This window comes from Mobula hypostoma, chromosome 7 (assembly GCF_963921235.1).
Source record: "Mobula hypostoma chromosome 7, sMobHyp1.1, whole genome shotgun sequence".
Taxonomy (NCBI): domain Eukaryota; kingdom Metazoa; phylum Chordata; class Chondrichthyes; order Myliobatiformes; family Myliobatidae; genus Mobula; species Mobula hypostoma.
The window spans coordinates 131,180,672-131,324,850 of NC_086103.1; the positions used below are offsets into that span (position 1 = coordinate 131,180,672).

Here is a 144,179-nt window from a genome sequence, read left to right on the forward strand (position 1 = left end):
TCGAAAAGCCTCTGCCGACAGAAAATACCAGACGTAGAAAATTAATGCTATGAAAGCTGACACTCTGAGTACACAAACCACCCAACTATTGATAGATCAGCTATTTGATAGTACCAGTGGTCTGGAGGCTACCTTGAACTAAATAACTTAGCCAATGTTGTTTAGCTTGATGCAGACCCAATTAACATAACCCTATTGTTTCATACTGCATCAGTGCTGTGGGCCAGCTGATGTACTCTGTAAGCAGTGTTGTCTGATTGCAAAGTTGTCCTTTAAAGTTCAGACTGATTATTGCTTGCAAGTTGCGTTAAGAACTGAAGATTGGTTTTACATATGAAAGGGAGCTGAGCAAGGAATATTGGTTGGGAGCTTAACTTACTCAAAAACAACTCTGATCCCTGGAAGTAGTCAACAGCATTATTAGAAAGCCGAGCTTGGAGAAAACCCTCCCCTCCCCACCCCAGCCCCGGACAGTGAATATCCATCACACTAGGAGTCTGAGGTTAACTTTATTAAGGTTTATTATCTTATGAGGGGCCAGTGACTGAAATCTTTTCCTCAGGGTAGTGGAGTCCAAAACTAGAGGATGTAGGTTTAAAATGAGAAGGGAAAGATTTGAAATGGACCTGAGGGGTAAGTTTATTATACAGAGTGGAGGATATGTGAAATAAGCTTCCAAGTTATCTGGTAGAGACCAGCATAATTATGACATTTAAAGGCCATTTGGACTGGTGCATGGATATGGGCCAAACACAGGCAATGGTGTCTAAGTCTGTTAGGCAACTTGTCAGTACAGACAAGTTGGGCTGAAGGGCCAGTTTCCCTACCATATATGTCTCTGGCTTTCTGACCTCAAATCTGGCTATTGCTTCTGCTTTCCTCCAAGGCAACCCCACTCACCTACCTGACTCTCCAGTAATATCCACAAAGATAGGCCTGTTCGAGAGGATATTGTCCACTAGGAACTATTGTTCTAACTGACTTTCTTTCTTGGTGGTCACCCATCAGTCATCACTCATCATGACTCAATTCATGACATTTTCCACATTCTGTATGCTTCCTTGGGAGTCCAGTTAGAACACCAACTATTCTTTGCAGCCTGCCAGGAGCTGCAGCTGGACCCAATTTCCCCACAAATTGGAAAAGTCTTCCCTGCAGAAATGCTGCCCTGGTCTTCATATTTTATTCCCTCAGTCCCCTTCACCAAGAAAGAGAAAAGAAAGTATCCTATCTGATCACTACTCACCCCCTCAACAATAACCAAACCTCCCCAAAGCCTGGACTTTTGACCTTATAAGAAAGTCTCTATAACAACAATTGAGAACATCTATGTTTAAGAAATCCTTAGTGATTTTCTCTATACAATTCATACTTGTTGAGGCAATTACTAATTATGGCACTCATGACTATTTTCAGAAGTCTCTCCATTGCTGAGATTAAACTGGTAAGTCTTGAGTTATTAGATTTATCACCATAGACTTTTTCTTCGAACATAGATAAATATTTGCAATGTTCCAGTCTACAGCCATTTCAAAGGTTAAGGTTGGGACCTCTGCAGTTTCCTTTCTTTCTTCAGTAATCTAGAATGCATACAACCTGTGGAAAGCGGCCAGTGAGTGAGTGGGCCAGTGGAGGAGTGGAGCTTTGAGGCTTTGACTTGAGAGATTCTGGCAGTTTTGGCAGTTGGTCTGTGCAGTCAAGTCAATCAAGATTTGAATAGCTCAGACTCAGAAGAAAGCAGCTGATTGGGCAATCGAGGTCAGGTGACCAAGCATTTTGAAATGCTCAAACAGATAAATAGCGGGGTAGCTCAAGTGGAGCAGCCTGTGGAAAGCGGCCGGTGAGTGAGTGGAGCTTTGAGGCTTTGACTAGAGAGGCTTCGACAAGAAGAGACGGTTGAAAAGTTTGCTCGCAGTTAGACTTTACAATGCCTCCTGAGACGGTGATGTGCCTCTCATGTGAGATGCAGCAGTCTTGGAAGAACGCCCCTCTCCCACAGAGTCACATCTGCCAGAAGTGTATGCGGCTGGGTGATCTGGAAGACCATGAAAGGAATCTGGAGCAGCAGCTGGATGACCTTCGACTCATAAGGGAGAATGAAGCAGTCATAGATGAGAGCTACAGGGAGGTAGTCACACCTAGACTGCTGGAAGCAGGGTCGTTGGGTGACAGTCAGAGGGAGGAAGCGAAGGTGAGTAGACAGGTAGTGCAGAGCACCCCTGTAGCCATTCCCCTGAATAATAAGTTTACCGTCCTGGATACTGTTGGCGGGGACGACCGACCAGGGGTGAGCCATGGCGGCAGGGTCTCCAGTACTGAGTCTGACCCAGTGGTACAGAAGGGTGGGACGGAGAAGAGGAGAGTTGTCGTCATTGGAGACTCTATAGTCAGGGGAGCAGACATGAGATTTTGAGGATGTGAGAAGGACACCCGCATGGTTTGTTGCCTCCTGGGTGCCAGGGTCTGGGATATCTCTGACTGGGTGCACAACATCCTGATACGAGAGGGAAAGCAACCAGAAGTCGTGATACATGTTGGTACCAACGACATAGGCAGGAAGAGGGATGAGGTCCTGAAGTGTGAGTTTCGGGAACTGAACAGAAGGCTGAAGAACAGGACCTCAAGGGTGGCATTCTCAGGATTGCCGCCAGTGCTACGTGACAGTGATGGTAAGAATTGGAGGAGATGGCAGTTGAATGTGTGGCTGAGAAGTTGGTGCAGGGAGCAGGGTTTTAGATTTTTGGATCATTGGGATCTCTTCTGGGGAAGGTAGGACCTGTACAGATTGGATGGGTTGCACCTGAACTCAAGGGGAAGCAATATCCTTACAGGTAGGTTCTCTAGCATGGTTCGGGAGGGTTTAAACTAATTTGCAGGGGGGATGGGACCCAGAGCGATAGAGCAGTGAAAGAAGTGCATGGAATAAAGCCAGATCTAACATATAGAGAGGCTTTGAGGAAAGAGAAGCAGAATAAAGGGTGTAAAGGTAGTAAGGTAGAAGGGCTAAAGTGTGTGTACTTCAATGCAAGAAGCATCAGGAGCAAAGGTGATGATCTGAGAACTCGGATACATACGTGGAATTATGATGAAATGGCCATTACAGAGACTTGGCTGGCACCAGGGAAGGAATGGATTCTCAATATTCCTGGATTTCAATGCTTTAAAAGGGATAGAGGTGGGGGGGAAAGGGGAGGAGGGGTGGCATTACTGGTCAGGGATACTATTATAGCCGCAGAAAGAGTGGGTAATGTAGCAGGATCCTCTTTTGAGTCAGTATGGGTGAAAGTCAGGAACAGGGAGGGAGCAGTTACTCAACTGGGGGTATTCTATAGGCCCCCTGGTAGCAGCAGAGATACCGAGGAGCAGATTGGGAGGTAGAGTTTGGAAAGGTGCAAAAATAACAGGGTTGTTATCATGGGTGACTTTAACTTTCCCAATATTGATTGGCACCTAATTAGTTCCAAGGGTTTAGATGCGGCAGAGTTTGTTAAGTGTGTCCAGGACGGATTCCTGTCACAGTGTGTTGACAGGCCGACTAGGGGGAATGCCATACTAGATCTAGTACTAGGTAATGAAGCGGGTCAGGTCACAGATCTCTCAGTGGGTGAGCATCTGGGGGACAGTGACCACCACTCCCTGGCCTTTAACATTATCATGGAAAAGAATAGAATCAGAGAGGACAGGAAAATTTTTAATTGGGGAAGGGCAAAGTATGAGACTATAAGGCTAGAACTTGCGGGTGTGAATTGGGATGATGTTTTTGCAGGGAAATGTACTATGGACATGTGGTTGATGTTTAGAGATCTCTTGCAGAATGTTAGGGATAAATTTGTCCCGGTGAGGAAGATAAAGAATGGTAGGGTGAAGGAACCATGGGTGACAAGTGAGGTGGAAAATCTAGTCAGGTGAAAGAAGGCAGCATACATGAGGTTTAGGAAGCAAGGATCAGATGGGTCTATTGAGGAATATAGGGAAGCAAGAAAGGAGCTTAAGAAAGGGCTAAGAAGAGCAAGAAGGGGGCATGAGAAGGCCTTGGTGAGCAGGGTAAAGGAAAGCCCCAAGGCATTCTTCAATTATATGAAGAACAAAAGGATGACAGGAGTGAAGGTAGGACCAATTAGAGATAAAGGTGGGAAGATGTGCCTGGAGGCTGTGGAAGTGAGCGAGGTCCTCAATGAATACTTCTCTTCAGTATTCACCAATGAGAAGGAACTTAATGATGGTGAGGACAATATGAGTGAGGATGATGTTCTGGAGCTTGTTGATATTAAGGGAGAGGAGGTGTTGGAGTTGTTAAAATACACGGCTAAGACCACTGGGTCTGACGAAATATTCCCCAGGCTGCTCTATGAGGCGAGGGAAGAGATTGCTGAGCCTCTGGCTAGGATCTTTATGTCCTCGTTGTCCATGGGAATGGTACCAGAGGATTAGAGGGAGGCGAATGTTGTCCCCTAGTTCAAGAAAGGTAGTAGGGATAGTCCGGGTAATTATAGACCAGTGAGCCTTACATCTGTGGTGGGAAATCTGTTGGAAAAGATTCTTAGAGATAGGATCTCTGGGCATTTAGAGAATCATGGTCTGATCAGGGACAGCCAGCATGGCTTTGTGAAGGGCAGATCGTGTCTAACAAGCCTGATATAATTCTTTGAGGAGGTGACCAGGCATATAGATGAAGGGAGTGCAGTGGATGTGATCTACATAGATTTTAGTAAGGCATTTGACAAGGTTCCACATGGTAGGCTTATTCAGAAAGTCAGAAGGCATGGGACCAGGGAAGTTTGGCCAGGTGGATTCAGAATTGGCTTGCCTGCAGAAGGCAGAGGGTCATGGTGGAGGGAGTACATTCAGATTGGATGGTTGTGACTAGTGGTGTCCCACAAGGATCTGTTCTTGGCCCTCTACTTTTCGTGATTTTTATTACTGACCCGGATCTGGGGGTAGAAGGGTGAGTTTGCAAGTTTGCAGATGACACAAAGGTTGGTGGTGTTGTAGATAGTGTAGAGGATTGTCAAAGATTGCAGAGAGACATTGATAGGATGCAGAAGTGGGCTGAGAAGTGGCAGGTGGAGTTCAACCTGGAGAAGTGTGAGGTGGTACACTTTGGAAGGACAAACTCCAAGGCAGAGTACAAAGTAAATGGCAGGATACTTGGTAGTGTGGAGGAGCAGAGGGATCTGGGGGTACATGTCCACAGATCCCTGAAAGTTGCCTCACAGGTAGATAGTGTAGTTAAGAAAGCTTATGGGGTGTTAGCTTTCATAAGTCGAGGGATAGAGTTTAAGAGTCGCGATGTAATGATGCAGCTCTATAAAACTCTGGTTAGGCCACACTTGGAGTACTGTGTCCAGTTCTGGTCGCCTCACTATAGGAAGGATGTGGAAGCATTGGAAAGGGTGCAGAGGAGATTTACCAGGATGCTGCCTGGTTTAGAGAGTATGGATTATGATCAGAGCTAGGGCTTTACTCTTTGGAGAGAAGGAGGATGACAGGAGACATGATAGAGTTGTACAAGATATTAAGAGGAATAGATAGAGTGGCTAGCCAGCATCTCTTCCCCAGGGCACCACTGCTCAATACAAGAGGACATGGCTTTAAGGTAAGGGGTGGGAAGTTCAAGGGGGATATTAGAGGAAGGCTTTTTACTCAGAGAGTGGTTAGTGCGTGGAATGCACTGCCTGAGTCAGTGGTGGAGGCAGATACACTAGGGAAGTTTAAGAGACCACGAGACAGGTATATGGAGGAATTTAAGTTGGTGAGTTATATGGGAGGCAGTGTCTGATGGTCAGCACAACATTGTGGGTTGAAGGGCCTGTAATATGCTGTACTGTTCTAGTTCATGCCTCTATATTAGAATGTTTATCCACTTTAAGTGTTAATATTCTTTCTAGTGATTTGTCTTCAACTCACTCCAGATTTGAAGTGAAGATGAATGAAATTGCTTAGTATTTCCACATCAAAGCTAAGCCTTTTAGCAAGTTTTTTTTTAAATTTGGTGAATAGAAGCATAAAATTATCTTTTGAAAACAACTTTCAAATAACAAAATATAGGAAGTTCTTTTCACAAACTAAAACTTTCATCAGTCTGCAAGTTTCCCTTCCTTCAATGATTCTTCAAGTTTTATTTTTCTCAGCATAGAAAGATTATCATCTACTACAGTCCCAGTTTCAACTGTAAAGTTATTTTCATCATCTGTTGGTCTGTGACTTAATCTAGACAGAGCAAAATAAGCACTTAACTTGGCAGACGACCTCTCATTTTACTTGCCTCTTATTTCCTGAGTATAGTCGGTGTAATTGTGCTGGGTGATTGCTTCTTCAAGGAAATGATTTACTTCAGGAAATCATGGCCTTTTGCACACAAATTTCCAAATAAGGAAGTCCAACAAGTCCTAAGCTCAGACGGAGTTCATCTGATTACTTACTCCATCTGTGGACTCAAGGGTGTGCCTAAAGGGAAAACAATGCTTTTATTAGTGAAAACAGTAATGGTTCTGAGATTTTGCAGAACCATTTCTAAATGTTGAAATGAACTAGGTGGCCATTGTATTTCCTGAACTGAGTATTTGACTGGGTACGGGTTTAATAGTACTTTACACCACTGTCTATAAGTTCGGAGTTCAGTTCCTACCATTGTCTGTAGGGAGTTTCTATGTTGTCCCTGTGACTGCATGGGTTTCCTCCAGTGCTCCTGCTTCCACTCACATTCCAAAGACATACATGTTAGGGTTAGTGAGTTGTGGGCATACTATGTTGCCACTGGAAGCACGGTGGTAGTTACAGGCGGCCCAGTACAGTACTCGCTGATTTGATGCAAACAATGCACTTCACTGTATGCTTCAATGTACATTTGACATGTGGAGCAAATCATAATCTTAATAAAATTAATCAAACCAAATAAGTATGAAATTTCACCTCTTAACCTACTTTAAGATCAATCCAGCCCTTCTTGCGTACAAAGCCCTATATTTTTCTATCATCCATGTCTAAGTATTTGTGAAAACCACACACAGTTATATTATTGCGCTGACTGAGTTAAATAATTATTATTCTAAATGCTTAACCTGGCACGCAACCTCTCATTTGCGTTATCTCTTATTCCTTGAGTATAGTCGGTGAAATTGTGCTGGATAATTGGTTCTATAAGGCACTGATTTGCTTCAGGAATCTTGGACACCTGATTGTTGAATCACTTTTAAGAATCATTAGGTTCTGGAATGGTTCTGGAGGCCTGGAAAATTGCAAATGTCACTTCACTCCTTAAGAATCAAGGGACAGAAAATTATAGGCCAGTTAGCCTGACTTTAGTGGTTGGCAAGATGTTAGAGTCCATTAATAAGGATGAGGTTTCAAGATACTTGGAGGCACACAATAAAACAGGCCGCAGACAGCAAGGTTTCTTTAAGGAGGAGTAGCGCCTGACAAGTCTGTTGGAATTCTTTGAGGAAATCACTGGCAGGTTAGACAAAGGAGAGTTGGTAGATGTTGTTTACTTGGATTTTCAGAAGGCTTTTTACAAGGTGCCACACATGAGGCTGCTCAACAAGGTAAGAGCCTACAGATTACAGGAAGGATACTAGCATGGACAGAAGATTGACTAACTGGAAGGAGACAAAGAGTGAGAATAAAGCAGGGCTTTATTAGTTGGCTTCTGGTGACAAGTGGTGTTCTGCAAGGCGTTGGTTTTGTGACTGCTTATTTTCATATTGTATGTCAATGACCTGGATAACAGAATTTGTAGCCTTGTGGCTAAGTATGCAGGTGACACAAAGATAGGTGGAGGAGCAGAAAGTGTTGAGAAAGTTGAGTGTCTGCAGAAGGACTTGAACAGATAGGGAGAATAGGCAAAGAAGTGGCAATGAAATACAGTATAGGGAAGTGTATGGTCATGCACTTTGGTAGAAGGAATAAAGGTGTAGACTATTTTCAAAATGGGCAGCAAATTCAGATATCACAAATCTAAAGGCGATTCTTTTCAATACATATCTTTGGAAATCAATTATTCTTCAGTACTTCCATACTTTGCTAAAAGCAGGACACAGTTCACCCTTGTGATTCTCTCATGATTCTTCCTACACTTCTATCTTTCTGGCATTTTTAACACTATTATGAAACTTCTTTATTCCATCCTTATTGATTTCCTTGGGTTTACACAATGGACTCACATCCTTTTCAGGTGATTCATGGGCATGTTTCGGCTGACCATCCATTCTCCCTGCTACTAGGCAAATCCCAGCTGTTTTCTTTATGGTCAAGCCAGTTTCTCAGTGTAAACTTCTTTGCACCTAGAAGCAGGAGTTCATCTCTGAGTGATACCTCTGGTGTAATAGCATTAAACTCACACCCTCCAGCAGGTTTTCACAATATAGTTTGAGTACAGAGAGGAAATTAAGAACCTGGTGGCATGGTGCGAAGACAATAACCTTTCCCTCAACGTCAGCAAGACGAAGGAATTGGTTGTTGACTTCAGAAGGAGTAGCGGACCGCACGACCCAATTTACATCGGTGGTGCGCAAGTGGAACAGGTCAAAAGCTTTAAGTTTCTTGGGGACAATATCACAAATGACCTGACTTGGTCCAACCAAGCAGAGTCCACTGCCAAGAAGGCCCACCAGCGCCTTTACTTCCTAAGGAAACTGAAAAAATTTGGCCTGTCCCCTAAAACCCTCGCTAATTTTTATAGATGCACTGTAGAAAGCATTCTTCTAGGGTGCATCACAACCTGGTATGGAAGTCGTCCTGTCCAAGGCCGGAAGAAGCTGCAGAAGATCGTGAACATGGCGCAGCACGTCACACAAACCAATCTTCCGTCTGTGGACTCACTTTACACCGCACGCCGTTGGAGCAGTGCTGCCAGGATAATCAAGGACACGACCCACCCAGCCAACACACTTTTCATCCCTCTTCCCTCCGGGAGAAGGCTCAGGAGCTTGAAGACTCGTACGGCCAGATTTGGGAACAGCTTCTTTCCAACTGTGATAAGACGGCTGAACGGATCCTGAACCGGATCTGGGCCGTACTCTCCAAATATCCGGACCTGCCTCTCGGTTTTTTTGCACTACCTTACTTTCCATTTTTCTATTTTCTAATTATGATTTATAATTTAATTTTTTAAAATATTTACAAATTTTTACTATTTTTAATATTTTAATATTTAATACTTGTAATCCAGGGAGTGGGAAGCACAGAATTAAATATCGCTGTGATGATTGTACATTCTAGTATCAATTGTTTGGCGACAATAAAGTATAAAGTATAGTTCTATGCTAGTCTAATATCATGTCTGCTTTCTGCCCCTGTCAATCAAATTAATACTTCTGAAGAAATATTTAACCAGAACATCCTCCACATTGCTGCAATATTCTACATCTATTTTGAGAGCTCATTGGAGTGCTAAAGGACTTCCTAATGCAATCAATTATAGAACACAGTTTTATTTGAACTCCAAAGTTTGAATTAACCAGTTTTGTCACGTGTCCTGTGACGGGTTAAAGAACCAGCAGAAATGGAAAACACCTTGGAGTCTGGTATTGCTGTTAACTGACGCTCATTTATTAGTAACTACGCAATACAGTAATATAAAATCAGATAAATCGAACAGGTTAGCAATGATTATCTATGTAAGTGTGGAAATATAAACACCAGGCTTCTTCAAGCCTAGGGGTTAAATGGATACAGTCTTACGATGATGGGTAAAGTTGAGTTCAGTTCGTGGTACTGAGTTGAGCAGTGATGGAGAGAGAGAGGTGTTGTGGTTGTCCGAGTAAGCCGATGCCATCGATTCTTCCTGTTGTCCTCTGAAACTTCCAAGTTAGCCAAACTTGACCAACTTAACAGCACCGTCTTCAAGTGATAGTCTACCAACCTAGGCAAAGGTTAGACACACAGGTAGACTCCACAGGGTCGCTCTTTCACACACTAATAATCACAAATCGATCCCTCACAATCAATCCTCAGTCCCACACTCATGGGCACCTGAACAGGATAGTGGTAACTTCACCACACCTTAATGCGTCTGCGTGTCCCTGAATTGAATTAACCAGCCCTCTCCAAGATCAGAATCAGAATGAAGTTTATTACCACTGACATTTGGTATGAAAATTGTTGCTTTGCAGTAGCAATACAGTGCAAGAAAAATGTAATAACTATTAGTTACAATAAGAAATATAAAAACAAATAAAAAATACTGCATAAAGAGAGCTAAATAGTGAAGCTGTGTTCATGGGTTCATGGACTGTTCAGAAATTTGATGATGGAGGGGAAGAAGCTATTCCTAATATGTTGAGTTTGTATCTTCAGGCACTTGCACCTCCTCCCTGATCAGGCATGTCTTGGACGGTAAGGCCCCTTATTGATAGATGCTGTCTTCTTGAGACAATTCCTTTCAAAGATGACTTTTATGAAGGGCAGGCTAGTGGCCACAATGGTGTAGGCTGAGTCTGTGCTGGAGTGTTTTTTTCAGTCCTGTGTACTGGCACCTCCATACCAGACATTGATTCAACCAGTCAGAATACTCTCCATGATACATCGTAGAAATTTGTTAGAGTCTCTGGTGACATACCAAATCTCCTCAAACTCCCAAATGAAGTATAACCACTGGCACATCTTCTTCGTGATTGCAACACTACGTTGTGCCCAGGATAAATTATCTGAGATGTTGCTGCCCAGGAACTAGAATCTGCTCACCCTTTCCACTGCTGATGCATCAATGGATACTGGTGTGTGTTCTCCCAACTTCCCCTTCCTGAAGTTCACAATCTACTCCTTGGTTTTACTGACATTGAGTGCAAGGTGGTTGTTGTGATTGCACTCAACTAACTGATCTATCTCATTCCTGTAAGCCTCTTCTTCATCAATGGGATTCTTCCAGCAACAGTTGTGTCATTCGCAATTTTATATATTCTCTATTCACTAAAATAAAGTGAGGCTTGCTTTAAACAATCTCATCTGCCTGCTGAGGATAGTATTCAACATCACTTTAGTCAACAACCATTTTGCTAGGAAGGAAGCTAATCTTTAAAGTGAATTAAAATAAAACAAAATAACATTTGGGAGAAGTGTATACCCAAATGGCTGACACATGCAAGTGGATTGAAGATATCTCTGGAACAATACAAAAATATATCAGACCTAGTCATACGATCCCTATAACTGGAGTAACAGTGTTTACTTAATAATGTCACATACCTTCTAGATCAGGGTGGAAAGAAAGGAAATGTGTGCCAATGAGTTTCAGCAATCAGACTGGCACCAGTGTATTGGCCCTAATTCTCCAATCAATTATCTTATTATTTACTTGCTTAGAGATTCAGCATGGTAACAGGCCTTTCTGGCCCAACAAGCCTATGCCGCTCAGTTATACCCATGTGACCAATTACCTTGCTAACCCAAACGACTTTGGAACGTGGGAGGAAACCAATGCGGTCATGGGCAGAACGTACAAACTCATCACAGCCAGCGGCGGGATTTGAACCCAGGTTGCTGGCACTGTAAAGAGTTACACTAACTGCTATGCTACCATGTCATTCCAATGTGTGGGATTATTGGCCTTCGTGAAATGGCAGAGACTACAGAATAATTCTGGTAGCATTTTTTTTCTGAAAATAGTGGCAATATGGTTACAGATATGGGGTCAGATGGATTAGGGAATAGATCAACATTGGACTTATTACAGTCTCTCTGCTAACTGGGAAAACTCAGGTCAATGTCACCTCTGCTTTTTCTGTTGTCATCTACATTCAAAAAAACCACTAATGCACTCTTTCATTCAAACTTCTCTTTTCTTTTTAATTAGGTTTCATCAGTGCAATATTGTAGTGGAAATTTATGTTCATGAATTTCCTGAAACTTGTTGCATATTCCAGCATTGTTTTCTATTTCTCAGCATCTGTAGCCAGAACTTGTAACTTACTCCATTTCGATAGTTTTGACGACCGATTATTGTAGTTAGTTTCAAGCTGTGATCATAACATTATTCACAACTTGCTCACGGAATTCTGATTTCTTCAGAACAGTTATCAGTGAACAAATTTCTGTTCTTAATTTAACACAGAACATAGAACATAGAATAGTACAGCACAGTACAGGCCCTTCGGCCCACAATGTTGTGCCGATCCTCAAACCCTGCCTCCCATATAATCCCTACCTTAAATTCCTCCATATACCTGTCTAGTAGTCTCTTAAATTTCACTAGTGTACCTGCCTCCACCACTGACTCAGGCAGTGCATTCCAGGTACCAACCACTCTCTGAGTAAAAAACCTTCCTCTAATATCCTTCTTGAACTTCCCACCCCTTACCTTAAAGCCATGTGCTCTTGTATTGAGCAGAGGTGCCCTGGGGAAGAGGCGCTGGCTGTCCACTCTATATATTCCTCTTAATATCTTGTATACCTCTATCATGTCTCCTCTCATCCTCCTTCTCTCCAAAGAGTAAAGCCCTAGCTCCCTTAATCTCTGATCATAATGCAGAACTACCCTATCTACCTGTGAGGCAATTTTCAGTGATCTGTGGACATGTACCCCCAGATCCCTCTGCTCCTCCACACTACCAAGTATTCTGCCATTTACTTTGTACTCTGCCTTGGAGTTTGTCCTTCCAAAGTGTACCAGCTCACACTTCTCCAGGTTGAACTCCATCTGCCACTTCTCAGCCCACTTCTGCATCCTATCAATGTCTCTCTGCAATCTTCGACAATCCTCTACACTATCTACAACACCACCAACCTTTATGTTATCTGCAAACTTGCCAACCCACCCTTCTACCCCCACATCCAGGTCGTTAATAAAAATCACGAAAAGTAGAGGTCCCAGAACCGATCCTTGTGGGACACCACTAGTCACAACCCTCCAATCCATATGTACTCCCTCCACCACGACCCTCTGCCTTCTGCAGGCAAGCCAATTCTGAATCCACCTGGCCAAACTTCCCTGGATCCCATGCCTTCTGACTTTCTGAATAAGCCTACCATGTGGAACCTTGTCAAGTGCCTTACCAAAATCCATGTAGATCACATCCACTGCACTACCCTCATCTATATGCCTGGTCACCTCCTCAAAGAACTCTATCAGGCTTGATAGACATGATCTGCCCTTCACAAAGCTATGTTGACTGTCCCTGATCAGACCATGATTCTCTAAATGCCTATAGATCCTATCTCTAAGAATCTTTTCCAACAGCTTTCCCACTATAGACGTAAGGCTCACTGGTCTATAATTACCCGGACTATCCCTACTACCTTTTTTGAACAAGGGGACCACATTTGCCTCCCTCCAATCCTCTGGTACCATTCCCATGGAGAATGAGGACATAAATATCCTAGCCAGAGTCTCAGCAATCTCTTCCTTCGCCTCGAGGAACAGCCTGGGGAATATTCCATCAGGCCCCGGGGACTTATCCGTCCTAATGTATTTTAACAACTCCAACACCTCCTCTCCCTTGTGTCCTTGTTGTGGTTTGCAGCAAATGTTATGCATCTTCTACCTTTTTAACATAATTTTTCTCACCAATTTCCTTCCAAGTAGCACAATATTTTGACTTTTCCATTGGGATTCAATGGTGATGAGGTCTCTTTTTTAGTTTGACTCTTCATAGGCAATGTTGAAGGAGTTATGCTGATTTCAGGATTTGAGACCTACTATTCAGCCGAACAATAAACAATTCCATCAATAACGAGCCTGCAAAAGCATGGTAAGTTTTAACCAAGTACCTATGCTGCTTTCGCTTTAATACGCTGCATATATATTTCTAAAAGGTCACTCGGCTGAAGTTCAACAGCCACGAGAGATATTGGACCTCTCCTGTCATCATGATTGGGCAGTAGCTCAACATCTTTCCTTTGCAATCTCCCTCTCCCTCCTCCTCTACCTCCCTCTCCTTCCTCTCCCTCTCCTCTCTCCCTCCCACTCTCTATTTTCCCTTCTCTCCCACCCCTCTCTCCCTCCCCTGCCCCTCTCTCGTCCCCCTCTCTCGTCCCCCTCTCTCGTCCCCCTCTCTCGTCCCCCTCCCATCCTGCTCCCCCCTCCCACTCCCCCTCTCCCCTTCTCTCCCTCCCCTTCCCCCACTCTCCCTCCCCTCTCCCACTCTCTCTCCCCTTCCCGCTCTCTCTCCCCCTCCCCCGTCTCTCCCTCTCCCTCTCTCTCCCCCTTTCTTTTCTCTGACCTCTTAATTGGTTTTTAAAGTAATTGCTTCCATGAACATATTTTATCGTTTGGCCATGTGAGAGAGAAATATGTGAAGTTATGTCTGCTTAGTGAGAGTCTCAAAAGGTGAACTGATGTTGTTCTCTACTTCATAAGAATGTAATAAAATAAGAATACATGTATGAATATAAAATTAATTCTTTTAGTATGACTGATAAACACAAAGTTGGTCAAATTACCCGCAATTTAACTTTTCACCCACTCGCTTTCATAAATTTGGATACAATTTATCAGCAAGGCAATGCATTTGTCTCAGGTCCTGTTACTTTCTTCATTGCCATATATGATAAATTTGTCGTGGATGCTTTTGTTTTACATTTATGGTCGACAGAGGTTCAGAACTATTCATTCAGGGGAAATAAACACTGTTATGGACTCGGTGTGGATGTTATCAAATCATTCAATGATTGATTCCATGGTTTATCGAAGAAGGTAGCATTGGAACTGAGTGCCAATGTCTTCATCCAAGGAACCTAAACCATAAACTCAGAAATAGTGACATCAATAGAGCTGGCACAGGGGAAATGGAAAGTAATGCTGTTGTTATCTGATATCATTGTAAATCATGGCCTTTCAGTTTCTTTACATGAAATAGTGAAGTGAAAATTTTGACCAACTTGACCAACTTTACCAGCATTTCTAGCATCAGCTTACTTGGGATATTATGAAATGATTATAGAATTAGAGACATTTCAATAGAAGCATTTTCCTTTAAAGCAGAAGTGTTTAATGTAGTGTGTTAAGTTTTAGCTGGTGGTAGGAGAGAGGAGGGAACAGATGGGATGCCTGCAAAAGCTAGAGACCAAGTTGTCAAGGAAACAACCAGTTAAAGAAATAGAAGTTGGAAACAGAAATAAAAGTGAAACAAATTGAAACAGTGGCCAGTTATTTTAATTATCCTTCTATTTACATTCTGAGCTCACTATATTTGACATCCTACACTGTTCTAATGGTACCCAGCATAAACTCTGAAAAAGCAGCTCTGCATACATTATATTGAATGACATGAGTTAACACATTTGGACATGGCATTGAAATTAACAATCTCAGTGTCCATTTGTTCCTCTCCACATGTGGTTGTACCTTGTTATGTTGTAACCTTAACGATTTTGTTACCTTGACAACTGTAGTCTGCATTCTATCATATACATTTTCTCTTTACTCAACAAGCCACCCACAAATTATCTGTAGCTTTACAATTTTAAGTTCTATGTCCTTTGTAATAACTATGGAGGAGGAAAGTTATATTCATCTTATAGTAGGTTAAAAGGTCAGCACAACATTGTGGGCTGAAGGGCCTATATTGTGCTGCAGTATTCTCTGTTCTTAATGCATTTATTTTAGAGTCATAGAGCACTACAACACAGATGCAGGCCTTTTGGCCCATCTAGTCCATGCCAAACTTTCATGCTGCCCAGCCCCATCAACCTGCATCCAGGCCATAGCCCTCCAAACCCCTTCCCATCCAAGCACATATCCAAATTTTTCTTAAAGTTGAAATCAACCCCACATCCACCATTTCAGCTGGCAGCTCATTCCATACTCTCACCACCTTCTGAGTGAAGATTTCTCCTTATCTTCCCCTTAAACATCTCACCCTTAACGCATGACCTCTAGTTTTAGTCTCACTCAAGCTCAGTGGAAAAAGCCTGCTTGCATTTACCCTACCTACACCCCTCATAATTTTGTATACCTCTGTCAAATCTCTCTTAGTTCTCCTACCCTCCAGGGAATAAAGTCCAAACCTATTTGACCTTTCTCTATCGCTCAGGTAACAGGGAAATTTTATACCACATGGAAAAAATATCCTTCAGACTAATTTGTCCAGGCCAGTCCAGGTACCTTGCTGAGTAAGTTCCATTTGCTTGCGTTTTGGCCCATTTCCCTCTGTACCTATTCAAATGTAACTGCATTGATACTTGCCTCCACTAGTTCCTCTGGTAGCTTGATCCATATACCTATAATCCTGTGTGTGAAATAATTGCCTCTCAGGTCCCGCTTAAATCTTTTCCCACTCACCTCAAAACTATGCCCTCTGGTTTTAGTCTCCTCTACCCAGTATAAAATAGACTGCAACAATCTACCTTAGCTATGTTTCCGACATGATTTTATAAACCTGTAGAGGATCACCACTTAGCCTCCTTCACTCCACGGTAAATATTGCCAGCCTATCCAGTCTTTCCTCATAACTCAAGACTGCCATTCCTGGCAATGTCCCTGTGAACCTTCCCTGTACCCTCCCTGGTTTAGTAATATCTTGGTTATAGTGAGGTGACTATTGCTGCACACAATACTTTAGGTGTAGTCTGACCAACAGCTGTTGCAGAACATCTCAACTCTTGTACCCAGTTAACTAGTTAATGAATGATTACATTCTTTGTAATCTGATGGTGATTGTGGAAGAGATGTTGCCAATCTAAACCAACTGGAGTCTGCAAGTGAGGACATTGAGGATCCAATTGCACAATGAGGTATTGGGGCTCAAGTCTTGGATCTGGTTGATTGGTTTTGAAGGGATGATAGTGTGAAATGCTGAGATATAGTCAATGAAGAGCCTCAGTGTTTATGCATATTTAGACCATAAGACCATACGACATAGAAGCAGAATTAGGCTATTCAGCCCATTGAGTCTGCTCTGCCATTCCATCATGGCTGATCCCAGATCCCACTCAACCCCATACACCGGCCCTCTCACCATATCTTTTAATGCCCTGATGGATCATGAAATGATCAACTTCCACCTTAAATATACCCTCTACTTGCCCTCCACTGCAGTCTGTGGCAGATCATTCCATGGATTCACCATTCTCTGGTTAAAAAAATTCCTCCTTACCTCTGTACTAAAAGGTCGCCCCTCAATTTTAACGCTGTGCCTTCTATTTCTGGATACCCCCACCATGGGAAACATCCTCTCCACATTCAACCTACCTAATCCTTTCAACATTCGGTAGGTTTCAATGAGATCCACACATATTCTTCTAAATTCCTGTGAGTACAGGCCCAAAGCTGCCAAATGCTCCTCATATGTTAAGCCCTCCATTGTTGAAACCATCCTCGTGAACCTCCTCTGGACTCTCTCCAATGACAACATATTTTTTCTGAGATATAGGCCCAATACTGTTGATAATACTCCAAGTGCAGCCTAACTAGTATCTTATAAAGGTTCAGCATTATCTCCTTGCTTTTATATTCTATTCTCCTTGAAATAAATGCCAATATTCACCCAGTAGCACTCGTATCTACAGTGAGGAAATGCTTTGAAAGATTGGTCATGACTAGACTGAACCCCTACCTCGGCAAGGACCTAGACCCATTGCAATTTGCCTATCGCCTCAATAGGTCAACTGCAGATGCAATCTTAATGGCTCTTCACACGGCCTTAGACCACCTGGACAATACAAACACCTGTGTCAGGATGCTGCTCATTGACTTTAGCTCAGCATTTAATACCATCATTCCCGCAATCCTGATTGGGAAGATGCAGAACCTGGGCCTCTGTACCTTCCTCTGCAATTGGGTCTTCGACTTCCTAACCGGAAGACCACAATCTGTGCAGATTGGTGATAACACCTCCTTCTTGCTGACAATCAACACTGGTGCACGTCAGGGGTGTGTGCTTAGCCCACTGCTCTCCTCTCTCTCTACTCATGACAGTATGGCTAGGCACAGCTCAAATACCACCTATAAGTTTGCTGATGATACAACCATTGATGGTAGAATCTTAAATGGTGATGAGAGGGCGTACAGGAGTGAGATATGCCAACTAATGGAGTGGTGTCACAGCAACAACATTGCACTCAACGTCAGTAAGATGAAAGAGCTGATTGTGGACTTCAGGAAGGGTAAGACGAAAGAACACATACCAATCCTCATAGAGGGATCAGAAATGGAGAGAGTGAGCAGCTTCATGTTCCTGGGTGTCAAGATCTCTGAGGATCTAACCTGGTCCCAACATATCGATGCAGCTATAAAGAAGGCAAGACAGCGACTATACTTTATTAGGAGCCTGAAGAGATTAGTTATGTCAACAGAAATACTCAAAAACTTCCATAGATGTACAGTGGAGAGCATTCTGACAGGCTGCATCACTGTCTGGTATGGAGGGGCTACTGTACAGGACCGAAAGAAGCTGCAGAAGATTGTAAGCTTAGTCAGTTCCATCTTGGGTACTAGCCTACAAAGTACCCAGGACATCTTCAAGGAGTGGTGTTACAGAAAGGCAGTGTCCATTATTAAAGACCTCCAGAACTCAGGGCATGCCCCTTTCTCACTGTTACTATCAGGTAGGAGGTACAGAAGCCTGAAGGCACACACTCAGCGATTCAGGAACAGCTTCTTCCCCTCTGCCATCCAATTCCTAAATGGACATTGAACTCTTGAACGCTACCTCACTCTTTTAATATATATTATTCCTGCTTTTGCACGATTTTTAATCTACTCAATATACATATATGGTAATTGATTTATTTATTTATTTATTATTATAATTTTATTTTTTTTCTTCTTCTATATTACATATTGCATTGAACTGCTGCTGCTAAGTTAACAAATTTCACGACACTTGCCAGTGATAATAAACCTGATTCTGATGAACTTTGTCATTAGCGCCTGTATGGACCATGACCTCCAGCTGTTCACCCTCCCACTTAAGAAAGCTAAGGACTCTATCCGAGATGTCCCTGACCCTGGCACCTGGAAGGCAACATGCCATCTGGGAATCTCGTTCTCATCCGCAGAACCTCCTTTTTCTCCCCCTAATCTAACAAATCTCCCATCACCACAGCTCACCTCTTCTCTCCCCGAGCCAGACAGACTCAATAGCTGAGAACTGACCGCCGTGACTTTCTTCTGCTAGATCATCCACCCTGACAGTATCCTGTTGTTGAGGGGGGTGGCCACAGGGGAACTCTGCAAATACCTTTCACCCTCCTGACTGTCATCCATTTAAAGTTTCATCACATTTTTTATGTTAACTTTCTCTGTCATTGTCTAAAAATTGTAATTTACTGTCAGTATTCCTTATTTAAAATTAAAGAAAAACACGGGCTGGATATATGATCCTTAAAGGAGTACACACAATACTTCTGTTTGATATCCTGTGAATTGCATTCAAATGACCATTAGCTGACTAACAAATCGGAATTACGGTCTTAAATTCACTGTTAAATTTGTTATTCAAAATATATTCTCTGACTTCATTACAAGATTAATGCTAATTTCGAGCAGTTGTGCTGTGTGCCGTACGTAGAGCTGCGATTATATTAAGGATAGTAATCATGGTAATATGAGCCCTGCATGTAGAGTTTGTCAAATGTTTGACAGCGGAAGCAATTGCAGCACTTTATTCTTCTTGTTTATTTCTCATATTGGATTGATGGTAAGTGATATGATATATTGTTTAATGGTGAATATATTGTTATACATGGAAATGTTGTTGGGAGTGGTAACTGTGATGTAGTCCATCTGGCCCAGGTAACTTATCCACCTTAAGACCTTTGAGTTTGCCTAGCAACTTTTCTTTGTAATAGCAATGGTACTCACCCCTGCTCCCTGACACTCACCGACCTCTGGCACACTGCTAATGTCTTCCACAGCGAAGACTGATGCAAAGTATCCATTAAGTTCATCTGCCGTTGCTTTGTCTCCCATTGCAACCTCACCAGTATCATTTTCCAGTGGTCCAATATCAACTCTCCCCCATCCCCTGTTTACAACTGAAAACAACTTTTGGTATCCTGCTTTATATTTTTGGCTAGTTTGCCCTCATATTTCATTTTTTCACTTCTTATAGCTTTATTAATTGCCTTTTGTTGGATTTTAAAAGCTTTCCAATCATTCAACCTTCCACTCACTTTTGCTACCTTATATGCCCTTTCCTGGGCTTTTATGTAGTCCTTAAGCTTGCTTATCAGCCACGGCTGCCTATCCCTGCCATTGGAGAATGACTTCTTCTGTGGGACAAATCTATCCTGCATCTTGTGAACTATTTTCAGAAACTTCAGCCACCTCTGCTGTACCGTCATCCCCACTAGTATCCTCCTCCAATCCACCTGGGCAAGCTTTTCTCTCATGCCTCTGTAATTCCCTTTATTCCATTGCGATACTGATACATGTAACTTAAACTTCTCCCTCTCAAATTGCAGTATGAATTTAATCATATTAAGATCATTGTCTCCTAAGGGTTTCTTTACATTAAACTCCCTGATAAGATCTGGGTTATTACACAGCATCCGGTCTAAGATAGCCTTTCCCTGAGTAGGTCCAGCACAAGCTGCTCTAAAAAGCCATCTCATAGGCATTGAACAAATTCTCTCTCTTGTGATCCAACACCAACCTGATTTTCCCAATCCCCTTGCATATGGAAGCCCCCAATACAATTGTGTCATTACACTTATTACATGCCTTTTCCAGCTCCCTTTGCAATCTCAACCGCAGATCTTGGCTACTACTTGGAGATTCCCATAATGTTTTTTTTTAATTTACTGTCCACATTTTTCCAGGGTTGAGCGAAGTGCCAATAAAATAGCATTTGCTGTGACCTGTTGTAATAGTAGGTATATTGGAGTGAATATGTCGTGGTTTCTTGTGTCTCACAAATGACCAGGAGGCGCAGAAGATTCTTCTAGAAGTTTTAAACTTTAATTTGCAAATCAAATCTGAGACAGTCAGTGAGCTAGTTGCTGAGTGCCCACTGATCTTTGTACATAGCATTTTTTATAGCACTCTTCTGGCTTAGCCGCATTCGCATATCCCATCAGTCTACAGTTGTATATCATCAATATACCAGCTCCTGACTTGCCACTATTGTTTTTACCCCTTAATTTAATCATGTCCTGGTTTACATTCTGGGCCACGTGTTTTCTCATCCCTGGCCACAGTTATTTCTTAGTTAGCCTGTCATTAACATACTGCCGCATGTTTCATCATCCTATCTGCCACCGTTATCTTTTTACTTGGTTACATTCTAATGAGCCAATAGTACACAGGTTACATTCTAGCTAATAAGTCAGTGGTTACATAGTAAATACCATAGAAAATACAATGTGTACCCAGTAAATCAATACACTTAATAAACACTTAATACGTAGTAAACACTTAGTGCCTAGTAAACACTTCACAAGATCACAAGACAAAGGAGCAGAAGTAGGCCATTCAGCCCATCGAGACTGCTCCACAGCTCCCCCATGAACTAAACTATTCACCCATCTAGTTCCAATTTCCGGCTTTTTCCCCATATCCCTTGATACCCTGACTAATTAGATACCTGTCAATCTCCTCCTTAAACACCCTCAATGATCGGGCCTCCACAGCTGTATGTGGCAACCAATTCCACAAGTCCACGACCCTCTGGCTAAAAAAATTTCTCCTCATCTCTGTTTTAACTGGGTACCCTCTAATTCTAAGACTATGGCCTTTTGTCCTGGACTCACCCACCAAGGGAAACAACCTTTCCACATCTACTCTGTCCAACCCTTTCAACATTCGAAATGTTTCTATGAGATCCCCTCTCATTCTTCTATACTCTAATGAATACAATCCAAGAGCTGACAAATGCTCCTCATATGCTAGCCCCTGCATTCCAGGAATCATCCTTGTAAATCTTCTCTGAACTCTCTCCAACATCAGTGCATCCTTTCTAAGGTAGGGGGCCCAAAACTGCACACAGTATTCCAAATGAGGTCTCACTAATGCCCCATAGAGCCTCATCAACACCTCCTTACTCTTATACACTATTCCTCTTGAAATGAATGCCAACATAGCATTCGCTTTCCTTACCGCCAATCCAACTTGGTGGTTAACCTTTAGGGTACCCTGCACGAGGACCCCCAAGTCCCTTTGCACTTCGGATTTTTGAATTTTCTCCCCATCTAAATAATAATCTGCCCGATTATTTCTTCTTCCGAAATGTACAACCGTACATTTGTCAACGTTGTATCTCATCTGCCATTTCTTTGCCCACTCTCCTAAACTGACTAAGTCTCTCTGCAACCTTTCCGTTTCTTCAACATTTCCTGCTCCTCCACCTATCTTGGTGTCATCCGCAAACTTAGCCACAAAACCATTTAATCCATAATCCAAATCATCGGTATACATCATAAAAAGAAGCGGCCCCAACACCGACCCCTGGGGAACACCACTAGTAACCAGCAACCAATCAGAATAGGATCCCTTTACTCCCACACTTTGCTTTCTGCCTATCAGCCAATGCTCCACCCATTTCAATATCTTTCTTATAATTCCTTGGGCTCTCATCTTATTAAGCAGCCTCATATGCAGCACCTTATCGAAGGCCTTTTGAAAATCCAAATACACAACATCCACAGCCTCTCCCTTGTCAATCTTATTCGAGATTACCTCAAAAAATTGCAATAGGTTGGTAAGGCAGGATCTTCCCTTCATCAAACCATGCTGGCTTGGGCCTATCTTGTCATGCACCTCGAGGTATTTCATAACCTCGTCCTTGAGGATTGACTCCAATATCTTTCCAACTACCGATGTCAGACTAATAGGTCTGTAATTTTCTTTTTGCTGCCTCCTTCCTTTCTTAAATAGCGGAACTACATTTGCTTACTTAGTAAGCAGTGTTTCATAACAAATAATACATATTGTTTTCCAATAGATACAAGTTGCTCCTCAGGCAGGAGTTGATATGTTTCATCACCCACATCACAAAGCAATTTATCACTGTGGATGGAAGTGCTACTGGATCATGGTATTGGGAAAAGTTACCATTTCCTTCTTAGTTTACCAATATAACTAAAGCCTGCTCGAAGTGTGGGCACCTCAAACAGGTGAAGTGTGAGGTCAAAGATATCAGTAAACCATCTGGCCAGTTGATCAGCACAGGTTTTCAGTACTTGGCCAAACACTCCAGATGCCTTCTGGTAGTGTAATCGTGGTCAAGTGTGTTGGGACCCTTAGTGTTGCAGATGAGGTGTTAATGATGATAATAAAAATTCTACAAGCAAGTTTGGCAATGACTTGAAATGAGCTGTTATTGTTTGAAAATATTGGCACTTGTTTGCTAAAGCTCCCCATTCTGCTGGAATTTTCCAGAGTATTTTTTTTTGTTTCAAATCCCAAGCATCTGCAATTTTGTGCTCTGATTTATTAAAAAAAAACACAGCCACAGGTAATCAACATGGGCAGCTGGTCAAAGGGTCTGCGATCTTCGGCAGCTTGCAGCCATAACCTGTGAATTTCTGTGGTGGAGTATGTACGGACGGGTCGGCTGGAGCGAAAGGAGCACTTTTCTCAGTGTATGAGAGCAGAAACAAGTAACATAAAAGTGATTGCAAAAGTAATCCCAATTGCAACATACTGTATCGCCTCCCAAGATTCCCACAATGGGAATGTTTGTGTTATGTTGTTAGTGAATGATTCTCCCTCCTGTTCTTGCGATACAGAAATGCCTTTCAAAAACGTCTACTGTTTATTCCTGTACACAGATGCTGCTTGACCTAGCATTCTGCGTGCGGAGCTTTGGATTTCCAGCATCTGCAGAATTTCTCGTGCTTACAACCTTTAAGATCGGCTAACGTAAGCTCAGCACTTTGCATCTCTAATTATTAATAGGCTGAAGACCGACACGACGTCACCCCCACCCCTCACCAGCGCCCCATGTAGTTCATCAATCTTCAGATTTAATGTTAATCGAAAACTCGCAGTGCTGGGCAAAGACTCATCCAGACTCTTCACTGAGAGCAAGACGGAGCGGAGGCTGCTGCTCGCTTTCTTCGGGAAGTCATGAAAAATTCCGGTTCAAAAGTGATAGCCGTCGCTAGGTCGCTCAGTACCCTGGGGATAGTTTTTTCCCTGTTGACTTTCTGCACCAACTGCTGGCTGCTCGCGACCGAAACCTGTGCCCTGCCAAAAAATGGCACAAAACCGGAGTTCAGGCAGGTTTGTGAGTTACAGCTCAATTTGTAATCAAAGCACACAGATTGTGAGGAAGCGAGGTTAAGTGTAAAGTGTGGATTGATCATTATTAATTGTAAGAGATTTGGAATTTAATGAAATGGAAACGGTCACTTGTTTACTGTTACTGAGTGCAGAGCACGTGAAATTGTTGTAAGAAGTTTCTGTAAATCGGAGTTGATCGCTGCTGGGCGCGAGTTTCCAGTTGCATCACTTACTCTCTGCTGAAAGCAACTCTTAAGCATCAGGTTATCAAAGATGGTCTGCCAGTATTTCATTCTCAAGTAACCGAGACGCCAGACACAGATTTTCATCGATAATCTGTTAGTCTCCGTCTATTGCTCCTCAAAGGACCGGGTGGGGTGCGGTGGTGAGAGGGGAGGGGGGCGATGGTGACAGGGGAGGGGGGCGATGGTGGGAGGGGAGGGGGAGAGGTGCACTCAATGACTGGGTAGGAAATAATGCAGCTGAAATTCAGAATATTTTAGAAATGTGAGAATGTTGAAGTGTTGATGAGTTAAGTGACTTGCAAATGGAAGGATGAGTCTGCTGTTGGCCAAGAAGGGTGGAGGGTTTAGATGCTTTTTTTGCTGGGGGGGGGTGTGGTAAACCATGTATATATGTTGTAACTCGGTTACCTGCCTGGACACACCGCTCTGCTGACTGCCCCTGTGGCTCCTCCCACAGAGTCCTGTATAAAGGTGTTTGCCTTGCCCCTCCCCCTCAGTCCGGGGCAGACACTCACAGTGGAGGTCGTATTGTACAGCGAATAAAAGCCTTTCAGTATTTTACCAAACCTCAGTCTTTTGGAGTAATTGAAGGTGCTTCAGGGGGGTAGTTGCTTTGCTGCTGCTTATGCATGGAAGGAGTTGGGGGGGCTTTGGGGTTCTAACATTTAATTCATTCATTCTTTGGGGCACTCTGTTTTCATGGATGTTTGCAAAGAAAAAATAATTTCAGGATGTATATTGTATACATTTCTCTGACATTAAATTTACCTATTGAAGGTAGGAGAAGAAATTAAACAGGTTTATATACAGAACTCTATGATCCTCTATCCGCAGAGAGCCCATCTCTTACTACCGAAAGGAATGAGGAAAAAATTGCTAATGAGCTTTAAAAGGAGAATTCTTTATCACAGATATGTCTGTATAATGTTTAGGAACGAGAAAAAAACCTTCAAATGCCAGTCATAAAGGTGCATTCAGGTTTACTGTTGGAGATTAGTTAATGAATAACAGTTAGACAACAGATTTATCAGATAAACAGGGACATGACTGCTTCATACCAGAATAAATTGAGACTTAGACTGAGCTAAAAAATACCCTGTTTCAAATAGATTAACTTCTTTTGACATCGTCCTGTTAATGCCTGCCAAATCAAGATCTGGAAATTCTGATATCTTCCATTTAAATGCAGTAAGACATAATGGCATTGCAAACAAAGTGCAAAGATATTTGGAAGCCAAATGTAGATACAAAATTATTTTGAGCAACCCATGTCCACTTCAGTGTTAAGTTACACTTGTGACCAAGATAAAGATAACTTGAGTCCATAGTTTAAAACTTGATACTTGTGTCAGTTTTAAGAGCTCTGCCTACAAAAGAAGTAACTTTCCAATGTTGTAACCATACACCCTTGTTTATGAATGGATATACGTAATGCTGGTATTTCAGAGTGTAGCTATGCTGGCCCACATGGATTGTGTGTGTGTGTGTGTGTGTGTATAAGCGTGCATACACACATAATTATGCATCTATGTATATGTGTCCACGTGACTGTATGCTACATCTGTGTAGAATGCCTGGTAATACACACAAAATGCTGGGAGAGCTCAGCAGGCCTGGCAGTATCTATGGAAAAGAGCCACAGTTGATGTTTTGGGCCAAGACCATTCAGCAGAACTGTTCTCTTTTCCATAGATGCTGCCTGGCCTGCTGACTTCCTCCAGCATTTTGTGTGTGTTGCTTGGATTTCCAGCATCTGCAGATTTTCTCTCGTTTGTGAGAAGAGGCTGATCTGGTCTTTGGCCCTCTTGGTCCTGCTTGTCAGAGCCATTTAAACTCCATTAAATACATCTGGAAGCTGGTGTACTAAGACCCACTCCACGATAAAAGAATTGATGCACAGAAGTGGATTGGGAGAAAGTTGTCCTGGAAGCTGAGGAACTGCTGAAGAGGGTGAAGACAATGAAGATGAAGAAGAAGAAGGCAAATGATAATAACAGAAACAAGAGTGTCAAGTTAATAAAGCCAACTTTAGGGGAGTGATTAGCTATGTTAGATACTCTAGACAAGCTTCTGTATTGAGAATATATATTCATAAATTTGAGCTTTCTTTATTCAGAGTTTTCTCAAAACATTAGAACTCATAAAATTATGTGTTAGACAATCTTTCATCTATTTAGAATAAATTGCATTTTAAGAAAAGAAAGTGCTGTTTTAGTTGTTGCATATGTGAATTTAAATACAATAATCTGGAAGATACTGACTAAGTTGTCCTGCTTTTCCAGAAACAAGCAAATGACAGTATGATATTGAATCAGCTGATACTGAAGAAGATAGCACAGCGTGAAGCAATGATGAAAACTCGTCATTGAAAGTTAGGAGTTGCACTCTGCAGTCTAATTAAAATGATATTCACTTGATATACACTCAGTGCCACTTTATTAGATACACCAGTACACCTGCTCGATAATGCAAATATTTAATCAACCAATATATAAAACAATGCAGATATGGTCAAGAAGTTCAGTTGTTCAGCTCAAATATCAGAATGAGGGAAGAAATGTGATTTAAATGACTTTGACCATTAAATAGTGGTTGGTGCCAGAGAGGGTGGTTTGAGTATCTCAGAAACTCTTGATCCGCTGGGATTTTCATGTGCAACAGTTTCCAGATCTTTACAGAGAGTGGTATGAAAAACAAAAAAAAATCCAGTGAGCATCTGTTCTGTGGGCAAAATACCTTGCTAGTGAGAGAGGTCAGAGGAAAATGGCCAGATTGCTTCAAGCTGACAGAAAAGTGACACTAACTCAAATGACCACATGTTACAACAGTGGTGTGCAGAAGAACATCTCTGAATGCACATCACATCAAACCTTGAAGTGGATGAAAATACTGCAGCAAAAGATCAAAATATACATAACGTGGCCACTGAGTGTATCTTAATCATTGATAATTGACTTTAATAAATTTGTTATCTACTTTTAACAGATACAATTATTACTGTAGCTTTAAAAGTATTAGAACATTGAACACAGAACATTTTAACATGGTACAAAGCTTTCAGCCCACCTTTTAACCTACTCTAAGATTAACCTAGCCCTTCTCTCATACATAGCCCGATATTTTTCTATCATCTATGTTTAATGTATCTGCCTTTAACCACACCTCTGGCAGGGCATCTCATGCACTCACTATTCTGTGTAAAAAAAAACTTCCATCTCACATTCTATCTATACTTTCTTTCAATTTGCATATACTTATGCCCCCTGGTATTAACCATTTTCACCCTAAGAACAAGTCTCTGGTTGTCCACTTGATCTATGCCTCTTATCATGTTGTTACAAGAAACTGTATCTGATGTACAGTATCTTTTTCTGATTCTCTGTATCTTTCCCTCTAGAGTCTCTTGTTCTTTCCTCTTCTCTTTCCTTCTTTCCCTGGATGAAAGGATGCTGAATGATTTCTATGACAGTTTTTGGTGGTGTTCGTTGTTTTATTGTTACTTAATTTGTGATAATTGTCTTATTGTTAATTTAGCAATGCGGGAGTGTGTGCATAACAACAAACATGGCTTAGCATTACTTGCAATTGTAACTGATACTACAACAAGCCAGTTATAATGATCAAAAGCTTAATGGGATGTGTATTTTCTTTTTCCAACTTAGCAAATTTTCAATTGGAGACTGAAATTGGTGAAGAAGAAACAAAGCAACACTTAAAGCAAACAGCCTGATTCTAGCCCTGGATTGAGTTTCATATTTTTGTACCTCTGAAGATAGGAATCTCATTTGTCTACATATTTCAAAAGAACCTGTTCATTGGCAGAAGAGAGAGAAAGGGATAGTATGTTAACCTATAAAGTGCCAGATGAATTAGGTAGGTTTAAGAAACTAGGTAGCATGAACTGGATAATATACGTACCTGCAGAACACAGTTGATATTTTATCAATAAATTGCCAGCAGTACCTTGCCTTGAGCATGGAATGTTGAGTAAATCCAACTGTAATCCATTTCTTCTGTCTCCTGCCCTTTTCTCTCTCAAGCAAGACGTGGTTCTTTTTCCCCAACCTCAGCCAAGATGGGGCTCTTTATCTCTCCTCTCAGCCCAGACAAAGCTCTGATCCTTCCCTCTTAGCTTTACCATTGCTCTCCTTCTCTTTCTTGGTACACCCATGACTCTGCCCCTTTGCCCTCAGCACAAATATCACTCTGATTCTTCTCTTAGTATAGCTGTAGCTATCTTTTTTTTGCTTGGCTCAATCACAGCTCTGCCCTCATTGTCTGGCCCATTCATGCCTCTGACCCCCTTCCCCCCCAGTGTTACCATGGTTCTGCTCCTGTTTCTCAACCAGCTGTGGTCCTACCTAAAGTATATTTAATATTTCAGTAACATTGGAGTAATATTGTAAAATATATTGTTTGATTAGGTATTCTTTGTTTAAATAATGCATTGTGGTTTATATGTACAGGTATATCACCGGCATTAAGTCTCCACTTAATAAGTGCACATCTCATATAAAGTGAAAAAACAAAGTGTACACATTCTCCTGGTCTCCCTGTGATTTTCTTTCAAGGAAGTCTGAAATGAACCTGAGACAACTGCCTGCCTGTTGAAGCTATTTACATTTTTTAAAAAGTGCAGTGGGACATTGGATTTAAAATAAAGGTGCAGCACGTTCTACTTCAGGAAGGGACTGAGTCAGTCAAGTTAAAAAAAGACAGAATACGGACATGTTCATGGGTTCATAAACAGTGAGTACCAGGTGATAATAATAATAATAAAGAAAGCAAAAACAAGCAGAAATGGCTGGCCACATTGGAAAGATAGACACATTGGATTGACAAGAGTTAACCGGATATTGAATATTGAGCATATTAAGCAGTATTTCTCTGGCCCTACATTCCTCCTTAGGAACACCTGGAGAATAAAGACGCATATGTACGGCTCCTTTTCATTGACTCCAGCTCTGCCTTTAATGCCATCATTCCAAATAAACTGATTTTGAAGCTCCGGAACCTGGGCCTTAGCACCAGATCTGCAGCTGGGTCTTCAACTTCCTCACAGACAGGACCCAGGCTGTAAAAATAGGGAACAAGCTCTCCTCTACAATCACTCTGAGCACCGGTGCCCCACAAGGCTGTGTACTCAGCCCCCTGCTGTACTCAGTGTACACCCATGATTGTGTAGCCAAGTTTCCATCAAACTCAATATGTAAGTTTGCTGATGACACAACAATTGAAGGCCATATCTCGAGAAATGATGAGTTTGAGTACAGAGAGGAAATTAAGAACCTGGTGGCATGGTGCAAAGGCAATAACCTATCCCTCAACATCAGCAAGACGAAGGAATTGGTTGTTGACTTCAGAAGGAGTAGCGGACTGCATGACCCAATTTACATCAGTGGTGCGCAAGTGCAACAGGTCAAAAGCTTTAAGTTCCTCGGGGTCAATATCACAAATGACCTGACTTGGTCCAACCAAGCGGAGTCCACTGCCAAGAAGGCCCACCAGCACCTTTACTTCCTGAGAAAGCGAAAGAAATTTGGCCTGTTCCCTAAAACCTTCACTAATTTTTATAGATGCACCGTAGAAAGCATTCTTCTAGGGCGCATCACAACCTGGTATGAAAGTTGTCTTGTCCAAGACCAGAAGAAGCTGCAGAAGATTGTGAACACAGCGCAGCACATCACACAAACCAATCTTCCATCCTTGGACTCACTTTACACAGCACGCTGTCAGAGCAGTGCTGCCAGGATAATCAAGGACACGACCCACCCAGCCAATACACTTTTTATCCCTCTTCTCTCGGGGAGATGGCTCAGGAGCTTGAAGACTCGTATGGCCAGATTTGGGAACAGCTTCTTTCCAATTGTGATAAGACTGCTGAATGGATCCTGACCCGGATCTGGGCCGTACCCTCCAAATACCGGACCTGCCTCTCGGTTTTTTTTTGTACTACATTACTTTCCCTTTTCTATTTTCTATTTATGGTTTATAATTAAAATTTTTAATATTTACTATCGCTTTGTAATCCAGGGAGCACAAAGTGCAGAATCAATTATTGCTGTGATAATTGCACGCTCCAGTATCAATTGTTTGGCGACAGTAAAGTAAAGTATTTTGAAGCAAATGAAAGAGCCAATGCAAAGTGACTGTTAGTTTTGCTGAGTGTAGTAGTTGGAAAAGCATAGAGTTTGCTTAGAAGTTTAACTGCTCCAACGAAACTAGATGAAATGAGTTTTGCTGATATCGTGAAAGTAATGCTTGAGCATTTAGAACCAAAATCATTGCTGATTACAGAATGCTTTAAGATTCATAAGTGAAATCAAAAGGAAAGGGGGACTATTTCAGCATATGTGGCTGAATTGAAGAGATTGTTTGAGCATTCTCAGTTCAGTGATGGACTTAATGATGCATTGAGAGAATCAGTTACTTTATGGAATCTCCATTTTTTTGCACTACCTTACTTTCCCTTTTCTGTTTTCTATTTGTGATTTATAATTTAAATTTTTAATATTTACTATTGATTTGTACTCCAGGGAGCGTGAAGCGCAGAATCAAATATCGCTATGATGATTGTACATTCTAGTATCAATTGTCTGGCGACAATGAAGTATAAAGTATAATCTTACAAGAAAGCATTCAAAAATGGCTTCTAACTGAAGCACAACTTTAAAAAGAACTTCAAACAGCAGTATCAATGGAAACAACTGACAGCGATGCAATTGAGTTGCAGTTAAGAATGAAAGTGAGTGTGAACAAAATTGCGGCATCTACACATAAACCTGCCTGGTTGAACAAATTGTGTTAATGTTGTGGCTCATATACACCAGACCAATGCACGTTTAAAGATGAAACTTGCAGAAAATGCAACAAAGTAGGACATATATGGAATGTGTGAAATGTGAGGAGGATGTTATGAGAATACAGGGTGACTTGGACAGGTTGGGTGAGTGGGCAGATGCATGGCAGATGCAGTTTAATGTGAATAAATGTGAGGTTATCCACTTTGGTGGCAAGAACAGGAAGGCAGATTACTATCTGAATGGTATCAAGTTAGGAAAAGGGGAAGTACAATGAGATCCGGGTGTCCTTGTTCATCAGTCACTGAAAGTAAGCATACAGGTACAGCAGACAGTGAAGAAAGCTAATGGCATGTTGGCCTTCATAACAAGGGGAGTTGAGTATAGGAGCAAAGAGGTCCTTCTGCAGTTGTACAATGCCCTGGTGAGACCCCACCTGGAGTATTGTGTGCAGTTTTGGCCTCCAAATTTGAGGAAGGATATTCTTGCTATGGAGGGAGTGCAGCGTAGGTTCACTGGGTTAATTGGTTAATTCCAGGGATGGCGGGAATGTCATATGTTGAAAGATTGGATTCCAGAACCAGAGGCCACAGTTTAAGAATAAGGGGTAGACAATTTAGAACGGAATTGAGGAAAAACTTTTTCACACAGAGGGTTGTGGATCTGTGGAATGCTCTGCCTAAGAAGGCAGTGGAGGCCTTTTTTAAAATTCTTTCAAGAAAGAGTTAGATAGAGCTCTTAAAGATAGCGGAGTCAAGGGATATGGGAAGAAGGCAGGAACAGGGTACTGATTGTGGATGATCAACCATGATCACAGTGACTGGCGGTGCTGGCTCGAAGGGACGAATGGCCTACTTCTGCACCTATTGTCTATTGTCTATATAAGGACCATGTCAAGCAGACAAAAATAAATGGACTGCACAGGGAAGTGATTGAGATAAAAGATCTGTTGCAGTTTCATAAAGGAAATTGATCTGCATGCTATTGATGAAAAATATGATAAAGATGAGGGTGACACAGGACTGCGTAGCCTTGAAATTTACAATGTGAAACCTAACAAGAGACTTGTAATATGGCTTACACCAGAAATGAATGGCAGATTAATTGAAATGGAATTAGACACTGGCTTGGCTTTTCAGTCATTCCACAAAATGACTTTGAACAGCATTTCAAAGATACTGAACTGAAGCCTGCAGATGTCCAACTAAGAACTTATATTTGAGAAATGATAACTTCTGTGGGAACAACATTCATAACAGTGAAATACAGCAAACAAAAAGGCACATTGGGCTTGATGTGGTACGAACAAGAGGGCCCATGTTGTGGGGAGTGATTGGCTGAGACAACTAGATTAGAGATCCATCCACCATTTGCAGCCATATCCCTGCAATAGAATCAACTGAAAGCAAGTTAAGAAAGGTATTGGATAATGTCACAGCAGTGTTCAAGGATTGCATTGGAAAACTCAAACATATCAAAGATAAAATTGTGATAAATGGAAGTGTCACATCTAAATTTTATAAAGCCTGTCTGGTTCCTTATAACATCCATGCTAAGGTAACCAGTGAACTAGATCGCATGGAGGCTGAAAGAATTCTTTCCAAGGTTGAGTGGAGCTTTTGGGCATTGCCAATGGTCCCAATAACCAGGAAGAATGGGTCTCTTAGAATTTCTGGTGATTTTAATGTCACCATCGGCCCAGCACTGAAAGTAGATCAATACCCTTTGCCTAGGATAGAGGATATTTTTGCAAAACTTTCTGGAGGAAAGCACTTCAGCAAAGTGCACTTAGCTGAGACCTACATGTAGATGGAGATGGAAGAAGAGACCTGAGTGTTTCTCACCATAAACACCCACAAAGGACTTTATCGCAGTAGAAGCTATTTTTGGAGTAGCATCTGCACTGGCAGGAAGCTCTGGATCAGGTGTTGCAAGGCTGCTCAAGCACTCAGTGTTACCTGGATGACATCATTGTTACCGGTAAGCATGACAAAAAACACCTCTCAAATCTCAAGACAGTGTTAAAAAGCTTATGGTCTCAGAGCATGATGCCACAAATGTGAATTCTTTAAATCAAGTGTCACTTACTGTAGTCACACCATTAACACACAAGGATTACACAAGTATACTGAGGAAATTCAAGCAGTGATGGATGCCCCAAGTCCAAAGGATGTGTCACAGTACCAGTCCTTCTAAAAGTTCAAACTTTACGTCTATTATCAAAGTATGTACACTATATACAACCTTGAGCTTTGTCCCCTAACAGGCAGCCACAAAACAAAGAAACTCAATAGAACACATTATAAAGACGACCGTTAAATACCCAATGTGCAGTAAAGAAGACAAATCATGCAGACAATATAAGTAAGCAAAGAACATAAAGAACTGATTTTCATGAAAGTGAGTCCACAAAACCAGTCATCACTGCAGCCAGTCCTGGAGCCTATTAGTTGCAGGCCACAGCCTCTATTCAGTGCAGAAATTAATAAACCTCACGGAGCAGCAGGCTGAACATCTCTCTCTTTCGGCCCTAACACTCTAACCTTTTCAATCATGACAGAATTCCTCGTGTTCACAGTTAAATCAGCCAGATCTCGGAGAGTTCCTTACTTTTGGACCTGGGGCATGCTGCTTTGGTTTTCTCTCGGGCCTGGGCACCGCTGCCTCAGTTCGGCCAACCTTTCCAATCTGGCCTGTGCTCAAATCAGCCAAATAGCAGGTTGTTCCTCACTCTCGGGTCTGGGTCCTGGTGCATTGACTCTGCCTCGCCTCAGTTCTGCTGCTCTGAATCGCCTCCAAGTCCGCTCCAACAATGGCCAAACGTAGGCTAATTTCTTGGTCTTGGGCCCTGGCCTCACTGTTTCGATTTGGCCTGATTCCACCATGCCACAATCACCCTGCACCTTTGAGACTTCAGTTCACACCGCAAAAACACTGGGTCGTACAGGCAGGTTCAAAAGCTCACTTCAAAAGGGAATCTACAGGGTATTGATTGCAGTCATCGTTTGCAAGAAAAAGTATGATTAATAAAGTAGTTAATAGTTTTGTTTCAGCAAGTCATCTCTGTGCTTCACCAGATTGGAATACTATTTGTCAAATACTATAACAGGTTCCTGCCAAACCTGTCTACTGTGCTCCACCCTTTGAACTCATTACTACAGATTATGAAAAAATGGCAATGAAGAAAGTAGAGTGAGGTGGCTTTCCAAAATGTAAAGGAAATGGTGACGTCAGACACTGTACTCAGACATTATGATCCACATTGTCCAGTGAAGCTTGCCTGTGATGCCTTGCCTTATGGTACAGTGGTAGTGATGTTCACATGTTACTTGTGAAGGAAGTGAACCACCATTGTCTTTGCATCATATTCCCTTACCGCTAGAGAGAAACATTACACACAGATTAACAGAGAGGCTTTGAGTCTGTTTTGGTGTATAAAACATTTCAAACAGTCCTTGTATGGGAGAGAGTTTACCCTCATTATTGATCATCAACCACTAGTGTCCACTTTCAGCCCTCAGAAGGGTTTTCCACTAACAGCAGCTGCATAGATACAAAGATGGGCTCTGTTTCTTGGTTACATGATTGAATTCAAGAGGATGACCAATCTTAGAAATGCTGATGAATTTCCCATTTCAGGAAATACCTGAAGAGTCTACAAAAGAGAGAGCTCCTTTTGATGTATTCTCCTTAACTCAGATTGAGTTTTCCTATCGCAACAGAACTGATCCAGAGGGAAACAAGAAAATACCACACAGTGTCTCAGGTCTACAGTGCCCTGGCAGTGGATTCATGTGGATTTTGCTGGACCATTCATGGACACGAATTTCTGGGTAGTAGTGGATGCAGTTACAAAATGGCCAGAAGTGTTCTCAGTAGTTTCCACTACAGCCTCACGCACTGTTGATGTGTTGAGAAGCCTCTTCCCAAGGACTGGTGTTCCAGAACACTTAGTCAAAGGCAGTGGACCACAGCTTATTGCAGAACAGTGTCAGTCATTCCTGGGAATGAATGGAATAAGACATATTATATCTGCACCGTACCACCCAGCTACAAATGGCTTGTTGGAAAGTTTTGTCCAGAGTCTAAGGAACAGACTGTGAGCAATGTCAGCAAAACACACTTCACTGACACTGAGTCAAACCTTACCAACTTCCTCTTTTCATATCACAGTGCAGCACACTCAACAACCAACAACTCACCAGCTATGCTGTTTCTGGCTCATCCCTTGTGCTCACGTTTGGATCTCCTCTAACCCAACCTCAGAAGGAGTATGCAGGACAATCAGTTGAATCAAATTGAGGGTTTCAATGAAACAAGGATGGTCGATGTTTCACTCCTGGGCAGGCAGTCCTGGTGAGGGACTACAGAGATGATCACAAGTGGGCACTTGGATAAATTAAGGACAGAACTGGACCATTCTGCTACGCAGTGGAGATTGTGTCTGATGCCATCTGGAGATGGCACATCAATCAGTGGGGGAGAACAGAGTAAATTGTTCGAGAAGAAAGGGATTCTTTCTGTCAGAACCACTTCCTGCAGTCCCAGAGCCAACTCCTACAACCACCATGGAGGAGGTCCCAGAACCTCAGATTGTTTCACAGCTGCAAGTCTCTCCTGCCAAGCAGAGTAACAGCATTGCCAGGAAAGACATTATTCTACAAGAGTAAGAAGTCCTCCACAGCAATTAAGTTTTTAGGGCTAAATAAGATAATTAAAAATTTACTATGCTGTGGATATTGATATTGTAGCTGTATTATATAGTATATTCATATTTATATAAGTTGAGATGCATTCTATATAGTTGTTTTTAGCTAAGCAGGGAGAAGTGTAGTGTATTTAATATTTAAGTAATATTTGAGTATTATTATGAATTTCTTGTTTAATTAGGCATTCTTTGTTGTTTAAATAATTATGTTTTTTATGTAAAAGTATGTGAATGCATACTTCATTACATCACTACATCATTACTGTGCACCTTGTTTTAAGTAAAAAATGAAGAATACATATTCTGCTGGTCTCCCCATATTTTTCCATTGATTAGCTTAATCTTAATCTTTTAGAGTTAAAAAATATAATAGTATCCTTCTCTGCGTCTCCCATTTTTCCAGTGCTTAATTCCCTCTGAATGTGGATTCTGCTGATCCCACATGACGCATTTTCTGTGGTTTGGCTTTCAGAGAAATGCGGTTGTGCTTCAGAATTCCTTCAGTTAATTCTCTACTCCTGTGAAACCCTTCTGATAAAATCAAGCCACTAAACAGGACTTAGCTTGATTATTTCTGCAGATTTCCTCGTGTTTGCGTTATTTCTATTCTTCCTTACTTTTGGCATGACACCCCCTTTCAATGTTAATCTGTGGACTTCCTCAGTTATATTTACTCAGTAATAAAAGTTGTTGTAACTCTTGGTTAGTCTCACTCATCAGCACTGTGTGAAACAGTAACCAACAATAGACCAGGAAACATGTCAGCATACTTTTTATCACCAATTGGATCTCAGGCATTTTCCTGAAATATGTCTTGGAGCTCATTAAGAAGAAAAAGCACAAGATTCTGAGAAAGCAATTTCATGGTATTAATACGTGCTGATTCTTAAGCATCCGGTTTTGGGGAAAGTTGTGTTTTCTAGTCATTTATTTCCACAGCTCTTGGCCAGCAGCAAGTCACAATGCTATTTGAAAGCTTTTATATTTAACTAGAATCATAATTATACATCTCAGAGAAACAGGCCCTTTTGGCTCACTGATTGCTGATTGCAATGCCTATCTGTGCTAATACAATTTGCCTGGATTAGGCCTGTATCCTTCTACACCTTTCCTATCTAATTACCTGTCTGAATGTTCTTTAAATGGTGTAATTGTATTTTCCTCTGGCACCTCGTTCCAGAGATTCACAACCCACTGATTAAAACAACTTTTCCCTCAGATCTCCTTAAAATTTCTCTCTTCAGACCTACTGGTAGGCTAACCACTTGCTGTATATTACTCCTATTGTAAATATAAAACAGGAGAATTGCAGAGGGAGATGATGTGCAGGTCAGAAAGAATAAGTTGCAAGGAAGTAATAGGAAGAATAAAATTAATGGGTTTGTTTTGCTGGGAGCTGGCATCAACTCAGAGAGTAAGTGTCTTATGCCACATCGTATGCCCTGTGAAATGGTGTGAGACCCAATGGTAGCCCAGTGACCTAGTTGTGAGCAGAAAGAATCTCCTGTTGCAGCAGCTTGAACTTTGGGTTTTGGAGCAAGACTGGCATCTGGAGTTACTGTGGTGCATCTGCAAGGTTTAAGAACTCAGGGATAGATTGTCTGGGGAATTGGTGACCCACAGCTTAAAACCCAATGGGGAGAAAAGGAGTAACACGATACAAACTAGGAATGGGCAGGTGGGTTCCATCATGTTCACCTTCAAATTTTCCTGTTTGGACTGATGGCTTCTTACAAGAGTGCAGTGAGGGTCCTGAGACACAGGACTTGCTCAGCTGAATTAAAGTGAGCAAGTGACTGTTAAAAGGGGTGATGTAGAGGTACATCTAGCAGGATTGCTGCCTCGCAGTTCCAATGGCCCAGAATCCTTTCTGACCCTTGTTGCTGTTTGTGCGGAGTCTGCAGGTTCCACCTGTGGTTGTATGGTTTCCCTGTGTTTGCTCCAGTTTCTTTCTACGTCCCAAAGGCTTGCAGGTTGCTAGGTTACATTCATGCAGGTTGGTAGGTTACATTCCCACTGTAAATTTTCCCCAGTGTAGATAGATAGTAGGAAAATCGGGGGAGGGCTGAAGATGTTCATGTGAAAAAGAATAAATTAGAATGAAATGTAAGAGGGAATAAGACTGTTGGCTTTGTTTTGCTAGGAGCTGGCATAGTTTAGGTGAATGATATAATCTGGGTGAATTTACTAGTTGTTTTTTTTCGAATGAGTTGCCAGTCAGCAACTGGAAGAGTAGAGAATAAAGGAAGAAGGAATTCAAGTAGTCAAGTAGTATTAGTACAGGTAGGCATGATGGTAATCATAAACATGATGGGTCGAATAGCCTGTTTCTATGCTGTTCAAGTCTATCATTAAATGGCTCAAAAAATGAGTGGCAAATTGGGTTAAAATATGGGTAAATATTAAGAGCAAAATTTAAGATAATATTTAAAAGCACACAGTATTTTCAACATCAAAGTTGCCGGTGAACGCAGCAGGCCAGGCAGCATATCTGGGAAGAGGTACAGTTAACGTTTCGGGCCGAGACTTTTCGTCATGTGTGTTGCTTCAATTTCCAGCACCTGCAGAATTCCTTGTGTTTGAGTATTTACAACAATTTGGATGAATCAATAGCTAAAATAGAACTAAGAAGCTATGATCTAGTCATTATTATGAAAGGTGGTGACATAGTGACCAAAACTGGGAGCTGAATGCACAAGAGTTTTTGACACTTTGGATGGTTGGGAAAAATGATAAAGAGGTAGGGACTTGCTATTAATTGTTGGAACCAGCAGAGTAGTGAGACAGGGCTGATCATCGTGACAGAATTACATCAGCTTATGTGAATGAATCTAATAACAGCAAAGGGAAGAAGACACTGGAGTGAGTTATTTATGGGCATCAAACAATAGTTGCAATATTGAAGCTCGCAAAATCAGGAAATTAGAAGTTATGAAATAATAATGATGCAGTGTTTCTTTTCATTTTCGTGCTGCGGGGAGAGTTGATGTCCTTTCTATCATCAACATCCATGGTCTTTCTGTATTTAATGGCTATCTGGAGAAGATAAATATCAGAGTTGTATATGTATACTTTGACAATAAAATGAGCCTTTGAACCTTTGAATTTATTCAACATATAGACAGGACAGGTTAAATTTTGGTAACATAGTGGGATGTTTGGGAATGGTTTTCCAGATTGATATGTTGAGAAACAACTAGGAAAATGCATAACGAGAATGGATTGATTAATGATGTTAACCTTAAGGGGGTTTTAGGGAAGAATGACCATATTGTCAAATTTTGAAGTTAGTTGATGATAATAACATTGTAGTCAGGGAGGACAATTTCAAAAGGATTCAAGGGGCAATTGGCAAGCTGAGTGGGAGGACAATAATGTGGCAGGTAAAATATAATGTGGAACGGAAAAGCAGATTCTGATGTCAAAAGGTCACTAAAAGCTAAGATGCTAGTGCAGCATGCATTTAGGAAGACAAATGTTAACTCATTTTTTTTACAGGTTTGAGTACAAGTATAAAGATGACTTATTGTGGATATATAGAGTCTTGATCAGCATGTTCCAAAATATTTTGACTCCTCACTTAAAAATTGACATACCTGTCATGGAGGGAGTGCAATAAAGATTCAGTGGACTGGTTCCAGATTTGGTGGGTTCGCTGTATATGATAAAAAAAAACCTGACAATTCTAGGTCTTATTTTCCTGAGTTTAGGGAAATGAGGGTGATCTCACTGATACCAGGGTTTGAATCAGTGTGGGTGGGGGATGCAGAGAGAATTTTTTTCTCTGCTATGGAACCTATAACCAGGGGTCACAATCTCAGTTAAATTATATGCTACTTAGGGTTGAGAAGAGGCCACGCAGGTGGTGAATTTTGGAGTTGTCTACCAGTGACTGTGGCTGCTCATTCACAGAATCATTTATAGCTGAGAGCAATCGATTTCAGGATATTAAAGAGATTGGGATGGGAAGTATTGGGGGGAAATGGTACTGAGGTAGGATAGTCTTCATAAAAGGCCAGGTGGTCTATTCTGCACTTGATTTTTATGTTCTTCTGACAACCAAAATATATCGGCTCTGGCATCTTACTATCCTGGAGCACTATCACCCCTCCCCGCCTGACAACTGTGTGTACACTTGGCTTAGCTGTTGTAGAAGCTAAGAAATTAATAGGATAATGAAACCACTATTACCACAATAGTTCAATCTCTACAAGTGGAATTGTTTTTTCATTCTTAGTCACAACAATCCTGTTAGTTCGGAGAAATCAAGTTTCCTGCTTCAGTAGAGTGCCTGGTCTGTTAAAATTCAAAACACAAGCCTTGTTAAATGCAGCTTTGTTATGAAAAAGGAGTAAGCCTTGCTGTTGCTTAGCACCAAGACAGACTGGATCAATAAGTTAACAAAAGTAATGGGATGTTTATTTAGCTGGAGAATGGCAAGTGAAGCAGAATACAGAGTATTAGATGATACATTTTGGAAGTGCTTTTTTTTCCCAAGGCCATGTCTATTTTGAAAGGGGTATATTTTATAAAGGGTCCTGGGCTTGGCGTTTAAATTATATGAAGTAATCATAATTACTTTGTTTGTAAATAATGCCATGGATCTTACCATTGTCTACAGCTTTTTTCGTGTTATGTACAGCTCAGTGTGAATTTGTTTAAGAACCAATTGTTAATCCGCAAGTGTTTAACTGGAGTAGATATCATTTTTATCACTCAATTTACATCATAATACAAATTCTTTAAACATCATTATGCTCCTTTTAGCTAAATTACACAGATACATAAGAACAAATTCACAGGTAATAATCATCACATAATATTCTGGTTCAATGTTATTATTGGTCAGCTTTCTTCTGTAGTTTACCTGTACTACTTTTGTGTCTGAAATTTTAATTGAAGTTGCATCTAACAGTTAATTAAAAGCAAAGAATAAAATGCACATTTCATCTAAAATAAATAGAATATTCTCAGTGAATTAAATACTTCGGAGTGCCAGGCCTTTCAGAAACCCATATCACTCTATAGCTTGGTTGTCTGATAATACCCCAGTTTGGAATCCAGTCCAGAAATGGATATTACTTCTAATTGTAATGTATGCATTCAGGAGCAAATTTTCTTCTTTACCTCTCGTTTTTGTTGTTTTTACTTTTATTTCCTGAAGATTTGTATTAACTTCCTAAAATAAAAAGAGTTCTGCTTTATATATACTGTCAGTGCCTCCTAGTTGGTTAGTCCTCAACCAGTCATGTTTCTGCTGTTCCACTTTGTTTACAATCAAATTCCAGTTTTTACTTAGATCAAGACCTTCGTCTTTGTTAAAATTCTTATTCTCCAGTCTTATTTCATTGGCTTCCTTCACCAGGCAGTCCCAAAAGCTATTGGCACGGTACTATCAAAGTCAATCCTATAGCCATTGCAAATGCAGGAGAGGTGAACGATGTGGGTATGTATATATACAACCTGACTAGACGTGCCTAGACATCATCCCTGATGAAGATGGCATAGTTCGTCATTAAAACATTGGTTAAAATCGATACCTGTACCTGGCTGGAAGTCCGAGAAGAGTTTATTTGTTATAAATGTCAGGAAAGAACTAGATCCTTTTTTGTAAGTTATTTCAGTGAAGTTCAATTTAAGCAAAAGAAATTGCATTTCATCCTTTAACCTGGCACCGTACAATAATTGGAAATATTGAAAAATTTTAAGAATTTTCATAATGATATCAGTATTCCAATTTCCTATCTCCTTTGTTTTCTCTGTGTATCATTTCATCAATGCCTTTTACTTCATATTAGCATCCTTTGTGCCATTTACTTTGTCTTATCTTCCATTCGAGCTCTGAATTTTCTGTTCGGTCTTTCATGGTGTATACTGAACACGAACATTTAGCAATACAGCAAGGAGTAGCCCTTTCTAGCCTTTCTACCAATGACACCCCGTTTTTGAGTGGGGTAAATGCAGGAGTTGGAAGGGTGAATAATACCTTTAGCCTGGTGTTATTTTTAGGCTGCAAACGAATCAGATCACTTGCATGTATCTCCATCCTCAGAAATTACCACAGTTATCATAATTCTCAGACCCTATCAACTCTTACGTACAGTAGGTTTTCCTTTCATTCTTCCATCCAGATCGTAGGTCACAGAGCTCATTGACAGAAAAAGGGCAGAAACGGGCCCTCTGGCCCACCATTTACACAAATCCGACATCAATCCCATGATTAGTTTTGATTAATTTTCCCCACATTCACATACCGCTCCCCCTCAGAATCTATGGCTCACCTCCATATCTGGGACAATCTGCAGTGCCTAATTAATCTTCTTACCATTTTAGGAATGTGGGTGAAACTGGATCACTTGGATGAAGCCCACAGAGTGAGAGGGAGAATGTGCAAACTCCATGGAGACAGCGCCAGAGGTCAGGAATGAAGCTGGATCTCTGGTGCAGTGGCTCCACTGTGCCACCCCAAACATGTCTCACACTTCCCAGCACTTTTGGTGTAGCCAGTTGTGACCTAGTCCTCTGCCACAGCAGCATCTGAGTGCTTGAATACAATATTCATTTCTACTCTTTAAGCAAGTTCAGTTCAATTTCTTCCTGTGGCCAATAATTGATTATAGTGGCCTTATTTGCTGGGTCAACAGTGTTAACCTTCCTATACATAGGAACATAAGAAATTGGAACAGGAGTAGGCATTCCGGCCATTCAAGCCTGCCCTGCAATTCAATAAGATCATAATTGATCTGTCCATAAACTCAGCACCATCTACCTGCCTTTTCCCCATAACCTTTAATTCCCCTATTATGTAAAAATCTATCTAACTGTATCTTAAATATATTTAGTGAAGAAGCCTCAACTGCTTCCCTGGGCAGAGAATTCCACAGATTCACCACTCCTTGGGAAAACAATTTCTCCTCATCTCCGTCCTAAATCTTCTCCCCTGAACCTTGAGGCAATGTCCCCTAGTTCTAGTCTCACCTACCAATGGAAACAACTTTCCTACCTCTGTCTTATCTATCCCTTTCAAAATTTTGTATGTTTTTATAAGATCCTCTCTCATTCTTCTGAATTCCAGAGAGTATAGTCCCAGGCGACTCAATCTCTCCTCATAGGTTAACCCCTTCATTTCTGGAATCAATTTGGTGAACCTTCTCTGCACTGCCTCCAAAGCCAGTATATCCTTCCTCAAGTATGGAGACCAGAACTACACACAGTACTCCCAGGTGCGGCTGCACCAGTACCCTGTATAGTTGCAGCATGACCTCCTTGCTCTTGAATTCAATCCCTAACGATGGCCAACATTCCGTTTGCCTTCTTAATAACCTGTTGTACCTGCAAGCCAACTTTTTGCGATTCATGCACAAGCACTCACAAGTCCCTCTGCACAGCTGCATGCTGCAATCTTTCACTACTTAAATAATAACCTGCTCTTATATTATTCCATCCAAAGTGGATGATCTCGCATTTACCAAAGTTGTATTCCATCTGCCAGACCTTGGCCCACTCACTTAACCTATCTATATCCCTCTGCAGACTCTCCACATCCTCTGTACAATTTGCTTTTCCACTCAGTTTAGTGCCATCAGCAAATTTTGCTATGCTACACTGAGTCCTCTCTTCCAAATCATCAATGTAAATGGTAAACAGCTGCAGGCCCAGCACCAACCCCTGCGGCACCCCACTCACCATTGACTGCCAACCAGAGAAACATCCATTTATACCAACACTCTGCCTTCTATTGGTTAACCAATCCACTATCCATGCCAATACACTTCCTCCGACTCCATGCATCCGGATCTTATTTATAAGTCTCTTGTGTGGCACCTGATCGAATGCCTTCTGGAAATCCAAGTATACAACATCTACCTGTTCCCCTCTATCCGCTGCACTCATTATGTCCTCAAAGAACTCCAGTAAGTTTGTCCAACAGGACCTGCCCTTTCTGAATCCATGCTGCTTCTGTCTAATGGAACCACTCCTTTCTAAATATTTCACTATTTCTTCCTGAATGACAGCTTCAAGCATTTTCCCAGCTATGGATGTTAAGCTAATTGGCCTATAGTTGCCCGTCTTTTGCCTACATCCTTTTTTAAAAAGTGACGTGACATTTACTGTCTTCCAATCTGCTGGGACCTGCCCAGAGTCTAGAGAATTTTGGTAAATGATAACCAATGCGTCTACTATAACCTCCGCCAATTCCCTCAGCACCCTGGGATGCAACCCATCGGGATCAGGGGACTTATCTACCTTCAGGCCCTCCAGTTTGCTCATCACTATCTCTTTAGTGAGAGTGGTTTTATCGAGGTCCTCACCTCCCATTTCGTCCATAACATCATTCTTTGGCATATTAGACGTGTCCTCCACCATGAAGTCCGACACAAAATAGTCGTTCAATGCCTCAGCCATTTCCTTATCACCCAATATCAATTTCTCTTTCTCGTCTTCCAAGGGACCAACGTTAACTTTATCCACCCTCTTCCGCTTTATATATTTATAAAAACTTTTGCTATCTGCTTTTATATTTTATGCCAATTTATTTTCATACTCTATCTTCCCTTTCCTTATTTCTTGTTTAGTTCTTCTTTGTTGCTTTTTAAAGTTTTTTCAATCCTCCAGTCTCCCACTTCTCTTTGCGACTTTGTACACATGAGCTTTTAATTTGACACTATCTTTTATTTCCTTAGTTATCCAAGGCTGGCTCTCCCCACACTTACTGTCCTTACTTTTGACTGGAATATACTTCTGTTGAACACTGCCAAAATTCTCACTGGAAGTATTCCACTGTTCCTCAACTGTCCTACCAAATAGCCTATGCTCCCAATCCACATTAGCCAACTCCTCCCTCATCCTGTTGTAGTCTCCCTTGTTCAAGCATAATACACTAGTTTTAGATCTAACTATTTCATCCTCCATCTGTATGCGAAATTCAATCATACTATGATCACTCTTTCCAAAAGGATCCCTGACTACAAGATCGTTAATCTTACCTGTCTCATTGCACAGGACTAGATCTAAGATAGCATTTTCCCTTGTAGGTTCACTAACATGCTGCTCAAGAAAGCCATCATGGATGCATTCTATGAAGTCCTCCTCAAGACTTCCTTGACCAACCTGATTTACCCAATATATGTAGAAGTTAAAATCTCCCATGACAACTGCCGTTCCGTTCTTACAAGCCTTTGTTATTTCTTGGTTAATCGCCTCTGCCACTGCAATATTTTTATTAGGTGGCCTATAGATAACACCCACCAGTGATTTTTTTCCCTTCACTATTCTTAATCTCTACCCAGATGGACTCAACATTCTGCTCCGTAGATCTTGTATCGTCTCTCACAATCACCCTGATCTCATCCCTAATCAAGAGCGCCACACCACCTCCTCTGCCTTCCCGCCTATCTTCCTGTATTACCTGATACCCTTGGGTATTTAATTTCCAGTCATCTCCACCTTGCAACCAGGTTTCTGTAATGGCCACTAAATCATATGCCTTGGTACTGATCTGTGCCACAAGTGAGCTAACCTTGTTTCTAATACTGCGGGCATTTAGATAAAGTGCCATTATACTCATTGTCCTTTTAGTATCTAGTGGCCTATGCGATTTTTGCTTTTTACTTTTATGCACTCTACTCTTATTTTTTTCTTCACTAATTCTAGCTTTAGTCTCTGTATCACTTCCCTCTTCTTTTCTGTGTTGGTTCCCATCCCCTTACCATATGAGTTTAAAACCTTCCCAACAGCACTAGCAGACAGTACATTGACACACAAGGATGCTTCCACAATTGTTTTTGAGTGTTTTGTGATTTTAGACATCTCGCATCAATTATTTTATTGATATCAGTCTGGTGGGTAGTAGCTGATGCCTCCCATTGGAACTGTCAGCCTCCAGACACTGACTATCAGTTGGTCTTGGACCTGTGAATATACACTGACACCTGCAGAAGCCCAAAGCTTACTCAATGAGAGGAGGCATTGCAGGGTCTTATACACAGTGACTGCCTGTTCAGTGATTTCCCGGATCAGCCAGCTCATGATTAGAGACTCCGCTGACTTCATTGGGATTCTAAGCCTAAGGATAAGGGGGGAAAATTTACTTCTTTATAACTACATTTTTACATTTTTTTTTTATGTTTTTAATCATAATTTTATGTTCTTGCTTCATAATTTCAGTGTTAGTTACTGCAAATGTCTCTGAATATTTGCTCTCTACATCTGAATTGGGAGAGTTTATGCATGGGCTTTGACTGTGAATGGCAACCACTGCAACTCCGTATCCAGATGTAACCATTAGATTACATTCCCAAAAGCTGAAGCATATAGTCAGAACTTAGACGGTTTCCTGCTCAGTTTGTTTTATTGCTGCTAATTTCCCGGAGAATTATTAGCTGATTTAAATTGACTAAATTTCAAACATAATATTAATTTCCCTTTGCTAAACTTTCCAAAGTTCCTATCTTGTCGAAACAGACTTAATGTTGTATTCAGCACATTTGTCCTGAGTAAGGCCCTTCCCTTATCTTGTTGCATTAGAATAAGCACTGGGAAAGAATTGCTTCAAATTTCTCGTTACAATTCCTTTCCTTTCTCATTGCTTCACAGTATCAGATTCTATTTCAAGGTTATCTTCCTTTTTATTAATTTTGAAGTATTTCATTTTTACTGACTTACAGCCCTTAACCCCATAAGCACGTCATAATCTGTTTGTATCCAAACGTTGTTTTTCCAAATTTACATTTCTGATGGATCATGCACTCCTTTTAATATTCCACATTTAATTTATCATTGCAGACTCTGGAAAGCATTGATTTGCCATTATTTGCCTCAGAGATTGAAGTGTGATAGATTGCTCCCCGTCGATGAAAAGGATGCTGCCAGATGAAATAGCATTGGAGATAGTTAGCCACAGCCCTATGTTTCCATTAAAACTGTACCCACAAACCTGCTTTGGCAAGTTCATTGCTCTTGGAGGTTGCCTTCTATTCAAAAGAGCATTTGTACAAAGAGAAGAAATTAAGCTATAGGCTTTGCCTTTACAGTTAGTGCTGAAACAAGATAAAGGATAGGCGCTGCAGAAGATTTCTGGCAAACCATGTTTTTGAAGGTAGTTATGCAAATCTTATGCAAATTTAATACACATGAAAGCTAAATCATTCAATCCATCAAGAGCCTTTACTGTATTTGTACCAAATAGCCAAACCATGGAGGCTGTGGCTACTTTATTCGGTATCCCCTGAACCCAATGAAGTGGTCACTGAGTGTATGTTCAAGGTCTTCTGCTGCTGTAGCCCATCCACTTCAAGGTTCAATGTGTTGTGCATTCAGAGATGCTCTTCTGCACATCACTATTGTGACGTGTATATTTGTGTTACTGTCACCTTCCTGTCAGCTTGAACAAGTCTGGTCATTCTCCTTGGACCTCTTTCATTAACAAGGTGTTTTTGCCCACAGAACTGATGCTCAGCGGAGCATTTATACTTTTTGCACCATTCTCTGTAGAATCTAGAGACTATTATGCATGAAAATCCCTGGAGATCAAAAGCTTCTGTGATCTCAAACCACCACATCCAGAACTAACAATCATTCCGCGGTCAAAGTCACTCATATCATATTTTTCCCCATTCTGATGTTTAGTCTGAGGAACAACTGAACCTCATGATCACGTCTGCATGTTTTTACGCATGACTTGATGACACATAATTGGCTAATTAGATATTTGCATTAACGCATACAGATGTACTTAATAAAGTGGCCACTGAATGTATGTTCCTAAACGCGAAGTTGCAACATATTCATAAAACGCGATCATTTTGGATTTCAATCCTTGTTTGCCAAACTTTATATTATATTATTGAAGTGCCCTTTTACTGGGCATCTCTGGAAATGTGGCTCATTAGCCCCTCGCCAGCAACCATAGAAACATAGAAACATAGAAAACCTATAGCACAATACAGGCCCTATGGCTCACAAAGTTGTGCTGAACATGTCCCTACCTCAGAAATTACTAGGGTTACCCATAGCCCTCTATTTTTCTAAGCTCCACGTACCTATCCAAAAGTTTCTTAAGAGACCCTATCATATCTGCCCCCACCAACGTTGCCGGCAGCCTATTCCACGCACTCACTACTCTTTGCGTAAAAAACATACCCCTGATATCTCCTCTGTACCTACTCCCCAGCACCTTAAACTTGTGCCCTCTTGTGGCAGCCATTTCAGCCCTGGGAAAAAGGCTCTGACTATCAACACGATCAATACCTCTCATCATCTTATACGCCTCTATCAGGTCACCTCTTTCTATGGCTTCCATATCCTTCCTGTAGTGAGGAGACCAGAACTGAGCACAGTACTCCAAGTGGGGTCTGACCAGGGTCCTATATAGCTGCAACATTACCTTTCGGCTCCTAAATTCAATTCCATGATTGATGAAGGCCAATATACCATATGCCTTCTTAACCACAGAGTCAACCTGGGCAGCTGCTTTGAGCCTCCTATGGATTCGGACCCCAAGATCCCTCTGATCCTGAACACTGCCAAGAGCCTTACCTATATTCTGCCATCGTATTTGACCTACTAAAATGAACCACCTCACACTTATCTGGGCTGAACTCCATCTTCCACTTCTCAGCCCAGTTTTGCATCCTATCAATGTCCCACTGTAACCTCTGACAGCCCTCCACACTATCCACAACACCTCCAATCCCGCTGGATCCAAGGCCGGCAACTCACCTACCTCAGGCTTCGTACGTCTAGAGTGTATACAGTTTTTGTCCCGCCAAATCCCTGAGGTTGGGATGTCTTGCCCACCCAAACCCCGGTTTGCGTGAATGCTGTGTGATTTACTGCCCTCGGCAACCTCTTGTTGGCAAGAAACAACAGATCGTACACTGTAAACAATTATAAAGAAGTATATTTAAGAATGTTAACTTAAGCAACCAGTTATTAAAGAAAAGAAAAAAAAACAAAATGGTCCATTACTCTTAAAGAGTCAAATGTGTACTTAAGTTGGAGCTCATCTTGAACTTGTCTGTCACTCACACGCTGGACCCTCGATCTATGTGAAAGCACACACCACCTTCCGTACGTTGCTCGAAATCCATCTCGAACAAATGGGTCTCCCACAGGAGTATTTGTCCTTCCTCCTTGAAGCCATTCATCTGCACAAAGCACCTCAGCTGTCTTCCCTCCTGTCTTCTCTCAGCTCTGGCCAACAAAGACCTCCCCATACCCATGTTCTCCAGACCCTGTCCCAATTCCGCCGTCCTGATTGGCTGACACCACATTCCTAAGTTGAACACCAAAGCCTCTTATCTCAGGTCAAACCAAGCTGAAAGCAGAACAGACTGCTCTTATAGAATTGCTGAGATGGAATACCTATAGCATAGCAGTAACAATCATAACCAGTGCATTACACTCTCTTCCCACCAGAAATAGTCATGTTCTCATGGCTTTGAAACTTATCAAACAGTTTTCAAAGGAATTTTGTGTTATCAGGACCTCCAATCCATTTGTGAATGGTAGTGACATATTTCACTAGGGCGATAGACACAATACTATGTTCCCCCCAGTGTGTCATAGGCTAGCCTACCAGGGGGTTTCATGACTCTTTGAGACCTCCTTATCTTATCTTCAGCTCCTCCAGCTTCAATCATCCCATATGACCCTTCCTGTCTTCTAGAGGGTGCCTCCCCCTGTCTATCACTCGTGGCTTTCGGTGGACTCAGGTCCCCCTGCTCCATGACCAAACTTAACTTCCTTAAGTTTAAGCAAGTGCTGCCAGACTAACTCCGTTGGTTTTAACCAGTGAGACCTCTCTCGGAAAGGGGTGTCCTTGGTCGCTCTAATAGTGAGGCAAGTACTCCTGAAGTAACCAACATCAACTTCGTCAGTAGAAAACACGTTTTCATGTCCCAACACTTTCGGTTAGTCATCTTTTTCATTCCTCAGACATTCCTGCATATTCTGGTGTTTGTGTCACTCTAGCTGCTCCTCCAGGATGTAACATGACAGGTTTAGTCTGGGCACGCCACACAGTTCCTCATTTCTGCTTAGGAGAAGCTTGCACCTTCTCAAAATCGGCTCTGAACACATGTTGAATGGACAAGGTTTTCAAAAGGTTCTTTCCATTTCTCTCCTTGCATGCTCCCAGGAACCTTCTCACAACAGGAGTATTTGTTCCCACAGAATATATGCTCCACCCTTGGTAACTGGATCCAGGCAGACCAACACCGGTGTGTCAATAGTCCCAGTTACTCTAAACACTTGCTTCCAAAAACTCCAGCTTCAAAGCCAAGTAACCGTCGCATGGGTACTCATCAATACTAAGCCCCCAAATCTCAAGAGCACTGAGTGTCATCAATGGTAAATACATCAAATACCGGTTGTAACGGGATCTATAAAGCTAAGTAACTTGAGAACCTGTGTCACGAATGGCTTTAGCATAAACACCTTCAATCTGTATGGATAACACCAGAGCTTGGTCCCACTAAACCTTCAGGAACAGAGTTTAGTACTTTAGTATTTCCCTTGGCACACTAATAGGAATGTATTCTTTCTGAAATACCAGCCAGTTTCTTTGCTGGGTCTCTCTGTAGTTTTACCTCTTTTCTTCTCAGTTTGGTTAACCACCGATTTACTTCCCTGAAGTGTCTTCCTCCACAGTGGTAACAGAAGATACTGGTCACTTTTCTGGTCAAGGGACCCCACTCAGTAGCAGCCTTCACCTTCGTACGTCCCGCCAGTGAGTTTGGCTTCCTGTTGGCCTTGTCAGAGTTGGTGGCAGCACCAACCGATATCCGCTCGGCCCTCAGATCTTTCCTGATGTCCTGCAAAACCCCTGCTTGTGTGGCAACAGAGGCTACTAGCAAGGACTGAGCATTGCTGATGGAAGTCTCCTACTCCTCCATTGTGCTTTCCTCCTCTCTAACGTCTCTGAGTAACTCAGAAAAAGATGGAGGAGGGCGCATCTTGTGGGTCATTTGATTACGTAGAGCAATCACATCATGTGACAGCATGTCCTTCACATCTTGCTCCATCTCCAAGCAATTTCTCTCAGACAGTTGAATGCCTTCTTTGTGGCGCAAACAGTGCGGCAGCTTCTCCAACCTGAAAATGTAGGCAGTCAACATCTCTCCTTCCTCCTGGAATGTGTGCCTAAACATAATTAGCTGACGTAGCCAATAGGTTTTCTGCCTTGAGGAACCTTGCTAACAGCCACTGGACTCCACGGCGAGAAACCTGCCTTTGGCTCAACGGGGCTTCAGCGATAAAGGGTCGAGGCCCGGTAGGTTATCTGTTTAAAATAAAGACAGACAGTATGTGTGTGAGGCCAGTTTTCTGTGCTCAATGTCAGATGTGGGAGGTCCTAGAGTCTCCCGACCTCCCGGATGACCACATCTGCGTCAAGTGTGTCGGGCTGCAGCTCCTTAGAGATGGCGTTAGGGAACTGGAGCTGCAGCTCGATGACCTTCGTCTGGTCAGGGAGAGTGAGGAGGTGATAGAGGGGAGCGATAGACAGGTTTTCACCCCAGGACCCCAGGAGACAGAGATGTGGGTAACAGTCAGGAGAGGGAAGGGCAAGAAGCAGGTACTAGAGAGTACCCCAGTGGCTGTCTCCCTTAACGATAAGTAAGTGTTCCTGCTTGAGCACTGTTGGGGCCGGGGGGGGGGGAATGGCCTACCTGGGGGAAGCAACATTGGTCGTACCTCTGGCACAGAGTCTGGCCCTGTGGTTCAGAAGGGTAGGGAAAGGAAGAGGATGGCAGCAATAATAGGCGACTCTATAGTTAAGGGGTCAGACAGACAATTTTGTGGACGCAGGAAAGAAACACGGATAGCAGGGTCCGAGATGTTTTTGATTGCGTCCAAAATATCTTGAAGTGGGAAGGAGAACAGCCAGAGGTCGTGGTACATATTGGTACCAACGATATAGGTAGGAAAAGGGAGGAGGTCCTGAAAAAAGTCTACAGGGAGTTAGGAAAGAAGTTGAGAAGCAGGACCTCAAAGGTAGTAATCTCGGGATTACTGTCTGTGCCACGTGACAGTGAGAATAGGAATAGAGTGAGGTGGAGGATAAATGCGTGGCTGAGGGATTGCAGCAGGGGGCAGGGATTCAGATTTCTGGATCATTGGGACCTCTTCTGGGGCAGATATGACCTGTACAAAAAGGACAGGTTGCACTTGAATCTGAGGGGGATCAATATCCTGGTGGGGAGGTTTGCTAAGGCTATTGGGGAGAGTTTAAACTAGAATTGCTGGGGGGTGGGAACTGAACTGAAGTGACGGAGGAAAGGGAGGTTGGCTCACAAATAGAGGAAGTTTGGAGACAGTGCGAAAGGGAGGATAGACAGGTGATAGAGAAGGGATGCGCTCAGACTGATGGTTTGAGATGTATCTATTTTAATGCAAGGAGTATCATGAATAAAGCAGATGAGCTTAGAGTGTGGATCGGCACTTGGAGGTATGATGTTGTGGCCATTACAGAGACTTGGATGGTTCAGGGGCAGGAATGGCTACTTCAGGTGCCAGGCTTTAGATGCTTCAGAAAGGATAGGGAGGGAGGCAAAAGAGGTGGGGGCGTGGCACTGTTGATCAGAGGTAGTGTCACGGCTGCAGAAAAGGTGGATGTCATGGAGGGGTTGTCTACGGAGTCTCTGTGTGTGGAAGTTAGGAATAGGAAGGGGTTAAATATGCTACTGGGTGTTTTTTATAGACCACCCAATAGTAACAGGGACATTGAGGAGCAGATAGGGGGACAGATTATGGAAAGGTGTAATAATAACAGGATTGTTATTGTGGGAGATTTTCATTTCCCCCATATTGATTGGCATCTCCCTAGAGTAATGGGATTAGATGGGGTGGAGTCTATTAGGTGTGTTCAGGAAGGTTTCTTAACACAGTATGTAGATAAGCCTACAAGAGGAGAGGCTGTACTTGATCTGGTACTGGAAGATGAACCTGGTCAGGAGTCAGGTCTCTCAGTAGGAGAGCATTTTGGAGATAGCATTGTACAGACAAGTTAGGGAAATGTTTAATTGGAGTTAGGGTGAACTATGAAACTATCAAGCAGGAACTTGGAAGCATAAATTTGAAACAGATGTTCTCAGGGAAACGTACCGAAGAAATGTGGCAAATGTTCAGGGGATATTTGTGTGGGGTGCTGAGTAGGTACGTCCCAATGAGACGTGAAAAGGGTGGTAGGGTACAAGATCCGTGGTGCACAATGGCTGTTGTAAATCTAGTCCAGAATAAAAGAAGAGCTTACGAAAGGTTCAAAAAACTAGGTAATGATATGAATCTAGAAGATTATAAGGCTAGCAAGAAGGAGCTTAAGAATGAAATTAAGAGAGCCAGAAGGGGCCATGAGAAGGCCTTGGTGGACAGGATTAAGGAAAACCCCAAGGCATTCTACAAGTATGTGAAGAGCAAGAGGATAAGATGTGAGAGAATGGGACCTATCAAGTGTGACAATGGAAAAGTGTGTATGGAACCGGAGGAAATAGCCGAGGTACTTAATGAATACTTTGCTTCAGTATTCACTATGGAAAAGAATCTTGGCAATTGATGGGATGACTTGCAGTGGACTGAAAAGCTTGAGAATGTAGATATTAAGAAAGAGGATGTGCTGGAGCTTTTGGAAAGCATCAAGTTGGATAAGTCACCGGGACTGGACGGGATGTACCCCAGGCTACTGTGGGAAGCGAGGGAGGAGATTGCTGAGCCTCTGGCAATGATCTTTGCATCATCAATGAGGATGGGAGAGGCTCCAGAGGATTGGAGGGTTGCGGATGTTGTTCCTTTATTCAAGAAAGGAAGTAGGGATAGCCCAGGATATTATAGACCAGTGAGTCTTACTTCAGTGGTTGGTAAGTTGATGGAGAAGATCCTGAGAGGCAAGATTTATGATCATTTGGAGAAGCATAATATGATTAGAAATAGTCAGCATGGCTTTGTCAAAGGCAGGTCGTGCCTTACGAGCCTGATTGAACTTTTTGAAGATGTAACTCAGCACATTGATGAAGGTAGAGCTGTAGATGTAGTGTATATGGATTTTAGTAAGGCATTTGATAAGGTTTCCCATGCAAGGCTTATTGAGAAAGTAAGGATCCAAGGAGACATTGCTTTGTGGATCCAGAACTGGCTTGCCCACAGAAGGCTGAGAGTGGTTGTAAACGGGTTATATTCTGAATGGAGGTCGGCGACCAGTGGTGTGCCTCAGGGATCTGTTCTGGGACCCCTACTGTTTGTGATTTTTATAAATGACCTGGATGAGTAAGTGGAGGGATGGGTTAGTAAATTTACTGATGACACAAAGATTGGAGGTGTGGATAGTGTGGAGGGCTGTCAGAGGTTAGAATGGGACATTGATAGGTTGCAAAACTGGGTTGAGAAGTGGCAGATGGAGTTCAACCCAGATAAGTATGAGGTGGTTCATTTTGGTAGGTCAAATATGATGGCAGAATATAGCATTAATAGTAAGACTCTTGTGGAGGATCAGACGGAGCTTGGGGTCCAAAACCATAGGACACTCAAAGCTGCTACGTAAGTTTACTCTGTGGTTAAGAAGGCATACAGTGTACTGGCCTTCATCAATCATGGGATTGAGTTTACGAGCTAAGAGGTAATGTTACAGCTATATAGGACCCTGATCAGACCACACTTGGAGTACAGTACTCAATTCTGATTGCCTCGCTTTGGGAAATACTTGGAAACCATAGAAAGGGTGCAGAGGTGACTTACAAGGATGTTGCCTGGATTAGGGAGCATGCCTTATGAGAATAGGTTGATCGAACTCAGCCTTTTCTCCTTGGAGCGACGGAGGATGAGAGGTGACTTGATAGCGGTGTACATTACTTTTTCTGGGTAGTTGAAATAAATGTTACTTAAGCTGATTTTCTTAAATTTAACCCATTTTCTTTCCTCTGTATACAGTGTAAATTACATAACCTTCTGACCACAACTCTGCTTTCAGTGGTGTGAGGAGGTGAGGAGATGACTATTGTATATCAGCAGGAAGGATGTCCGCCTTTTTGTTGCATGTCATGTGAATGATCAGCAAACCTTTTTGCTACGTCATTGTAAGCTGTGCAAGAGATGCCGCTAGTGAGATCGTGGGCATGGGTTCATTCTCCATTCAGAAATTGGATGGCTGATGGGGAGAAGTTGTTCCTGAATCTTTGAGTGTGTGCCTTCACTCTTCTGTACCTCCTTCCTGATGGTAGTAATGAGAAGCGGGCATGACCTGTGCGAAGCGAGACCTTAATTATAGATGCCATCTTTTTGAGGCATTTCTCCTTAACGAAGTCCTGGATACAACAGAGACTAGTGCTCATGATGGAGCTGACTAAGTTTACAACTCTCTGCTGCCAAATAGAATACTCTCCACAGTACATCTATAAAAATTTCAATGTGCTTTTGGTGACATACTAAATGTTCTCAAACTCCTTATGAAATATAGCCACTGTCATGCCTTCTTTGTTGCTGCATCAAAATGTTGGCTCCAGCTTAGATTCTCAGAGAAATTGACTAGTAAATGACTGATTCTAATTTTATCCTGGAAGAGCTATTCAAATAACTTCTGCGAGGGACTTCCTACATCAGAAAGTATTGGATTTTGTTTGTTATCAAGTTCCTCCAGTAGTTAAATTCCAGCACAAATTAAGTCTTTTTCTCATGTAGATAAATTAGGGAAATGCCTGAGTTGCATTACAGGGAGGGGTTAGATAGGCTAGGAGCTTATTCCTGTGATCAGGAAGTCCTCAGTCCTTGTACAAGCCTAAAGGACAGCAACAGCCGGACCACTATTATAGTAAAGAAGCCATTGAGGTCTTGACGGCCTGTTTTGAGGTTACTGACCGGAATGTGCATTGTGAACCATATGGTAAGGACTTCAACTGACTTGCTGATTGCATCACTGGCTACATCAACTTCTGTGTGGACACTGTATTACCGTCAAAGGCTGTATGTTTCTTCCCTAACAACAAACCATGGGTCACCAGTGATCTAAAGGCTCTTCTCAACCACAAAATGAGGAGACAGGGAGGAACTGAAACTCATATAGAGGGAGCTAAAGAGGAAGATCAAGGTGAGTAAAGAGGAATCCGGGAGAGAGCTGGAGAACAAGCTTGGGCAGAGTAACACACGGGAAGTGTGGAGAAGCATGAAGAACATCACTGGCTTCAATCATCTTAGCTGTAGAGCCTCTGAACACAGCCGTGAATGGGCAAATGAGTTAAACCAATTCCTCAATAGGTTTGAGAACTCCAGGTTGAGTCAGTGGTGAAGAAGGCAAATGCAATGTTGGCATTCATTTCTAGAGGTATAGAATACAAGAGCAGGGATATGATGTTGAGGGTCTATAAGGCACTCATGAGACCACACTTTGGAGTATTTTGGGCTGACATTGGAGAATGTTCAGAGAAGATTCACGAGAATGATTGCAGGAATGAAAGGGTTACCATGTGAGGGATGTGTGACAGCAATCGTGCTGTATTCCCCGAAGTTCAGGACAATGAGGGTATTATTCTCTCTTTCAAGATCTTTAGCTCACTGAGGAGTGAAGCATTTATGATGTTGTGTTTCACCTTGTAGGAAGTTACGGTCTTGAATCCCTGTCAGAGCTTACATGCATTCAATTCCAACTCTAGTTTCACTTGCTTTATCACTCTTAATGCAGCTTTCTGTAGGTTTTACCTGAACTTCTTGTAGAGTTCTGTATCATTGGCCTTGAACACCATATATCTAGCCCACAGCAGACTGTGAATCTTACGGTTTATCTACAGCTTCTGGTTTGGGCATGGCTGGTATGTCCTTGAAGACACACACTCATTCACTCAGGTCTCGATGAAGTTGGTGACAGCTGTGGCATTTTCATTCAGATGTGAAGATGAGCCCCTCAATATAGTTCAGTACCAGTTCAAAGCTGTCCTGTAAGTCCTCCTCTGCCTCCCTTGAGAATACCTTTGTGCTCCTCACTACTGGTGCGACGGTTCTCAGCTTCTGCTTGTATACCGGGAGTACAGGTACAGCCAGATTATCAAACTCGCTGCTTACTATAGATATTACGTCATGTACATCAATTTTGAGACTCAGGCAGTGATATGAATAATAATATAATGGTCACAATCAGTTAATGGTGAACTATGGTTATACAACTAGATGCTTTTAAAACTTCCGTTAATCAATTTGCCAAGCTGTTCTCTTAATTATTTGTAATTGAAACTACTGAGTACTCTGACCACAACTTTTTTTTATTAAAAAGAATTAAATAGGTTGAACAGTGCCTTTGGATAGAGAAGCAGTTACTATTTCAGATCTTGTAAAATGGAATAAGTTAGTGATTATAAAAAGCATTAAGCTGCAGAGAAAGGGGTACTGGGCAGGGAGATCAAAAGATGATATTGGAGAATGTGAGAGATAACACAGCACAAATTGTGGAGGTACTGAAAGAAACTGGCTGTTAAAGTTTGTGGAGAACAGAAGGTACGTCTGAGAGAGGAGCAGTTGGAGGAGACAAGAGCTAAATTAACCAGAAGAGCGACAGGTCTGTGAGGTGCAAGATTGGAATGGAACGGTTGATTTTCTGAAATTGTTGATTTCAGGGTTCCGCTCAAAAGGCTACAATGTGGCAGCTGGAAGATGAGGTGCTGTTCTCTAAGGTTGTGTTTAAATTAATTGAATCACTTTCTGAATCTACATTGAAAATGTGCTAGTGAATCACTGCTTCACCTGAAAGCAATGTTTGGGACTGGATAGTGGAAAGGGAAAAGATTACAGGGCATCTGCAGGAAGGTGCAAAGAGAAGAGAAATTGTTACTAATAGGAAATGGAAAATTAAACCAGTTTAATTGGACTCTCCCTTCAGAACGAGGAGAAAGAAATATACAGTTTTTGTGGTGGTGGTGTCATATTGGAGGTATCAAAATGACTGAACATGGTATTGTGAATGTGGAAGGTGAGGACAAGGAGAACCCTTTCTTTTTTTCTGGGTTGGTAGAGCAGACATATAGGACATGGGACAGACCTGGTTGAAAATATGTCAACCGTGGTGGTAGGGAAACCATAAAGGAGGAAATAAAGATTTTCGGAAGCACCAATGTGCAAAGTGACACACTAGAGATGAAAAAATGGGGAGAATAGGACAGAGCACTTATAGAAATCAGAACTAGATTTATTATCACATTAAGTGACATGAAATATGTTGTTTTGCATCAGCATTACAGAGCAGACATAAAATTGTTGTAAATTGCAAAATAGTGGTATATAAAGGAATAATAGGACAATTTTTATGGACCTTTCAGAAATCTGATGGTGGAAGGTAAGAAGCTGTTCTTGAACCTCTAAGTGTGGATCTTCAGGCTCCTGTACCACCTTCTTGATGGTAGTAAGGAGAAGCGGGCATGTCACAGAGGGTCCTTCGTGATGGATGCTGCCTTCCTGAGGCACTACCTCTTGAATGCGTCTTTAGTGGTGGGGAGGGTTGTGTTTTGATGGAAATGGTTGAGTTAGCAACCTTTTGCACCATCTTGTGATCCTGTGCATTGGAGCCTCTGTAACTCTAACAGGCTGTGATGCAACCAGTCAGAAAGCTTTCCCTGGTACACCTGTAGAAACTCCTAAGGGTATTTGGTGAAATGCCTGATCTCCTTAAACTCCGAGTGAAGTATAGCTGCTGAGCTGCTGATGTGCCCTCTTGATGATTGTGTTATTTTGTTGGGCACATGATAGATCCCCTGAGATACTGACACCCAAGAACTAGAAGCTGCTCACACTTTCCACTGCTGACCTATCAATGAAGACTGTTGCATGTCACCTTGACTTTCCCTTCCTGAATTTTGCAATCAGTTGTTTGGTTTCACTGATGCTGAGTGCGAGGTATTGTTGTGACACCACCTTACCAGCTGATTGACCTCACTCCTGTACACCTCCTCATTCTGTCTAAGATTCTACCAACCACAGTGGTGCCATTGGTGAACTTGTAGATGGAATTTCAGCTTTACCTAGCACCTATCCCTGAGGTGTGCTCACAGTGATTATCATTGAAGAGATGCTATCACTGTCCTGCATTGATTGCCATCTCCTGATACAGAGGCCGATGATCCAGCTGCAGAGGGATGTACAGAGGTCCAGGTTTTGAAACCTGTTGGTTAGTAGTATTGGTTTGATGGTGTAAAAGGCCAAGCTGTAACTGAATAACAGCCTGACACATGATTTGTTGTGTTTAGGTTCTCCAAAGCAGAGTGGAGAGCCAGGGGGATTGTATCTGTTGTACATCTATTGTGCCATAAGGCAAATTTCAACAGATCCAGACCTTTGCTCAGGCAGGAATTAATTCACAGAGTGGGAAATAATTTGGGTCCCAAAATTCTGGAGGAATAGTTGGTCAGGGAGCATCTATGGATAAGAATAAACAGTTGACATTTTGGGCTGGAAACATCGACTGTTTATTCCTCTCCACAGAAGCTGCCTGGCCTGCTGAGTTTCTCCAACATGTTGTGTGTATTACTCTGTATTTCCAGCATCTGCAGAATCTCCTGAATTAAGGAAATAACTTGGTGTGTCTTTGTGGCCTTATAATGGACAGTGGCCACTGATTGTTCTGAGAAGGAAGTAGATGGGTAGCAAGAGGAAAGAAAAGGCACAATGGATGGTGTTAATTTGAGAAAAAGATGGAATCTAGTACCAGGGGTGATAAAACTTTCAAATACTATATAAGAGCACCAAGCAGTACTAAACCTATCATTAGTGTACCAAGAAAAGTGATGAGGGAAGAGAGTCGGTCGGATTAAAGCACAGAGTATTTTGTATAGCCCATGTTACGTACCCCGTAACTGGGTTGCCAAAGCAGCAGAAATGGACCACTTAGTTGGAGTCTGGATTACTGGAACTAAGAAAGTTTTATTAAAGAAATAAGCAACACAATACTCTAATAGTAAGGATATAAATGCAACAGGTTAGCAATGAATAAACACACATGTACACGGAACTATGATAACAGGATCAATCAAGCTCTATCGCAGTCTAGGGGTAAATGATCAGTTTCAAGTGATGCAAAGTTCAGTTCAATTTAGTTCAGTTCAGTTTGCAGTAATCACTGTTGTGCCATTGGGGCGGGGAGAAGAGAGAGAGCGAAAGCGAATGAATATTCAAAACGGATTCCTAACAGACCTTCGATATTCCTCGCAGTTAGCTTTCGGGCGAGCCCTTTGTAATGTCTTCTGAGGTCACCGACTGTGACCCCTCCGTTCCAGATACGATCATTCTTCTGCAGTGAACCCGGCACCCAGGCAAGGGCGGACACACACACCAGGTTCCCGCTCGACCGTATCTTTCCACCCTGTGCATCTATGGCTGGTCCCGCGACCAGACCTCAAAAACTCCACCAACTTGTGGGGGCACACCGCTTCCAGGGTCTCGTTACCTCGTGGAGTCGTGTGTCTGTTGCCTTAGCGAACCTGTCCCTTTTTATCCCCCTGCTGGGGTATCGCCTGTCCATCAAACTTCAAACAGTTCAGGGTTCAAAGCCACCAGTCTCTGACAATACTCGGAACTGTGTCTCCTTTTCGCTAATCCCTCTCGTCTCTCATTAACGTTTCTGAATGTTCCCCCATTGTCCTCTTATCGGCATCAATCTTCTGATAACTGGTTCTTTTGTCACACCCACAAGGCAAAATGTAACTTATATATGTTCCTGTAGTTACATCTTTTGTTTCAAGAATGTGATTGAGGTTAAAGAAAAACTGTATAACAGGAGAACATGTTCAGATACAGTCGCATGCAAAAGGTTGGGCACCCCTGATCAGGATTTCTGTTACTGTGAATAGTTAAGTGAGTAGAAGATGAACTGATCTCCAAAAGTCATAAAGTTAAAGATGAAACATTCTTTTCAACATTTTAAGCAAGATTAGAGTATTATTTTTGTTTTGTACAATTTTAGAGTGAAAAAAGGGAAAGGAGCACCATGCAAAAGTTTGGGCACCCCAAGAGATTTGAGCTCTCAGATGACTTTTATCAAGGTCTCGGACCATAATTAGCTTGTTAGGGCTATGGCTTGTTCACAGTCATCGTTAGGAAAGGCCAGGTGATGCAAATTTCAAAGCTTTATCAATACCCTGACTCCTCAAACCTTGACCCAACAATCAGCAGCCATGGGCTCCTCCAAACAGCTGCCTAGCACTTTGAAAATTAAGTGATGCCCAGAAAGCAGGAGAAGGCTATAAGAAGATAGCAAAGCATTTTCAGGTAGCCGTTTCCTCAGTTCGTAATGTAATTAAGAAATGACATTTAACAGGAACGGTGGGGGTCAAGTTGAGGTCTGGAAGACCAAGAAAACTTTCCAAGAGAACTGCTCGTAGGATTGCTAGAAAGGGAAATCAAAACAACCGTTTGACTGCAAAAACCTTCAGGAAAATTTAGCAGACTCTGGAGTGGTGGTGTACTGTTCTACTGTGCAGCGACACCTGCACAAATACGACCTTCATGGAAGAATCATCAGAAGAAAACCATTCCTGCATCCTTACCACAAAATTCAGCATCAGAAGATTGCAAAAGAACATCTAAACAAGCCTGATGCATTTTGGAAGCAAGTCCTGTGGACTGATGACGTTCAAATAGAACTTTTTGGCCGCAATGAGCAAAGATTATGTTTGGAGAAAAGAGGGTGCAGAATTCCATGAAAAGAACCCCTCTTCAACTGTTAAGTACAGGGGTGGATCGATCATGCTTTGGGCTTGTGTAGCAGCCAGTGGCATGGGGAACATTTCACTGGTAGAGAGAAGAATGCATTCAATTAAATACCAGTAAATTCTGGAAGCAAACATCACACCGTCTGTAAAAAAGCTGTAGATGAAAAGAGGATGGCTTCTACAACAGGATAATGACCTTAAACACACCTCAAAATCCACATTCGACTACCTCAAGAGGCGAAAGCTGAAGGTTTTGCCATGGCCCACACAGTCCCCTGACCTAAACATCATCGAGGATCTGTGGATAGACCTCAAAAGAGCAGTGCATGCAAGACGGCCCAAGGATCTGACAGAACTAGAAGCCCTTTGCAAGGAAGAATAGGCAAAAATCCCCTAAACAAGAATTGAAAGACTCTTAGCTGGCTACAGAAAGCATTTACAACCTGTGATACTTGCCAAAAGGGGTGTTACTAAGTACTGACCATGCGGGGTGCCCAAACTTTTGCTTCAGGTCCTTTTTCCTTTTTTGTTATTTTGAAACGTACAAGATGGGGAAAAAATAATCTTGCTTAAAATATTAAAGAACTGTGTCATCTTTAACCTTACGTCTTTTCACAGTAACAGAAATTTTGACCAGGGGTGCCCAAACTTTTGCATGCCACTGTAGGTGAAGAAGCGGTAGTGGAGGGGGACTGATTGGTCTCACTTTAGTCATTTCAGAAGGCCTTCACGCTGTCCAGTTGTTTGTTGGGATTGCATGCAGATGTGATATTTCATCCTAATGTAATAAGTAGCAGTAGACACTTGTCATAACATGAGTTGCTATTTGGCTGCTTGATGATTTGATTATACATATCGCAAATGAAGGAGGAATTAGAGCACTTTCTACCCAGGCAGATGCAATTAACTTCTAGTTCTAAGTGGGTAATAAACCATGAAATGTTCTGTACTGTAGAAATCTGACTTACAAACTAAAAACTATAGTGCTGTCAAGAATTGGAATGGCTGGTGAGAATGAAGCTGCATTTTGTAGATTTATAGTATGCTGTGTTTAGTTCCAGCTCCAAATGATCGTTAGCAGCATATATATTATTAGTAAGATTCAGGAGTGTCACTAACTTTACCTTTGCATATAAAATATTTTTCTTTAAATTTGCTTATTTTTAGGATGGTGAGTACAATGAATACTTTTGTTAAGCAGCCTAATCTTGCAAAATTCCCTCTTGAGAGGATGATAATATGACCAGTAAATAATCAGCAAGGTCTGACCTCTGGGCAATAAGTATTCCTTCTGCTGCTGCAGGATAGTTCAATGTCATTAAAACTTTCTAACAATACACAGCTATATGGCTTTATAACAGTTTAAACACAAGGAAACAAATGCAGACTCAGTGCAGTTTTTTTTACCAATTTTTCATAAATTGCCTAAATTATTGAGAAGGTGGCATTTTACACAATAGGATATTATCCTAGTAACTTCATGTATCCTTTACAGGAAGCTCAAGTTGGGATAAAACCGAAACCAACTCAAAGATTAGAAATAAATAAATTGCCAAAGAATTCATGGAATCAAAGTGGACATGGAGACCGAACTGAACGACACGTTCAACGGCGGAGTATTGCAGAAACGATGACAAAAATTAAATATTTTCCTGGAAAGTACAGCTTCTACAACAAAGTAAGAACTAATCTGTGTTATTGATGTTAGGGTGTGCTTTTGGAAGAAGTGAAATCCAGACTGGTCGCTGGTAACTATTAGCACTCAAATTATTCCCATGGAGATGATTGAAACGGATGCATTTATCAGGAACTTCATTGTGACCAAACATAAGCACGTTGTCATGTGCAGAACAATTTAAGGGAATTCAATTCTTCTTTCATTATTAACAAGTTAAAATTAACTGCGGAATAAAAGTGCAGTTCCTGAAATTTCCTAGCTTTCAGTGGCACTTCTAACTATACAATAAACGTCATGTACAAAGAATCACAAGATAGTTATCAGAAGGCTAACCCAGATACTCCACTTTCCAAACACGTCTTTCTGAAGTTCTGGCACAGTTGAGACATAAGCTCCCTACTTCAGAGGTTTTTTGGCCTGGGTTTTTGATTATAACAAGTTTGAATGAATTTGGCATAGTGCAAGCCTTCGGTGAGAGGGTTATGGACTAGGGTCCAGTTCTCACATCATTAGCAATATTAGGTAGAAATAAGGTAGTGAAGAAGGGCCAGTGAATGACTTGCATTCAGAAAAGAAGTTGCTCTCATGGCAAAGCACAAATTGTGTTATTGCACAACCTCATTGTTCAATTGTGATCTATATTTCTAGTTGGAAAAACAATATATGTTTGATATAATGACTTTAATGTGATAGACTGCCAACTTAAGTAGAATTAACTTCACATCAAGAGATGGAGAGATAGAATGTAGAAGAGTATGGTGCAGGTTCAGGCCCTTTGACTTGCCATCTCTGTGCTAACCATGATGTCAAACTAAACAATCCATTCTGCCTACACGTAGTATCTATCTCTCAATTCTCTGCCTGTTCATGTAGCTGTCTAAATGACATTTCAACATTGATCCTATTTGCTTCTACCACCTTACTTGACACCTTACTAGGTACTTGGCACCAAATGAAAAAAAATTGCCTCTGGAGTCCCTTTTAATCTTTCCTCCTCTAACCTTAAAGCTATGTCTTCAAGTATTTCACATTTCCACACTAAGAAGAAGAATCAATCTGCTCTATCTATATCTTGCATAATTTTACATAATTTTATGGATTTCTATTATGACTCACTCAATTTCTGACACTCTAGAGAAAACAGTCCAAATTTGTCCAATCTCTTCTTACAGCTAACACTGTCTAATCCAGGCAACATCCCGATGAATCTCATCTGCACTCTCTCCAAAGCTTCCACATCCTTCCTGTTGTGTGTCGGCTAGAACTATACTTGCACAGAGTTATTTTGCTAAAGGAAGAGAAAAAATAAGCAGATAGATGGAAAGATTTAAAGATGGAATTTCAGGTGTGGGGCATAGATAGAATAACATTTAAATGTCTAAACTGCAGAGTATGGTCTTAAATTATGTAACATAGAGTTTACAGGGGGATGGAGGATGCTGTAAACTGTGTAAACTTGAATACAGAGAGAAAAGTTTCAATTAAGGAGCATTACTGTCCCAAGAGCCATTCAGTGACTACAGAGTGATGGCTTAGGAGATGCTGTCTGGAATACACTCTTCCCTTTAATTGACTCCTTTAGTGCAGAACTGGAAGTTCAGTATGAGTGGAACTTCCTTCAGTTGTTGATTATATTTTGGCTCCAGAGGTTTCCTGTACAGTCCCTACAAGAAGTACTCACCCTCTTCCAAAGTTCTTATGTTTTATTATTTTACAATATTGATGCACAGTGGATTTAACTTGGCTTTTTTTTAACCCTGATCAACAGAAAAAGACGCATATCAAAGTGAAAGCAGATCTCTACAAAGTGATCTAAATTAATTACAAACATAAAACACAAAATAACTGATTGCACAAGCATTCACCTCCTTTAATATGACACAGCAAATCATCACTGGTGCAGCCAATTGGTTTTAAAAGTCACATAATTAGTTAAATGGAAAACACCGTGTGCAGTCAGTGTATTTCAATTGATTGTAGTAAAAATATACCTGTATCTGGAAGGTCCAACGGCTGGTGAGTAAGTATTCTGGCAAAAACTATACCATGAAGACAAAAGAACACTCCAAGCAACTCTATGATAGGGTTACTGAAAAGTGCAAGTCGGGAGATGGATACAAGAAAATTTCAGTCACTGAATATTCCTTGGAGTACAGTTAAGTCAATTATCAAGAAATGGAAAGAATATGGACCAGCTGTAAATCTGCCTAGAGCAGACTGTCCTCAAAAAGAAAGAAAGGGACTAGTGAGGGAGGCCACCAAGAGATGTTTGACAACTCTGGAGGAGTGGTTGAGATGGGAGAGACTGCGCATACTACAACTGTTGCCCAGGTGCTTCAATGGTCACAGCTTTATGGGAGACTGGCAAAGAGGAAACCACCAATGAAAGAAACTCACATGGAACCTTGGCTAGAGGCATGTGGAAGACTCTGAAATCAGCTGGAAGAGGGTACTATGGTCTGATGAAACCTAAATTGATCTTTCTGGCCATCAGACTAAATGCTATATTTGGCATAAACCAAACACCACACATCATCAAAAACACACCATCCCAACTGTAAAGCATGGTGGTGGTTGTATCATGCTGTGGGGCTGCTTCACTGCAGCAGGACCTGGAAGGCTTGTGAAAGTAGACAGTAAAATGAATGCAGAAAAATCCTGGAGGAAAACCTGATGAAGTCTCAAGAGAACTGCAACATGGGAGAAGATTTATTTTCCAGCAAGACAATGACCCCAAGCATAAAGCCAATGCTACACAGGAATGGCTTAAAAACAACAGAACTAATGCCCTGAAGTGGCCAAGTCAGAGTCCAGACCTCAATCCAATTGAGAATTTGTGACTGGACTCAAAAAGGGCTGGTCACTATGATACCCAAGCAATCTGATGGAGCTTCAGCAGTTTTGTAAAGGTGAATGGGGAAAATTGCAGTGTTCAGATGTGCAAAGCTGATAGAGACCTATCCACACAGACTCAAGGCTGTAATTGCTGCCAAAGGTGCATCTACCAAATACTGACTCGAATGGGGTGTGTAATTATACAATCAATTATTTTGTATTTAATAATTGTAATAAATTTAGATCAATTTGTAGAAATGTATTTATACTTTGGCTTGATGGGGTCTTTCTGTTGATCAGTATCAAAAAGGCCAAAATAAGTGAACTGTGATCCAATGTTGTAAATGAATAAAACATGAAAACTTCTGGAGGGTGGGGTTGAATACTTTTTATAGGCATTGTATGTCTACAAGGATCCTGCTAATTACTGTAACTTCAGGAAAATCTGTTAAAACTGGGTATGAACTGTTATGGATTCACCGAGCCATTTAACACAAAAACAACCTCTCCAGCATATTATGTTTATGCTGGCCATCCAGTACCTAACTATACTAATTCCATTTCCCACACTTCTATATTGACAATTAAAGTATATGTTTAAGTTGTTCTCAAATACTTTGAAAGTCCACAAACCACTCAGGCACTGCGTTTCAGATACCATCCACCTTACGGATACAGAAGTTCCTCCTCAGATCCTCAGATCTAAAACTCTTGTGTCTTATTATGAACCTAAGCACTGTAGTGTTAGCTCTGTTTGTTATTTAAGTCCCTAATTTATCTGGTCCCCTCTCAGCCTCATCTGCTCCAAGGAAGATCTATCCAGTCCCACTTTGTAATGGAACAGTTCCATCTCAGGCAATGTCCTGATGTATCGTATCTGCATCTTCTAGAATGCAAATGTGACTTTCCAGTAGGTTCAGGAGCCGAACTACCTATACATACCACTCCAACTGGCATCTAACCTCTGGTGTGTTCACCAAAACACTATTCTTTCCAATTTTTTTTATTAATTTATACAAACCCCATTTCCAGAAAAGTTGGGATATTTTCCAAAATGCAATAAAAACAAAAATCTGTGATATGTTAATGCACGTGAACCTTTATTTAACTGACAAAAGTACAAAGAAAAGATTTTCAATAGCTTTACTGACCAACTTAATTGTATTTTGTAAATATACACAAATTTAGAATTTGATGGCTGCAACATACTCAACAAAAGTTGGGACAGAGTTAAAATAAGATTGAAAAGTGCACAGAATATTCAAGTAACACTGGTTTGGAAGACTCCACATTAAGCAGGCTAATTGGTAGCAGGTGAGGTATCATGACTGGGTATAAAAGTAGCGTCCATCAAAGGCTCAGTCTTTGCAAGCAAGGATGGGTCATGGCTCACCCCTTTGTGCCAAAATTTGTGAGAGAATTGTTAGTCAGTTCAAAAGGAACATTTCTCAATGCAAGATTGCAGGGAATTTAGGTCTTTCAACATCTACAGTACATAATATTGTGAAAAGATTCAGAGAACTCAGAGACGTCTCAGTGCATAAAGGGCAAGGTCGGAAACCACTGTTGAATGTGTGTGATCTTCGAGCCCTCAGGCGGCACTGCCAAAGAAATCGTCATGCTACTGTGACAATTATAGCCACCTGGGCTTGGGAGTACTTCGAAAAACCATTGTCCCTCAACACAGTCCGTCGCAGCATCCAGAAATGCAACTCGAAACTGTATTACACAAGGAGGAATATATATATGAATACAGAGTACAGGAAAAAAATATATATGTCAATATATTAAACTAAATTGCACATAAAGACTCTTTACCCTATATTCGTACAAGTCAATTAGTTTGTAACATTGAAAAATAATTATATTATTATATAAAAAAATCTAACCCACTACCAAGACGGAAGCTTATTAGTAGAAAAAAAAGATTGTTAGTCATCATCTGTGCTTTAACAGCAAAGCAAAGGTTTTGAAAATAATTCAGAAAAGGTCCCCACATTATTTGAAAGTCTTAATTAGATTCAAAGATTGAACATCGAGTCTTCTCTAAACTTAAACATGACATCACATCACGTAACCATTGGGCATGAATAGGAGGGGCCACATCTATCTATTTAAGCAAATGCATCCTTCTGGCCATAAGAGACATAAAAGCCAAAATGTGCAAATCAGATGGCTCCAAAATAATATCTTTTCCTCCAACAATACCAAATAAAGCAGTCAAAGGATTAGGCTTGAAATTTACTTACTTGAAATAGGCTTGAAATCTTTGAGAACAAGATTTACAGATTTCAATTCCTGAGGAAACTTAGAATCAAATTTTTTAATTGGTCAACACTTCATCGTTATGTGCCCGTCACTCTCTCCTTCAATTTAAAGTGGTCCATGGGGCCTATATGACTAAGGATAAGTTGTCTCGTTTTTATTTAGATATATCTCCGTATTGTGATAAAGGTAATAATAGAGAAGCTTCATTCATTCATATGTTTTGGACATGTCTGAATCTTGGAAAATATCAGAAAGAAGTATTTCAAACCTTTCCGATACTTTTAAAAGTAAATTTCACCAAAATACTGTTACCTTTCATACAAGTGTAATTTCAGATTTGAATGCTGTACTTAGGAGCAGCTTTTGAACTGGAGTAACACAAGATATGCACACTCCGTCTATAAATTGTTTGGATTTAATTTTGTGGTTTCATTCAGGTGTATTTGATTTTATTTAATTTTAAGGCAGGAGGCCTACAAAAAACAGAGGACAAAGAAAGTGATCAATTCTAAACTCAAGCAAAACGTGCATGTTAACACCTATTGATAGTCTGTGATTTAAAAATCTGCGACAATAACTGCCAAAAAGTGAATGTCTTCTGAATAAATTTAAATTACTTTTACTTTATGAATAGAATACTATTCATACATTTTATTTAATTCAGTGTGGATATTATTTCAGCGTTTCTTTTTACTAATGACAAGACCGGTACAGGATATATGTTTGAGTGGTGTGGACCTTGTCCTCATATAAACAACAGTAAATCTCCCTTATTGAGGCTGTAGAACAAATGCATATTTTCACTTTCTTCCATGATTGATTTTTATTGCATATTATTGGGTGCAAGAACTTTGTTTTTTCTTTCCCCGGCCTTTTCCAAATTATACCATTGCAATGCAATGGTCAAGACAAAAAAGAAAGCACTTTCTTTGTATTTCACTTTTTATTTAAGATTGTTTTGTGTGAAATCTAACCCTATCAAACTTCTCATTTTATTGCAAAAGCCAATTAGGTAATACTTTATGCTATTATGTAGGGTGGAGTGCAGGAAGTTTAACTTCAATTGCAGGATGCTTAATTTTATTGCCTTTTGAAGTTGTAGTTGTTTCTCCTCAGGCATCTGCGAAGACTTTTCACTATGAGGGTTTCTTCTGGAGTTGTGCAATGAGTGTACGACATATTGACGACAGTTTTTCAACATATGTATTTTGTGAGTGAACTGAACCTTTTACATTGCATTGGGTTTACACAGTCTCATCCATATGGAGAAAATAAGTTTAAAATATTTGAAATCTGATAGATACTAACACTTGCAGCAAACTTCATTGCTATTTCCCTTTGGGCCTAGTATCTAACATAAAAGTTTTGCCAGGTTTGGCATAATGCCAAATGTAGTACTGGCCACATTTGTAGCATTGGAATGTTTTAAATGCTCATATATAGCAGTGACTCTTGCATTTGCTTACATAACAGGCAAATGTACATAAAATTAATTCTTTAGATTTGGTTCGCAATTACCCGAAGCCACAAAGAGCACTATAGAAATACTGCTCTTTCTTTACCTTGTGGAATACCCTAATAATTTTTTTACCCCAGATACAAAGTTAACAGACCTGATGGTATCACATTTTTTAAAAGAATGCAGTCGACATTTCAGGCCAAGACCCTTCATCAGGACTGGAAAAAAAGACGAGGAGTCAGAATAAGAAAGTCGGGGAGGGGAGGAAGAAACACAAGGTGATAGGTGAAACCAGGAGGAGAGGGTGGAGGTGAAGTAAAGAGCTGGGAAGTTGATTGGTGAAAGAGATTCAGGGCTGGAGAAAGGGGAATCTGATAGGAGAGGACAGAAGGCCATGGAGGAAAGAAAAAGGGGAGAGGGAGGTGATAGGCAGATAAGGTGAGAGAGGGAAATGGGAATGGGGAATGGTGGGTGGAGGGGGCATAACTGGGAGTTCAAGAAATCGAAGTTCACGTCGTCAGGTTGGAGGCTACCCCGATGGAATATGAGGTGTTGTTTGTGTCGGTGGAGGAGGCCGTGGACTGATATGTTGGAATGGGAATGAGAAGTGGAATTAAAATGGGTGGACACTAGGTGATCCTTCTTTTTCTGGTGGATGGAGCATAGGTGCTCTATGAAGCACCTATCAGATTCCCCATAGAAAACTATAGAAAAACTACAGCACAGAAACAGGCCTTTCGGCCCTTCTTGGCTGTGCCGCCTCTCTAGCCCTGTATCTCTTTCATTTCAATATCTCAAATCAACTTCCCAGCTCTTTACTTTACCCTCCCACCCCTCCCGGCCTGGTTTCCCTATCACCTTCTGGTTCTTCCTCCTCTTTCCCCACTTTCTTACTCTGACTCCTCATCCTTTTTTCCCAGTCCTGATGAAAGGTTTCGGCCCGAAACGTCGACTGTATTTTTTTCTACAGATGCTGCCCGATCTCCTCAGTTCCTCCAGCATTTTGTGTATGTTGCTTGGATTTCCAGCATCTGCAGAATTTCTCTTGTTTGGTATCACATTTAACCTTGTTTTAACTAATAGATATATATTTATGGTTCAATGTTCTTTGGCGACGGCTCCAGTGTTTTTGGAAATTAACTGTTAAAGCTTGGTTTATGAAATTTGACCCTTAATTTCTTGAGATTCCAAAATAGTTAATCCTTGTAGTTTATCTGTAACACATTCTCAGCTAATTTTTGCATGATGCATTGACCATTGAGCCCCACTGAACTTGATCAGAATGCGTCTAGTCAGCAAAATCATGTGAAAAAATTGTTCTGTGTATCTGTTGCAATCCAGTTTTTTTCGGATTAATCTTACACAATTTAGCTTTTAACTCAGCTGTTAAGTGACCTTATTCATAAAATTAACAGAGTTCTAAAACAATTTTGGTTATCTTTTCTCTTTTTACTTAGTATGAATTTAGATTACATTACATCAGATTAGATTCAACTTTATTATCATTGTGCCGAGTACAGATACAAAGCCAGCGAAATGCAGTTAGCATCTGACCAGAAATGCAAAGAATAGTGTTATTTACAAAATAAATGCGAATAAAAAGTAAGTAAGCACACAAATTAAAAGTACTGAGACAGTACAATATGGGTGCAATACTGCTTAGCGCTGTGATGTGAGGTTCAGCAGGGTCACAGCCTCAGGGAAGAAGCTCTTCCTGTGCCTGCTGGTGCGGGAGCGGAGGTTCCTATAGCACCTACCAGATGGGAGGAGAGTAAAATGTCCATGATTAGAGTGAGATGCATCCTTGATAATGCTTTTCGCCCTGCCCAGGCAGTGTTCATGGTAGATGCTCTCAATAGTGGGCAATTGGGTGCCCATAATCCGCTGGGCAGTTTTCACCACATGCTGGAGTGCTTTGCGGTCCAATACGGGACAATTGCCATACCACACTGAGATGCAGTTGGTGAGTATGCTCTCAATGGTACAGCGGTAAAAGTCCGTCAGTATCCTGGGACAGAGATGAGCTTCCTTGATGCTCTGCAGGAAATAAAGGCGCTGTTGTGCCTTTTTGATCAGGATGGAGGAGTTCAGGGACCAGGTGAGATCCTCGGAAATGTGGACACCAAGGAATTTGAAACTTGATACACGCTCTACTACAGCTCCGTTGATGTAGATGGGGACATGAGTGTGGTTCTAGCATGCCTGAAATCCACAATGATCTCCTTGGTCTTCTAGGTGTTAAGGGCCAGATTGTTGTTGACACACTACGTGGCCAGGTGCTGGACCTCGTCCATGTAGCCCGTCTCATCAACACCTCTGATCAGGCCAACCACCGTGGTGTCGTCTGCGAACTTGATTATGGAGTTAGAACCGTATACAGGAACGCAGTCATAGGTGAAAAGGGAGTACAGAAGAGGGCTCAGCACACAGCCTTGGGGCACGCCGGTGTTCAGGGTGAGAGTGGAGGAGGAGAGGTTGTCTAACTTAACTGATTGGGGTCTGTTAGTCAGAAAGTCCAAGGTCCAATTGCAAAGGGATGAGCTGATACCAAGCTGGCGAAGTTTGGCGATCAGCTTGGAGAGGATCACAGTATTAAATGCTGAACTAAAATCAATGAAAATCATTCTGATGTAAGAGTTGGGGCTGTCCAGGTGGGTCAGGGCAGAGTGAAGTGCCGTGGAGATGGCGTCCTCTGTTGACCTGTTGGTGCGATTTGCAAATTGATGGGGGTCCAGGGTAGAGGGCAGACAGGATTTCAAATGTGATAGAACCAGTCTCTCAAAGCACTTTGCAATGATGGGGGTGAGTGCAACTGGACAGAAGTCATTCAGGCCCGTGGCAGTGGAATGCTTCGGCACTGGCACGATGGTGGTGATCTTGAAGCTTGTGGGGACAACTGCCTGGGCCAGGGACAGATTAAAAATGTCCGTGAAGACCCCGGCCAACTGCCCTGCACAGACTCTGAGCATATGGCCAGGTATTCCATCCAGACCAGCTGCCTTCCGTACATTCACCCTGCTCAGGGTGGCACAAACGTCGGAGGTGGAAAGTGAGACAGGCAGTTCACCAGGTGGGAGATCCGCTTTGAGGGTGACCTCCTTGTTCTCTCAGTCAAAGAGAGCATAGAAGTAATTGAGCTCATTAGGGAGGGAAGCAGAGCTGGAAGGGGGCACAGTACCAGGTGGTTTAAAGTCTGTAATGACCTGTATGCCATGCCACATGTGCCGGGCGTCCGAGGAGTTGAAATGCTCCTCAATCCTCTGTTTGTATATGTGTTTAGCCTGAGAGATTCCCCTCCTCAGGTTGGCCCTGGCTGAGCTGTAAGCCTCCCGGTCTCCAGGCCTGAAGGCTGAATCTCTGGCTTTGAGCAGGAGGCGAACTTCTCTGTTCATCCATGGTTTCTGATTGGGGAAAACTTTTATTTGTTTTTGTGACGTCACTCTATCTACACACTTGTTGATGTGCTCAAGGATAGAGAGAGTTGGTATATAAATCAATGTTAATCTGAGAGTCCGTGGTGGCATGGGCAGCAAGCGCACTCCAGTCTGTGTGCTGATCGGTCTGACATTAAAAGTTGCTACATGAGATAAACACATTGTTTATGTTCATATTCTGCATATTTCAAATGAAACCCTTGAAGGAAATGCCTTTGATAAGTAACAGCAGGAAACAGTGATAGATGATCCTCTGCTCTGAGATCTCTTTTCACATCAGACTGCACAAGGAGAATTATGACCAGTTTTGGGCTGGTTATCTAAGAAAGGACGTACTGGCATTGGAGAGGGTCAAGAGGATTTTCACAAGATTAATCTCAGGAATGAAAGGGTTAATGAATAAGGCATGTTTGATGGCTCTGCGCCTGTACTTGGTGTAGTTTAGAAGAACGAAGGGGTAACGATTGAATATTAGAATGCCTAGATGGAGTGGATGTGGAGACTACTGTATGTTTCCTGCAGTAGGGGACTCTATCACCAGAGGGCACAATCTTGGTATACAAAGAAATGAGGAGACATGTCTTTTACCAGAGGGTGGTGAATTTGTGGAATTCATTGCCAATGCTAGGTGTAGAGGACAAGTCATTGGGTAAATTTAAAGCGGAAGTTGAAAGGTTCTTGATTAGTAAGGGCATCAAGTTACAGAAAGAAGGCAAGAGAATGGGGTAGAGAGGGATAATAAATCAGCCATGGTGGAATGGTAGAGCAGTCTTGATGGACCGAATGGCTTAATTCTGCTCCTATCTCTTATGGTCTTATGGAAAGGAAGAAGGCAGAAGCCAGAAAAACAGGGTAGGAGAAGAAGGAGGAATATGAGCGGCAGGTTGTTAGGTGAGGGCATAGGCAAGAGGGTGGGAGTGGAGATGGAAAAGGGAATGATGTGAGAAGCTAAGAGGAGATAGGTGGAAGAGGCAAAGAGCTGAATCTGATAGGAGCAGACAGTAGACCATGGAATAAAGGGAAGCTTGTGGAGAGCTAGAGGGAGGAAGGTGAAGGTGATGGGCAGGTCTTGGGGGCTGGAGAGAAGAAAGAGAAAGGGTAAAGAGGCTACAGGGATAATGGAAAATGGTGTGGGTTGGGGGCGTGGGGGAGGGGGGTGGTGTGCGGGAAACAGTGCTGAGTGGTTACCGGAAGTTAGAGAAATTGATATTGATGCTGTCAGGTAGGAGATTGCCAATAAGAGTTTTTGCTGCCCTAGCCTGCATGTGGCCTCAGTGTGGCCCTGGAGGAGGCCATGGGCAGACATGTCAGTGTGGGAATGACAAGTGGAATTAAAATGGCTGGCCACCGGGAGATCCTGGCCGTTACCTATATTTCCTCTTTTCCCAACCCCACCTTCACAAGTTGCCCATCACCCAGACCTTCCTCCCTCTAGTTCCCCATCTCCTTCTCTTTATTCTATGGTCTATTAACCTTTCCTATCAGAGTAATTGTTCTTCAAGCCTTTTTCTCACATCTCCCTTTATTCCCACTCCCCAACCCTCCTGCCTCCCCCTAGCACCTGCATTCACTCATCACCCACCAACTGATCCTCATACTATTTTATTCTGGCTTCTGCCCTCTTCCTGTCCAGCCCTGATAAAGGATATTGGCCTGAAGCATTGACTACCCATTTCCCTCCATTGATGCTGCCTGACTTGCTCAGTTCCTCCAGCATTTTGTGTGCGTTACCCCAGATTTCCAGCATCTTTAGCCTCCTTTGTGTCTTCATTAAAGAGACCAAGAAGTTTGTCAGTGTCTTGTTGGCTAGGCTCTCTTAATGTCCCAGACCTTAATGGATCCATTCCAGTTTACTGGGAAAATTATTATACATTGTTTAACACTTAAAGGTGAATCAAATATGCATTGTGATTTGAATAGGAGTAATTTTCAATAGTCCAAAAAATGCCCCAGTTCTGAGCTACCAGCGTTCTCTGGATGCTGGGTTACATGAGTTTGACTGCGTTCATTGAAGGAAGGAGACTGTCAGTGGCAACACTCCTACAGCAGGATGGTGGGTGATACATGTGAACCAGAACTATGCAGCATTAGCCAGATGATACATTGAAGCCAAGGAGTCACTTGTTTTTTTTTTTCATATTTCATAATCAAGGAAAAGTAATCTGCAAAAAAAAAGTGAAGAAAGTTTCCCTCCTCAGATTTTCCAAACCAAGAACCAGCTATTAAAGATAAAGCTAGATTAAAGGTACTCCAAGAGCATGCATGAGTTTGAGCCTGAAAAAAATTAGAAACAGAGCAAGCCTCTGGCCCCTCAGGATTTCAATACAATGATAACTAACCTTAAATCTGAATTCCTGTCTCCTTGTGCTAACCTTGCATGTCTTGTCAAGAGTATTTTGGTTCTACCTTGAGAATATTTGAAGATGCAGCTTCCATTGTCTTTTGAGGAAGAGAGTTGTTGCAAAAACTCATGACCTTCTAACCCTATACTTTTAAACAGTGACTCCTAGGATTCTTCCACAGGAGGAATCTCCTTCCCCATATGCATCCCTCAGGATCTGATATGTTTCAATCAAATTCCATCTCTGTCTTTTAAACTCCAGCAATACAAGGAAAGTCAGTCCAATCTTTCCTCATAAGCCAAACTACTACTTCAGGTATTAATCTGGTAATACTTCTCTGAACTCCTTCCTACTTAAAATAAGGAGACTCATACTGTGCAAGGTACTGCAGATGTGGTCTCACGAGCACCCCATCTGACCGTCTGATAGATTTTACAGTCTATCTAGAATTCCTACTATGGATGCTTCCTGCCACATTAAAGTAATATTTAGACTTTTACACCAGTGCTCTATTTATCAGAAGCAGAACCTCCCTATTTTTGCATTGATTTCTCCTGGCAATAAATTATAAGATTCTGTTAACTTTTCTGAATATTTGCTGTATCCTCAGATAGCCTTTTGCAAAGCTGTCTGTATCCTAGGGATTTTGTGATAGATATGGTAGCAGTCAAAGTATGGAATCCAAAATTGATTGATTCTGCAAAGCAAGACGTATATTTTACAGTATTGAGTGCAGCAAAAGCTGCAGAGACTAAGGAAGCAGATTTATTGAACTGATTCTGCTGCTCCATTAGTTCCTGTAGTAAAGACAAATTTGTGTAGATTGAAAAGCAAAGGTGGACAGATAGCCTCTACCCCTGACTGATGATCTGATTGCTCGTGCAGCAAGAGGACATATCTATGTGATCCTTGATATGAACAAAGGTTTGAAACACTCAGTTTGAACTATTTCAATTTATCCAACTTCCATTAGCTGAAGAAGTTTTTGTCCAGAGGATGATATTTAGTTTTATCGATGTTCTTCCTGGTGTTGAAGGACACTGACATGACACTTCGGTCTTTGGCAAGAGCATAAAGAGACTGGAAGATGCACTTTCATTGAGAAGCACGAGTATATTTGAGAAAAAAAGATTTTGCTGCAGTAGTTATAGTCTTAAGTGGATCCTTGACTTGATAGTCATTAGTGTAAACAGTGTTGAATGAAACCAGTCTGACTAGTTTAACAGGTTATATGGCCTACTTAGAACTCCTACTATGATGACAGGTAATGATCGTGTGAATAGTCAGAGATTTTTTTCCCAGGGCTGAAGTAGCTAACTCAAGGGGGTATAGCTTTATGGTATTTAGAAGCAGGTACAGAAGGGATATCAAGGGTATGTTTTTCACACAGAGAGTTGTGGGTGCATGGAATATACTGCCAGTGACATTGGTAGAGCCGGATACAATGGGGTCTTTTAAAAGACTCTTAGATAGGTACATAGAGCCTAGAAAAATAGAGAGCTATTCAGTAGGGTAATTCTAGGCAGTTTCCAAAGTAGGTTACATGGTCGGTGCAACATTGTGGGCTGATGGGCCTGTAATGTGCTGTAGATTTGTTATATGTTCTATGAATGCTTCCTGTCTCATTTAAACGGAGTGCCTTTGCCTCTACATGAACCATTGTGTTAAAAGACAAAAGGGAAATGAACAAATAAGCAGGAAGCAGTTTTCTGAACAAGAAAGCAGTTGGTGCTAAATTTGTAGTACCTTGTTCATTTTGACATAGAGAAGTCATGATCCTGTGATACATCCCTTTAAAATGATGGAGCCGTTTTGTCACCTTCTAAGGAGAGTGGAGATAACCGATTGGTTTTGCATCATGATTTCATTGAGGGCAGAGCAATGTTATTCACAATTAGAGAAAGAGGACTTAGCTGTTACAGTTGCTGAGTTACTGATGGACAAGTGTCTTGGAACACATTTTGATTTGGAGAACTCAGAGCTAAGCACCACTATATGTTTCATCCTTACAAATCAGAAGGAAAACACGAAATAAGAGTTTATGATTATTACTTCAAAGCAGATCTGAATGTGCTGAAAACAGAAATTTCCTCACATTCTTCTGACAATGATGTCATGATGAAGGACATAACTCAAAATACGATATTATCATCTTCTGGTGACATTCCAGTGCAAACTGAATCATGTCATTAGCAACCTGCAAGAAATCCACCAATGGATTAAATTTATACCTATTAAATTTACAGTTCTGATGACAGTTTAAATAAATTTTATGCATGTTTTCATCCATGCTAAGGGGAAGAGATGTAATAAGCTTGGAAATTTGTGGAACCAGTGTCGTAATGATGTTTTTAATAATGCCTTTAGTTGATGGATGCAAATAAAATCCATGTGTTTTAACTGCTAAATTTTGATGTTTTAACTCAATGTTTGACTGCATTGAATGGTGGCATTATGATAACGACAAGTAACTAATGACTAACCCTGAGGCACTTGATCCTGTTCTGTGCAAGTTGGATAGAAGCTAATAAAGTTCAAGTTCAAGTGTATTGTTATGTAACTGTACATACAACCAACCAAAAGAAACAACATTCCTCTGGACCATGGTGCACCCCCAAAAATATATATAACAGACACTGCATAAACCAAGATATTGCCATAAGTAAGTTAATAAAATATAATTTAAAATGCATGCAGTGTGCAGCTCAGGTAAGAAGTTCAGTGAGCAGTGAGCAGCTCAGAGTCCGAATGACGAGACCTCTGTGATGGCAGGGTATTCATTACTCTCACGGTTTGAGGAAAGAAGCTGTTACCTAGTTTGGTAGTCCTAGTCCTCATGTTTCTGTATCTCCTTCTTGATGGTAGTGGGTCAAGGAGATTGTGGGATTGGTGGTAGGGATCCTCAACTATGCTCTGGGCCCTTCGTCTGAAAAACTCCTGGTAAATGCCACAAGTGGGGGGTGGGAGAACTCACTGATCCTCTCTTGGTTTTTACTGGTGTCAGCAGGGCCTTGCCTTGCAGCTTCCATACCACAAAATGATGTTGCCAAACAGGACACCCTTGATGGTACTCTTATAGAAAGTTGTTAGTGTAAAGTGAAAAAATTTTGAAATTGATGTTGGAAATTATTAACAGCTACTTTAAAACTTGTTTTATGATTGATTTGAATGAATGTTTTTCAACTTTTCTCTCATTTAGTTGAGCATGCAATTTCAAAAAGTTGTATAGGAGCTTACCATCTCCCTTTCCCAACAAGGCTGAACCGAAACAGCTCTGCTTATGACTTTGCCATCGGTAAGTATAGCAATAGACATACTGTACATGAAAACAAATTTTTTATTCAAGCGACCCAAATGAATGTGGTATTGCTGCATAATTATTACACAAATGATGCGCCATTTTAATTAACCATGCATTCACTATATGAGCAATGTGAACTCACCACCTCAGTATCTGAAATGTGATGGTTGTATGATATCACATAAGTAGACCGGTTCCCCCAAAAAACATGATTTGGTTTATTTCTTGAGGTCTAGGGTTCCTGTGTAATATCTAATGAGAGTGGTCTAACATAAACAGTCTTTTTTCTTGCTAGGTTGCTTGCCAACTCCTGCCTTTCTCTCCCTCCCCCACCCCACCACCTCCACTCTCTATAACACGTGATTTTTAAAAAATTAAATACTTAACTAAGTTTATGATACTTACATAATTGCTGATTGGCAGATGCATCAGGATTTGCTTATATAATTTTGAGCAATTCGACTATAAGATAAATGAACGGAACAATAAAATGAGTAAATAAATTATACCTTAAAGAAGTCTTAGCTCGTTCTTGGAAGAAGAACAAAATAATGGGATATTTAGACATGGGACCTTGATTTGGACAGGGAACAGTTTTTTATTGCGTTATGCTTTAACTTTTATATAACATAATGGTCCAATGCAGCCCTGACATATGCATACTTCCAGTCAATTGTATATTTTAATTGCCAATAGCATATGTCAATCATGTGATGTCATCATCCAGGCAATCCTGTAACAGAGCTCCTGGAGTACAGAGAGATACTGTGAGTAATTTAGTGTATTGATAGCCTATCTCATTAATTTTATGAATAATTATTTATTATCCTGACTGGATTAAAATAAAGTACAAGGTAAGTATATGTGAATGTAGCAAGTGCCTGTAATTTATAAAACAAAAATATTTTAGATTGCAATCTTAAGGCTTAATCCTTATTTTCGATAAGACAAATGACTACATTAAAAACAAATACACATAATGACCTTTGGTCTGCTCCCTCACAGTTGTTATTTATTTGTCTGCCTCACCCACTGAGTTATGTGGTCCTTATTGATCCTTTGAACACCGAATTGAGGTTTCCTGTTCATATCAAGGTCCCATGTCTGAATATCCTAAGTAATATATCTTACTGCATGTTATTTTCTAGTATGTTATGAATCTCACACAGCAAAGTCAAAAATGAGGTAGTTAGGGAAAGAGTAAAAAAGGAAAGTTAATCCTGACACTCACCCCACCATCGCCACCAAGATCTGAAAGTGTATTTGTGCAACTTGATGGGAAATTAATCTATGCTCTCTGATATGATCTCCTGTTTCAGTTAGCTAGTTTTAAATTTCAGTGGGTTATGTTTTGTCTGATGTTTAGGTTAATCCCCAAGGTATTCTGCTGTTAGTTCAACTCTGATCCCTGAGACACATAACTAGTCATAGATATCCAGTAGAGAGACAGCCATCTTCTAGCTTCTCCAGTTAAGCCAATGTCTAATCCAATTTACTTCCTCATCTTGAATGCCAAATCTTAATTCAGCTTTTCCAACAAGTTTTTGCTCATAGAATCTCAATCGTTTGCACCAGACTTAATTTGATTGCCGTGTACAGTACTTTGAGAAATGACTTGTCAAGGAGCAGCTCAACTCCACTGTACCTCCAACCATGCCCGTTCTTCTCAGTCTGGAGAAATAGTGTTTCCTTTATTAAGAAGAATAATAATCAGGCAATTTCCTCCTCATCTTTTTAACCTGATTACTTGAGAGTTAATTTGAGTGTTGAGAAAATATTTAGGCCTATCAATAGATTCCACAACAAGATATGATCTGTTTTAGAAACATAGAAACATAGAAAACCTAAAGCACAATACAGGCCCTTTGGCCCACAAAACTGTGCTGAACATGTCCTTACCTTAGAAATTACCTAGGGTTGCCCATAGCCCTCTATTCTTCTGAGCTCCATGTACCTGTCCAGGAGTCTCTTAAAAAACCCTATCTTATCCGCCTCCACCACCATCGCCGGCAGCCCATTCCACGCACTCACCACTCTCTGAGTAAAAAACTTACCCCTGACATCTCCTCTGTACCAACTTCTAAGCACATTAAAACTGTGCCCTCTTGTGCTAGCCATTTCATGGGAAAAAGCCTCTGATTATCCATACGACCAATGCTTCTCATCATCTTATACACCTCTATCAGGTCACCTCTCATCCTCCGTCGCTCCAAGGAAAAAAAGCCGTTTTTTCTGAGCCATTCACTCAACCTATTCTCATAAGGCATGCTCCCAATCCAGGCAATATCCTTGTAAATCGCCTCTCTATGGTTTCCACACCTTCCTATAGTGAGGTGACCAGAACTGAGCATAGTATTCCAAGTGAGGTCTGACCACGGTCCTATGTAGCTGCAACATTACCTCTCGGCTCCTAAATCCAATCCCATGATTGATGAAAATTTTAGTCCTTTGCTGAATGAATGCTAGAAATAAATTACAATATTATTTAACTGAAAATTTACAACTTTTGATCTCTTCTGCATGAAACCAATGCTATTAATTGTCTTTTGTAGGTTACCGCCATTCCTGGAGTGCGCTGATCGTGTTGTCTGTACTAACCATTGGAATCGGATTTGGGCTCATTGTTTATGAAGGGTTCCAAGGGCATGACTCTATGTACATACTAGGAGGGGGATTTTTTCTTTTGGCTGGTAAATAATTTAGATTTTTGTGCATTGAATACTAAAAAGGGGGAGAAAAATGAAATTCCTTGTTGTGTAACATTTCACCTTGCTTTGGAAAGAAGCAAAATGTGTTTTGGCAATATTGTTTCATTTTAGTGAAACTATTCAAGATTTCTTTCTCTGGCTGTGAGCAACCATGCTTGTCTTAGCAGAGGGCATTAAGAGTCAAAGAACACTACAGCACAGAAGCTGGCCCTTCGGCCCATCTAGTCCATGCTGAACTATCAATCTGCTTGGTCCCATAACCTATTCGTATTCATATTTCTCTTAAAAGTTGGAATCAAACCCACATCCATCACTTCCTCTGGTAGCTAATTCCACACTCTAAACACCCTGTAAGGGAAGAAGCTCCCTTCATGTTCCCCTTAAACATTTCCCCTTTAACCATGACCTCTAGTTCTAGTCCACCCAACCTCAGTGGAAAAAAGCCTCTTTGCATTTACCCTATCTATACCCCTTCTAATTTTGTATACTTTTATCAAATCTCTCCTCATTCTTCTATGCTGTCGAAAATAAAGCCTCAATATATTCAATCTTTCCTTTTAACTCAAGTCCTCAAATCCTTGTAAATTTCCTCTGCGCTCTTTCAATCTACTGGCATCTTTCCTGTAGGTAGGTGAGCAAAACTACACGCAATACTCCAATTTGGGCCTCAGCAACATCTTATACAGCGTTAACATAACATATCAACTCCTACACTCGATACTTTCAGTTATTAAGGCCAATGTACCAAAGCTTTCTTTAGGATCCTATCAACAGTACTGTGCAGAAGTCTTAGGCACATATAAGTAGCTGGGAGTCCCAAGACTTTTGGACAGTACTGCCTGTTGGTTAAAATAGGAAGGTGGTTGGGAAACAGAAGTAGGGTCTCGGCCTGAAACGTCGACTGTACCTCATCCTAGAGATGCTGCCTGGCCTTCTGCGTTCACCAGCAACTTTGATGTGTGTTGCTTGAATTTCCAGCATCTGCAGAACTCCTGTTGTTAGCACTTAGCCTTCTATTAGCTCAGTATTATTAAGTGTTATTTGGTAACTGGAAAGACATAATCTAGAGTCATAGAAAAGTACAGCACAGAAACAGGCCCTTTGGCCCATCTAGTTCATGCTGAAACCATTTAACCTGCCTGCTCCCAACAAGCTGAACAGGGACCATAGCCATCTAAATCCTTACTATCCATTTAACATCTCCTAAATGTTGGAATTGAGCTTGCATGCACCAGTGGTGCTAGCAGCTCATTCCACTCTCCCATGACCCTCTGGGGTTCCCCTTAAACTTCTCAGCATTTTCTCTTAAGCCATGACCCCCGGTTGTAGTCCCACACATCCTCAGTGGAAAAAGCAAGCTTGCATTTACTCTATCTATACTGCTCATAATTCTGTCTGCATCTGTCAAATCTCCTCTCAATCTTCTACATCCTAAAGAATACAGTCCTGAGCTATTCAATTTTTCCTTTTCCCTCAGGTCCTTGAGACATGGCTGCATTCTTATACAGTGCCTATAAAAAGTATTTACTCCCTTTGTAAGTCTTCATGTTTTATTGTTTTACAATATTGTATCACAGTAGATCAAATTTGGCTTTTTTTTACACTAATCAACAGAAAAAGACTCTCGCGTCAAAGTGCAAACAGATCACTACAAAGTGATCTAAATGAATAACAAATATAAAACACAAAATAATTGATTGTATAAGTATTCACCCCTTTTAGTATGGCAAACCAATTCATCACTGGTGCAGCCAATTGGTTTTAGAAGTCATATAGTTAGTTAAATAGAGATCTGTTTTGGAGACCTGTGTGCTGTCAAGGTGTTGCAATGATTGTAGTAAACATACACCTGTATCTGGAAGGTCCAACTGCTAGTGAGTCAGTATCCTGGCGATAACAACACATATAGACAAAACAACATTCCAAGCAACTCCACAAAAAAGTTACTGAAAAGCACAAGTCCGGAGATGGATACAAGAAAATTTCCAAGTCACTGAATATCCCTTGGAGTACAGTTAAGTCAATCATCAAGAAATGAAAAAAAGTATGGACCAGCTGTAAACCTGCCAAAATCTGCTAAAAACTGAGTTACCACGCAAAACAGGGACTCGTGAGGGAGACCACCAAGACAACTATGACAACTCCAGAGGAGTTACAAGCTTCAGAGGCTGAGATGGGAGAGATTGCGCATAGAACAACTGTTTTCCCAGGGGTTAACCAGTTGCAGCTTTATGGGAGAGTGGCAAAGAGAAAGCCGCTATTGAAAGAATCTCACGTGAAATCTCGGCCACAGTTTGCCAGAATATATTTCTAGACCCTGAAATCAGTTGGAAGAAGTTTCTATGTTCTGATGAAACCAGAATTGAGCTTTTTGGCCATCAGTCTAAACATGTTTGGCATAATCTAAACACTGCACGTCATCAGAAACACAACATCCCTGCCATGAAGCGTCATGGTGGCTGCATCAAGCTGTGGTATGCTTCACTGCAGCAGACCCTGGAAGGCTTGTGAAGGTAGAGAGTAAATGAATGCAGCAAGATACAGGGAAATTTGCGAGGAAAACTTGTTGCAGTCTGCAAGAGAACTGCGACTTGGGAGATTTGTTTTGCAGTAAGACAATGACCCCAAACATAAAGCCAAAGTTACACAAAGTTAATATCTGGGAGTGGCCAAGTCTGAGTCCAGGCTTCAATCCAATTGAGATTTTGTGGTTAGAATTGAAAATGGCTGTTCACTCACAATCCCCATGCAATCTAACAGAGTTTGAGCAATTTTGTAAAGAATGGGAAAAAATTGCAGTGTCCAGAGACCTATCCATAGACACTCAAGGCTGTAACTGCTGCCAAAGGTGTATCTACTAAATACTGACTTGAAGGGGGTGTGTAATTATGCAGTCAATTATTTTGTGTTTAATAATAGTAATAAAGTTAGACAAATTCGTAGAAATTATTTTTTGCTTTGACATGAAAGAGTCTCTTCTGGTAATCAGTGTCAAAAAAGCCAAATTAAATCCACTGTGATTCAATGTTGTAAAACTTCCAAGGAGGGTCAATGCTTTTTATAGGCACTAAATGTTTCCTACACTTTTTCAATCTTTTTTACATCTTTCCCTTAAGTAGGTGACCAAAACTGCATGCAAAATCTCCAAATTAGGCAATTGCTGCACTTGCTGCTTGTAGGGTTTGAGGGAACACTTTGTCAGGCCCTAGGGAATTATCCACCCTGATTTGCCTTAGAAGTCCTCCCAGTTTCCAGGTACACCTTAGCCCGAAAACAGCCTGTCCTAATCCACACTTGCCAGATCATTTCTGATACCATCAAAATTGAACAATATGTGGAAAGTTAAAATCACCTACTATAACAACCTTATGTTTCTTGCAACAGTTTGCAATCCCTCTACAAATTTGTTCCCTTAAATCCCTAGGACTGTTTGATGGTCTGTTATATAGCCACATTAATATAGTCATACTTTTCTTATTTCTCAGTTCCACCCATAATGCCTCAGTCGTCGAATTTTCCAGTCTGTCCTCACAGAGCACTGCTGTGACATTTTTCCTGACTAGTAACACCACCCAGTTCTTCGCTTATCCCTCCCTCTCTGTTACCTCTAAAATAGCGGAACCCTGGAATATTGACCTGTTGGTCCTGACCCTCCTGCAACCAAGTCTCGCTAATGGCTACAACATCATAATTTAAGACGTTGATCCATGACCTGAGCTCATCCGCTTTTCATACGATACTTCTTTCATTGAAACATACACAGCTCAGGACATTAATCGTACCAGGCTAAACCTTTTGTTTCCTGACTTTGTCTGAGGTCTTACCAACATCTGACTCCACAACCTCTCTACTAACTCTTCTGGCACTCTGGTTCCCATCCCCTGCAACTCTAGTTTAAATCCCTCTGTATAGCATTAACAAACCTTATCACGAGGATATTAGTCCCTCTTCAGTTCAGTTGCAAACAGTCTCTTCTGTACAGGTCCCACCATCCCTGGAAGAGAGCACAATGATCCAAAGATCTTATGCCCTCCCTCCTACACCAGCTCCTTAGCCACCTACTAAACTGTATAATCTTCTTATTTCTGGCCTCACTAGCACGTGGCATGGATAACAGTCCTGAGAACACAACTCTGGAGATCTCGCCCCTTACCTTAGCACCTAACTCTCTGAACTCCCTATGCAAAACCTCGTCACGTCCTACCTATGTCATTGGTACCTACATGGACAACTGGCTGTTCATCATGCCATCCGGGAATCTTGTTCTCACCCACAGGATCTCCTGTCCATTCTCTAATGAGTCCTCTATCACCACAGCGTGCCTCACCTGGTGTTTCTCTCTCCCCTCCAAACACTTTTTAAATCTACTCCTCAGCTTTTTTTCTCCAGTCCTGCCGAAGGGTCTTGGCCTGAAACGTTGACTGTATTCTTTTCCACAGATGCTGCCTGGCCTGCTGAGTTCCTCCAGCATTTTGGGTGTGTTGCTTGTTTGTGATTTGACCACCCGAATCAGTCTCATCTGTCCAAATACTTTTATATCCAGTACCTCTGAATACCTTCCACTGAGGTCAGGCTCACTGATCCATAGTTTGCTGGCTTATTCTGAGAGCCTTTCTTAAACAACGAAACAACCTTAGCTATCCTCCAATCCTCTGGCACTTCACCCATTGCTGACGATGTTTTAAATATCTCTGCTGGGGCCCATGGGATTTCTGCACTTGCCTTCCACGGGATCCGAGGGAACATTTTGCCAGGCCCTGGGGATTTATCTACCCTAATATTCCTTAAGACAACAGACATCTCTTCCTCTGTAATCTGTATATGGTCCGCTGCTGATTTGCCTCACTTCTATAGAATCTGTGAAAACTTTCAGAGCAAATAGAGATGCAAAAACTTCATTTAAAATCTCCATTTCTTTCAGCTCCATGCATTGACGACCACTCTGATCAACCCATGAACCAATTTTGTCCCTTGCTTTCCTTTTGTTCTTAATGTACATGTAGAAGTCCTTGGGATTCTACCTCACCTTGTCTGCTAGAGAACCATGTGATGATGGAGTGTACAGAAATAACTTTATTGACAAACAGCACAGTTACTGGTTTAGTAGTACTCAAAGAAAATATCTTTTCAGATTTTGCGTGGGAAATACATTTTCATTGCATTTTGTGTGCTCTATGATTGAAGTTTTATCCAAACCCTGTTCACTGAATAAGATATGGTTGATTGCACACATTTTGCAGTTTAACACATTTCTGTAAACTTAATCCAGGCTCTCCATGTGCATTTAGATTTCCTGGAATATGCAGCTATGGAAAAGAGCATACGATGCATATCTTAATATAATGATACAGAATTTACCTGTACATTCAAAGCTCAGCTCACCAGAATAGGCTACAGGGAAGTCTGACCTCTCTCTGATGTTAATTACTTGTTCCACAGCTGTTGTGTCCAAAGGGGTAGTCACTTATTTACGTATGTTCCTTGATGTCCACACCTTCACTGCGGATGTTGTTTGAGCTTTTGCTCGTCTCTACCTTTCATCACTCAGAAATTCATCCACCCTCACTCTCTGTGACTGCTACCTCTGTCCCCTTTCTGACCACTGATGTTTCTCCACAGCCACGCGCCCCCCCCCTGATTCCTGCATACTTCAGTGATCTCTTACCCTCCAACTCTTTTCCAGTCCACCCATACTATCCACGCAGAAGCTCTCACAACTATTGCTCTGGCACAGGTAAAGAAGGAAAACCCAGAGCGCAAGATCTAATCTCATGCACTTGATGCCTTGATGCTCTTGAATAGTAGATGCTCCCTTCTGTAGGATCTCTGACAAACAGTATGGATTCCCCACACAAAGCAACTTTAATAAGTCTTCTGAAGAGCCATTGTAAAACATACTCCTTATGCCATGCATTTTGCCTGTTTAATAAACAGCTGCATAACATACTGTACACAACAGAAAAATTATCTTTACAAAATGAGTTTGGTGCTAATCTAATAGCAAGTGCTTGCATCAAAGCTGCAACTTTTAGATAAGACTTCTTGACCGATCTGTTCTTAACTTCTTGGAGGAGCAGGCTTTACTTATTTTTATCTTCCTTTAGTATATATAATTGTTGTGCATGTGGCTGGGTTACACAACAAAGCTATAAATAAAAACGCTGGAGACGGGAGCTAAGTTAACAGGTTCCTTACTGACTGGAACTGAACTGAGAACACACGTACAGATCAATACACGCCTAATAGCGCATGCTCAACGATGTGTTACTACAACATAAAGTAGTGCATAATATACAGTAGGCTATGTGGTACACTCCTCCCCTTTTATTTTAATAGTGTATCAACTTTATTTTACTGGGGCACTACACTAAACAAAAATGTGTACCCTTAACATACAAACGCCTACCAATTATTTACTTTGTAACTTAATAATATCAAATTATAACAAAGTAACGTAATAATGATAATTATGGTAATTATAACTCAAGTCTCTGTGGGGGTCTTCTCTGCCTCTCTGGGTAACGTCAGTCCTGAAACGTTTGCTTTGGGGAATTAGTCTCCACAGGTACTTTGTACATCAGGTGGGTCCTAAGCGCTGATGACAGGCTTATCTGTGGATGAGGCCGATGTGGTCACATCAGGAATGTTTGTTTCTGTGTCTGGGGAGTCAGGGCAAGGTGCTGTTGTGTTTTTCACCTAAGCATTCAGGATTTGATCCATATGACGTGCTTCTATGTCATGGGAGTGCAGGCAAGGTGTTGCTGAGTTTTTCACCTGAGCATCCAGGTGATCCACTTGACATCTCCACATATTCTCTCCCACCTGTACTCTATACATCTGTGGCCAATCTATGGCAGAAATTATACCCGGCTGCCACTTTTCAGTCCGGTAATCCCGTGCAAGAACTGACTGTCCCACACTGAAGCTCCATGTTGACTTAGCATTCAAGTGTTTCAACTGTCTGTTTTCCACCTCACACCGTACATCTGGTTTGAGGAGATCCATGCGGGACCACAGGTTCCTGTTCAGAAACATCATTTCTGGGGTCTGATTCGTGGTTGCATATACTGCATTATGATAGGCAAGGAGGAAGTTGTCTATTTTGTGTTGCAGTGGTCGATTTTCGCTGTCCATTGCCTTAATGGCTTTCTTGAATGTCTGCACAAATCTTTCTGCCAAGTCACTTGTAGATGGATGGTAAGGGGCAGATGTAAAGTGCTTGATTCCATCGTTCTTCACAAAACTTTGGAATTCCTCAGAGACAAATTGTCATCCATTGTCTGTGCAGATTTGTTCGGGTATGCTATTCCTGGCAAACATGGTCCTCAGCACTGTAATGGTCTTTTCCGATGTGGTTGTCTTCGTTTTGGTGACCTCTGGCCATTTGCAATGTGCATCAACGGCGATTAAAAAAAAGAGTCCATGAATGGTCCAGCAAAGTCAATGTGCACTCTTTGCCATGGTAATGAGGGCCACTCTCATGGATGGAGATGGGCTTGTGGTGTGTGTTCTGGATCTTTTGACATCCAGAGTAGTTCTTGGTCAAGTCCTCAATCTGTTTATCGATTCCTGGCCACCACACATAGGCACAGGCAAGACCTTTCATCTTCACGGTACCCAGGTGCCCCTTGTGCAGTTCCTCCAGCACTCTGGTGCGTAGCTTGGGAGGAATCACAACTCGTGAACCACACATTAGTGTTCAATAACACACTGACAACTGCTCCTTCCTCGCTGAGAAGGCTGGAAACAGTGTGTTACCCCACGCTGGCCATCTCTTTACCGTGATGTCATACACTTTTGACAACATAGGGTTATTGCGTGTTCCCTTTCAATGAGGCTGTTTGTTACTGGTAATTGTTCGACTATTGTTGTGTGAAAAACCTCTGCTGAATCCATTTGCGTAGTTATCTCGGAAGCTGGCAGCGGTAAACGTGACAAACCATCTGCATTGCCGTGTTGCTTGGTCCCCTTGTACTCAATGTCATACCTGTGACCTCCTAAGAAAAGGAACTATCGCTGCAGCCTTTGTGCTGTCATCACTGGAGTGCCTTTTCTTGGATTGAAGATTGACACGAGAGGCTGATGGTCAGTCAACAGAGTAAACTTTTGGCCATACAGATAGTGACTGAATTTCTTGACTCCCCACACGAGGCTTAGGGCCCCTCTGTCAATCTGTGCATAGTTGTGTTCAGCTGAAGGTAGCGTTCTTGAGGCAAAGGCTATTGGTCTTTCGGAGACATCTGGAAACTTGTGCAATAACATGGCTCCTATCCCATGGGGCGAGGCATCACAAGCTAGTTGGATAGGTAAGGAGGAGTCAAAGTGCGCAAACACCCCTTCTGAAGTTATGAGTCTTTTAGTTTCTTGAAACGCTTTCTCACAGCTCTCAGTCCACTTCCATTGTGTCCCTATCTGTAATAGTGCACTTAGTGGGTGTAGGACTGTGGATAGGTTAGGCAAGAACTGTAGTAGTAGTTCACTAGACCAAGATATGCTCTCAGCACCGCTTCTATCATGTCTTGAGACATGTGTAAGCCATCCTCGTTGATCACATGCCCACAGTATGAGATTTCCTTTCTGAAAAACTCACATTTCTGTCAATTAGCTCTGAGCCCATATTCACGTAACCTGGTGAGCACTTATTTTAGGTCAGAAAGATGTTCGTCATCATCTTTGCCAGTGACAATGATGCCATCCAGGTAACACTGAGTCCCTGGAATCCCCTGTAGGACCTGGTCCATTGACCTTTGCCAGATTGCAGGCGCTGATGCTATCCCAAACACCAACCTGTTGTACTGGTAAAGTCCTTCGTGTATATTTATTGGCAGATATTTCTTGGATGCTTCCTCGATTTCCATTTGGAGGTAAGCCTGGATCAAATTGATTTTTGTGACATGTTTCCCTCCTGACAGGGAAGCAAAAATGTCCTCAATACGGGGTAGGGGATACTGTACTGTGCAGAGAACTGGGTTGACAGTCACTTTAAAGTCACCACATATGCGCACCTTGCTTGGTTTTCCTGGTTTTGTGCTGGAGGTTTCCTTCATCACTGGAACAATGGGAGTGGCCCATTCACTCTAATCCACCTTTGACAGGACCCCAGTCTGCTCCAGATTTTTCAGCTCTGCCTCTACTGTAGGATGGATTGCAAATGGCACTGGTCTAGCTTTGTGAAATTTTGGACATGCATTTTCCTCAATATCAATCTTTGCCTTCATGCCTTGAAGAATTCCTGTTTCTTTCATGAACACTTCCTCAGAGTCAGCAAGTATTTGTGACAGTCTCTCAGATGTAGCCTTGCTTTCCTCCTTTGCTGACACATCTAGTGCCTTGATGGTATGCCAATCCAACTGGATTTTCCTGAGCCTCTCACGTCCCAGCAATGGTGGTCCTCCATTTTTCAGTACATAGAGGTTCAGCTGCTGTGTTTTGCCTCCATAGGTCACTGTCACTTTAATTTTACCTTTGGGACGCACTTTCTGTCCTGTGTAAGTCTTTAGCAGTAGTTTGGTTCGTTTCAGAGGTATGTGAGAAAGCAGTCATTTGTAGTCATGTGCAGAGATCACTGTTAAAGCTGAGCCTGTGTCCAACTCCACTTCCAGTCTCACGCCTGCCACTGGTGGAGTAATCCATATTACTCTTCGATTATCTGTCTCTTCCACGCTGTGAAGTTGCAGACAAGATAATTCACTTTTGTCTGAGTCATTTTCATCAGAATTGCTTTCTTTCATTTTGTGTACATTGGTGTGTTTTCCTCTCTGGGGTTTCTTATTTCTCTGTATTTTGCCCTTTTTCTGCTGTTTACTAGCTTTGCATAATCTGCCAATGTGGCCCTGTTTGCCACAGTTTCTGCATTCTTTGTCTTTAAACCAGCAGTCATTCGGGTCATGTAACCTGTTCCCACAACGGTAACATTTCTTTCCTTCATTTCTGTTCAGTGACATTTTATTTGTGGCATATTCCAGAGATTTTTGCTGTATTTTGGAAGCACCCCATGCCACTGTTTCCGTTGATATTGCGATGTTTAGTGCTTTCTCGAATGTAAGGTCTTTTTCACACAGGAGCTTCTTCTGTGTGGTTTCACAGTGCATGCCATACACTAACCTGTCCCTCAATGTGTCTGATAGACCAGCTCCAAATTGACAATGTTTTGATAATTTGTGCAATTCAGCATAATATTCAGAAATGCTTTCATTTTTGCTTTGACTCCATTTATGAAATTTAAATCTTTCAGCAATGACCAGTGGTTTGGGGTTTAAGTGCTGTTGGAGAGTGTCTACTATTTGCTTGAATGTTTTGTCAGCTGGCTTTTCAGGGGTTAACAAGCTCCATAGCAGCCCGTATGTTTTTGCACCCATAACACTGTAATATGCGGGCTTTTCTTTTCTTTTCATCATTAGTACTGTTAGCATCACAATATAACTCCACTCTTTCAATGTGTTGCCCAGTCTTCAATGCCACGATCAAATGCTGTAATGGTTCCAATCAACCCCATCTTTGATATGTTAATTTAGCCATGGTCCCTTGTTTTATTTTTTTTGACTCACATGACCTTTTTGCTCGCGTCCCAAGTGCACGCCATCTAGATGCATGTGTCACTCCTTTTTATCTCCCTTCTGGGGCAAGCAGACCCTCAGCCCCTGGGGTCGGTGCCGGCTGTGGTCTTAGCTGGATGTGCTGCTGCTCCGACTGTATCTCTCGGTCTCCCGGCGTTCCTGACCCATGGCTGTGCTTCCGTTTCCTTTCAGACTCACATCTTCCTTCTCCCGCTCCTTGGCTTGTACCTTGTGCTCTTCCTCCGAGTGCTGTTATCAATTAAACACGGCATTCCGATACGATGTAGGTTCATTGACCTCGTCGCCAATTTGTTGTGTATGTGGCCAGGTTACACAACAAAGCTATAAATAAAAACGCTGGAGACAGGAGCTAAGTTAACAGGTTCTTTACTGATTGGAACTGAGCTGAACACACACGTACAGATCAATACGCGCCTAATAGCGCATGCTCAACGATGTGTTACTACAGCATAAAGTAGTCCCATAATATACAGTAGGCTATATGGTACAATACTCAATCTCTCAATGAATACTTATTATCCTTGCTCATAATGTTTAACCCCAATCCTTCATGGTCAACATGATTACCATCAGGCATTCCCCTAGTGAAAGTAGAAAACAAGCGATCCATTCACCTTACAAGACATCATGCTTATTTTAAACAGAAACATGTGGCTTCATATTACAGAGTATTTTTTTTTTCCAATGTATTCATTTCAGGAAGAGGATTTGCCTGCTAAGTCTAGAATATACTAATAGTTCCTGAGAAGTTGGCCGTATTTTGTCACTTTAACTTGTTGTAGTATGTGTGGTGAAGCATTGCATGTAAACGGTGCTGTTGAGAAGGGAGTTCCATGAATTAGATGGAACTGCAATACATTTCCAATGCATAAAAGTGTCTAACTTGGAAGCAAATGTGCAAGCAGTGTCTTCTTAAAATCAGCTGCCCTAGTGCTTCTTGGAGGTAGAAGTAGAAGGTTTGGGGAGTATACAGCTTTCCCCTGCTATCCAAAAGTACAGCGTTCCTATGAAACCTTTCGTAGGCTGAAATGACTTAAAGCGAAGAAGCAGTTACTATTAATTTATATGGGAAAATTTTTTGAGCATTCCAGACCCAAAAAATAACCTACCAAATCATACAAAATAACACATAAAGCCTAAGATAACTCTAACATAGTAAAAGCAGGAATGATATGTTAAATACACAGCCTATCCTTCGATGCCTTGTGTCCCTAAGCCTGCTTTTCTTCTATCAAAATAAATCTCTTGTTAGGCAATTTTTTCCAATAAATTGCAGTTTTGTCACAGTTAAACACTTGCTTATATGAATAACTATCTTCCGTAATTATTTTCCTCAGTTCTTCCGGGAACTTTTCAGCAGCTTCAGTATCAGCCAAAGCACTCTCTCCAGTAACCTTTAAGTTTCACGCATGCACAATGTCTTTATTTCATTCACCATGATCGAAATGCTTAATTACATCCACTTTTGCGCTAAGCGTAACACCCTTACGAGCTCTCTTAGGCTTTTCTGATACCTGAGGGCACATCTTGCTAACGGATGCACAAAATAAATTGAGATAAATCACAGATGCTCACAGACACAGTTCAAAGCTATGGCGGCTTGATGCTGAGATGCTGAGTGTAGTTCCCGGGGAAGGAGCTTGGCGGTGCCACTCTCGCTACTCGGGGTGCGTGCCGCCTCTATAATGGCTCGCTGCAAAACAAATGCTGAACGCTATTTTCGCTTTTTGCCTTTTTTTCGTAAAAGTGAAAATCCTCTTCTGATTTCTTTCGGTTAGCGAAAACAGGTACTAATGTAGGTCTTTCGTAAAAGCGAAGTGACGTAAAGCAAACTTTCGAAAAGCGGAGGATACCTGTAGTTCGAGCAGCCTGGGTGAGTAACTGCAGTGCATTTTGTAGATGGTGCACACTACTGCAGCCATGATGCAGCACTGGTGGAGAAAGTGAATGTTTTAGGTAGTGGATGAGCTATCCAGTAGTGAGTGACTTCATCTTGCATGGTGCTAAGCCACCAGAGTTTTGTTAGGGAATACTTCAATACACTCCCAATTCCAAGTGAAGAGTATTCCATTACAATCTTGCATTATTGTTGGTGGAAAAGCGCTTGTGAATTAGGAGGTGAGTCACTTGCCACAGCATGTCCAGTGCCTGATTTGTAATAAATGTATTTATGTGGCCAATTCAGTTACTGTAAATATTTATTCTTTGGTAACCTTTGGGTATCAATGATTTGGGATACATTGATGGTAATGTCATAGGTCTTTTTAAGATGGTCAATGCCTGGAACTTGTATGGTGCTTCTGTCATTGCTTGGGTCTTGCTGCATGCAGATACTCCTTGAAGAACTGCAAATGGAACTGAACATACTGCAATTATTTGCAACCACCCCATCTTTGATCTGAAGATGGCTGGACCTAAGACAGTATCCTGAGAAACACTTGTAGTATCCTTGGGCTGAGATGATTGATCTCAATTTATCATAACCATCTTCCTTTGTGCAGGGTGTAACTCCACTTGTTGCCCAATGATTCCAGGGTTTATTGTTGTAATCATTTCATTCTAAATGGTTATGCTGCTCTTGCTCAGCTTGAGGTCAGCTCCTTTGTCTAGCTTATAAAACAGGCTGTGATAAAGTTCGAAGCTATGAGATCCTGACAAACCCCACCCTGGCTGATGGAGAGCAGATTTTAGTAAGTGCCACTTTACAGCACCTTTTCAATGACTTTGCTCTTGATTGAGACTAGGCTGGTGGTGCAGTAATTAAATAACCTGGTTAGATTTATCTTGGTTTTGTGAATTGGCTGTACTTGAACAATTTTCCCCAGTTATGGGTAAATACAAATGCCGGCTCAGCTGGTTCTAGAAAGCAAGTGTTCTGGCACTACCATTGGCTTGTTGTCTGTCCAATATCATTTGCTGTATCTAGTTCTGTCAGCAATTTCTTAATATCTTTGGAGTAATTTGAACTGGTTGAACACTATCTTCTGTGGTGGCAGGAATCTCAGATGGAAGCTGAGATGGATTGCTTCATTAGTACTTCTGGCTCAAGATGTTTACAAACATTTCAGTGCTTGGCACTGATATTCTAGACTCTTACATTGTTGATAACCAGCAATGATCTTGGAAACCCCTTCCCTTGTAAGCGATACACTTGTTCACCAGCACTCACGGTTGATTACAGCAGCACTGCAGAGTTTTTATAAGATCCTGGGGTTGAGGTATTGCTTAGCGCTGTCTTTTCATGTTGCTTTCGGTGTTTTGTGAGCTTGTGCTCAGTTTTTCCCTCTGGCCATTATAGCACCTCATTTTTTGTTATACCCTGTGTTGCTCCTAACATATTCCTCATCACTCCTTCCTAAGCTAGGCTAGGTCCCCTTGCCTGATGGTGGCATTAGCATGAGGAGCGTGTTAGACAATGAGTTTGGAAATTATGGCGGAATACATTTCTGCTGCTGCATTAGCTTACAGCACCTCATAGATGCTCAAGGTGTCCAACAAATAGCATTCCAGGATATCCTGCCGAGTTCCTCGTCTTTCCTCGGCCACTAACTCAAGAAAATAAAGTGAAAAATAGCCTCCATCTTTAACTTCTTACATGTTGTTGTATTTTTTTCATATATCACAATGATCCAGTTTTTCAGATTTCTTCAAGAGAGTTGGCATATTGAGTTCTCTGATGTGGACTGTTTAAGATAACAATGATGTTCCTTGATTAAACAATGTTTCACTGGATCTTACAGCTAATCACAGAGAAAAGGGGGCACTCATAGTAAATTTCCAGTCCAGGGCATAACCTGCTAGGCTGGTGCTTCTCAGGGAAGAAGAAGCATATGCGCTTGACTTACATTTGAAGTGTAAATGGAGAATGGAGATCAGTTACTTGACACAAGATGCATGGCCTCCTCTGCCATCACAATGAGGCCACTCTCAGATTGTAGGGACAACACCTCATATTCTGTCTGGGAAGCCTCTAATCGGACAGCATGAACATTGATTTATCTAATTTCTGGTCATTTCTCCCCTCCCCCTTCTCTCTTTTTTTCATTCCCCAATCTGTCACTGCTCTTACCCCTTCTCTTCTTTGCATCTGTCCATCACCTCCTTCCTCTTCTCCTATGGTACACTCTCGTCAGCTATCAGATTCATTCTTCTTCAGCCCTTTACCCTTTCCACCCATCACCTCTCAGCTTCTCACTTCATCCCACCTCCCCTATTCATCCACCTTCCCCAATCACCTGCCAGCTTGCACTCCTTTCCCTCTCCCCACCACCTTCTTCAGTCCTGATGAAGGGTCTTGGTCCAAAATATCAACTGTTCGTTCCTTCTATAGAAGTTGCCTGACCTGTTGAATTCCTCCAGAATTGTGTGTGTGTGATTTGCAGCATCTGCAGAACCTCTTGTGTGGTTGAAATTTGTAAGTGCTGCATTCTTAAACAAGCATCATTTCTATTTGGGAACATTATGTTTTAAGCTGCCCTTTGTTGTAGATGCCAAAATACTCGTTAATTTGGAAGTAGGGACCTTGGGGTTATTTTAAAGGAATAGCAAGTAGGATGAAGTTAATTATAGAAGTAGATTTGGAGTTCTCTGAAAAATATTCCTAGTTTTCTGCTGGTTTGAACTTTTATGACTTTTGTTTATTTGGTGCACTTAAGCCATGAGTCTAATCATATTTTGTTTTTTATCTGAGAAAATATAGATGTAGTATTGTGTTTTGGGTTCCACAGTCATCCAACTAGAAGGTAATATGTTGATCAAGAATGAAAGGAGAAATTTCTCAGATAGAGCAGATCAAACACCAGCTCCACTACTCTTGTACGTCAGTTAATGAGGTGCCCACCAAAAGCAGACAGGGTCTTGAAAGAGCATACACAAATTCTATCAGTCAGACCCCGATGATCTTGTGGTCACCCTGCCAGTGAAAGCTGCTGTGAAAACTGCAGTGAACAGAAATGATAAGTGAAAATGTATGTATTTACAATGTTTTGCATAAACCCCACATCTATTGTGTCTAGTTAGTTTTATTCAACCTAAAAGATCAAACTACGAAGTGTAAATCTGTATAAGCAATCAATATTTCAAGTGTAGCAAAGTGGGAAGTATTTTGACATGTAGATGTTTGGGTGTATGGAAGAGTCTCTTCAGAAAATAAAACAGAATTTAGTCTCCTCGAAAAAAAAAGTGCTGGCATTCACTTGGATCTTTGTAATCACATCCTCACATCATTAGTAGTTGCTAGAAATCTTTGTAGAGAAATTAAGTATATATATATATATGTACTGAAGTCATATCATTTTATTTACAGGTATTTCATCCACATTTTCCATTGTTATGTACATCTATTGGATTCAAGCTCTTATCGCTGTGATGGGTCAGATCATTGAGCCAAGTAAAGTGTGCCCGTACCCGATGGTTAAAGTTCAGTATGGCTGGTCCTTCATGGTGGCTCCTATTAGTGCATTCTTTTCCATACTTGCAGGCTTACTTTTCTTTCAGGTTGGATGCATTGCTCAAAGGAAAAAAAAGAATATATTGCATTCCATGCCATTTGACAAGGTCGGTGATGATGAACTCTAATTGCATTTTCATGTTGCAATTTCCTTTTTCTCCAATTTTTTTCCCCATTTCTCCAGAGGTCACGTTCAGTAAATACTTGCAGCCCTCTTGTCCCTCATCCCTCTCACTAGTGTGTATAATTGAGTGTAAGGAATTAATGCTGATGAATGGTTCATTTGGCCTCGTACAACATCCATATATGAGTGCCGTTCTGCATTCTGTATTGTAATCAGATTGCAGCACCTTGATTTGTTTCCCTCTTTAATAAGCCCAGGGCATAGAAGTAAATTGGATTGTTTGTATAGATTTTTTTAGCTTGCACTATGTTGACTGCTAGTCCTGTGATCTCCTTAGTCTGAATCATTCATGATTATATATTTCCTCTTGAACAACTAGAAACAACTTTGTAACTTTCAAACATTTTTAAAGTGAAGCCTGTATCCTATATTTGACTTTTTTAATATATCTGAAGTTAAATTAGTAGAAGGCATTAACCACTACAACAGATGTTCACAAGACACAAGGCTTCGTAGTTAAAGCAGAGAAATGAAAAATATACTTAATAGAAATAATCTCATTCTGTATTTAATTGTGCTAGATCTAATCTGTGGTGCCTGGTATTTACAAGGGCATTCAGAAAAATATTGTTCTGTCCACACACACTTCCTTCTAGCAGATACACAACTCAAATGTCATCATCTCTATTGATATTCATTTGAATAACATCATTCTATTTTGAGCATTTAGCAAGATTCTGAAAAATATTGATTAATATAGTGAGAAAATTTAGTTCAATCTTTTGTTGTCACCACTACTAGTGAAACTAGGATATCGAAAATCTTTTATCTTCGGAGTGATTAGACTATAAGAGACAGGATCAGAATTAGACATTTTGGCCCTGACGACTAAGCATTAAAATTAAAATTAAAATTTAAGAAAAAAATCTCATCAAATAAGTAATAAAGTCCAAAACTGCTATTGATATCTTTAAACTTTGCCAATGTGGATGTAAAAATATGTTCACCAATCCAGTTATCAGTGGGAAGCTGCAGTATATTTGAAAAGAGTTGGAGGTTTGGCGAAGTGATTTTATTCTCTGTTTTCTCTGAAACTATTTGCATAATGAGTGACTCTAATTTACTATTAGAAAAATAATATTCCATTGGAGTATTCTACAGTTTCCATATACTTTTCTAACAATGACAGTAACTAATTTATCCAGCCTTGATTTATAATCACAGCACAGAAACAGGGCTCTTGTCCATGCCAACTGTGATGCCTAGCCATGCCAATCCCATTTGCTGGCATTTTAGCCCTTATGCTCCATGCTTTTCCTATCTAGCTATCTGTTTCAAATACTGATCATAAGACAAAAGACATAGGTGCAGAATTAAGCTATTTGGCTCATCGAGTCTTCTCCGCAATTCCATCATGGCTGATACTTTTATTTTTCCCCTCCTCAGCCCCACTCCCCAGCCTTCTCCCTGAAACCTTTAATGCTGTGGTCAATCAAGAACCTATCAATTTCTGCCTTAAATACACACAACAACCTGACCTCCACAGCTGCCTGTGGTAACAAATTCCACAAACTCACCACCCTCTGGCTAAAGAAATTTCTCCACCTCTCTGTTTTAAATGGATGCCCCTCCACCCCGAATGCCCGTGAAGCTCTCTTTTTAAATGAGCACTGCCGACCTGCAAGTCACCTCCTCACAGTGTGATGCTCCGCTGACTGGGCCACTGGAATGACTGATTAAACACTGCAACTGCATCTGCCTACATCCGCTTCTCTGTCAGCTCTTTCCCCATCACCACCACCCACTGAATAAAGACCTTACCCCTCGCAGAGTTTAAATTTAAAATTTCTTTATATTTCTTCCTTCTTACTTTAAAACTGTACCCTCTAGTTCTAGATACTCCAAACCTGGAATAAAGACTCTGGCTGCCTATCCTACCTGTTCCTTCCTTAATTTTATAAACCTCTTTATGGTCACTCACCAGCCTCCTGTGTACCAGTGAGAATAAACCCAGCTGGTCCAGTCTCCCCGTACAGTAAGCCATTCATCCATCCCAGCAGCATCCTCACAAATCTCTCAGTCATAGACTTTTACAGCACTACAGCAAAGAAACAGGCCCTTCAGCCCGTCTAGTCCAAGCTGAACTATTATTCTGCCTTGTCCCGTCGACCCGCACCTGCACCATTGTTTACTGCACTTTCTGTATTGCTTCCACATTGTTTCTGTACACAACACTTTAAATGCTGTCTAATTAATGTTTTGTAGAGCTGCAACATAATATCCCAACTCTAATGTTCAGTGCCTTGACTTATGAAGGCAAACATACCAAATGCCTTCTTCTCTTCCCTATTCATCTTCCAGTGAGCTGTGGGCTTGCACCATAAGATCTCCCTGTTTATTAACACTCCTAAGGTCCCTGTCATTTAGTTTAGATGCTTCTGCCAGAAATTTATGTCCCAGAGGCATACACACACTTGTCTGTATCAAATTCTGTTTGCCTCTGCTGTGCCCCTTTGCCCATCTTTCCAGCTGATTGATGTCATACTGTATCTTTGGACAGCCTTCTTATCTATGACTCCACTAACGTTCATGTCAACTGCAAACTTACTAATTAGACCACGTTCATCTGGACCTGAGTCATATATGTCTATAACAACAAAGGTTTCAGCTCCGATCTTAATGTTACGCCAAATGTTATAGACTCGCTGTCAGAAAATAGCACATCTACAACCACACCCTTCCTCTTATCGGAAGTAGCTTTAGATCCAAGTTTGTCAACATGCCCCAGATCCCTTGTGTCTTAAACTTCTGGACAACTTACCCCGCGGGCCATATTCAAATGCCTGCTGTGCTCTCTTCAACAAATTTCATAGCTACCTCCTAAAAAACACTTGATCAGATTTGTGAATCTTGACCTCTCATCACAAAACCTTGTTGACAGCTAATGACTCCTTGCCTTTCTAAGTGAGCATAAATCCTGAACTAACTTGCCTATCAGTGATGAAAGGCTTACTGGCTTGTAGCTTCCAAGCTTATCCCTAATGCTTTTTTTCTAACTACAGCTGATAAAGTTGCAAATATTTCCATCAGTTCCTCAGCAATCTCCTCCCTTGATCTGCTTAGCATCCTTGGATAGGTCCTCTCAAGCTGTGGGGATTCATTCACCCTCGTGTGCACCGGTACTTTTAGCAGTTCCTCTTTTCTGATGACATGCTCAGAATATCAATGCACCACTCTCATAACCCTCAGCCTCCACATCTACCTTCCTGGTAAATACAGATAGAAAGTATTCATCTACGACCTCACTCATGTCCTCTGGTTCCATACATAGATTACCTCTTTGGTCTGTTTGGAGACCCACTCTTTCCTTACCTGCTTTGTTGTTTCTAATATACTTATAAAAGGTTTTAGAATGTTACTTAATCCTACTTGCTAAAGTTGTTTTTTGGACCCTTTTTTCCCTCTTAATTTCTTTCTTAAGTTTACTCCTATATCCCTATGAACCTGAATGGACCTGATCAATACCGATTTCCTATACCTAACAAAGGTTCCCTGATCAAACTTCAATACTCTTCATTAACGGAGTTCCCCAACATTACCATCTTTGTTTTTTACTCTTACATGGACATCTTGTCTCTGAACTCTTGCTTTTAAATCATTCCCCTCTGACAGCTGCCCTCAATCTACAGTACCTGTATAGGAAAAATCCCCTCAGTTTAGAGAAGGGAAAAATCCCCTCAGCTTATTCTTTTGACTTTCTGCTTAGTGGGATAAACAGAAACACAGGATAATGATTTCCTACTTTCCAAGGATATGTAATCTAGATGTTTTAAATAGCCTTCAACTCAGATTCTGAGATTTGTTGAGTTCAGGCAATTAAAAGAAAGCTCGCTTTAGTTTCATTTTCACTGATGCAGTTTCTTGTGAATCTGATTTACTCTTTGAGATAATCTCATTCTGACTTTATTCTACTAAAATTGTTAAGTTTTACAGTCAGCACTGTAAGTAGTTGCGAGCTGTTGTTAATGTAACCACAATAAAGGCAGTCAAAAGGAATCCTGATACCAATCCCACAAAATTGTAGATTAGGGGCTCCCAACCTTTTTTATGCCATTGAGCAATACCATTAAGCAAGGGGACAGTGGACCCCGGGTTGGGAACCCCTGCTATCAATGGAATCTTTGCCCTACTGATATCTGTGTGATCTTAAGAAAGATGTGAAAATTCAAATTAAAAATCTAAGGCAATTTAAGGAGAAAGATTGTGAAACTTCACTTCAGAAAACCCACTAGTCCCTAAGGCCATGCTAGTTTTGTAATTTTAAGCTGTGTGAGATGATCACTTCTGCAGTCAGAAATAGATCTCACATGATTACGTATTCAAGCAATATTTTAATAATTGCCAAAGATAACAATCTCTTTCATCAGACACAAACCAACATAATTTTTTTTTAAAATAGCAGCTTGCCTGTGCACATCCTGTCCCTTATTTTCTTTCTTTGTTAATACTTCATCCTAAGTGTCTAGTTGTGTCTCCACTCAGATGGGTAAATCTTCCTGATTCTGTTAGGTGGTATCAGAAGCTGTGATCCTTCTATGGAATATACAAGAATAACATAGTACAATTGATGGTGTGATAATTGAGCTAAGATTCATTCTGATAATATTACAGGTAAGTTTAAAGGAGTAGCAGATTTGTATTTAAAATCACTAGGGGCGAAAAAACAATATTTGGGACCAGGGATTACATTTGAAGTTAGGAAGCAGTAGAGGTTGTGACCTTGGATAGTAAAATAGTTAGTACAAGCTGAATGGCTGGTTTTTGGAATAACGCTTCGCCTTCTACATAGAAGATCCAGGCCTAATATGTTGGGGCAGAATAGATAGTTGGAAGGTTAAAAAAAGGCTCAGAATGTCACATTGGAATGAAAAGAAAATTTTGTATAAGGCGTGTTCTGGTACACCTAGCAATAATGCTAAAGCGCAAATCATAAACACGAGAAAGTTAAACACGAGATGTTAAAGGGCATCTTGTTGCTGGAAAAAAGAGGAAATTTAAAGCTAATTGGCTGACCCAATTTGAGTGGCTGACACAGCAATTTAAAATGTAACTTATATTAAGGAGTAAATTAATTTAACATAATTCTGTTTTCATTTCCAAAATCACCTAAGCATATGAGACATTCATTATGCAACACTACAAGATCTGATAGCTAAGGGAGCCTTGTGGTTTTGGCACTAGGCCAGCAACACAAATTCCCAGAAGTGAAAGACTCTCTGTAATATGTTGAATGGAATTGAATGAATCTGTTAATAAATGGATAGGCACTATAAAAGAAGAAAACAGCTGTAACTCTTGTTAAAAAATCAGTTCAGTGGTGGAAACCTGTTTGGAATGCCAATAAATGCTGTTTTCCAAAAACATTAGTAGACTAAAATGTATTATCATTTCTTGAAAATATACTAGCCTAATAGATATGAAATTTCATGAGGATTTCTGCTGCAAGTAATGTCATAGGTCATGTTTTCATGGAAAAGTCATTTTATACAATAGTTCTGCTATAAATGAACTTGTTTTGTATATTATCTTCATAGTGAAATCATTTCAAAGAAGCCTTTCAGATTTTGCTGTCCTGTTTCCAATGACAGTGCATTTTATTTGTGTGTGGTCATGGGAATCTGTGCTACATATCTGTGATAGGTTACTTGCAGAATAGGTCTGTGCAACACAACATGCCATACCAAGAGCCCATTTGCTGACTTATCATGTGGGGTTTTCAACACCTTTGACAAATTGTCATCACAGCCAGAACTCTTAAAAGAGCAGCAGGTATGTTGTCTGGCAGAATAGGGAGGGGGCTTTAGTTGCAGCCAGGAAGAAGAGCAATTCATCCTGTGAATGTCATGCTCCTGTCCCTGGGGGTTAGCAGATACAGCATGGACCAAAATCACAGGGATGTTGACCTACCTGGGTCAATATTCTGGGTCTGATTCTAGATTCAGGTTTATATCTGGTAGGTGAAATGTACAGATGGATATACATCTGATACAGTACACTACATTCATAACACTTGTGGGCAGAGGTCTCTTGCTGAATGCCACTCTGTACAGTATTGATGAACACAGATTTGTCTCCATATAACATGGGTATAGCACTGGTGGACAAATCTTTGTAACTGAATAATACTGGGACAACAAACAGTGAGCACAGTCTGTCAATGTATACAGATCATATACTAGTTGTCACAGGTCTGTTATTGTATAACATAGGGATAGTACTAATCTAATCAACTGATCAGGTACTAATCTGACATCATTTAACATTGAGGTACAGTACTGGTAAGCACAGGTCTGTCACTAATAATATGGATATAGCACTGGGGATAGTTCTGTGTGTAGGATTTGGGTAAAGCAGTGTTCAGGCAAGGATCTGTCAGTGTGCAACTGTTGTCAATTCTCACTGGCATTATACAATGTTTTGTAAAGCTGGGGCAGGCACTGAGGACTGTAAGAGTTTACATTACCCACCCATTGGCTGCTCCACTCCAGGTTTTGTGAGAGGCAGACATGTGTACATGAAATGATATATGCTGGTTATTCAGGGAGGAAGAAACCTCCTTCCTATTCTTAAGAAATGTGTGATGTTTGACTTCAGGAAGATGTCAGTACTTAGATTTGTAAGCCAAAACACTATGTTTTGTGCATTTTTCTTTATTAATTGGGCAAAATCAAATGCATTTTTCATGAGCATCCCTTGGAAGTGGTTGGACTGTAAATCTGATCCCTTCCACAAAAGGAATTGTATTTTACTGATGCAGATTATGAATTAATTTTTCTCCATTAATATTTGTTGTGTCTGTAGTACTCAAATGTATACAGAAATCTGTTTATAGTTCAATTTCACAATAAAGTTTGGAAAATATAAGACAGTTGAAATTTATTTTTATTCAACATAAGTCTGTTCCCACACTTTTTTTTACACCAGTATGACTTGACCAAAGGAACCTCATACAGGGAATCACATTCCATTCTGTAGAACTACAATCCATACTAAATGGGATGGTTTCAGAACCATCACAATATGTCGTCTTACAGGCCAGCATGTACGTTGGTCTACCATTATAATCAGTGAGGAGTGTAGAAGTCAAATTTAAAGTAATTTTTTAAAATCAAAGTACATATATGTCACCATATGCTATCTTGAGATTTATTTTCTTGTAGGAATTCATTGTAAATACACAATAGAATCAATGAAAAACTGCACTACAGTTGAAAGGCATTACAAAACAATTACCTGTGTAATTAAATGGTTATTGTTGAAACTCAATCTTTCCAAGCCTGTATACATTGCTGCAGGTTTTCTTCGGGTTTGTATCCTCAGCCCAAGCATCTTCAGATGGTTCGCCTGACAAATCCATGCTGACTTTCTAGCATCCAATAACAGTAAACCTAGTCTAGTTCTACTTTATTACCTGCAGGAGGGAAGTTGTAGAAGGAACAAATAAAGGACAAGATTAATCAAATGGCAGCATGATTTTTTTTTATGAGGAGATCCTGCTTGACCAGTTTTGAAGTATTAACAAAATGTATTAATGAAGGCTGTGCAGTTGATGTCTTCTATGTGGACTTCAGAATGGATTACCAATGTACCAGAAAGAAGGTTGGTTCAGAAGGTTAGAACCCTAGAACTAAATTAAAATTACCTTGGTAATTGGAGACAAGGGATGATAAAGGATAGTTGTTTTGTGATTGGAAGGCTGTGACCAATGATACAATTCAGGGACCCTTACTGTTAACTATATACATCAACTATTATGATATAAATATCGGATATGAAGTTTACAGTTATAAACATTGGAGGTGAATGTTACAGAAGAAAATAAATCTGGGCACGAGATAATATCGGTTAATTCATATGAGGGCTGATCAATGGTAGATGGCATGTAAATAGAGTAGAACTTAGTTTAGCACAGGAGCCTGCCCATTGGACCATGATGTCTGTGCTGAGAAAATGAAACTAATCCCTTCTCTCTGAACATAATCTATATCCCTCTATTCCCTGCATATTCATTTCCTTACCCTAAATCTTCTTGAACACCACTGTCATATCTGCTTCCATTGCCATCTCTGGCAGCCTATTCCAGAGACCTACCATTGTGTTAACAAAATTTGCCCTGCACATCCCTTTTAAACTTCACCAATTTCAGCTTAAAGCTATGCTTACCTTGTGGGTAAAAGAAAATTCTGGCTGTCTGCCCTACCTACAATATGCCTCCTGTAATTGTACAAACATCATTTGGGTCTCCCCTCTGTCTCTGATTTAACACTAATTATTGGGGGCAGCATGGTAGTATGGCCCCAGCTGTAAGATCAGGGTTCATATCCTGCTGTTCTCTGTAAGGGGTGTGCACATACACCCTATGACTGTGTAGGTTTCCTTTGGGTGCTCCACTTTCCTCCCACATTCCAACAGCATACAGATGAGGATTAGTAAATTGTGGCTATGCAATGCTGGCACATGGTCATGGCCGCACTTTTGGGCTGCCCCCAGCATAGCCATGGACTGTGTTGGTCATTGTTGCAAATTGATCCATTTCAATGTATGTTTCAATGTTTCGATGTGTATGTGACAAATAAAACTAACCCTTAATATTTAGTAAGTATGAAATAATGCATTTTGGGTGGTCTAATAAGATTAGGACAAAATGGGGTCTTAGAGAATGTTGATGAACGGTCCTTGCTGTACAAATACAAGGTCCCCTGAAGATGGTGCACAGGTGGATAAGGCAGTGAAGAAGGCATATAGGATAGTACATAGAACATAGGGCAGTGCAACTGTACAAGCCCTCTGACCCATGATGGTGTGCCAACTTTTTAATCTACTCTAAAGTTACTCTAAGCCTTCCCTCCCAGGTGACCATGCATTTTCCTTTCATTATTATTATGCCTATCTAAGAGTTTCTAAATGTCCCTAATGTATCTGCCTCTGCCACCACCCCAGTAGTTCATTTCTTATGCTTACTGTTATGTTTGTTTTCAATAAAGACAAACTTAGGCATGGGTTTATGCTAGAATATTTTATTACTAAATACTTGTTTAACACTGAGTGTGTGCTACTAGGTAACCACCGTCACTTCTGGTTCCAGGTGACCTGCCCACATTGCCCACTGGATAGTGCAGTTCTTTATAACACATCATTCCCCTTTAAAGAAAACCAAACACGAGGCTGTGCCCTCATCAACCTGGAAGGAAAAATAATATTTTCCGACAAATATATCTACACTCCTTTAATACGATTCTATCCCTTCCCTTTTTTTTTGAATTTTCAATTTCAATTGTAACGAGCAAATACCGTCCCTAATCCACTCGGTAACATTCTATTAGTTTCTGAGGTAGTTCAAAGATCCTTTCTGGTCTGCTGTTTGTTTCCACGGGAGTAGTGCTTGCATTTGCAGTGTTAATAATTGTTTCTGAGTTCTTTCTGAGAACTGTGATCAACATGTTCACTTTTTACATCTGCTGGCCCCTTTGGTGTACTGACAGATGACATGCTACAGCTATAGGTTGGAGTAGTGGTCACCAACCTTTTTAAGCCCAATATCACCTACCTCAACCTTAGTGAAAGGCAAGATCTACCTACTAAATCGTTTAGAGAAAACACAGCTCAGATTGTACTTCCAATTTGAGGCCTTTTATTTTGGCTAAATGTATTTGAATTACACAAAATACTTTTGTCAAACTTTCAAATTAGTTCAAACAAGAAAACACTGTAACTGGCATATCAAACAGGCCATAGCTGTCTTTCTTTAAGAATATTACAATACTTCACACCTTTAATTCTAAGTTTCATTATTTAGTTTTATTTCAACATGAAAAATAAATGAATAAAAATTGACTGTTGCACTCAGTGTGATGACTGGGGCTGAATACTTTCTGCTAGTTCCCTGAAATTTGGCTCATAACTACAGACAGCCAGTCTGAGACAGTCTGTGAAGTGTCTGTCAGTAAGAGAGCTCCTGTACTTAGATTTAATAATTTTCATCTGTGAAAATGCAATTTCACACAGATAAGTTGACCTGAAGTAGGCACTGACTTTCAGTACACATGTGGTGAGATAAGGAAACTTCTCCCTGCCGACAAGCCCCCAAAAGTCACCATCCCCTGATCTTGCTTTAAACTTGATGTCATTTTGCAAATCAATTATTTCCATTTCAGAATCATTTGGCACACCAAATACTTGCTGGAGTTTGGCTGCTATCTGTTCTATATTGATCGTTCAAAATGGGTTTGAAATAAATGCAGCAATATCTTTCATGATGTTTAACTCCCCAAAACGCCGATCGAACTCTATTGCCAGTTTGTCTAAGTGAGCACAGTACTGCTCAGGGTGAAAAGCATTTTTTTCTGTGATGACTGGTAACATTTTTTCCAAGTTGGGAAAGTGTGTCAGCCTCCCTTTTTCTAAATTTGAAATCCAAACACCGAGCTTGGCCTTAAACACATTTACTGCGCTTATCACGTGGGTTAGGTGTTGGTCCTTACCCATGAGCTCGTTATTAAGTGCGTTTAATTTAGCCATTATGTCTGTCAGAAACGCTAAATCCAGTAGCCACGCATTATCTGACAGCTCCTCGTGCTCCTCATTTCTTGTTGACAGGAAAGTCTTTATCTCAGACAGCAAGTCAAGAAATTTTTGCAGCACTTTTCCGCGACTCGACCACCGGACATCAGCATGAAGAATTATGTCTCTGTAAGCGGCATCGAGCTCATCCAATAATGCCTTGAATAAGCGGTGCTGAAGCACTTTTGCTCAAATCAAGTTTATCAGTTTGACCACCAGTGTCATTACATGAGAAAAGTCCACGACCTTCCCAGCCAAGGCCTGCTGATGAATCACACAGTGATAATCTAGGAAGCTGGGAAAATCAGGGTCATTACGGCACAGTGCTATAAAACCAATGCGCACACCATGCTTTGCTGGAGCCCATGAGTAGTAATTGCCACCAGTTTATGAATGGGGATATCATTTTCATGGATATATTTTTTAAACTCATTGTAAATATCCTCACCTCTCATTCTCTCCTTTAATTGCAAAAGCGTGAGGAAGTCCTCCTTTGTTGTAAAATCCTGGAAAGCCATTCTGATAAATACAACAAGCTGAGCTGTTTGCATTACATCCAGGAATTCATCGAACTGTAGTGAAAAATATTCACAGAGTGACAAGTCCTTTAACACTTGTCGATCCATATCCTCTGACAGTGACTCTACCCTCCTTGTTACTTTTGCAGGGTCAAGCAGTATATTACGTATTGCGGTTGTGATGTCGCTTTTGTTTTTAAAGTCATTAAAAACAGTCTCTGTGGTAATGACCATTGCTTCCTTGAATAAATCGCCATCTGTAAAAGGCTTCTTGTGGACTGCTGGGCCTTCAACCCTGATTTCAGCTCCTCAACTTTCCTGGCACGAATTACGCTCTTTGTGGGGGGGGCGGGGGGGGGTGGTAGGTGTCTTTAAATTTCTGGTGGTTGGTGTTGTGGTACCGCTCCAGATTCCCTCTTTTAGTCAGTGCTTGTGTTTGGTGGCACAACATACATACACACTTGTCTTTCACCAAGGTAAATAGAAATTCCTCTTCCCATCTGGATGGAAGGTGTACGTTTTCACCTTCTTTCGTGGAGCCTCCGCCATGCTAGCTATCTTGCAGGATAGCACGAGTGAGTGCCGTATATTGGTGTTTGCGACAGTCTGTACTCTTATCTAACCTAATTGGTCACTTTGATGCAGCACAACCTACGCTGAAAATGCGGTGCGTGGCAGGGGAGCTATACACACATGCACACTAGGCAGAAAGAACGGAACTAAAACCCCGCAACCCGGAAACCATCTCTCTTTACAAATAGTTTTCAATAGCGAAAATATTGCTATATTACCATTATCCTAATTAGTATTAATTATTTTTATAATGCTCACATTACAACAGTATTTGTGCATTTATTTTTCATTTTTTTCGGGATCGATTGGGAAAGTCTCAAAGATCGACCAGTCGATCACGATCAACGGGTTGGAGACCCCTAGGTTGGAGTTTGTTGTAGATTCACATGGTTGCTTCTCAGAGGCGTCCTTCACTCTGTCTGGATCTGTTAGGAATGTACAGCTTCATCCTCTTGCAGATATCCTTGCACAGACCATGTGCTAGAATTGTGATCTTGGATTTGCACTTTATCTCCAGACTTCAGGATTGGTAAGCTTTTTGCAGTTTTTTTGTGATACTGTTCCTTTCCCTTTCATCTTGTGTGCTCCTTTAGGTGTCAACATGTTTTCATGCACTAGAAGGTTAGCGCTTATGTGTCGAGTCATCAGCATTTGGGTTGGTAAAAGGCCATTCTGCAATGGAGCTCTTCTGTAAATCCGCTCTTCCATCTTACGCTTTCTCCCTGACTCCCTTCACTACCTTGACCGAACGCTCTGCTAGACCATTAGATTTTAGGTGATGTGGGCTTGAAGTTATATGTCAAAATCTCCAATCATTGGCAAAGGACTCAAATACACAGCTCAAAAATTGTGGAGCATTTTCTGCTATTACCTTACATGGATCTCTATGCCTTACAAACACAGCTTTCAGAAAGGTGATGCCTGCTTTGCTGGATGTTGATTGTAGTGCTGCAACCTCTAGGTAATTGGAAAAGAAGTCTGTTACAACAATACGACTCTTCCCATTACAATCAATCAGATCAACTTTGAAGTATGGCCTGTCTGGTACAGCATGTGGTGTAAGTGGTTCTGCTTGCTGCTTTTGGTCTGTAGCTAAGGCATATATCACATATAGCAGTGGTCTGGCTGATGTCTTAGTTCATTCTTGGTCAGTACATCAGGTAATATTTCCTCACCAAAATGCCTTTCATATATCTTCCGGAGAGTTTCCTTGCATAGTTACACTGGAATCACAAACTATTCCCTTTGAAGACTATATCTTTCACTACTGACAGTTCAGCTCTGCGTGCCCAATAATCCCGAATACACATTGGGCAGTCATTCTTAGCTGCTAGCCACTCTTTCCATATTGTATCTTTGAGTACTTTCATTATTTTCTCTGACCCTGCTGCTTTCATAATCTATTCTATCAGGAGATACTGGAATGCAGGTGACGATCATGTCAATGTAGGCCTGTATATCTGTATTAAACCCTTGGTCACTCTTTTCTTTCTTGTTGACTGCTCAAGACAGTCCATCAGCAGCAAACATATTTTCCTGGTTGGTAGATATTCTTTACATCATATTTCTACAGCCTTAATGACATGCATTATATCCTCATGACAGAGTCATTCAGTGGCTTGGACATAATTGGGACCAGTGGTTTATCGTCTGTTTCCACTTCAAAAGTTTGTCCATAGTTGTACTAATGGAACATTTCATATACATATGTGCAGGCGAGAAACCCTTTCTCTGTATGTGCATAGATAGCTTCTGCACTCATTAAAGCCCTTGACACAGGTTGCCATGTATCTTCATGCTGCTACAGTAGTACTGCTCCAAGGTCATACTAGGACGCATCTGCCAAGATTCTAGTACACCTTTCTGGATCATAAGACTTTAGCATGGGCTGAGGTTATGACCCTTTTCAGTGTCTGGAAACACTTCCCTTGCTCATGAGAACAAATCCACTCATTTCACTGCTCAAGGAGTAACCTAAGTGGTGCTGACACAGCAGGGATGAACTTAGCCAGGATAATCACCATCCACAAGAAACCTCTCAAATCCACTTTGTGTTGGGGCTTCTCCGTGTTCTCAATAGCTGATGTCTTTCTTGGATTAGGCCTCGCTCCCTCTTCATATAGGATATCTGTTACGAATATTAGTGTCTTAACACCAAACTCACATTTCTCTTAATTTAATTTCAAATTGTCATTCCATGTCACATCAGGCACTTGTCTCAGACGTGCATCCGTGGACCCCCAGAACGATGATATCATCCTTCATGAACTCCACAACAGGGATGCCTTCAAAGATAATGTGGATGGTTCCTGGTGTGGGCAGAATCCGAAATGGTAGCCGAAGAAAGCGATATCTTCCCTGTGATGTGTTAAATGTACACAGTCTAGAACTTGCCTCATCAAGCTTTACCTGCCAAGACCTAGAGGATCCCGTATTGCCAAATTAAAATGCTCCCTCTTGATGGCTTTATTGAGATCTCTTGGGTCTAGACATTTGGGCAGTGCTTCATTTTTCTTTTGTGCAATGACCAGTGAACTCTCTCAAACTGTTGGTTCTTCTAATTTCCGTATGATATTTAACTGTTCCATACATGCTAGCTTTTGTTTAAGTTTGTGGAAATAGAACTTCCCTGCGTGCACAGACATCAGGAGCCTTGTCTCATCTATATGAATTTTGAGTACATCAAGTAAGCATCCGAGCCCCTCAAAGACATCTGTATACTCTTCCATGAGTGTGAGGTGGCCATCTTTGATCTGTGAAAACTGTTTTCACCAGGTAGAGCTTTTCACGTATACTCAGACCTAATATTGACTGTACTCTCTTTTCAGCGATCAGTAGCTGTGCCTTTAGGTGCTGCCCCTTGTGCTTGAAGGTCACTGTACAACCTCCATTTACTGAAATATTCTCTCTGGTATAGCCTGCCACTTTTAACTCTACTGGGTAAATCTTGCTGTTTACTTTGAGAGTCTTGTGATCATCCATAGGGGATAGATTTACCTGGGCTCCAGTATCAGGCTCGAATGGAGCTACTGTCTCATTCACAGTCACTGGAATAATCTATTCTGTTTTAACAGCACCCGCAGTCTATAGAGAATCCACAATCATTTCTTCTATTTCTTCATCAACTGTGTGCCTTTCTCTTGATGGCCCAGCTTTGAAGTACTTTGCAAAATTATTCTTCCTTCCACAATTATTGCAGGACTTTCCATAAGCAGAACATGTCTTAGCTGCACATATGCCGCATTTGCTGTTTGAACCTTCATCTTTGCTTTGCTGTTGCTTTGGGAAACGCCTTGAGCGGTGCTCCTCACCTTGTGCTCATGTGGTCTCTGCTGCCCTCCACATATTCACAGCCTTTTCCTGAATCAGATCTTTTTCATACAGCTGTCTTTCCCTAAGACCATTATCTGAAGTTCCACTAATTATTCTGTGTGACGAAATCCTAAGGTTTACCCATTATGGATGGTGCCTTTAAGACCCTTTAAGAAGCACAAATAGCTTGTTACAGAGATAGATAGATAGATAGAGAGAGAGAGAGAGAGAGAGAGAGAGAGAGAGAGAGAGAGGTGAAGACTGCTCACAGTTTGTTTGGGATTTATGCAAGGACACTGCCAGTTTCTGAATTCCTACTGAGAGAGAGGGATGGAGCTACATGATGGACAGCTGGTGTTTGGCACAAAAATATTTAAACCAGCGTAGTACTTGTTTTGCAGGACATGCTGATTCACTAAGGTGTGGTGCAATTGCCACTACACTTTCAGGTGCCCACGAGTGTGCGACTGAAGATCGATTAAGAGGAATCGATCTGTGATTATTAGTGGATGAGAGAGCGACCCTGTGGAGTCCACCAGTGGGTCTAACCCTTGCCTGGGTTGGTAGATTATGACTTGTAGACGGCGCTCTTAAGTTGGTCAAGTTTGGCTAACTTGGAAGTTTCGGAGGACAACAGGAATAATCGACAGCATTGGCTTACTTGGATAACAAATCACCTCCCTCTCTCCTCAATTCTACTCAACTCAATATCACGAACTGAACTGACTTCATTTACCTACCATCATAAGACTGTGTCACTTATCACCTAAGCTTGAAGAAATTTGGGTTTTATATTTCCACACCTATATATGCATAAATTCTGCTAACTTGTTCGACTTATCTAGTTTTATATTACTGTATTGTGTAGTTACTAATAAAAATAGTGTTAGTAAACAGCAAAACTAGACTCCACGTGTATTCCATTTCTGCTGGTTCTTTTAACCTGTTACGGAGTACGTAACATCTGTCTCTAACTCGTGAGTTTCTCAGATCTCCAAATACACAGGAATTAGTCATCGAGAAGCTCACCTTAGCATTGGTCAAAGCTGACAGCTTGTTTCTGGTCATAGGGAAAAACATATCTCTCAAATATGATGTTTTTACTTGGGACAAATTACTCCCCAAATTTTGAAAGGTAATGTAAAAGCTATCTCTTTAATTTAAAAGCTGTTATAAATGTCCAAAGCATGTTCACTAATTACATGCAGAAAAATACACACTTTCAAATTTTCATCAGTCCCTCCCGCTCTACTAGCAGCTAAACATATAATGAATCACTGTTTGAAGTGCTTACAGTTATCAGAAAGATTGTTGGTAAACTGCACACATATGGGAGGACTTAGCTTATGCATGATGGGATCTTTTAGCCTCTCACATGAATGATTCATGTGATTCTGGTGAACTTCGGGAACGACATGCTCTCTTGCCTTGCTGGCCAGCTTCCCTTTGTCACTTCCTGCTAGCACCTTTCATACTCATGCAGACTCTTTCTCAATCGCGCACGGTATTAATTTACTCTCCACGTTGTACTCTCACACTGACCTCTGACACCATGTTATGTTTGTCCTTAATAAAGATTAACTTGGCATGGGTTTAGAACAGGTGTTGGCAACCTTAAGCACAAATGATTTTCAAGTATGCGTTATTCATTAATTTGAGGCAAAACATAACTAAATGTATTTAAATGGATAATTCCCATATTTCAAGTTTCTTATGGCATTTATTTGGCCCACTGTCAGCTCATTAATACGCGATCCGGCCCACAGAGGCAAAAAGGTTGCCGAATCCTGGGCTAGAACATCTTATCGCTGTACTTCTACTCAACTCTGAGGGCCTGCTATCAAGTCGCCATCGTCACTTCCAGTTCTGGGTGAACCACCCACATTGCCCACTGGGAACTAAAATTCTTTATTATGTACACACTAAAAAAAAGTACTTCTGACTTCCCTTCTATAATTCCTTCCACCACCCTCTCACATTCACTGTCTGGGAAAATGATGCTAGCTGTTGACTTTGTCTATGCTTCTTATATTCCTGTACACTGCTTACCAATTCACCTCTTTCACTCCAAAAAGAAAAGCTCTCACTCGCTCAAACTTTTCTCATATCTCTAATCCAGAATGGCATAATTAATTAGGATGTGGAGGTTATGCTAAAGCATTAAACAACATTGGTTAGGCCACAGCTGGAGTACTGTATATAGTTCTTTTGCCTTACCATAGAAAGGACACGATTGCACTGGAGAGAGTGTAGACGATATCCACTAGGATGTCAGCTGGGATTCAGCATTTCCGTCATGAGGAAGGATAGGAAAGATAAGTTTTCTTTGAATTAGGAGACACTGAGATGGTTCCTGATCAGTATAAAACTTGAAAGACATTAAGTAGGCATATAGCAGGAAATCATTCTCCATAGGAGAGCTATTTAAATCTACAGGGCACAGGTTTACGGTAAGGTACGAAAAGTTTAGAGAGAATCTGAGAAGGAATTGCTCTCTGTGAGTGGGTGAAGTCTGGAACACACTCCCTGAATGGGTGGTGGAGACAAATACTGTCATTATAAAATCATCTAAATGAGTATTTGCATCTTAAATGCAGTGAAGGGTACAGACCAAATGCAGGTAAATGGAATTGGATAAATGTTTGGCATGAATATAATAGGCTGAAGTGCTTGTTTGTGTGCAGCAAGCTCTAAATCTGTAACAGCTTGTCAGGCAAGTAGTTTCTCTTGTATAGGTGAATCAGAATCGGAATCAGATTTGTTATCACCAGCATGGTGGCGCAATGGCATCAGCGCCGGACTCCGGAGCGAATGCTCCCGAGTTTGAATCCGAGTCGGGCCATCCCCTGAGCATGCTTTCCATCCATGCCAGGTTGAGCGTCGAGCTAGTCACACGGCCTCATAAAAAAAGAAGGGTCGAGTCATGAAAGTTTATATCGTGACAGAGTTAATCCGAAAGGAGACTAATCCCGACACCACGCGCCAGACAAGAATGGCTGACTGTCTGGTGTGAGACGCAAACAAAAAAAGCATGTGATGTGAAATTTGTTAACTTAGCAGCAGCAGTACAATGCAATACATAATACAGAAGGTTGTTGGGTGTATTTAAGGCAGAGATTGATAGGTTCTTGATTGGACTTGGCATCAACGGTTATGGGGAGCAGAGCAGTGGAGTGGGACCGAGGAGGGAAAAAATGATCAGCCATGATTGAATGGCGGAGCAAACTCAATGGGCCAAATGACCTAATTCTGCTCCTTTGACTTATGGTCTTGTGGTTTAATTCCAACTGCAGTCTCCCTGCCCATGTTCTAAAACTTGTCAGAGAGGAACTGGAATAAGAAATTCTTGGTCTCATCACCAAAATCATGTAAGTGTGGGACAACTCAAAAGATCTTGATGACCTTAATTGCACCCAACTTCAAGAAAGATGACATCCAAAAACAGTAACAACTGAAGGATCTTTTATCCTGTGCTATGAAATAGTAAAATTTTTCACAGCCATCTATAACTCCATCACAATATTGATTCTATTCATCTGGAAGCACAATGGATATATTTTTTACTGTGCAATAAGTCCAAGAGAAATACAGGGAGCAGCATCAACAACAATACACCTGCTACCTGATTAGCATGTAAGCTGTGATCTTATGTAAATGGCGCACAGCAGACACAAACTCAATTCAGCCATGTATCATGTGAAGTTGTGTCATGTTCTTGACTTTTCTGAATCTCCTCTTGCTGCAATATATCACTTCCATCACCAATGAGATTTGCACCAGATTGAAGTTAATTACAGGATAAACATAAAGCTGCTCCATTCTAGAAACAAGGCTCTCTAATATCAGTCAATGAGCTGCAGTACACAGATGATGCACATGTAGACCGATGAACATATTTGGGGGCTGATCTCCCAGTCGTCATTGATTCATGAGAGAAAATGGGCCATAAAAAAAGAGTTAGAGTGTAGATTTTGAGGCTTTAGGTCTTTGAGGCTTCAGTCAGGGAGGCTTTAGTCACAGAAGGCAAAAAAGCTGTAGGTTGCGTTTTTTTTTCCTCCCCACAGTTTATTGTTCTTCTTTCTTTATGTTTACTCAGTAGAGATGCCAAGAAGGATAGTGGAATGCTCCTCTTGCAGGATGTGGGACAGCAGGGAGACCTCCCGCATCCCTGACAACTATATCTGTAAGAAGAGTATCCAACAGCAGCTTCTAACAATCCACATTAAGGAGTCAGAGCTGGAACTGCATGGACTCCAGATTATTCCGGTGACTGAGGTTGCGATAAATAAGACATATGGAGTGGGAGTTACTGCCAAGTGCAGAACACAGGAAACTGGCTGACAGTGAAGATGAGGAAAGGCATTAAGCAGCCAGTGCAAAGTACCCCTGCGATCATCCCTCTCAACAACAAGTATACCACTTTGGATACTGTTGAGGTGGGAGTGATGTAGCAGAGGAAAGTCACAGCAGTCAGGTCTCTGGCACTGAGTCTGACCCTGCGATGCAGAAGGGAAGTGGGGAGGAGAGGTGGGCTATGGTGATAGCAGATTAGTTAGTTAGGGAAACAGAAAGGAGGTTCTGAAAACAAGAAAATGATTCCCAGATGATATGTTGTCTCATGGGTACCAGTGTCTGGGACATCTCGGATCGAGCCCTCAGCATTCTTCAGTGGGAGGGTGAATAGCTAGAGGACGTGGTTCATATAGGTACCAATAATCTAGGCAGGGTGAGTGAAGAGGTTCTGCAAAGGGAGTTCAGGGAGTTAGGCGCTAAGTTAAAGGGCAGGACCTCCAGGGTTGTGATCTCAGGATTGCTACTTGCTCGTGAGGCCAGAAGTATGAAGATGATACAGTTTAACACATGGTTAAGGAGTTGGCGTAGGAGGGAGGGCATAATATTTTTGGATCTTTGGACTCTCTCTCAGAGAAGGTGTGACCTGTACAGAAGAGATGGTTTGCAGCTGAACTGGAAGGAGACTAATATTCTAGTGGAAAGGATTTGCTTGTGCTGCACGGTGGGGTATAAACTCAAGATACAGGGGGATGGGAACCAGAGTGCCAGAACGGTTAGTGGAGAGGTTGTGGAGACAGATGTTGGTAAGATCTCAGAGAATTCAGGAATCAAAAGGTTGAGCATGGTGTGACTAGCATTGTGAGCTGCATATATATCAATGCAAGAAATATTATAGGAAAGGCAGATGAGCTCAGGGCATGGGCCAACACTTGGAATTATGACATTGTAGCCATTAGTGAGACTTGGTTGCTGTAGGGGCAGGACTGGGAGCTCAATATTCCAGGGTTACACTGTTTTAAGTGCGACAGAGCATCAGGGATTGGGAGGGGTGGCATTACTAGTCAGAGAAAATGTCACAGCAGTGCTCATTCAAGACAGATGAGAGAATTCGTCTAGTGAGGTTTTATGGATGGAACTGAGAAATAAGAAATGTATGACTACATTAATGGGGTGGTATTACAGACTGCCCAATAGTCTGCAGGATTTAGAGGAACAAATTTGTAGAGAGGTTGCAGGCTGTTGAAAGAAACATAAGGTTGTTAAAGTAGGTGATTTTAACTTTCCACATATTGACTGGGACTCCCATACTGTAAAAGATCTAGATGGAAAAGAGCTTGTCAGATATGTTCAGGAAGTTTCCTTAATCAGAACATAAAATTCCCAGTGAGAGAGTGTGCAATATTTGATCTGCTATTAGGGAATGAGAGAGGACAGGTGACAAAAGCTTCTGTAGGGGAGCACTTTGCAGCTAATGATCACAATGGCATTAGTTTAAAAGGAAATATGCAAAAAATAAGTCTGGTCCATGGGTAGAGATTCTGAATCAGAGAAAGGTCAATTCTGATGGTATCAGAAATAATCTGGCAAGTGTGGATTGGGGCAGGCTGCTTTTTGGCAAAGGTGTACCAGGTGAGTGGGAAACCTTCAAATATGAAATTTTGAGAAGACAAAGCTTGCATGTGCCTGCCAGAATCAAAGGTAAAGATAACAGATGTAGGGAACTTTGGTTTTCAAGTGATATTGATCTCCTGGTTAAGAAAATAAAGGAAGTGCATGGCAGGTGTAGGCAGATAGGAACAAATGAGGTGCTTATGGAGTAGAATAAATGCAAGAGAACACTTCAGAAAGAAATAAGGATGGCCAAAAGAAGGAATGAAGTTGCCCTAGCAGACAAGATGAAGGAGAACCTTGAAGGAGAAGGAGAACAGATATGTTAAGAGCAAGAGGATTGCAAGGGATAAAATTGGTCCTCTGGAAGATCAGGATAGTAATCCATGTGTCGAGCCAAAAGAGGTGAGGGAGATCTTAAATGATTTTTTTTTGCATCTGTATTTAGTCAGTAGTTGAACAGAGTTTATAGAACTGAAGAAAAGTAGCATTGACTTTGTGGATTCTATACAGACTACGGAGGGGGAGGTGTTTGCTGTCTTGAGGCAAATTAGGGTGGATAGTGCAGGAGGGGGGTGCTGGGTGGGACTTTGGGGTTCTCATCTTTAACTGTCGTTAACACGAGGCCCGCTGCATTCACCAGCAACTTTTCTGTGTGTTGCTTTAACTGTCATTCATTCTTTGAAGCACTTCTCTGTTTCTGTGGATGTTTGTGAAGAAAAAGCATTTCAGGATGTATATTGTATACATTTCTCTGACACTAAATTGGACATTTGAACCATTGAAATCCCTAGGGCTTGACAAGGTTTTCCCTCGGACCCTGCATTAGGCAAGCATGGAAATTGCAGGGTCCCGAGCAGAGATACTTAAATCATCCTTAGCGACAGGTGAGGTCCTGGAGGATTGGATTGGAGGAGAGTCAATGTTGTTCCACTTTAAGAAAGGCTCTAAAAGTGAGCTAGGAAATTATATGCTGGTGAGTCTGACATCAGTAGTGGGAAAGTTATTGGAAAGTATTCTAAGGGACCAGGTATATAAATATTTGGATAGACATGAACTGACTTTGGGTAGTCATCAGAGCTTCGTGCATGGTAGGTCACATCTAACCAATCTTATAGAGTTTTCTGAGGAAGTTAACAGGAAAGTGGATGAAGGCAAGGCAGTGGATGTTGTCTACATGGACTTTAGTAAGGCGTTTGACAAGATCCTGCATGGGATCTTGGTCAAGAAGGTTCAGTCATTCAGTATTCAAGATGAATTAGTAAATTAGAGAGTGATTAGACATTGTCTTTGTGGGAGAAGTCAGAGAGTGGTAGCAGATGGTTGCCTCTCTGACTAGAGGCCTGTGACTACTGAATGCCACAGGGATTGGTGCTGGATCTGTTGTTGTATGTTATCTATACCAACAATCTAGATGAGAACGTGGTTAAATAGATCAGCACATTTGCAGATGACACCAAGATTGAGAGTGTATGGACAGCAAGGAAGGTTATTGGGACTTGCAATCAGATTTGGACAAGCTGTAAAAATCGGTTGAAAAATGGCAAATGGAATTTAATGCAGACGTGTGATGTTGGCACTTCAGTAGGACCAAATGGCGTAGGTCTTAGACAGTGAACATTACAACATTGAGACGTATGGTAGAGCAAAGGGATTGTGGAATACAGGTCTATAATTCATTGAAAGTGGTGACAGATAGTCAAAAGAAAACTTTTGGAACATTGGAATTCATAAATCAAAGTATTGAATACAGGAGATGGGATTATATATACAGGAGATGTAGGAGATAGGAATTGAAGTTGTATAAGATAGTGGAGAGGCCTAATTTGGAGTATTGTATGCAGTTTTGGTCACCTACCCACAGGAAAGATGTAAATAAGACCATAAGACCATAAGATATAGGAGCAGAATTAGGCTGTTTGGCCAATCGATTCTGCTCCACCATTTTCATCTTGGCTAATACAATTTTTCTCTCAGCTCCAATCTCCTCCCTTGTCCCATATCCACTCATGCCCTGACCGATCAAGGAAATATCAACCTCTACCTTAAATATACAAAAAGACTTGGCCTCCACAGCTGCTTGTGGCAAAATATTCCACAGATTCTCCACTGCCTAAAGAAATTCCTGCTCAGCTCTGTTCTAAAAGGACACCCCTCTAATCTGAGCCTGTGTCCTCTGGTCTTACACTCTCCCACCATAGGAAACATCCTCTCCACATCCACTCTATCAAGGCCTTTCACCATTCAATTAGGTCACCCCTCATCCTTCTGAATTCCAGTGAATACAGGCACAGAGTCATCAAACGCTCTTCATTTGAAAAGCCTATCAATTCTGGAATCATTTTTGTGAAACTCCTTTGAACCCTCTCCAGTTTCAGCACATTCTTTCTAAGATAAGGGGCCCAAAATTGCTCACAATACTCCAAGTGAGGCCTCTCCAGTGCTTTATAAAGTTTCAACATTATATTCTTGCTTTTATATTCAACTCCTTTTGAAATGAATGCTAACATTGCATTTACCTTTCTTACCACACAGACTCAACTTGCAAATTAACCTTCAAGGAATCTTGCACAAGGACTCCTAAGTCCCTTTGCACCTCAGCTTTTTGTATTTTCTGTCCATTTAGAAAATAGCCAACCCTTTCATTTCTTCTACCAAACTGCATGACCATACACTTCCCAACACCGTATGCCATTTCTTTGCCCATTCTCCGAATTTGTCTAAATCCTTCTGTAGCTTGTCTACTTCCACATATCTACCTGCCCCTTCACCTATCTTCATATCATCTGCAAAAACAAAACCATCAATTCCATTCATCCAAATCATTGACATATAATGTGAAAAGAATCCAACCAGAAAAAGCTCCCTTTATTCCCATTCTTTCCCTCCTGCCAATCAGTCACTGCTTTATGCATGCTAGAATCTTCTCTGCGACACCATTTTCCATAGTAGCTTGTTAAGCAGCTTCTTGTGTGGCACCCTGTCAAAGGCCTTCTGAAAATACAAGTACACATCATCAACTATTTCTCCTTTGTCTATTCTACTTGTTATTTGTTTAAAGAATTCTAACAGATTTGTCAGGCAAGATTTTCCCCTGACAAAACCATGCCTATATGGCCTAATTTATCATGTACCTCCAAGTACCCTGAAACCACATCCTTAACAATCAACTCCAACATCTTCTCAACCACTGAGGTCATACTAACGAGACTTTCCTTTCTTCTGCCTCTCTTTCTTCTTTAAGGGTGGAGTGACATTTGCAATTTTCTAGTCTTCTAGAACCATTTCAGAATCTAGTGGATCTTGAAAGATCATTATTAGTGCCTCCACAATCTCTTCAGCCACCTCCTTCAGAACCCTTGGGTGTGGACCATCGGGTCCTGGTGGCTTATCTATCTTCAGACCTTGTAGTTTCCCACAAACCTTCTCTCTAGTAATGATAACTTCATACTCTTCATGTGCCCTGACACCTGGAACTTCCACCATATTGCTAGTGTATTCCACAGTGAAGACTGATGCAAAATACTTCTTCAGTTTGTCAGCCATTTCATTGCATTACTACCTCTCCAGCATCATTTTACAATGGTCCGATAAAAAATTCTCATCTCTCTTTACACTTCATGTATCTGAAGAAACTTTTGGCATCCTCTTTAATATTATTGGCTAGCTTACCTTCGTATTCCATCTTACCTTCTTAAACGACTTTTTTATTTGCCTTCTGTTGGTTTTTAACATCTTCCCAATCCTCTAACTTCCCACTAATTTTTGTTCTATTATTTACCCTCTCTTTGGATTTATATTAGCTTTGACTTCAATTGTTCGCCACAGATGTGTCCTCTTACTTTTTGGGATGTTTATATCCAGTGCCTTCTGAATTGCTTCCAGAAATTCCAGCCTTTGCTGCTCTGCCATCATCCCTGCCAGTGTTCTTTTCTAATCAATTCTGGCCAACTACTCATTCATGCCTCTGTAATTCCCTTTACTCCACTGTAATAGTGATATACCTGACTTAGCTTCTTCTTCTCAAATTTCAGAGTGAATTTGATCATATTATGATCACACTCCTCTCAGGGTTCTTTTACCTTAAGCTCTTTTATCAATTCCGGTTCATTACACAACACCCAATCCAGAATAACTGATCCCCTAGTGAGCTCAACCATGAACTAAAAAAACATTTCATAGGCATTCTAGAAAGTCCTGCTCTTGGAATCCAGCACCAACTAATTTTCCCGATCTACCTGCATATCGAAATCCTCCATGACCATTTTAACATTGTTCTTTTAGCATGCATTTTCTATCTCTCATTGTAATTTGTAGAACACATCCTTACCACTGTTCAACTCCCATCAGGGTCTCCTTCACCATTCCCCATCCCCTTTTCTTTCTCTCACTTTATCTCCTTACCTGCCCATCACCTCCATCTGGTGCTCCTTCCCCCTTTTCTTCCTTGGGTTTCTGGTGCTCCTTCCCCCTTTTCTTCCCTGGGCTTCTAATAGATTCCCCCTTCCCCAGCCCTGTATCTCTTTCTCCAATCAAGTACCCAGCACTTTACTTCACCCCTCCCCTTCCTGGTTCTACCTATCACTTTGTGTTTTTCCCTCCCCTCCCCCCACCTTTTAACTCTACTCTTTATCTTTTTTTCTCAGTTCTGATGAAGGATCTCAGCCCAAAACATTGACTGTACCCTTTTCCGTAGATTCTGCCTGGCCTGCTGAGTTCCTCCAGCATTTTGTATATGTTACCTGTATTGGAATTAAGCTGTAAGTCATTAACTACTTTAAGTGTAATGCCCTGATTAAGATTTTTACTGCTTCATTAACAGCTTTGTCGTGGTTTTACAAATGACAAGGAGGTATCGAAAATTCTTCAAGAAATGTTTAAACTTTAATTTGCAAACCAAAGCTGAGACAGTCAGTAGGCTAGCCTCTGAATGCCTGCCTGCCTCTTTCACACAGCATTCTTTATAGCCCCCCTTCTGGGTTAACTGCATTAGCATACCGCTGTAAGTTTTACTGTAGCTAATAAATCAATCACTCTATCTCTTTACTTGGCTACATTCGTGTTTCTCGAGGGATCAAAAGTACATAGGTTTCATTCTAGCTAATGAATCAAAGGTTACATAGTAAGATACCATAAGAATCCCCTACACACTCAATAACAGACACTTAATGCATAGTAAAGGCATAGTAAACACCTGAATAAACACTTGATGCGCAATAAAAGCACACTAAAATAAACACTTAGAAAACAGAGCGTTACAATGTTTTTCAATACTTTCTGTACAAGCATTGTGTCCTGCTGATAGCATGTTCGTATTTTGATAAAGATAAGGGACTATGAAATTCAACTTAGGAATGTTGTCTCAGGCAATCAGCATGGTGAAATTGGGAGAACGTTCTAGGGAACGCAGGGTGGAGAGAGATTTGTAATGGACACTGGAGACTCGTGGTCTTTTTTTGTGGGAGATGGAGAGAGAAGTGCTGGCAATGGCAAGGAGTACTTCGGTAGTCCAAGATGAGAAGTTCTACCGGTGATTGTTGACGATAGTTCAGTGCTGTGAGTAACGGTCATACCCAACTATTGGACAATATGAGCTCCAACGACGCACACCCTAAGAAAGGTTTAATTGTAATGGGCCTTTACTTTTTTCCTCTTCTTTTCTTCTTAGTAACTCGTTGATACAGCTGAAAAGAGTAAATACACTTCCTTTATAATTGTATGCAGTGTACGATCTGTTATTTCTTGCCAACGGGTAATTGTGTATGGGCAGTACTTACACAGCATCTGCTCAAATCTGGGTTCCGTTAATGGAAACATTCTAACTTTCCTGTTTGGTTGTATCGAAACCCTACCGACTCTAGACATATAGTGTTTAAGAAAGGTGGCCTTCTCACCGCCAAGGCCAGTTACTGTTAGCAGATCCAACTAACCAGCTAAGTTTCCATGCGAGCCGGGCCGGGGGGCTTCATTGTGGGGGCTATCGTCTGGCGAATCGCCGAATGCTGTGTAATTGCTGTAAAAAATGATTACGTGGTTTGTGTGTTTAAGTTTGTGTTTAAACTAGTGTCTGGGAAAGTGATTAAGGTACTTTATTATGGACATCGTAGGGATAAGTATTGGGGCGATTCAAAGAGATTACCCACAAATAATACCTGTGTTCTGAGCGATGTGAATATCTACAGCCTGGATGAATTGCTTATTAGAGTGAAACTATCAGGGAAAGTTTCGCTGGCCGAACGGCGGCTTGATCGATCTTTGGGTAAGGATGTCGTGTTAGTTCAGACTAGCATTGACATGACTGAAGTTGCGCTGCCTGATGGTGTAAGGACGCCAGGAGAGGCAGGGCTATGGGCATTCCATACTTTTAGAGAAGGGAGGCATGTAACTGAGAATAAAGACTTTAAGGATAAGTTAGTCTCATTTCTGCAAAGTGAGGGGAAGAAGCTGTCTGATGTGAAAGGTCTAATGGGTCCTTCGACGGGTGATTGAAATTCAGAGCTGGTTTCGGCAATTACATCACTGGTAGTCAAATGCCAAAGTGTACTGGCAGAGAGTCAAAGTTAAACTGAATCAAACTGAACAGACATCTCAGTTACTGGGTGAGAGGCAGTGCTCAGATAATATGAAAAGGCAGTGACTGGTAGAGAGTATAAAAGGTCCGACTGCTGAGGTGGTGAGGTCCTGAAAGGCAGAGAACCCATTGATCATGTCTGGAAAATGTTTTTGGCATGATGGGCAGCCCAGCGAAGCTTATGATGAAGTTTAGGCACACATTCTAAGATAAAAGGGAGAAACCTTTTGTCTACATTTTCAGGCTACAGAGACAGCTTCATTGCTTGTGCCGTAAAGGGGCCATTCAACTAGCTGAGATACATCGATGAAGGATGGAGCAAGTTGTGAAGAGTGCGCTGTCATGCGACGTGAATACTTTAAGCACTCAACAGTCTCATAATGTTTGTTCAGCTGATCAGAGAAGTTAGGGAGGAGGTAAACACGATGGAGGAGCAGGAGGCCTCCATCAGCAGGGCAAAGTCATCAGTAGTAGCCTCTCAAACACGAGGAAATCTGCAGATGCTGGAAATTCAAGCAACAGTAGTAGCCTCTGTTGCTGAAGCGACTCCTTATGGCACACAAGCAGGGCTTTTGCAGTGACAACCCTGCAAGCCAATGTATCTCGGTTGATGTTGGTCGGTGCTGTCACCAAGCGTGACAAATCCGACAGGAAATTGGGCCCACCGGTAGGACGTACTAAGCAGAGGGCTGCTACTGACCAGGGTCTCTTGACAAGGGAAGCGACCAGTATCTCCTGTTACAACCGTGCTGAAGATAGACATTTCAAGCAGGAGAGTGAAGGAAAACCTTCGGAAAGTGACCTAACAGTTATTTAAACAGAAAAGGAAGTTGGGAAACTTCAGAGACACCCAGTAAGGAAACGGCCTGGCGTCACAGAGAGAGCACATTCCAATCAATGTATCAAGGAAAACACTAAAGTACAAAACCTGTTTCTGAAGGCTTCGTGGGGCCAAGCTCTGGTGCATCTATGCAGATAAAGGGTTTTTATGCTAGAGCCATATTTGACACAGGTTCTCAGGTTACTGTACAGATCCTTTTACAAGGTGCACTTAATGCATTTACCATTGACACCACTCAGTGTCTTAAAAATCTGTGGCTTTATTACTGATGATTACCCGTATGACGGTTACTTGTTGTTGAAGCTGGAGATTTTGGGAGCAGACGTTGGAGTAGCTGAGGGCTTTGATACAATAGTGTTGGTTTGTACAGACCTGGTTGAAAAAGGTGAAGTTTCCATTATTGTGTGAACAAATACACCTATTGTGAGAAGGCTCCTGGGAGCTGGCAAGGACAGAAATGGAGAGAATATTTTGAAAACCTTGTCTATTCACCCGGTGTTCAGAGCTGTTTCTGAAAAGTTGCAAGTTCTTCCTAAGAAGGGTGATGAGCATCAGTGAGGAACAGTGTAGTACACCCTGTCCAAACTCATCGTGTTACATCCCGGGGAAGTAGCTAGATTTGTGGGATACCCCAAATTTCCTGGAATGCCGAGGCCTTCCTGGTCATTGCTCCAGAGCATCATGAAGAAGAGTCACGCTTACCTGTTAAGCTGCTGGTGCGACCCAAACTGCAGAATCATTCAGCCGTGCATGTAAATCGGATGACAGTGATTGTCAGGAACACCTCAGGGAGAAAGGTCACCTCAGAAGTGGGATGTCAATGGCACATCTTTTCCCAGTGACCATAATGTCTAGTTTTCCGGTGAGAAAACAGGAAGAGAGACAATCTCCTGGATCGGGAAAGTTAAGAGCAAAAGTCATTCAACTTTGGTGACTGCCCAGAACCTGAGGGATGGAAAAGGAGACAAACGGAGAAGATGTTGAAGTTCAAAGATGTCTTTTCTACTGACGAGTTTGATGTAGGTTGCTCCAAGAGTACTCGTCACACTGTCCAAGTGGCAGACTTCTTTCAGTTTCAGCAGTCCTTTTCAGAGACTGTTCGAACCAGCAGGGATGGAAGATGTTTGGCAGCATCTGCTGAAACTGAAGGAAGCTGGAATTATGATTGAGTCAAGGAGCCCATATGCATCACTCATAGTGGCAGTGCGGAAGAAGAGTGGGAAGGTATGAATGTGTTTTGACTATTGGACACTGAACTGACATACAGTCCCTGACCAATATACTGCTCCACAGATTGAGGATGCTCTGGCCTGTCTGAGTGGAGCAAAATGGTTCAGTGTGCTAGATCTAAGGAGTGGACATTGTTAGATACCCATGAGTAAACCTGACAAAGAGAAGACAGCATTTTTTATGTTCACTTGGATTCTATCAGTTTGGTAGAACGCTCTAGGGCATATCAGGAGATCTGGCTACTTTCCAACATGTCATGGAAAAGACTGTTGGGGACATGAACTTGCTTGAGGTACTGGTGTACTTGGACAATCTCATAGTGTTTGGGTCCACGCTGGAGGAGCACGAGATGTGGCTACAGAAGGTTCCAGACCACCTGAAAGCTGAAGGATTAAAACTGTCATTGGACAAGTGCCAGTTATGCAAGATGTCAGTCAACTATGTAGGGCACGTAGTGTCACAGATGGAGTAGCTGTGGATCTGTCTAAGATAGAGATGGTGACCAGATGGCCAAAGCCCAGGAGTGTGAGTGCTCTGTGCTCATTCCTTGGATTCTGTTGGCACTACTGGCGATTTGTGAAGGACTACTCCAAAGTAAGCCACCCTTTGAATCAGCTTCTATGTGGTTACCCTTCCTTGGGAAGGAAAGGGAGGAGAACGAAAGGAGAAGACAGCAAAGTTTATCTTAGCACTTCTGAGCCTTTTGGGGAAAGATAGGATGGAAGTGCGAAAAGGCCTTTCAGCTGCTGAAACAATTACTAACTAAAGCACTTGTGTCGGCTTTTGGAAACTCCCAGTTGCCATATGTACTGCATAATGATGCCAATCATGAGGTTTTACTTGGTGTTCTATATCAGGACCATGGAAAAGAGGTGAGACCTGTTACTTTCATCAGCCGGAGTCTGTCACCCTCTGAACAAAACTTCCCTATGCACAAATTGTTTTTTCTGGGATTGAAATGGGCTCTGGTGGATAAGTTAAGTGACAATCTATATGGTGCCAAGTTCGATGTGAGGATTGACAACAATCCACTGACGTACAGTACACGTTGACCTCAATGAAGCTGGATACCATACGTTATTGTTGGTTGGCAGCATTGTCTGTTTATGATTGTGGCTTGAAATATTGGCAGGGGAGCTGGAATGTGGATGTGTTGTCATGGTGTTTGCATGAGGTGCTGGAAATGGACCGAGAGTGGAAGAGCATTCCTACCTCTGGTATTAAAGCAATGTGCCAGTTTTCCACAGTGGGGAAATCAGAGGCAAGGCTATGGCATTATCGATCTGTGGATCATTTGGGAGCTTTTGGTTGCGCCATTCCACAAGCATATTACAACTTGACTGCTCTGGATATGAAGCAGTTGCCTGCCTTGAGTCCTGTGGAATTGGTAGTAGCCCAGCAAAGTGACCCCTGCATAGATGCCATTTGGTCATTTGTTGCAGAAGGGGATATTGCCCAATCTGAGAAGATGAGAGAATGATGGGAGAATGGAACAAACTGGAGTTAAGGAACTAGATTTAATACAGGGTCAGGTCTCTTCCATCCTGAAAAGCATTGGAATATTGTGTTGAAGTCATTTTATGATGATTCAGGTCATCTGGGGTTTGAAAAGACATATGGATTGGTCTGAGATCAGTTCTATTGGCCCCAAATGCAATCTGACATTGAAGAATACTGTAAGTCATGCATCTGATTGTTCAGTGGAGGACACTGCCTATGAGAGTTGTCCATTATCCCATTTATCCTTTGCAGGGCCACTTGATTTCTTTTCCATAGAGCCTGATTCCGGGAATGCTGCCAATGTCTTGGTCATCACTGATCACTTTACCAGATATACTCAAGCCTTCCCCAGAGAGGATCAGAGGATATCCACAGCCACCCAAGTGTTATGGGAAAAGCACTTTGTTCATTATGGCCTCCCAAAAAGGCTACACAGTGACCAGGGAAGGGATTTTGAGAGCCACCTCATACATGAGTTACTGAGCGTGCTTGCAGTCGAGGAACATGCCACATCACCCTCAGGGTGATTCTCAGCCTAAAAGGTTCAATTGGACATTGTTAGACCTGCTCGGAACCCTGGATATCAGCATAAAGATCAAATGGAGTCAGCGTATTGGGAATTTGGTCCACTGATCCAACTGCGCACAGAATGAAGCTACTGGGTACTAGATACTATCTGATGTTTGGGTGCAAAGTGAGATTGCCTGTAGATCTCTGTTTTGGATCCAGCAGTGAAGACTTGCCACAGAGAGCGTACCTTAAGTATGTGCCTGACATGAGGAAAGAATTGCGAAAGCCTTATGAACTGGTAGTGGTCTCTGCTACCAAACAAAATCAAGGAATCAAGAGGAGATATGATCAAAAGATTAGTTTTCCTCAACTGATGACTGGAGACAGAGTTTTAGTGAAGAATTTAGGGCTACCAGGGAAACATAGGTTGGCTGACCACTGGGTGTCTACACCTTATGTAGTGAGAGCCAGATGCCAAGCGTGGGTGAAGTTTTCCGGGAGAAGCCAGAAGGCAAAATTCTCCATCAGAATCACCTTTTACCCTAAGGGCAGGAGGTACGTGTTGACCCAAAACCTGCACCTAGTAGGAGAACTCTGCACAGGAGGAGGAAAACAGAAAAACTATCAGTGGGAAGACCTGAAAAGGACCCAACCACTGAAAGCTGTACACATGCAGAGGATGAAGAAATGGGGGTGTGGTATATGTTCCCCTATGCAAACTCCCTAATTATGATAAAGAAATTCCTGAATCTCCTAACCCTGACTCAGATGCAGTGGGGAGAGTAGCAGTGGACAAGAGGATGCAATACTTGACAATAAATAGAAGCTGGGCTCCAATGTAATTGGGGATGAAGCTGAGCTCAGTCAGGTGACAAGGGGACTTGAGTTGCCAGAAGGCATGAGTAATGGACAGGAGGAGACATCTCCAAGTAGACAGGAAATGTTCCGAGGAGTGCTTGAGGCTGAAGAAACTGAAGGTGAGAAAAGAATGTCTCAGAGAGTCAGGAACCCCCCAGATAGGCTAACATATGATGCACTGGGGAAACAGGGTATTGCACCTGTCCTTCCGTCCTAGCATGTCACACCAGACAGTCAGCCATTCTTGTCTGGTGCGTAGTGTCAGGATTGGTCTCCTATCGGATTAACCGGGTCACGATATGAGCGTTACCTGTCCTCATAGTGAGATATGTTACTACCATTTATAAATGAGTTGGGGGTCCTGAAATTATGAAGTTCCTTTACGTACTGTGTTATTAATAATGGTTTCATAAATTTCAAGATCATGAGGATATGACTATTTTTGGTGGGCAGGAGAATGTATTGCTGTGGTTAAGGTTCTTACTGCTAATGCTGTAGGGCAGTTCAAAGTGCTTTAGATAAGACAAGATATAAAAATCAAAGATAAAATTCTAGACAATATAAAAGAGAATATAATTACACATAAAAATAAAGAACTACAAGTCACAGTGCAGGAGATTCTATTTTAAAGCTACAGCAAACCGTGAAGTTTGAAGCCCCAATTTAAAAGAGCTTAAAGTTGGGGCAGACTTCAGAGCATCTGGAAGGTTATTCCAGATATGTGGAGCATAGTAGCTAAAAGCGGCTTCCCCATGTTTAGTTGTGACCTCGGGTCAGTAAGAAGACCCACCCCACTCGACCTGAGAGCTCGGGTAGTTCATAATGCAGTAGGAGATCAGAGATGTATTTTGGCCCTAGACCATTCAATGCTTTAGAAACTAATAATAATATTTTAAAGTCAATCATCTGATGGACAGGAAGCTGGTGCAGTGATCTGAGAAATGGAGTGATGTGTTCTACTTTCTTGGTCTTAGTGAGGACTCTAGCAGCAGCGTTCTGAATGAGCCACAGCGGTCTAAAGGAGTGTTTTACAAAGACCTTTTAGTAGCTTTCTGTAGAAGCAGTGTGTCCTGCTGATAACATGTTTGGGTTTCAGGTAAAGATAAAGGGCTGTAACGTTCAACTTAGGAATGTTGTGTCAGCCAATCAGGATGGTGAAATTAGGTACAAGTTCTAGAAAAACCTGAGTGGAGAGAGATTTGTGATTGTCACTGGTGGGCCTCATGGTCTTTTTGGTGGGAGATGAAGAACACTGGGACAGAGGGCCATAGATTCGATCTGATGGAAAGATGGGATTGCAAGCAGTCCTTCGTGAGTCAAAGGAGTCCAAGATGGGAAGTGAATGGTGATAAGAATTCAGCACTGTGAGTAATGGTCATCTCAGGATCTCTACCCTGCTGTGCTATCATCTCCTTTCGAGATAAAGACAAATCTTCCTGCTCAGACTTACCAACAAAATCCTGCTCAAATTAGGTAGGTATGAAAGTTTCTGATACATCCTCAAAATTCGAATCTTGATTTGAACTGTCATGGGTAACAACCTCATCCTTTACATCAGTTATTTTTAGCCATAGCTCTTATTACAACACAGGAAGAATCTGTGTTAGAATCCCTCTGTGGTTCCTCAGACTCTGAATTTATTGTTAGATGCACTTCAGGAAAAACTTGTCCATCTGCTAAATCATTCCCAGACAAAACAGAAACATCATTCACAGGTAAACTGGATTGTAGTCCTACTTTAACAACCCCTGTAACTAATCCTGACCTTAAATTTACTCTATGTAAATGTATTGGCATAAGGGCACTCCCTACTCCACTTATATAATTTACCTCACCAATGTCAGACTCATCACTAAACTTTAGCACACTGTCTAATATGAGTGATTGAGAAGCTCCAGTATCTCTAAGTATCCTTATTGGTATTGAATTGGATCCTTCTTTCAAGGATACAAATCCTTCTGTTATGAAAGTTTCATATCCCTTCTTAACTTGGTCAGCTTCTAACACATCTTTATTAATATTTTCTGAACCCTGTGGCTTTACAGGTTTTTCAATATGCTGCACACAAGCATCTGGGACCACCTTTTTCTCTTTCCATTTCAATTGGAAGCAATTAGCTACTACATGTCTAGGTTTCTTACAAGAATTACAAATAATACCAAAATGTCTTTCCTTCACATGTCTCCCTTCATCCTAACTTTTCTCACTAACTTCAGATTTAATTTCTGGTTTACCTTGCCTCTCTGTGCTATTTTTCCTTTTAAAAATTTTACCCAGAGAAAATTTATTCTTGTGAATTAAAACATACTCATCAGCTAATTTAGCAATCTCCTGCAATGTAGCAGTGTCCCTTTCTTTTAAGTATGTTCTCACTTCAACAGGAATGCTTCTTTTAAATTCCTCCTGCAAAATCAACTCTTTTAATTTATTATATTCCCCATTCACATTTTTAGAGGAAACCCATCTCTCAAAACACACAGATTTCTCATAGGCAAATTCCACATAAGTTTTTTCCACCGATTTCTTCAAACTTCTGAATCTTTCTCTATACGCTTCCGGAACCATCTCATATGCCTTTAATATGCGCTACTTAACAATATCATAATTCAGTGCTTGCTCAGCATCTAAAGCTGTATAAACTTGCTGTGCCTTGCCTTTAATTACACTTTGTAACATCACTGGCCATTGGTCTTTCGGCCACTTTAAACTCAGAGTAACAATTTCGAAATGCTGGAACTATTTTTCCACTTCAGCTTTATTAAATGGAGGAGCCAAATAACCTCATCACCTCACAAATGTTTCATAGAACCAGAAGACTGATTCCCAGACTTTAATTTCTCCATTTCTAGCTCAAATTTCCTCTGGTTTTCAGCTTCTCTTTCTTCAAATTCCCTTATTTTATTAGCCTCTCTTTTGGCCATTTCTGCTTTAAATCTTTCAAATTTTTAACTGTTCAAGCGTAACTGCATTTCCAGATTACTCATTGGAAACTTAGCTAACACCTCAGCTTCAAACAATTTCAAATTAATATAATGTTCAGCAATTTTTCTTTGTATGAAAGCCTTGGTGGAATTTCTCGTAATTCCTTTAATATCTAACTTCCTAGCAATCTCCAATACCTCAGGTTTTCTTGCATTCTTTAAAGACCCCGAGTCAGGCGTGTCCAAAAACCCGTCAATATCCATTGTTGCTGAATACAACAGACACACCAATCAAACCAAAAAAATCTGATATTTCCCTTTTCTAAATCAAAATGGCAATTACCAGCAATTAAACTCAAAATCTGAACATATCCCAGACGAATCCCCACAGATTACGTTACATAACTGGCAACAATGAATATCAATCGAGACAGGTTATATAAGAGCAACCAAACATTTATTAAACACGGATAAACGATGAGGAAGTAAACAAACGAAAACTTTAACCAGAAGGTAACCGATATACAGCCGTTCAACAGCTCGTCATTCGGCACTGATTTCTTAAAGCGTTAAATGCGAAAACAGTTCATAAAGCGATAAAGTCAGATATAGTTCTTAAAATGGTAAATTCGAAAGTCCAACAGATTTATACGTTCAACTGGGAGAGACTTCTCTGGAGAAGTCCTGCTGGTTCTGTCCACAGGATTCATGATGCCGAAAATAAACAGTTTAAAACAACTGATCTTAAATTCTTTTAGAGAGAGCAAACCTTTGCATGAACTCTTTGCTCTTTTGGCAAGAGTTATCTTGATGCAGGTCGCTACTCCTCCAGCAAAGACTCAATAAGGTCGATCCTTATTGAGCGATGCAATCCTTATTAAGTTGGCAAACGATGCTGACTTCTCTCTTTCCTTCGATCCTGTACTTCAATAAAGTCTTCACTCGCCTTTCTACTGTTGGAATTGAGTAAATCAGCACATCTAGCCAAAAATTTCCAGTCCAATACTCCATTTTAAAAATGAAACTGCGTCACAAAAACAAACACGCAACAGAAACGGAGACACAGCATGTTCTACCTGGAAATCTACAAACTAAAAACCAACTGCGTCATCAGGGGTCGACCCTTATATACCCATGGGGCACATGTCATCATGTGACATCACATCGGTGGGAAAATCACATCAGGTGACCTCCAAAAGACCATTACGTCATTCTGACACAAAAAAACAGATCTCCTTGAGCATGTAACAATAAGCAATAACATAGTACTTCACAGTAGTCTAATACTGTAACTCTTAGCTTTCTGTTCTCGCTTACTTCTTTGAGGTAGGTTTTGTGATGGCATTGCCTGATGATAATTTTGTGATGCCCTGTTCCACCTGGAACATTTGTGGTGATGGTGGACAGAGTAGGAGATAATATCTCAGAAGCATCCACCAATATGTGATGCTGGTGGTTATTCTATTCTCTGAGCAATTCTCACAAAGGCAGCATCCATCATTAAGGATGCCCATCACAGAGCACATGCCCTGAGTGTTTCAGGATTAGCTTCTTCCCTCCTCCAGCAGATTCCTGAATGGACAATGAATCCTCACTATTTGCCTTCTCTGCTCCTTTTGTACAACTTAATTAATTTTTACATTTCTTACTATAATTTGTAGTGTAATGCTCTAGTTCATATTTTTATTATTATGCTGTATGTATTTCATTTAGCAGTTCTGTAGGAGCAGTCTGTTCTGCTGGTTCTAATGTTGAAAAAATGGAACGTGTTCCACCCAGTTAGGATGATAGAATTAGGGGGAGGTTTTCTTGGTGAGGGACACCAAGGTTGGTGTTGGGTTCTTTTTTGGTTTGGCGGGAGATGAAGAGAGAAGATTTTGGGGAGAACCGGTCGTAGGATATGACCTGGTAGGAGACCCGTTTGTTCGTGATGGATGTGAGCAACATTTGGAAAGTGGTGTGAGCTTTCATGCTGACTGAGGGCCCAGAGCGTGAGTGACAGAGAAGTTCAAGATGAACTCCAACTTGTGCACATTTGACTGTTTAATTAGAATGGGCCCTTTTCTTTTTATTTTTCTTTGCTAACCCTTTAATTAAATTAAGATTCATAAATATAGTTCGTTTAATTGTATGCAGTGCCTGTTAATTTCTGGCACTAATTTGTAACAGGGTAGTAGATTACACAGCATCCACACAAACCATGGTTTGGGGCGGGAGAGTCGTCTCAATCTCACGAGTTTGGCGGGACTGGAGAGTGTTTTCCCCAGACTTACACTGCCAACAAAACCAGGGAGTTTTAATAGTTTGTGTAATTATCATCAATTGTAGTGTACTGCTGCCACAAAACAACAAATTTCATGAGATATGCCAGTGATATTAAGCCTGATTCTGCATCTGATTGATTGGTATGATTCCATACCACTTTCCCAAAATCTAGTAAAGCCTTGTATACTGAGGGGCTTGCTTTATGTGGGGCCCAGAATATTTCAGAGACAGAAAGGTACCTGGCTGATAAATCCTGAGCATAACTTTCTGTTCCACCTTGTATTTGATTAGCTCTAATTTTCCATTGAATTGTGCTTTACTGCACTTCTTTCCTTGTCCCATACTAACTGTGGCCACCATCTACACAGTCTGGATGTTTTTCCTGATCTGTTGCAAAATCTCCCAAAACACTAATTTCTAATCCAAAATATTAATCATTAATTTCCCCAAATTCCAATCTCTCTGAAATGAGAACATCTCATATTTAGAAGAGAAACATTCCCATTTCTAACACCTTAACCTGGATTTCACATGGCACATATGAAATCTGTTTTTCTCCAAAATCAAATCAAAATCAAAAAAATACACAAATAAGACAAAATAAAACTTAATGCTAACACTTTTCTTTGCTTAAAACATTGCAAATAAATAATAAATACTTAATTTATCAGTGAAATACTCTAACACACCCTTTCTCAACCCATTTGCCCTGAAGGAACCCTTGAAATAATTTTCAGGCCTCAGGGAAAACCTGCATAAAAATTACTATATCTAGAGCTCACAGTACGTTAGCATGATCCGTAAATTGTAGATATAATAATCCAAGAAGAATAGTCAATGGTCTTTTGCGTAGAGAATCAATTTTTAGAAGCATAGAAACATAGAAAATGTACAGCACAATACAGGCCCTTATGCTGTGCCGAACATGTACTTAATTTAAAAATTACCTAGGGTTACCCATAGCCCTCAATATTCCTAAGCTCCATGTACCTATCCAGGAGTCTCTTAAAGACCCTATTGGATCCGCCCTCATCACCGTCACCAGTAGTGCTTTCCACTCCCTCACCACCATCTTGCATAAAAAAACTTAGCCCTGACATCTCCTCTGTACCTACTTCCAAGCACCTTAAAACTGTGCCCTCTTGTGTTAGCCATTTCAGCCCTGGGAAAAAGCCTCTGACTATCCACACGATCAATGCCTGTCATCATCTTATACACCTCTGTCAGATCACCTCTCATTTCTGTCACTCCATGGAGAAAAGGCCAAGTTCGCTCAACCTAAGGCAAACTCCAGGCAACATCCTTGTAAATTTCCTCTGCATCCTTTCTAGAGTTTCCACATCCTTCCTGTAGTGAGGTGACCAGAACTGAGCATAGTACTCCAAGTGGGGTCCGACCAGGGTCCTATATTACTCTCAGCTCTTAAACTCAGTCCCACAGTTGATGAAGGCCAATGCACCGTATGCCTTCTTAACCACAGTCAACCTGCGCAGCAGCTTTGAGTGTCATATTGACGAGGACCCCAAGATCCCTTTGATCCTCCACACTGCCAGGAGTCTTACCATTAATACTATATTCTGCCATCATATTTGACCTACCAAAGTGAGCCACCTCACACTTTTCGGGGTTGAACACCATCTGCCACTTCTCAAACCAGTTTTGCATCCTATTGATGCCCCACTGTAACCTCTGACAGCTCTCCACACTATACACAACACCCTCAACCTATATTTCATCACTAAATATACTAACCCATCCCTCCACTTCATCATCCAGGTAATTGATAAAACTCATGAAGAAAAGGGATCCCAGAACAGCTCCCTGAGGCACACCACTAGTCACCGACCTCCATGCAGAATATGACCCATCTACAACCACTCTTTGCCTTCTGTGGGCAAGCCAGTTCTGGATCCACAAAGCAAGGTCACCTTGGGTCCCATGCCTCCTTACTTTCTCAATAAGCCTTGCATGGGAAACCTTATCAAATGCCTTGCTGAAATCCATATACACTACATCTACTGCTCTACCTTCATCAATGTGTTTAGTCACATCTTCAAAAAATTCAATCAGGCCCATAAGGCACAACCTGCCTTTTACAAAGCCACGCTGACTATTCCTAAACATATTATGCCTCTCCAAATGTTCATAAATCCTGCCTCTCAGGATATTTTCCATCAAGTTACCAACCATGGAAGTAAGACTCACTGCTCTATAATTTCCTGGGCTATCTCTACTCCCTTTCTTGAATAAGGGAACAACATCTGCAAACCTCCAGTCCTCCGGAACCTCTCCCGTCCCCATTGATGATGCAAAGGTCATTGCCAGATGCTCAACATACTCCTCCCTCACCTCCCAAAGTAGCCTGGGGTGTCACACTTGATTGATCCTATTCTCTTACATCTTATCCTCTAGCTCTTCACATACTTGTAGAATATCTTGGGGTTTTCCTAAATCCTGTTCGCCAAGACCTTCTCATGGCCCCTTCTGACTCTCCTAATTTCATTCTTAAGCTCCTTCCTGCTAGCCTTATAATTTTCTAGATCTCTATCGTTACTTAATTTTTAGCTAACCTTTCTTGAAAACAACGTTAAGCTTACTCTTTCTTTCTCTTTAATCGACTTTAAAAATTCAAAAGGCAAACAGAATAAATTTCTCAATTCTTGGTCAAATTTGAGATAAGCACACATGGATTTCAGCTTCAACTGAAATGAGATGATATCTGTCCTGGCTCCTGCTGCTTGTTAAACAAGAAAGAGCTTGCTCACACATGTAAGAAGTTAAAAACTGCAGCAAAATGCTCATTGCTTTCCTATGAATGGCAGGATACTTTTCTTTCATAAATATCCAGAACTTGGCCAGGCGCAGGTCAGTAAATCTCATCTTGAGTGCGTGATCAGACTGCATCTCACAAAGTTCCTCCTATCCTCTCAAGACAAGTTCTCAGCCTGAGCAGAGGATTCAGTGAAATTGTCCCTGTGCCAGCCATACATTTGTGTTGAAGGGGGAGGGGGCTGGAATACTGTTTAATTTTGTTCTACAGTTCTTCCAGGTGCTTCTAAATAAGACTTGTGACTTTCTGCTATCCTTCCTCACTCTCAAACTCAAGCAGCAATGGAAAGATTTCAAGATTTCCTTCTGCAACATGCTTTTTTCTAATGATTCAGTTTCCTTTTAAATCCAAGAATTTTGTCACTTGGAGTCAAAACAGTATCTCCAGGGGGCTTGCAGAGAATTGTTCAAGTGGTTCATATGCTGAAAGTATCTGTTAAGTAGGCTAGTGTCTACAGCTACTCTTCATCTTCAGAGCATTCAGCAAAACCTGGCCTATTACTTTCTTGAAAATACTCCTGCAATTCACCTTTCTGCTCAAAGAGAACTCTTCCTCTGCTAAGCTAAGCCACTAGATTTCTGTATGTAACAGGAGACTGGTGTGCTCTTTGCCCAGGTTTTCAAGCAGTTTTTTTAAATATTCTCAAGTGAACTGGTCTTAAAGCTACTAAATAACTTGCTTTCTGGATCCTTTTACTGACTATGACTTTATTTTCAAAAAAAACTTTAATCTGTTTGTTTTGAGATTCCAATAGTTGTTCAAAATAATCAGCACTTCTACATGTCATATAGCTGTGATTTGTCCTTAATTGTCTTTTCAATTTTGCTGGAGTCATTGCTACATGTGTAAGTTGTTCACTGCAGACTAGGCACAGCGGAATAGGACAACTTAGATCACTAGTCCATGTAAAACCTGTTGATAAGTAGCTTTCATTGTAAAGATTTGGTACCAGCTGATTACTTTAGTGCCACCCATTACCTATGTCTCTAGGACCCAGAAGAGGCAGGTAGACTTCTTCTGGGGGAACAGGAGACATTGGGTCTCTGCTATGGTCCTGAGTCTTCTGATCACAGAGGGCAGTCATTCATTGGTGTGTATGCACGCACCCAGCTGGCGGCTCGCCACCTCAGGACCCTACAGAGATATCTCTACAGTGACCACTCCCCAAGATGGCATGTGCTGGCCCTAGGGACAGTCCCTGCAGGAGGTCACGGGGCTTCCAGCCAACAGCATCAGCTGCTCTACCTTGAGGGTCTATGTTCATCCAGACAGGGTGCTCCTGCGCTGGTGGGGGATGGTGCTCTGGATGTGGGGGGGTCTAGTCCTCATCCTATCACGGTGGGTGCTGAGGGGGCTCAGGGAAGTGGGGGGTTCTGGCTGCACCACCTCCGGAATCGCCGAAAGTGCTTGTCGTGCCCAGGCTTTGGGATATCACGCGGGTGGGGGTTCCGGACAGCGTGAGCTGTCTCGATGGGATGCGCACTGTACCGTTCCATGATGTTCCAAAGTGGTTCTTGTATGGGCTGCTCTTGCACACCTTTCAATTCCCTGCCTTCTTCTGCCAACCAGACCCACCTTGGCAGTCTGTTTTACCATCTGGCAGTGGAGGAGCTCAGTAGAAATCTTTTTACGCAGGGGTCCTTCCCCTGTACGTCGGCGACCTGGGATGAAGGGTGTTGCATTGGGCAGTACCGTACGTCAGGTCTTTAAGCAGGTTCATCCCATCTACCTGTCCATTCTGTGGCCGAGTGGAGTCAGTGAATCACATTTATATAGAGTGTGAGAGGTTGCAGTCCCTGTTTGAGTATCTAAAGGGGCCACTGCTCAGTTTCTGATTGCACTTCAGTCCCGTGCTCCTTATATATGGGCACCCAGTACAGAAGGGGGCGGGTTGCGGGAAGGATTTACTGGCGGACTTGGCCAAGATGGCCATTCACGGGTCTAGGCAGCCGAAAGTGGAGGACTATTCAAGGGCTTACTGCCTGCTCCTCTTCTGAGGATATGTTTGTGCCTGGCAGTCCTTGGAGAGGGAGCATGCTGTCACAATGGGTACAGTGGGGGCTTACCAGGAGTGGGTGGCCCTCCAGGGAATTGACTGCTTTGTAGACAGTATTAGTAGTTTAACTTGAATTTATTCACTGTCTTGTAAATATTGACTGTCTGTGCTTTATGTATCTGTCGTGTAAATAAACTTTTATAGTTTTGTAAAAACAGTTGGACTTTATTTGTGTCCATTCTTGCATCAGTACAATGAAATGACTCGGGATGTTGTAATTCTTCATCATTAACCTTCATCAGAATTGCCCGTAGAATCCTTCTCTTCCATCTCATACCTCCTCTTCAAAAATTGCCACACTAGACTGTGTTTAGAATGAAAATTTCCCTCCAATTTTCTACTACACTAGTAGTTTATTCGTTTCCATAAGTCGGTCAGCGGCGCGCCATTAGGGGAGGTAATTTAGAAGGGAGAGGCTGACGTCACAGCCAAGTTGGCTGAGTCCATTCATTGTTCAGAAATTGCACTTTATACTCCTCATCCGCCTACCATTCTCCCTCCGTGAAAACAGTGCTGAGCAGTTATCAGCCTACCACCCTCCCCACCATGCAATACTGTACTCCCCAATCATCAGCCTGCTGTCCTCCCCTCCACGTAATGCAGCATTCAGCAATCATTGTCCTCCCCTCAGGGCAATACAGCACTCACCAATTATCAACGGCATCCTCTATCTTGCATCAAAAAACTGAGAATGGACTCAAGCAATTGAACACAGTCCTGCTGCGCACTGCCATACTGGGCTGAGAGTGTTTCAGACTCTTAGTGGGTCAGTGGCAGGAGGGCTCACTTCCGGAGGAGATGAGAGCTTTTGAGTGGAACACCAGGCATCTCCTCTATGTGGGAGTCTACCTGAATCCTTCTGTGGAGACCTGGCTGGCGAACTGGCAGGACCTGGAGATGAAAGTCATGGGCCGGCTGGGGTGCTGGTCAGGCCTTCTCAGGGTGCTTTCCTATCGAGACAGGGTGGTGGACATAAATCAGCTGGTGGCCTCCATATTGTGGTACTGGATGGTCATCTTGGACTCTCCTTCCCCCTTTGTCACGAGAATGCAGAGGAAGATAGTGGACTTCTTCTGAGGGAACGGGAAACACTGGGTCTCCGCAGCGGTCTTGAGTCTCCCAGTGGGAGAGGGCAGACAGTCACTGGCGGCTCTCCGCCTCAGGACCCTGCAGAGGTTCCTGTATGCCGAGCACCCTCCCAGGTGGCACGTTTTGGCAATATTCTTCCTCCGGAGGAGCTGCTGTCTTCATGAAGAGATGCGGCTACCAGTAGTGGGCGTCAGCCATGCTGCTTTGTGGAATCTGCCCGGCTTCTATCAAGACCTATTGAGAATTTGGAACATGGTTGCTTCAGGCCGGGAATCCCCTCCTCTGGCAGAGGGCGGACTTCTGGCCGACCCTTGCCCTGCCTCAACGGATGTCAGTGCAGCTCAGGCTGAGCTACTTGTTGGGCGCAGGCCCTGCAATCTCATCCGAGAGCCGAGTCCATACACCATGAGCTGTATCTCCTTGACACCCACAATCCCATTCAGGGATGCAAGTAGGAGGTACATGTATGGGCTGCTGCTCCACACTTTCCACTTCCTAGCTCTTGTCCACCATCCCAACATGCCTTGGCGGTCGGTCTTTCAACTTGGAGGAGAGGGAGGCCCCCATTAGAAGTTCCTTTACGAGGTAGTTCTTCCCATGTACCTGAGGGGTCTGGGGTGGAGACTGCTTCGTAGAGCGGTGCCTTTCAATAAGTTCTTTAGTTTGTACACAGATCTCCCACCTGCATGTCACTTCTGCGGGCTGGAGAAGACCGTATACCACATGCACATGGAATGTGTTAGGCTGCAGCCACTTTTTGCGCACCTGCATGGGCTGCTTCTCACCTTCTGGTTGCATTTTAACTCAACCCTATTTATATACTGTCATCCATTAAGGGGGACCATGGAGGGATGAGGATGTCCTTGTCAACATTCCCTGGGGCTGGCGAAATCAGCCATCCATGGGTCTTGGAAATGGGAGGAGGGAGGATCTGCCTGGGTTGACTGCTTGGCAATGTTTAGGGGGTATATCCATGCCCGCGTAAATATTGAGAAGGAACATGCGCAGTCCACAGCGACCTTAGAGGTGTTCCGGGACTGTTGGGCTCCGTGGGGGGTTATTGCCATCATAGACAGAGATAGAAACATTTTCGTTTAATGTGTATTGTCTATTTGTAGCGAAGTAATTGTGTTAGTCACTGTTTTGCATATATAGAACTGAATTTGTAATAAAGATATTATGTATTAAAAAAAAGAGACCTCTAATGAGATTGCTAATAGGTCTGCTCAGTCTCTGCCCGCCACTGCGAGTGTTAACATTGCGCGTTGCGTGAAGTTCAAAAGACAATTTTTTTTTAATCATCTCTTGTGGAACCCCTAGTGACCTTTCATGGAACCCCAGTTGAGAAACCCCACTCTAATGCATAGAGTCATAAAATACAGAAACAGGCCCACAAATGTTAAAACTTTATTGAAACAAGAATACAATCATAGATACTTTAATGAAACTCCAGATCTTAAAAATCAAAGGAATGATGGAAATTATTGATTATGCACAAGTAAACATTTAATATGATTAAAATATGACATCCCTATGTTATGTTTGTTCTTCGTTTAAAAAAAAAACAAACTTAGGGTGGTAAAACTAATATATATTTGTTTACAGAACACTCCATTAACAGCTTCAGCCCAACATGACATCAAAACATGGAGGAAACTGCACCCCCCAATGACCCTGTGATTTCAGTTTCTGAGTCCGACATGAGAGCATACATCACAAAGGTGAATCCATGGGAAGCATCAAGCCCAGATGGGGTACCTGTACAAGTGTTAAAGGCCTGTACTAATCAACTGGTTGGATTGTTTGCCGACATTTTTAACATCTTGTTTTGGCAGTCTGAAATGCCCACCTACTTCAGGCAGGCTTCAATCATACTGGTACTGTCCTCAGCAAGAGTCTTATCTTTGCCCTTTGTCTGCACCTCATTGAGATCTTGACATTAAGTCCTTCTTCTATTGCCTCTGTCTTATAGCCCACTTCTTTGGCAAGAATTTCACACTCTAAACTGATGAGAGGAATTTCTGCCCCTTCGTCAACATCTGGCATCTTCCCCATTCATTTTCAATCTCGAAGAAGGGTCTTGGGCTGAAATGTCGACTGCTTATTCATTTCCATAGGTGCTGCCTGACTTGATTAGCTCTTCCAGCATTTTGTGTGTGTTGCTTTGGATTTCCAGCATCTGCGGACATTCTTGTGTTTGTGATTCCCCTTTCCATGCCTCCTTCCCACTCTCAGTCCACAATAAAGACCCATATCTGAATCAGGTTCATCATCACTCACATATGGCATGAAATCTGTTTTTATTTTAGCAATGTTGTCCACCATTGAGATTGACAGGCTGGAGGGTTCATGTAGGCTTCTCTTCTATTTTCGAAAAAATTAAAAGTGATGTCTTTTTCTCTCTTCTTGGAAAAGGTTTAGCTATTTGGCTACAAGGAAGTATTAACAGAAATTTTGAAAACTGATAATCTAATTGAGTTCATACAATATGGCTACATTAAAGGAAAATTTGACGAATTTATTAGAGCTTTGAAAAAATATCACCATGAATGAATGGAGGAGAACCAGTTGAGGTATAGCATTTCTTGAAGACAGTCAATAAAGTGTCAAAAAGTTGGTATCATAATATGAACTCGTGATGTTGGAGGTGATATATCACCATGCATTCAGGATTGACCAGTTGGGAGGGATTCAGATTCAGATTCAGATTTACATATATTTATCTCAAGTGCATTGAAGCACACTGTATATTGAAAGGTGTCATTTGCAATAACAAGCAAAACACCCAAGGTTATTCTGGGAGCCTCTGGCAAGTGTCACCACACATTCTGGTGCCAAGTAGCATACTCACAGTGTCATGGTATGGTCCGTGAAGTCCGCATT

General features: G+C 41.5%; 1 protein-coding gene across 2 annotated transcripts; it reads left to right on the plus strand.

Moving 5' to 3' along the window:
- Positions 1-23,673: 23,673 nt before the first annotated feature.
- On the plus strand, positions 23,674-104,612 carry LOC134349537 (transmembrane protein 182-like). Of its 2 annotated transcripts, none has more exons than XM_063054016.1 (6): positions 23,674-24,100; positions 63,022-63,204; positions 69,424-69,517; positions 78,742-78,837; positions 81,396-81,533; positions 97,434-104,612. In XM_063054016.1, the coding sequence occupies exons 1-6, from the start codon at positions 23,945-23,947 to the stop codon at positions 97,703-97,705; spliced, it is 939 nt and encodes a 312-aa protein (XP_062910086.1). In that variant the 5' UTR covers positions 23,674-23,944; the 3' UTR covers positions 97,706-104,612. The 2 variants fall into 2 exon arrangements, with proteins under 2 accessions (XP_062910086.1, XP_062910087.1); XM_063054017.1 differs by lacking the exon at positions 23,674-24,100 and adding an exon at positions 55,796-55,927.
- Positions 104,613-144,179: the final 39,567 nt, after the last annotated feature.

Coding starts and splice junctions, on each gene's coding strand:
- LOC134349537 (XM_063054016.1), top strand. CDS start 23,945: ATGAAAAATTCCGGTTCAAAAGTGATAGCCGTCGCTAGGTCGCTCAGT. Junction 24,101..63,021: donor CAAAACCGGAGTTCAGGCAG/GTTTGTGAGTTA, acceptor TATCCTTTACAG/GAAGCTCAAGTTGGGATAAA. Junction 69,518..78,741: donor TTTTTCAACATATGTATTTT/GTGAGTGAACTG, acceptor TCTCTCATTTAG/TTGAGCATGCAATTTCAAAA.